We start from the raw sequence: 121,896 nt of genomic DNA, 5'->3' as shown, positions 1-121,896 counted from the left end.
ATAAAATATTATATTATTACTATTACTATTATTGTTTTGTTAAGGCATCAGGCTAGTAACCAGGAGACCCTGAGTTCTAATCCTCCTCAGGCATGAAAGACAGTTGGGTCATCTTGGGCCAATCATTCTCTTTCAGCACAACTCACTTCACAGGTTGTTGTTGTGGGGACAATAGGAGGAGGAAGCAGTATTAAATATGTTCACCATGAGTTATTTATAAAAATAATAAAGTTGGGATATAAATAATATAGAACTAGAGTATGCTCCAGGACATTGATATCTGAATTTGCTATAATTTGAAATGTTGTATTAAATAGATAGATGATGGAGGATACATTATAGCATCCATTATACAGTTGAAGATAGATGTGGCTTATGAATGCCACCATCTTACACTATAGTGTGGCTTTTAAGCCTATCTTTACATGGTCTAGCTTAAAGTTAAAAAGATTGCAATCAACACCAAAGCACTGAAAATTGAGGATTTTATTGAAAAACTGACCAATAAAATGTCCTTGTGAAAGTGGTACACTGTAACAGCCTTTTTGTACATCTTAGTCCTCCTCTAATAAGGAGGAAGGATCCATGTTAAGTTATAATATAGTTGTCATATATTCAGTTTTAAAAGCAAACAGCATCTTTTGGTCTTTATTCTAAATGGTACAACCAAAAATCCTTTTAGTGAAGGTGAGTTTAGATTAGACAAAGAACATGAAATGTAACAACAAAAAAATCCCATTGTTACCACAATTATAAACTGTCAAGGAAAAACTGCAGCATTATAGAAAGTTTGTTAGTATTATTTAAATATAATTATTTTTAATAAAGTCAACAAGTATGTAACTTTCAATATATTATGCTTCAGCTTAAGATGGGCTTTCCAGCATTGGATTATATCCACAGGTGCACTATTTGCTAGGTATACATGAATTGCAATGACTGAAAAACCAACTGCTTGGAAAAAAAGTTTTATTCTTTTTTGTTATGAATTAAAGCAATTATTTGGAAGACCAATAAGACTGAGCTTGATTTAGGAAGCATTTGAGTTCTTTTCAATCTTTTCCTCAGCTAATGACTGACAGAACATTTTGCTAATTTTAAAGAGATCAAACCTCAAGGAAATTTCAGATGTTTCTTCAAATGGGAATTTAACACAAAACTGTGTTGTGTCCAAATTATTCATAACAAGAGATGTACAGACCTTATTGATACAGGAACTGATTACTCTGGAAAATTTTTACAATGTTTTGTTTCAGAGTATGGTAGGCAGTTTTCCAAAATAAATTGTTCAACCCAAAAGCAGTTTGAGGTATTTTGGGAGGGTGATCTGATATTTAAACTGCAGTTTAGTTTGGTGAATTTATTTATGGGAATTGCCTAAGTGCTTTTCCTGAAACAAAACATTCTGGACTTCTCTGGAATGGTCCATCCCCAGATCAACAAATTTTGCACATTCCTACTCAGGATACTAATATAACCTGTTTTCCAAGTAATATTCCTTTTCAATCAAGGCTTAAAAATATGCAAAGGGAATCATCGTTTAACTTGTCCAGTTGTGTTACACATTTATAATAAATTTTGCATATTTTTATATGAACTTTTTCCCTGTAATACAATTATACATAATTCTTCAGAATTCTTCAGACCTCAAAAAATTTGTCATTCTGAGTGGTGGATGCAGCCAATGTAAAATATTTGGTACAAAATAATTAATTCTCTAAAGTACAACATTAGATGGTACAACCAAAAATCAAAACAGATCCTCCAAAGTGCTTAATGGTCAAGCACTAATCTATACTTGTTCATTAATAGGTTTGTTATTAACCTAATGTCAAAATCTTAAATGCTAAGATTCTGGATGCAGTCATTTCTCTAGATTTAGGAACACCATTGCAGGCAAACAGCTCTCTTTACAGGAACACTTTTCCCATTTCTTTTAAAGTCGGTGTATATGTGCCTTACATGTGTAAATCAAATTCCCCAAATTTTTGAACCGGAAGCTCCATGAAAGCAAGAGAGCTGCATGCATAAGCACTTGGATGTAATCAGATCAATTGCAGTGGACACTGATTGGGGTTTTCCCCCCCCTGAAAATCCGTTTCTGGAACTAAATAAACTGTTGTATCTACCCATTTTTAAAAAGGGTTGTGATACAACATAAACCACAATTGGAAAAATCTGCTGAAGCCACTAGGAGGCTGTTATCTCTTTTCTTCAGTGCAAACAAGCTAAAATTTGAGGTCTTTCTTCTGTCCTCAGAGGTTGACCAGCAACTACCAAAGAAAAGCTCTTTTCCCCATTCAGATCTTACTAGAATACAACTTAGACTGGACAAAAAAAATTCATTAAATCAGATCCCAGATTATGGTTAGATTAAACCTACTGAAATCAGTCTTTGTTGATTCCAATTGGTATTTTTGTATTTCCTATGGGATTAAATTTGGATCTGACCCAGTTTTTAACCAACGTGGGAATAGTTATGTATTCCATGTGCTGGGCTGAGATACTTAAGCATTTTCTTTTAATATATACAACTTAATGAAAGGTAACTTTGGCATTATTAACCTGATAATTTCAGATATAGGAGATGACCATTATCAAGTTCCTACCATTTGGAGGGAGATATAGCCATCCAATCAAATTCATACCGGTACTTTCCATCATTCCTGCGGCAAAAAAACCCAGTACTGTACATTTCTTTATACAGCATATTCTTTTTAAGAGATGCCCACAGGACAGATAATACAAAGGACACAGTCCAATGACAAAAGAGGAGACTTCTGCTCAAGCAGGATTCTGTTCTCCTCATCCTTGAATAAATTGTAGGGAATTTCTAACTTCCAGAGTCACACTGGGGGGCACAGAAATTGCAGACTATGTGAAAATCACATTTCTCTGCCAGAAGTTATTTTCTGGGCAGGTGGCACTAACTGGAGGCAACCTATAGTATCAACCACTTTTAGTTTTAGTGATGTCTCCTCTTTGAATCCATTGAAAGAGGAAATAACAGGGCATTTTTAATTGCATTTATAGGCGGCAGATTGAATCTCTCGCAACAAGTACTAGAAATAACATGCATTTCAAAACCAGCAAAGCCCTAACCAACTGTCTTCACACTCACAATTGCCAATCCTGGTTGGTATAAACTGCTTACAAGTTTGCAGCATTTCTGGAATTAGTCTCAATATTTATTCCCTGGTTTATAAGAAGCTGCTGCAGTTTTCTTGAGTTGCTTCTCTGCATGTGGCCCTAGTGCAAAGCTACAACTTTAATTAGTTCTGTACCATTTTTCTTGACAGGGTTGCTGTGGCTTATGACCGTGTTTTACTGAGGACTATGCCTCAGAACGCCTCATTTCATATTTTAAGATATTGCCAGCGCTGGGTGTTACCCGACATGTGGTTTTCTACTTGTTTGAAAATGACTTAAGAACTTTCCAGACCAAAAAAAAAAAAAAAAGGAAGAAAAAAAAAAAAAAGACTAGACCGCACAAAGAATATTCTTCTGAAAGTATTTACATTTCTGTACACATACACATTACTGGAAGCCAAATCTTGCAATACAAATGAATGTAGGTATCAACAGTTTGAGACAGTAGAGCAAAAACACTAGGTTATATTCCTGTTTTGGTGGCTGGAACCGTATAATAATCCTAATTTTGAGAAGTCAATTTGAAGAAAAAAAAGCCAAAAGTTACTCTTATTGAAGCTATCCATATTGGAAACACCCCATGGCATTTTTGAACATTTTTCTTAGTTTACTGCAGCCCTTATTCATTCTACTAGATTTTTTTCCTTGGGAGAAAACAAAGCTTCACCTTTGAGACGGTAATCATCTAACTGCTATTATTCATTGTTCCCAAATGCTGCAGAGCATAAATGCAAATTTGGTACACTTGTTTGAATCGCTTATGTACATTTGAACAGCTCAAATAAATGTCAAGGAAGAATCTCCAACAAATACTGCAAGAACATTTCCAGCCATCTTGAAAAGGTCTTCATGAAAAGATTAGGAAACAATTTTCGGTGGAGAAATCAACAATTTGGGGATAATACAGATAGCACCACAATGAGTTGCACTAAGGTGCTAGAGGAGGTACCTTATTCCCTGCAGAGTGAATGTTCTAGTACTGAAATGTATTGCAATAACTAAAAGCAACTGTATACAAAAGGTTAGCTTTTGGCTCGTTTATCTACAGAAAAGTAATTCCTTCTTCTAAATGCTCAGATGATGTTCAATTTGCTGAATGTTAACAGGATTTATAACATATGAAAACAAACCTTGAAGGAAGGTTATCTTGATTCCAGATGGGAGTTTAAAAGGGTTTAATACCCTGGTAAGACATTTTAGTGTTTATGCAAATGGTCCAAGAGTGCTTTTTATTATCAAGGAAAAAAAATCTATAAACAAATGATCGTCTTTAGAGGATTTATGAATGTACCATGGGGATGGGGGTAGAGGTGTGTATGTATGCGTGTGAGACTGAGGTGCCAGATTACCATGCTTGCATGTCTAGATGTATAAATGAATGTGATACATCAGGAGACCTGCTATCCTTGAGACACCAGATGGATGCTTGCTATATATTACAATAGATAAAATTCACTCTGTGTTCCCTTTCTGAATTCATTTAAATAAGTTTTATCTTTTCAATTTTCCCAACTTTCAGACATCGGTCTTAAGCTATCCACATCCTTCTGTTGTCTTGTTGTCTTGAGGCATGCTGGTATTCTTTATTCACTGCTAACTGTCCAGTTAAAAGTTTAGAGATCAGGAAAGCGGCTGGGATCCTCCTTGTAGTCGTCAGGAATTGTGAAAATTGATTCATCAAACTCATCATAGCGAAACTCCTGAAAAGTCACAGTGGCTGTGATTGTTGGAAACACAGGAATATCTGGGAAGAAAGGAACAGAACCATTAATGGGTCCAGGATGCGGGTACTCCTCTCTTTAACAAGACTCCTTCTGATCATTTCCATGACATTCTCCTTGCAGGTAGCTTGATGCAATTCCAAGGGCTTTTAGGCAAGAAGAGTATAAAGGATGGGTTTGGAGGAATGTTGCGACTGATGGCCAGTGAGACCCCTTAATGGATCATCCTATATTCATTGTTTGTCAACCCTAAAGAAAACTGCTGGCAGAGGGGTCACCTACAGATCTAGGTTTGGCAGTACCACCAATTTGCAGACAACAAGCACCCGTACCTCTCATTTCTATCGATTAAACTAAGGAAATAATAGCAGAAAGTACAATGTATCTGACAATAATTCTGGAACTAATCACAAAAATTCCTAGCCGGACAAAAGTAATGTAATGGGGGGGGGGGGGTTGCCTTGGAGGGAGTTATATTCCCATTTGAATTTAAACATGGACACAGGATATATTGCTTAGGATGGGATAAAACTGCCATAACGTGGAGGCAGATTGCAAATACAAATTGTTGCAAAAGTCAAATTTTGATGAGAACTAGAGTCTGGTTAGGCTACATCAGTGATTCTTTAATTGTTCAAGTTTAATTTAAACTACAGGTGGCAATTTTCTTTCCTCATCATTGTGTTTTATACCATTCATCATCGACTGTTTTATTCAAATGAGACAGAAGTATAAAACATATTTTAACATGGATCTTAAATAGATGTCCAGCAGAAGGTGACATTAGTTGTTTATATCTCTTTTATCATCTCAGCGAAGCTTCCTTGCCAGCTTCAGGGAGGGAGGGCAGCGGGAAAGGATTAAACCACAGTACACTGCCAATAATTCTGCCGATTTTCTTCTTCCTTACGAAAGGTAAGTGAAATGCAACCACGCGCTCCATGTTTTGCCTAGGCTGGCCCTTCCTATTCAAGCAAAACTTTTACTCTGAACCAAGGGGTGTCAAACTCGATCCAATCGCAGGCTGTATCAGGATTTTGTTTGCCCTTGGGGGGCCGGGATGGGTGTGGCCTGGTCATTGCAGCCAACTGGGTGGGCGGGACGGGGACTGGTCCCTCACTGTCTCCAGGATGGCCCCATGGGACAACTCTGGGCCTATTGCGGGCCACATCTGGCCCATGGGCTCTGGACTATTACATATTTTCCATTCAATATACTGTGCAATGACATATTTTATTTTGCCTAAAGCCCGATTGGAAACTATTGCAGTTCTTGCCCCCGACTCCACCCCAAGAGGCAATCAAATAATAACCCCTGATTTCAGATGAAATCCATAGCTTACCTAACTTTACTGGAAAGCCTGGCGGAAGTTTCATCTGCACAAATTCCCGCAGTTTGTTAAAGTGCTTGAAGGGTGCAATTACTTCTAAAACATTCAACAACCTGAAAGAGAAGACATGCATGACATCTATTAACAGCTTCGACAACTACCCACGTGATTTAAGCAATTGAGAAGGGAAGATAATATCCTCACCCCATTATCGGGCACACTACAACTAGCAGCAGATATATATTTTTTAAAAATGTTAAAGAATGGATACATTCACAAACAAATTACCAATTATTTATATAAATTACATATTCGTAATGAATGCTGTTCTTGCTTATTACAGTATTTTTTAAAAATGCAGATGCTGAAAGGATCAGAAACTAACATGTTTTCAGGCCTTCTCCAGCTCTTCTCACGGAGCGTCTGGATTCTGCAGACCATGGGACTACAGAGGAGATACCTCCTTTCAACTGGTTTATAATTACTACTGAACTCCTGCTCAAGGAACAGATGTTGCTGAGGAAACTACAGCCTTTGCACAACTCTATCTCATGTGCCAATTGCAACCATTCCAGGCCCTGCTCACAGAAGTTTATGCTTTGGTTAATCTCACGAACGGACTACTGCAATTCATTCTATGTGTGGGTGTCCGTGACATCCGGGTGGACATTACAGGTGGTTCAGAATGCAGAAGCCCAAGAAATTAGGTTGTCTCCTGATTTGTCCTTGACACACCACTGTATTGTATTGGTTGCTGATTGGCTTACAAATGCAATTCAGAGTTGATAGTCATCTTTAAACTTCAAGTCAGCACCAACTCTGCCAACATTTAGGAAAGATGTTAAGATCTGATCTGGCTGTACTGGAAAGCCTTAGGAGATTCACGGTATGATGAGCTTCCTATCTTTAGTACTCATCTGCACATGAGTGGACATAAGGCATTTCCATCTAAATGAATGGCAGGCAAAGCAAAGCAGTTGACATTAACGCTTCAATGGAAGAAACTAAGTCAAAATGCCTGGGTTTTGCCAGCGGGATGAACTCTTTGCTTCAGAAATTAAAAGTCTAGAAAACTCTACAAAGTGACATCACTTTGCACAGGTCTAGACATTCTGGAAACCAGTAAGCAACATCAGACGTTTCCTAAATGCTACATGGCTTTTAGAAATTGATTAATTTGTAAGAGAATGTGCGTGACTCATCAAGGGATAAACATAATCAGATAAAGTTAAAACTATGTGGAACTCATACATTGTGCAGCAGAACAAACTGCAACCTTGTTGGTTGTATAAAATTTTTTCTTATTTTATATACTAGAGTCTCTGGAATCTAAGCACAATATAATCAGCAGTATAACTTTAATATATTACATCCTTTAATGATCTTTTCTAAAAGCAATTCAGACTTACGATTCAATTCCTAGAGGAAATTCTTGGCTCATGGCTATCGTAGCTTTAAAAGTTTTCTTGCTTTCTTTGCAGACAAGTTCTCTACCCAAATGAGGTGCTCTGTTTAAAAGACAATCAAAATGAAAATTTCTCCAAATACATAAAATGCACAAAACAGCTCACCCTGAAAGAGATTTTTGTTGAGCAGGAAACAAGGATAATGGAAATTATTCAATGAGGCTTGGAAGGCTCTTTTGAGGGAGGAGGGAATATACTTCTCTTTTCATTGCTGTTCTTCTTCTTATGCACATGCGGGCATATTTAAATCTAAATGTTTTCAGAATTCCTTATTTTCAATAAGAAAATAAAGGGTGCAATTCATTTCTTTTTTTTTTTAAAATAAAGATTGGAGTATCTTGTTACCTTAAAAATTTAACTCCAACTGGAAACCATTTCTTGATTATAGTCCAAGATGTGGATTTGTGCCACATCAAAAAATTTGGGTTTTTCTCTGTATAAAATCTAAATTCCAATTTATAGGGTTTTAAAAATTAGAATAGATTTTAGTATTATGGGTAGAATTTACTGTAACTCATAGATTCATTTTATGACTCAGATTGTGCCGACTGTACTCCTGATATTTATGTTCCACTTAGAGTTTAATAATGATTTTCAAGCTCTTAAAATGATATAATACATTCAGTATTACCATCAATTGATGATATACAGGAAAACTATCATCTCTATACTTGTAAATTCCTTGTTGATACATTTGAATTGTGCTCTTTATCATTCTTTTGTTCCTTTTTGTAGATTTTAAATATGATTTTTAAAATTATTATTTCATTATTAAAATAATGAAATAGAAAAGAAAAAAGGGCAGAACAGAACAGCAACTAAATATCAATAAAAGCCACTGTGGAAACTTTCTGGTGACATGTGTTCTATTTATTTCCTTTCTCTTTGTGTTCCCATTAGCAATTTAATATTTTTTTTTACTTTACACTACACATTAAGGCTTGTTGCTAGTTTCTGTTCAAATACTTTTATCTGTTGTTTTTTAAATGGTCTCATAACTTTTTTTCGTAGAAATCGTATTTTAAAATCTAAATTTGCCTTGTGCAAAGTTCCATATATAAGGCAGCTGAAATCTGTTAGATTTCTGATTTCTTCAGTTATACTGAGGGAGCAGCAACGTTTTCTCCTTTAAAGAAAACCAATAGATATAAATAATTATAATTAAACAAAGTATTATATAGAACCAACCAGTTATCTTTTTTAATCTCATGACTCAAAGTCTAGAACAATATATATTTTTGGCTCTTAGTTAACGTAAAGCAGCGCCAGCTTTACAAAGGCAAGAGGCACTAGTGAGCAAATATAGAAAAATTACGAATAGCTCACTCCTATCAGTGCATGCTGACCTTCCTTATTTATCAGCTAGAAGACTTAAATCCAGGAAGCCCCCACTGGTACTTGTGCAACATCTGCCCAACAACTTTAACACTGATCCCCAATAAAAAGCCAAATGGGTTGCTGAATGCCCAGACATATAAATGACTTCACAAAAAAGGTGCCAGGCTTTGAACTTTCACATCAGCAATGGACAATCCTGAATGGGATTGGAACCTCACACGGCATCTGCCAGGATTCTCTGTATAAATGGGGCATAGTATCCTTCCCTCAGTGTGATGTCAAACTGTAGATCACATCGTGACTGGCTGTAAGGTGAGAGCATATACCGGTCCAGTATCTGTTTTTTTTTTAATATAAACGATGCTGCACTTCAATGGCTAGATAACAAAAACATTGGTATTTGAACATAAATCTTTTTAACATTTATATTTTATTGTATTTTACTAATCTAGATGAAGTGTTGATATATATTGCTAGTTCATGTACGATATGCTACACGCTATATAAATAAATAACCATATGCATATAGCATATGCATATAGCAGTAATACTCACTTCCCATTTTCTGCAGATATGTATTCCTCCCATGAAATTGTATTGGGTGGTGGTGGGGTAAGAGATTGTCTCCTGACAGGCTTTTTAAAGAAAAGACACACAAATTTATTTAATAGCTACCACTTTTCTAAACTACAGACATAACACCTTTCTACCACAGATGATGAGACTCCTGTCAGTCTGAAATACTGGCCCAGTCTAAAGTTACACCACAAGCTCAACAAATAATTTCTGGTGGACCAAGGTGACATACCTCTTAAAGTAGAAATTTAGATATAAGACTAGTTGTCAATACTGCATGAAATAACAGTCCAAAGACCAAGATGAGGAGAAAGACATGCTTAAAGAGGATTGCTTGACCATACTTTTGACTCTCAGCGTTATTTTATTCAAAGACATTTCTTGTAATCATTCATTATATTATAATGTTAATAATATACTTCTAAAAAAAACATATATTTTTTTCAGAAAAAAATACAGGAATCTATGGATAAGATTTAAAAATCTATACAACTAAAAAGGATGTCACCGTTCTATGTAAATTATATCAAATAAACCCTCCTTTACAAAAACACAAAAGAAAAATTTCACAGTTTCAGTGACAAATATGGAGAATGACAAAATGATCAGTTGCTAAGCTGGCATCAGATCCAAAGAGTCACGGGGTTAGATCTAGTTCCCCTTGAGGGTCTCAAGACTTTTGCTTCCCAAAGTTTCTCAAATATCAACCCTGAAACTCAGGAAGTTTCAGAAACATGGTAGCACAAGAAAATGTCAGAATGCAAACTCATCTAGGTAGTCCTCATTTAGTTACTGCCTAGTTTAGTGACCTTCTGCAGTTAAGAGTGATGAAAAAGTAACTTTATGACCAACTGTCATATTTATAACCTTTACAGGTATAAAGCAAAGGAAAGCTGAAGTTAGATCCTAAGCACTATAGCGGTTTCATTTAACAATTCCTTTGCCTAAGGATAGAGTTGCTGGTCCCAACAATGGATGCTAAACAAGAACTAACTATATACAAATGAAAGGAGATTATTCCCAGATTCTGGGATTTAAGGCTGCTGTGATGGATTTTGTGTCCTCCAACAAATATTCAGAATAATATTTCAAAACTGACTTTAAAAAGCTGTATGCTAAGCATGCAGTTTAAGCAATCTTCAATGATACCTCGAAGTTTTGTTCCATCAAATTTCCACCTTTGCTCAAGCTTTCCATGATAGCTTTATTCCGAAGGATATCCTCCTCACTGAGATGTTCCCGTCTTTTTCTTGATTCTAAAACAAGCCCGTTAACCAGGTAGAAGTCTGCCAAAAAGTTTCCCACTCTTTCCTGGAAAACAAAAATGAAACAACCTAAGGACAGAAGCACACATAGAGTATTTGCCAAGCAGACTAAAGCTGTGAAGCCTCCTATATATATTGCCTACCTATTCACTGTATATATACAGGGTGGGCAAGCTGCAGCTACATAACAGTTGCAAATTGTTTTGTTTTTTTCTTGAAGAGCTTCCTCCAGATGTGCAAATGTGTTGCTGAAATCTGGAGACATGAGTACTAAAAAAGATGCATCTTGACTGATCTGCATCATTGGTACAGCTGCTAAAGCCTTCATCTTTCTAAAACCGTGATGGCGAACCTATGCTACGTGTGCTGGAAGTGGCATGCAGAGCCATCTCTCCGGGCACGCCAGCCATTGCCCATTGCTCTTCCGGGTTCCGGTGCGCACATGTGCGCTGGCCAGTTGGTCTTTGCGTGCGTGGGAGTGCCGGAAACTAGAAGAGCAGCTCCCTGGCACGCATGCGTGTGCCGGGAAGCTGAGCTTCTGATTTCCGGCACATGCATGCGCGCCAGTCAGCTGGTCTTCATGTGTGCATTTGCACCAGAAACCGTAAGACCAGGTGACTTGCACGCATGCGCCCACCGGAAACCAGAAGCTCAGCTTCCCAATGCACACATGCGTACCAGGGAGCTGCTCTTCCGGTTTCTGGTACTCCCGTTTCGGCACTCGATGCCAAAAAGGTTCGCCAACGCTGTTCTAAAACATGGAGCTTTTTTAAATCCCAGCGATGAAAAGGCTGCCCACCCTGGTCTACTCCTCAAGTTCTCTTCTTCCAGCATCATTGGAGGCAGCTTCTCTTTACCTTTTAAGACCTTTCCACTTCTGAGATTAAACAAAGGAGCCATAATAATAGTCCAAGTGACTTCATTCTTCTTTGCCTTAGTGCCCCATTACTGACACAGCAATATAAAATAGACGGTGATTTTAGAATAACAAATAGGCTTACTGTTTTATCTTCTCGGAAAAGCCATCCTGTTTGGGCACGTGTGAAGGTGATTGATTTGGTTGATAATGTTGCTGAATAAATATCACTACTCATCAAAATATCAACTTCTTCCTCAGTTTCCATCTCTGATTCCTAACAAAGTATAAAACTGAATATTATTAAATGAAACAAAACATTTAAACATAAGCATTTTCTTTGTTAAGCAAATTTGTTTTTAATAGAGAATCTCCCAATAATTATTGTCTTAATGTTGTAATTTATCCACTGCCAGGAGATATGCGCAATGCCTTCTACTGATATAATTCATTACATATTGATGTTCTCTCCAAGGACTCCTGAGTGATAATTAACCAACAAAAACCCGAGAATAAAAATTAAAATATCCTTAATCAAAATTAAAAATAAGTTGAATGGGGAAAATTACAACTAACAAAACACGGATAGCAGCATCTCCACCGATTCTCAAACGAATTCTGAAAGATTTCAAGTTTTGCCAAGAAGGCTACAAATTAAAGTTGCTCCAACCAACAGGCTGCCACATTCTGAATGAATTGCAGTTGCCAAAGATACCACCCTGCAGAGAACATTGCAAGTAGATCTAGAATTGACTGCAATTTGAACAGAGATTGGTGTCACTAAGTTATGTGTTTGTCCAGTGCAATATTATGTGATTGCATCACTTAGTGACAGTCATACCCCAAGATGTGCAGGTTGTTAATTGGAGGGAGTCTCAGGTAAGGAGTGCAGGGGTAGCAGAGACCTCACATAGACTGACCACAAATTTGGGGATGGGGTCCTGCGGAGCAGCGTGAGCGCAGCGAGGCCAGGAAAGAGGGCACAGGGTGTGTTTGTATGTGCAGGTGTGGGAAGGCCAGGGAAAGAGGACACAGGGTACATGCGTGAGAGCACAAGGAGACCAGGAAAGAAACAGCAGAGTATATCTGTGTGAGAATAGGGGGGCCTGGGAAAGAGGGTGTGGAGTACATGGGTGCAAGTATGGGGAGAGGGGAGATGGGCATAGTGTGTGCAAGCAAAGAAAAGCTTTGGGGGAGACTCACCCTAGCAACTTTTCCTGCTGGCTTCCTCATTATCTTTGATTGAGGGAAGCCAGCAGAGAAAGTTGCAAATGGGGATCACATGACCACAGAATGCTGCAACCAGTCACAAGTGTCAGCTGATTGCCAAGTGCCTGAATTTTGTTCACGGGACTGCAGAAGCACTGCACAGCCGGAACTCTGAGGACTGGTTGTAAATCCCTTCATTCAGCATTTTTATCACTTCAAATGGTTGCAGCATTTGAACGAATGGTCGTAACTCAAAGACTACATGCACGGAAATGCAGCGATGAAGGCCTGAAGCAGCATAGGGGTGTCAAACTCGATCCCATCGTGGGCCTCATGTGGTTCCTATTGAACTATAAAGGCTTTATTTAAGTGAGGGTTCAAACTGGTATTCCTGTCAATTTTAGCAGCCTATCCGGAATGGGAGGAATTTAAAGGAACAAATAACACCTTAAAATCAGTGTTTATCGACTTTTTTCATCCATGAACCCTCCTAACCGTGTTTGATTCCTGTGCCTCCTGTAAAAGTACCCATTACTGGATATGGAAATGGGGCAGTAACCAGCATATTGTCTGGCATCAACAAGACATTATTTGAAGTATAATACACTTTGCTTTTCTGTGAAATACCTCTTGAAATACCCTAGGGCCCCCAGGACACTTTATGGTCCTGAATTGTGAACTGCTACCCTACAAAAAATCAGTATTAACAGTTTGCAAAAAAATTCAGCCAATTCCAAAGGGAGCAAATACCGTTTCACAGGGCTATTACCTTGCGCCTTTTAAACCTAGGATTTTCAATTTGTTTTGTTTTAGCGCGGCTTTTAAAACCACCGTGCCGAAGTAATGTACTCCGTTTGAATTACACAACACCCGTAAAACACCTACCTCGTGATGTATTCGCTGGTAAACCTTTTGTTCGTTGTCTAAAACTACAAAGGATTCAGAGGGCGCAGCATCACCATTGAAAATGAAGCTCAAGTCCCCCCGTTGGCACTTCATGTCAGTAAAATCTATGAGGGTTGTGTCAAGCCTGCAGAAATATTCCAAAATGAGAACTGAGAGAGAGAAAGAGAGAGAAAGACCTTTATGCTGCTTATATAGACATTTTAATTAAACAGAATACATTGTTGGGTTCTTGATGCTCTCTGAGGGTTTTTTTTGTTTTTTGGATGTTTTATTATCCAGCTAGATAACACCACCAGAGAAAAGGAAGTTTGCTGTGTGTGTATGTATGTATGTATGTATGTATGTATGTATGTATGTATGTATGCATGTACCGTATTTTTTTGTAGTATAAGACGCATCTTTTCCTCTCTAAAAAGGGGTGAAAATTTAGGTGAGTCTTATACACTGAATGTAGCTCTGCTCACCCACTGGCCCCCACCCTTTGGCCTCTGCCTCCCAGCAGTTACCTCCTTGCAGCAAGCAGCAAGAAGAAACAGCTCCTTTCAGCTTCAGCACAGCTTAATTAGCACAAGTTGATTGGATCAGCTTCCTGACTCTCAGCTGTTTTGCGCGGGCCTCTGCTGCTTGCTGCACGGAGGTAAATTGCTGGCGCAGATTTTTTTTTCCTTATGATAATCAAGCTATGCTGAAAATGAAAATGAAAGTACAGCAGGCTGTTTGCTGCAAGGAGGCAAAATTGCTGGGAGACAGAGGCAGATTTCTTTTTCTTGTTTTCCTCACCAAAAAAGGTAGGTGCATGCGTCTTATAGTCCGGTGCGTCTTATACTCCGAAAAATACGGTATGTATGTAATCCTCAACTTAGAACCATTTGTTTAGTGACTGTTCAAAGTTACAACAGCTCTGAAAAAAAGCAACTTACGACTGGTCCTCGAACTTACAACCAATGCAGCATCCTCACGGTCATATGATAAAAACATGTATGCTTGGCAACCAGGATTATCTACAATGGCTGCAGCAAACCAGGGTCATGCGATCCCCAAGTGCAACCTTCCCAGACAGTTTCCAACAAGCAAAGTCAACAAGGGGAAGCTGGATTCGCTTAATGACCATGTAATTAACTTAAGAACTGCAGTGATTTGCTTAACAATGTAAAAGGTTGTTTGTTTTATGTTTGTTTTATGTTTTGTTAAATTTGTATACCACCCTACTCCCGAAGGACTCAGGGCGGTGAACAGGCACAGGATAAAATACAGAAGTACAAAAGTTAGAAACAATTTAAAACCAAATTAAATAATTTAGCCCACGACAATTTAAAATCCCAATAATTTAAAAACAAATTAAAATTTCAGTTTAAAAATTTAAAAGAATTTAAAAGAAAGGGGAGAAAAATTAGGCCAGGCCGGCTTGCTGAAATAAGAGGGTCTTAAGAGCACGGCGGAAAGTGCGCAGATCCGGGATCCTCCGTATTTCTGGGGGGAGCTCGTTCCAGATAGTGGGTGCCCCCATAGAGAAGGCCCTCCCCCTGGGGGCCGCCAGTCGACACTGCTTGGCTGACGGCACCCGGAGGAGCCCCTCTCTATGAGAGCGTACCGGCCAGTGGGAGGCTGTTTGTGGTAGTAGGCGGTCCCATAAGTAACCAGGTCCTAAGCCATGGAGCGCTCTAAAGGTGGTAACCAAAACCTTGAAGCACACACAGAAGACCACCGGGAGCCAGTGCAGCTCGCGCAGGAGAGGTGTCATACGGGAGCGCCATGTTGCTCCCATAACCACCCGCGCGGCCGCACTCTGTGCCAGTTGGAGCCTCCGGGTGCTCCTCAAGGGGAGCCCCATGTAGAGAGCATTACAATAGTCCAGGCAGGAGGTGACGAGGGCATGAGTGACTGTGTGTAGGGAGTCCCGATCCAGAAAGGGACGCAACTGGCGAATCAGGCGAACCTGATGAAAAATCCTCCCGGTCACGGCCGTCAAGTGCTCTTCTAAAGACAGCTGTGAATCCAGGAAGACACCCAAGTTGCGAGTCCTCTCCGTGGGGGCCAGCGATTCGCCCCCAATAGCCAGCGATGGCATCAACTGACTATATCGGGACATCAGAAACCACAGCCACTCGGTCTTGGATGGGTTGAGCCTGAGCCTGTTCCTCCCCATCCAAATCCGCACGGCCTCCACACACCGGGACATCACTTCAAGGGCATCGTTGGGGTGGTCCGGGGTGGAGATGTACAACTGAGTATCATCAGCATACTGATGGTACTTCACCCCGAAACCACGGATGATCTCGCCCAGCGGCTTTACATAAATGTTGAACAGAAGGGGCGAGAGGACCGACCCTTGTGGCACCCCACATGAGGGGCCTCGGGGTCGATCTCTGCCCCCCTGCCAACACAGACTGCAACCGGTCAGAGAGAAAGGAGGAGAACCACCGTAGTACAGTGCCCCCCACCCCTAACTCTTCCAGCCGGTGCAGCATGATACCATGGTCGATGGTATCAAAAGCCGCTGAGAGATCTAATAGAACCAGGACAGAGGAGCAACCGCTGTCCTGAGCCCTCCAGAGATCATCAACCAACGCAACCAATGCCGTTTCCGTGCTGTACCCAGGCCTGAAGCCCGACTGGAATGGATCCAGATACGTTGTTGAGTCTAACCCACTGAGCATCTGCCTTGCTTAGCAACAGAAACTGTGGTTGAGGAATACCTATAATCACTTGCCTTGCCCGTCCTGGTTGAGGTGTGGCTTTCTCCTTGATGGCTTCTAGCTTAGTGTATTGTTTTATTTGTCTCTGATTATTTTCTGCTATAAGAATGCACACAGTTTTGAAAATATACCAGTTTCATGGGTTCTTGAGGATATCTATCAATGTTTTCAGAACATTACAGAAAATATGGAGATAATTTTAATCAAGATCTTGGGTGAACTTGTTAAGTACAATCTATTTCCCATCAAAAATGTTAATATTTGCTTCTCTTAATTACAATCATTTATATGGAAAAATATCTATTAATATCTATTATCTAATATCTATTAATATTCTAAAACAAAAATGATAAATTAATGTAATGCAGGTTGAATATTCTTACCTGATATTTATACCTTGTTTGTATATTTTACACGCATCAGAAGGCAAGATTCGGGAAAGTAAAGGCACTAAATTTGATAAAAATGAGACAATTTTATTGAATGTTATTATAATGTATCAATTCATATACAATAATGCCAACATACTTTATTACAGGTCCCGTGGAAACCAAAATTCTTGGAATTCAAATTGATATCCAGTTACAGTTTTTAAGACTTATCAAATATACTGCATAACAAAGTAACAAAACCCTTTTCAATTTGTGTTTGGAAGAAACAATAAAATACTAAAAGGAGAACTACATGAACCATTTGTTTCTTAAAGGATCAAAGCACTGCAGCCTTTCAAATTTCAATGCAGCTGCTTTGCAGATCTGCTCTGGATGCTTTTGAGTAGTGGGCTCAAAAACACATTTAATCACTTTGCAAAACACCCTCCGAATGGTTCACAAAGTAACATTACAATTAATATTCTTTCTTTCAGTAAACAATTTATGTTACGATATTGGGTCAATGCAGAGTCATTAACTGGTTACATTAGGAATATATTTCAGACTGCTGGACTTTCTCCATGATTACTCAAACAATTACTCTCTTGTCAGCATCCCTAAGCAGGCACTCTTGCTCCATTTATTTGAATGCTGATCACACATAGCTTTTAAACCACAGCTAGGAGTGGGGGTTAAAATCAGATTAGGATACAGATGTAACCGCAACTTATATGGAAAATGGGAAGGGGAATTAAATTGGAAACTGTACATGAAGGCCCGAGAAACTCAAACACCAGAGAGAGGGGTGAAGCAGCCAGGCTGAGGGGTTGCTCCCAATCTATTATCTATGACTGAGGGATCAAGACATAGAATAACATCATCAAGGAACAGATGATGTCATAAATTAGAATTCTTTTTTAATTCAGATCAAGGGAGAAATATGTCCCAACTATTAGACTTATGCTTAGGAGAAACAGCAACATGAAATTAAACATCAACACAAACATCGAATAGCTAATCCCCAAAGACCCTAAGCACCTGCTCAGTCTGGAATCTCTTCATAAAGTACCAGTGTCTACAGTAGTGCTTCCAAACCCAAACATTAAGATGACTGGACTTCAACTCCCAGGATTCCCCAGCCAGCAGGAGAAGTTGAAGTCTACACATCTTAAAGTTGCCAAGGCTGGGAAACCCTAGTCTAAACGGTGATTTCATATCGGGAAACGAAAGTTTCCCCACAACTATGTATAATTGGGATCCGAACTTTGGTAGAAGCTTTCCTCTGTACAATTCCACAGATCAAGGCCCTTTTTTCCAACAGATTTGGTGGACATGAGGGAAGAACAGGAGTTCCTCGGCAAGGAATCACTCTTGTGCTGCTTTCGTTCATAAGTGTAATGCTATACCAGTTTTATAATTCACTATAGTCTTTAAAACGGAGATGAGAACTGCCCCCTAGAGTCAAGAACGACTAGCCCACATGTGTGAGGGAAACCTTTATCTGTTATAGTCTTTAAAATGTATTATATACATAGTTAAAATATTAAATACAAGAACTTTCTAAACATATTGTACAAATAATGGCGTTTGGATTTTCTATATCTAATTTTCTATATGTAGCATTAAATTTATATACCACTCCATAGTGCTTAATAGCATTCTCTAAGTGGTTTACAGAGTCAGCATATGCCCCCAACAATTTGGGTCTTCATTTTACCAATCTCAGAAGGATGGAAGACTGAGTCAACCTTGAGCCAGTTAGAATTGCAATACTACATTCTAACTACTTCGCCACCATGGTTCATATAAATGTGATGCAATGCTCATATAAAGTTACATAAAAATGTATTTTATGGATTTGCACTTTCCTAAGAAGAAACTATTTTCTGGAGAAATACTATTAAATTTTTTTTAATTTCTCCACAGTCTATATATATAGTCACTAGGAATAATAAACAATTTGAAGGTATGTCATCAATTACTCTATATATGCATTTTAGAAAAACTTACCCCAACTTTGAAAATCCCAGTGAAGTTCAAGATAAAAGTCACCTAGCTGAAGAGAAATACTGTCAATTAAAACTTAATACATTATAAGTTTCATACACACACACACACACACACTTTACAAAGATATTTCATTTTATGATGTGCAAATCACATGTGGTTAGGATTACAAGAGACCACTGTTCACAATTGCTTCTGCTTTCCCACAATTGATTTAATTTTATGTTACCACTCATAGGATCACAATACTATATAGGTTGAGATGGAGCAGTTACAGGCCTGTATATATAGTTTGTTAATATTAAAATAATCCAACCAATAATCCAAAGCAACTTAGAACATATTCTCTGGAGGCTTTAAATGGTTAAACAGGTTTTTATCGGTGCCTGGTGTTTCCTGCAGGCATAAGTATCATACAACTACAGAAGTACACCCATAACATTTTTTTCTAAAGATCCATACTACTGCTACATAATGATTCACTTATAGATCAGCACAAAAATCTGCACAGCAAAATTATATTTAAAAATGTAAGGATTAATTAGGAACACTGAAACTTTAATATCAAAAAGTCTGTTGTGGGCTACTTGCTGGTTCGTATGCATAGGTGTAATATTCCTGAAAAGTATTTGAAAATGAATCTTTTATTAAAATTAACAGCATTCTGATTAAAATCCTCATTTAATTTAAATTACCTCTTTCAGGGCTTTTAATAATCGAGGCCGCTTTTCTTCAACACTTTCCCTAGACTGTTGCTTCAGTTTCCTTAGGAGTGCTGTAACTAAATAAATTCACTGTAAGCCATAAATCATGGAATTATAATTACATATAAGAAGCATATACTAACACACAAATATATTGAAGAAAATATTTGCTTTAGAAATGAACAAACTAAATAGTGCTTATTGATCAGGAAAGATTTCATTCTTCAAAAAGTTCTATTAATGGTATTGATTTGAGCTATATAATTTTATACCTACACAGAGTTAGTTAGTTACTTTGTCTCACTTTCAGGCAATTCATCTGGAAGCAGAACAAATCACACCACTATCCTGACTTCTTGAAAAATGAAAAATCAAAATATTTTATGAATTTTAACATAACCTTTATTAACTCTTTCTCTGTATGTAGGTGTAGATATACAGATATCCCTCAACTTACAAACATAATGGAGCCTGCCCATTCTGGCCATAGGTTGTGAGGGTCACAAGAGGATCATCAAATTAATTACCCGATTTTATGATTTTTTTTTTTTTTTTGGTAGTGAATGTTAAGCAGAGGTTCTTGTTGTTGTTAAGAGAACCCCATGCTTGCTAAGGGGCATTTTTGCCAAAACCAAAAATTAAATGACAGGATTTGATGAAAACATCATAAATTGTGGTCATGTGGCTACAGGTTGTGACAAATGGCGATAAATTTGGGACAGCTGCTTTAGATTGGGAATGTGGGTCATCTGACTGGGGGAGGGAGCTGTCCTGCTGACTGGAATTTCAGAATCGGGTTGTAAGTATCTTTTGGGAGTCTGTTGTAACTTCAAACACTCAAACTCGTGGCGTCACATTGCCGTCATGTGACGTATCGTGACCTTTTCCTCTTCGTGGAGCTGTGGTGGGCATGGCCTGCGTGTGACGCATCCGGCCCATGGACCGCCAATTTGACACTCCTGCACTAAGTCGTAAGTCAAGGACTACCTGTACACACAAACGCATACTTTGTTCTTGATTTCTTCATAGTTACAGTAAAATTTCAATTCCCCAATACTTTATGTATTGTTCCTTCAAAGACTAAATAGGTTTCTTATATAAAACCAGAGAAATAATTTCTTACTCATTTGCCTATCTCCATAGCTGATGGCTTCTGCAAGAGGACTCCATCCCTGAGCATTTTTCACTTTTACGGGAGCATTGTGGGCCAAAAGCAAGTGAGCACATTCTGTAATAAATTACATTAGATAAACAATAATATTAAGGTTCCATTAATAAATCAAACAAAAAAATAAAAACAACCAATTTCTGTAATGGAGCTATGTGTTAAATTATTGGAGGATACTGTTTGCTTCCGAATCATTCTGAGTTACTGTTTTGTTGCAAGCTATATAAAGGTACTGTGTGGATTTCCCAGCACAGTGGGCTGAATCAAAAGAAATTAGCTATGCTTTGGTTCCAACAGAATCAAAGCTTTTGTCCCGAGTAACTCAGTTGGAATGTACTAATCTGGACTTCCTCCTGGGAATCCAGACTACTACATTCCATTGTATCAACTTTTTCCATTGATTCCAATAGGGCAAACGGCAGTTTATTCTTAACCCAACTCAATAACTCTACTACCAGGAAGACTTTCTGATGTTAAGGCTAACAGAATGGAAACAAAAACTTCAGAATTTCTTCTTTATAAGTTACCAAGTCTGCCTTGAAGGGATAGATTATAATTACATAAAATGTAGCAGAGAAGGTTATGGGGGGGGGGGGGGAGAAAAAAATACCTTCATTCCATAGTGTAATAATGGAAATATCTGATGAATAAAATAACTTTTAATCAATAGTCAGTAGCTGAATACAATTCTTTCGAAGTAATGTGTGACCCAGGGACCTGCTATAGAATAAGCTACCTTATTTGAAGCAGTTGGTGAACTGACATATGAAAAAGTCTAGAACGCATTACAGTGTAGTGAACATAGCATAATTTTAGAACTTATTTCAAAATCAGCATGGAAGTTAAGTCAATTTAAGAGAGATTTCATTCTCAATTTATGCAATAATTCTGTCCCAAGATGAAAAGAGAATGGGATGAACAAGCATGAATACATAGCCGGATTGAACATAATCTTTGTAAACTACAGTCATTCTGAGTTTGTAGAATTGTTTAGTACTAATATCTTAATTTCATGGGCCAGCAAAACACAGTAACACATTTATAGTTATACATGATTTAAAAAAATATCTTCATCATAATCAACTTAAAGTAGTTTCATTCTTTTATCCTGTGTTGCTTTTCTAATTAAATATGAAAGAATGCTACAAATTCTTAACTAGATCAAGCAATTTTAATCTGAAATGAAGAATATGGGAGAGAATGTGAAGGAGTAGTGTAATACTGTATTTTTTTAAAAAATAAACTAGAAGCCTTTTGTTTTCAAAAAAGATGCAAGAAACATGGAGGTTACCCAATACTTGAATGTTTGAAATATACATGAAACTATAAAAGTACCCACTGAATGCTTGGTTTAAATTCTCGAAAAACAGAGAAGTCTTCTAAAAATATGAAAATTAATTTATTTACCTGCTTATACAAAATTATATATATATGCACAATAATTTGAAGTGAAGTTATAGTAAAGTCTTGATTTTTATTTTCTTCTTTCAATAAATCAGATGTAAAGCACATGTAATCTTCAATTATAGAATAATTGGCCACATATTAGAATAATTTGAAAATGTTTAATTAAATAACAATGATTTCCATAAACTCGGATTAAGCATAAAAAAGCTGAATCCAAGTGGATTTAGTTTAGATAAAAATGAATTATAATTTTCAGTGGAAATGCCTTTATTATAAAATCTGAAGGTGGCTGATATTCCCAACTATGTTTCTAATAATAGGATCAACGGCACAAGAATGGCCACTACTTTTCCAAATCCTGTTTATTTTTGTATAGTTTCTGGAGTAGTAAAATAAAACATCTTTGTCCAATTGTTGCAAAGCTTTTGGAGAAGTGTGAACACTTAGCCTCTATTTTCTCTTAGCCTTACAGTAGTGTTTCTCAACCTTAGCAGTTTTCAGATGTATGGACTTCAACTCCCAGAAGTCCCCAGCCAGCAATGCTGGCAGGAGAACCCTGGGAGTTGAAGTCCACACATCTGAAAGCTGCCAAAATTGAGAAGTACTGCCTTAAAGAGTATCTAAACATTCAATAGCTTTTATTTTTCAGTCACAGTTCTGGTTCATACATAAACAAATTCATTCAAGTACTATGCTTCCACCTCTGAACATCCAGATTCTCTGGATAGATTATGGTTTTTAAAGCATGGAATATTTCTAAAACATTTTAACAAAAATGCAGTTAATAAAAAAGAACAATAAAGTATTTCCCAGCCTTAAAGCTATTAATTAACATAACAAGGAAGCATTACACTTTACCAGGAGGTTCCTATGAACTTGAGTGGAATGAACATACCCAAGAAATATAGCTGCTACTTCCTTTCCCTAATAGAAAATAACTGATGGAAAAGGAAGATAAATTCACTTTCACTATTCTTCTGTTGCTTACTCCTCACTGCCCATAACTTTTTTTTTATTTTAAAACATAGTTGAGAGTAGAAGGAAAAAAGATAGACAGCAATTCTTTTGTTGTTCTCTTTGAGCAATATGCTAAGCTTTAGCAGCTACGGGAAGAAAAATATGATCTCTGGAGGTTAACTGGTAGATAATACATTATCATAAAAATAGATATATCTGCATATATTTACCAACCTTTATTCCCCAGCATTACAGCAAGATGTAAAGGAGTATTCCCTATAAAGAAAAAAAATGGTTAAATTAACTGAAATATTACTCAGTGCAATTAATTAACCTGCTATCAGTAATTATCCTAATCTTATTTAGGGGGTATGTAACAATGCCATTATTTTTAATTTGTTACAAGTAAAAAGAATTAATAAAATGATATATCAATGTATTATTTATGTATTATTTTTATAGTTGGGAATTTACATGAGGAAATCTTGTAAGGAGACACAAATCTGGCCTAAATTGAGGTCTGAAAGTCTCTAGTGTTATCACAATAGATAGATCTAAGTTACAATTAAACCCTCTTCCAAAACTATGTATTTATTCATTCAATTCAGATTTACAAATTAGGCCGAGCACAATAAAATGCCATAGCTAGCTACACAAACCTCCATGGAACAAAGGAATGTTTTAAATAAAGTGAAAATAAAGTAAGTGGAATACAAGTAGTGCTTGACTTAGGAGTCTAATGGAGCCCGGCATTTCTATCATAAGTCAAGATACCCACTCGAAACCCAATTTAATTTTTTTGCAGCGGCTGTTAAGTAAACATCACAACCGTTAAGCAAATTCATGTATTGCTATGTCTTTCTTTTGTCGGAAAACAGCTAAAAAGGCTGGAAATCAGCAAAAAAACCAAACCATGATTTACCAAATCATGGTCATGTGATTGCAGAACACTGGAACTGGCTATAAAGATGAGCTGTATGCCAAGCAACTGAAATGTGGTCATATAACCATGGGGGTATGAGCAGCTATCAAAATTCCAGAACCGGGTCGTAAGCAGCTTTTGTGGGATCAGACATAACTTTGAACATTCCCGAAGCAACTGGTTGTTAAGTAAGAACTATGCATAACAATTAAAAAGTATATGAAAGGCAGAAATGTTTTCTGTAGTTGTGATACAAGAGGAAAGAATTTGATATGCCATCTAGCAATTAGACTCAAGAGAAAATCAACATTTGTTTTTATGACATAGGGGAAAAAAAGAAAAGAAGGAAAAAAGGAAGAAAAAGCTGAAAAATCACAGGAGGAGGGATGTAAAACTAAGCAACACGTCTTATCACAACTGGAACAGTAATATACACAAAATAAATGAACAATATAATTTTTGATGCAGTTAGCAAACTTGTATCTTTCTGAGTTTTGTTAACAAAATGGTATATAGAAAGTTGGAAATAGATTAAATGGCAGCAATACAATGTTTGTTAAACTATACTAAGCTATTACTTTGCTAGCTGGAGTCACTAACCTGATAAATTGGAGGTATCTCCAATACTTTGTTTCACACAAAGTAGATTTTTATTCATTCAAAATTCATTGCCTTATATTCTTCCTTTTCAATACTTCTTTTTTCTCCCGGTAATCTACCATATCTAATCAAGTGATGAAATCTCTTTGCTGGGTGATCTTGGGCCTATCACTCTCTCTCAGCCCTTAGGAAGGAAGCAATGGCAAACCACTTCCAAAAAAGTTTGTCAAGAAAACTGAAAGGGTTTGTCTAGGACAGTGGGCTCCAACTTTTTGGGCTCCCGGGCCCAGTTCAGTGGAGAGAGGTTTTTCCGTGGACCGGAGGGGGCGTGGTTTTGCATGCTGCCTACATCCTGTGAATGGAGCTTTGTTTGCTTGTACGGACTAGTTTCTGGCATACTGTGGCCTGGTGCCGGTCCACAGATCAGGGGTTGGGGACCTCTGGTCTAGGCAGTTGCCAGAAGTCAATCGGAACAAATATATTATTGATAACCTAGAGTATTTTGACACTGCTGATGTTTGAACACATAGGAGACAATTCAGATTTCTTTACCAGGTGGTAGAAAACTGTGGCCTTCCAATTATTTGCTAAATTACAAGTCTGAGCATTCTTCAGTATATTATCCATGCTGCCCTGAGCTGTTAAGAATTGTAATTTAGCAAGTTGACAGTGTTAAAGGTTGTCTACTCTCACCTGCAAATGTTATAGGTAATTAAATATATATATTAGGTACAGAACATGCTAGAGGTATGTAATTTGGAATATAGCATATACTTCTTCAAATCAATTTAATTTAGGGTTATGGAAGGTGGTCAGAAGAGGATCTATGAGCCACATGCCATGCAATACCTATTCCTTCCTAATTTGCAGTCTCTGCTTAAAACTTATTGATGGTTTATGAGTTATATAGATAATCCTTGAGTCATGATAGTAATTGGGACTGGTATTTCCATTGCTAAGCGATATAGCTGTAAAGTGCAATGTCACATGACTGCATTGTTTAGTGACGGCATTCCCCATTGTCATTAATAAAATTCCACCAGTTATTAGCCAAAAACCTACACCAATCTGAGGCATTCTGGCTTGGTTCCTATCAACCCTGAGCCTCAATTCTTCCAAGATAAGGCACTGCCTTCCTTTTAACTTCCCACAACTGCCCATTCCCCCCCATCTCTGCCCTTTTGGCTGCCCGGCACTCTTACTTGTGGGGCAGCAAGCAGTCTTGGAACTGTGTGATTTTGGGCTGCTTGCCATGCTGCAGTTGAGGGGCTTCTTAGCATGCCACAGCTCTAGGGCTGCAAAAAGCCTCCGAGACACAACATAGTGTGAAGCTGCAGCCAACCCTGGAAGCTTCAGCCATCCCAGCAGTGCAGCCTGGTGTGAAGCTGCAGCTGCACACTCAGAAGCCCAGTAGAACAGTGCAAAGCTGCAGGCCAATTTGGGAAGGTCAGTTTATCCCAGTAATGCAACACAAAGCTACAGCCACTTTGAGACGAGCCAGTAAGAGTGGTGCAAAACTGCAGCCACCCCAAGAAGCCTCAGCTGTCCCAGCTGCACAATTGCCCTTGCGTTCCTGCACTTCAAAGCTCCTGCCTTGTGCTCTGCTGCTCCAGTTGAACTTTGCTGTTTTCTTGCCCCTGCTGCTGATGAGACCTGCCCACCTGGCAAGACACCTGCTGGCCACATGGGACCAACATGTCCCTCTCCAAGAAAAATGTTGTGTACAACCTTGATTTAATTAGGTGCTGAGAGGTTCAACATATATTTCTATATTGTAAATCAATTTCTTTTGAATCTGAATCTGAGCAAAACTTACCAGCATCCTGAATGATAGTTTGCAAGTTACTAGTATATATAAGCAAACCCCATATTCATTCGCTTTGATGTTACCTAGTTGGCTAATGAAATGTCTGCAAGCAAGCAACCATCGTCAAAGAACACCAAGAACTTCACAGTTCAACACCGAGCTACACATATTGTCTACTATTAGATTAATATTAATGGTTATAGAATCAACTTACTTTTATTTATTAAAAATGAAGCATGGTTCTTAAGACAGCATCACTACCTTAAAAAGTAGCTAACATAGCAATTCACCAGAGATGAAAAAGAAAGGTGGTATCATTATGCTGGGAAAGCATAACAAAAAGTAACACTGACACATAACTGAAGGCGTAAGGTTTTCTTTTTTTCCAGAAGGGTTGCATTCCTATTCTCTTACAAGAAGGGCAGCATTTCCTATGAACAGGTTACATACTGCTAACACAAGTACTTGTTATGAATTTACTCTGATTAATATTTAGGAAAGCAGCTGGCAAGTCAGCTTACTCAGATACACTTCATTTTAACACTAGGCAGCGATGATTTACAAAGGATATTTGCACTAATGGAGAAAAACTGTACAAAGAAACTGGCAAAGTTACCCCTCATAACGATCAGTGGTCCTTGGTGCTTTCCCGGCTTGATTTTCTTGCAGACATTTTATTACCCAAACTAGGTAACATCATTGCCCCTCATTTCAACCCTGAGCTACAAAGGTAGGTAAATTGAGGACCCAGTTTGTGGGGGCAATAAGCTGACTTTGTATAAAATATACAAAAGTATGAAGGCTATTGCTTAACGCACTGTAAGCCGCCCTGAGTCTCCGGAGAAGGGCGGCATATAAATCAAATTTTTTTTAAAAAAAATTCTCCTTTATGATCAGTAAAAAAATAAAACAAGATTGTAGAAGGGAATAATAAAGGCTTAGTTATTAAACCTACATTTCTGATTAGTACATTCTCTTTGGACTTGAGACATTTATTTAAAGCACTGATTAGGTAATCAATTGATTTCTGTCAACAGAATATAACTTACATAAATGTAAAGAGTTAGGAGTCTAGAATGGGAAAAAACCCTCATAAAATGATATTTTCTTTTTAAAGAAGAAAAATACTCCATCAACGTCGTTGTGTGCAATTTGGGATTTTTCAACAAGAACTTTACTTCTTCAAAAGCACAGTCACAAACGTACTTTTGCCAGAAACAATCCTTCCAACAATAACATTTTCAGCATTTAAAATAGCCCATAATCAGGTGGGTCATGATCTGAAACACTACACAGGAACAACTTGAATTTTAAAAAGCTTAGGTTCCTAAGAAGGTTCTGTTTGGAAATTCTCAAAGATTAAAATTCAGCCGCATGCTTTCCAATAAGAGATAAAAAGATCCGGTCTAAGTATTAGCTTCCCCATCTGAAAAAAAGTGGAACCTGTGCTTGTAGGCAAAAGAAAGGGAAATTTGGGTCGGGGAAGATTTGGAGGGAATTAGTTATATTTGATTGTTCAGGACAGTAGAAAGGACGGTCCCCTCTTAAAAGAGAGTTGTAACTCGAGGGATGCTGCCAAATAAAGCAAGGGCAGGCACCTAATTTCCCCTGGAGACGGAGAACTGAAGATTAGGGACAGGCAGAATTCCTACCAGTGGGTTACCAATAAACCAGGGGAATCAAAAAGGCGACGATCCTGGAGCCCTCTTCCCCAAAGCCACGGGTGGTATGAAGGCGGCTCTCTTCTACCTCCCCGGAGAAACGAAGCAGGGAAAGGCGAGGCTGGCCCCTTACCGTGGTTATCCTTGAGGCCGATGATGCCCTGCGTGCGGATCAGCGCCGACAGCCTCCTCACATCCCCCTTGAAGACGCACTCGTGCACGGGGAACTGCGCGCTGGGGGGCTTGATGGGGTCGAGGCTGGAGGCGGCGAGGGAAGAGCTCCCGCCGGACCCTCCTTTCAGCGGCAGCCGGTGATGGTTGGTGAAGATGCGGTGGGTCGAGCCGCGGCCGCTTTTGCCGCTTCCCGCCCGGGCGCTTGTGAAAGCGCCTCCGCCAGGCGCGGCCGCCGCTTCCTCCTCGCCGGGCCCCAGCAGGTCCCCGTCCTCCTTGTTGGGCTTGTGATCCTTGCGCAGCGAGCGCAGCTTCTCTCCGGTCATCGCCAGCGGCGACCCCGGGCGTTGGGGGGCCACGATGAGGAGACACGGAGCTGCAAAAGCCGCGGAGGGTTCGGGGCGCTCAGAGCCGCGGCGGCGAATCCCGTCCCGTCGGCATTCCCCCAGCCGGGGACACTCCGCGGGCGGAGAACCTCTGAATCCAGCCGAGCTTTCTTACGGAGTCACCTCCACCACCACCTCCTCCTCCGCTCGCCGCTCCGCTCTCACCAGCTCGACCGCGCTGCCATCTTGTCGGGGGGAATCTCGCGAGACGCGGAGCGCTCGGACGAGCGAGATCACAAAAGGTATCGCGAGACGGTTACCCCTAGAGATGAGCGGCGGGGAGGAATTCCGGCGCGGGGGGGGGGGAAGGGGTAAAAAAAACTGTCGGTCACGTGGTTGCGGACAGCAACGGTCGGGGACACGCCTCCCGCCTGGGCGGGGCGGGAAAGCGCGGGAGTCTCGTAGAGCGGGGAACCTGCTGTTGAACGGAGGACGAGGCGTGGGAAAGCCGCGTTTGGGCGGAGAAAACGGAGCGTCGGAGTTACATGCCCCGCGCACTGTTTCCAGCCTAGCAAATTGGGCATCTTCCACGAATACGGAGCATCGGAGCGGATTTGCTGTTGGGAGTCCCCACCTGGAGATACAACAGGAGGAGGTGGACTGAAAATCAAGCTCGGAGGAATCGGGTGTACTACTAGTTAAGGTACGATAAATTTCCCCTCCCCGTTTCTTAAAAATATAAAATAAATAAACACTGTAAATAACTGAAGTTCCTTGTTCTTGAATCGTTCCTAAGACTGCCTGGGCTGATCAAACAATCATTTAACCAAGATACCAGAAGTGTTTTTGTTGCAATATTTTCAGGATCAGACTCAATAAAGATAATAGAAGTTAGAGATTTAAATATATTTCTCTTTAATCATAATAGGCATTCTATATTCGCTGAATATTCAAGATAGAAGCAGTGAAAATGGGGAGGATGGCTCCTTATATATACAAGGGGTGGAGTCAGGAATGGGAGTGGTAAATTATGAATACATTAAAGTCCAAAGAATAAGTTAACCCCTGATGTTCCATATATACATTATTTACACATTAGAGAATAAGGCATTTACATCTGACAAATCCCCCTCTAAATGCCGGTTCGTTATACAACACCAGTTACATTCAGATTCAGGACAATATAATACATATAATTTAGAAGTTAAATATTTGTGTTGTTTAGAAGGTAAGGGTTTTGTTAATATGTCAGCTAATTGTTCAGAAGTATCACAATGTATTGCTTTGATGAATCCGTCTTGAGATAGTTGTCTCACGTGCTTAAACTTTATATCAATATGCCTGGACCTTTGTCCAATTGCATCGGATCTAGATATTTCAATGGCCGCTTTATTGTCTTCATGCATAATAAATGGTAAAGTAGGTTTCTTCCAAATATCTGTGATCAAATCATTGAACCATACAAGGTTATTTGCAGCTTTAGACAAGCAAACATATTCCGCTTCTGTGGTAGAAGTGGCTACCAGTTCTTGTTTACCAGTATACCAGTAAACTGGACAATTGTTCAATAGAAAAACATAACCAGAGGTACTCTTTCTGCATGATGTATCACCAGCCCAATCTGCATCAGCATAACAAGTAATTTTTGGTTCTTTGTCATTATTGGGTTCCAATATTAAACAAAAATCTAATGTACTTTTTAGATATCTTAAAATTCTTTTGACAGCTTCCCAATGATACAAGGTTGGTCTGCTAACATATCTTGACAATAAATTGAGAGGTAATGCAATATCTGGCCTAGTCCAATTAGATATATAAAGGAGTGAACCTATAACTGATCTGTAAAATGTGTTGTCTTTAAACTCAGGGGAAGATTCATCAATGTTTCTGAGAAAATCAGTTTGCATAGGTGTATCACATGTTTTGGCATTATTTAAGTTACATTTGTTTAGGAGTTCAATGATTTTATCTTTCTGAGTAAGTTTGAATCCCCTTTTTGTTTTGTTAATTTGTACACCAAGGTATTTGTTCACTCTACCTAGTGATTTCAATGAGAAGTGTTCGTTTAACTTATTTACAAAGATTTCCCTGCTCTCTTTATGCTTTCCAATATATAAAATATCATCCACATAAATTAATACAAATTCAATATGATCATTACTCTTTTTTACAAAGAAACAGTTATCAGCAGTGGTGGCGTTGAAATCCATGGTTTTAAGTACTTTTACCAAACAATCGTACCATCTTTTGCCAGATTGCTTCAATCCGTACAGACTCTTATTTAATAACCAAATTTCGTTCTTATTAGTGTATTGACTGTGTGGTGCTCTTACATATATTTCCTTATCTAATTTTGCGTGTAAGTATGCAGTCTGTATGTCATATTGAAACACGTCCAGATTGAGTGCAGATGCTACTACAAGAGCTGTTTTGACACTCTCTGTTCTCACTGTTGGTGAATATGTGTCAGTATAGTCTTCTGGATATTTTTGTGCATAACCTTGTGCAACTAGTCTGGCCTTGTATAAGGTATTACCTCCTTCTAAATTCTTAATTTTATAAATCCACCTGGTACCTATAATTGTTTTATCCTTAGGTGCGATCGCAGGTGTGAATACATTTAATCCTTGTAAACTTTCCATCTCTTTTTCCATAGCTAGTTCCCATTTTTCTCTTTCTTCACGGGGAAGTTTCAATACTTCCTCATATGTATTAGGTGTTATTTGTTCTCTATCCATATGCATTATGTAATCTTTGTATTTATTTGGTATTTGGTTTCTATTGTTTCTAATATTTCTTTCAGGTTTGCTATGGTTGTCATGCAAAAATCTAGCTTCCTTTTTTGTTAATGTGTCTGTCTTTATTTTATGCTGACTATTTGTCCAAGTTTTGGTTTTGTTCTTACTTTTGTTAATACTTTGATTTTCTGTTGTTCCTTCCTCGCAAGATATATTATCTTTGCTTTTATTAGGAAATATTTCATTAAGGTGCAATTTAGACCAATTGGCCTGCTCATGGAACACAGCTGTTCTGGATACTATAAATTTGTTATTATTATCAATGAATCTGTACCCTTTGGTTCCAGTTTCGTATCCCATGAATCTTAATCTCCTGGATACGTTTTCTCCCTTTCTCCTCAATTGTTTAGGTATGTGTACGTCTGCAGTAACTCCAAATATGTGCATGTGTGCTAATTTGGGTTTTCTATTGTACATCACCTCATATGGTGTCTTATTCACAATACTGGACCATGTCCTATTTTGAGTGTAATTTGAATAATGTAAGGCTTCTGACCAAAATTGTTTGCCTAAACCAGCATCCTCTAATGTGCATCTAATCATGGTTTGTAGTGTGGAATTCTTTCTCTCTGCAATTCCATTTTGAAATGCAGAAAATGGATTGGACGTGAAATGTAGCATCCCTCTATCCTTTAACCATTGGGAGAATTCTTTAGACATGAATTCACATCCCCTATCTGTCATAATTTGTTTTATTCTAATATTATGTTGTGTTTCTATGCGTTTGTAGAATTCTTTAAATTTCTGAAAGGTTTCATCCTTGTGCTTTAATGTGTAAACAAAACCATAGCGACTGTAATCATCCACTATTGTTAGGAAGTAACGTTTTCTATAGGTAATTGATGGAGTTAATGGACCAACTAAGTCCATATGTACCAAATCAAAAATATTGTTGGTTGATCTGTTAGATTTTTTTGGTTTGGGACTGGTTTTTAGTTTGGTGGATTTACATACTGAGCATTCCAAATAATTTTCACAATTTTTTATTTTGACACCTTCTGCGTGTTCAGTCATTTTTTGTACTACAGGAAAGCTTGCATGTCCTAACTTCCTATGTAAGATGTGAGCACACTCATCATGAATTGGTTTACCTATTTTTGGTTTCTTCTCATTGTGTGTATTTTTGTTATCATGAGTTATTTTACATTCATCATTGTCACTGTTACTGACATTTTCATCATCTGCTTCAATACAATCTTCCATATTTGAATCAATGTTATGTAACCATCTTTCTTTGGTTATCAGATAGGGTAGACCCCCTTTTATCATCACAGTGCCTACATTTGTTTTGTTCTTTTCTATAGTTGCTTTCCCCTTTGAGAAAACTATATTGATGTCAGATTCTCCGCTTAGTTTTATAGCACTCAGTATGTTGTGAGGTATTTCTGGGATTAATAATACCCCCTCTATTTTCCCTAAACCAGGCAAGTTCACATTTCCTCTGCCTAATACTTGAACCTTTTCTTGATTAGCTACCTTTATCACAAACTTATCTTCTGTAAATGAAGATAATATACTTTTGTTGTTAGTGGTGTGATTTGTTGCACCAGAATCAATAAGCCAATTATTGTTCTCATCTTGTTGTGTTCTGGTGCTGTCTTGTTTATTTAGCCCATTTAGTGACCCAGATTTTCTCTCTTTTGAATTTTCTCTACCCCCTCTACTTTCTCTGTAATTTGGTGGACTTCTATATTTGTGTCTATCTGTGGAAGATTGTCTGTGATTGTATTTGCTCCTATATTCTGGTCTATGTCTCTCCCTTGGGACTTTGTGACAATCTCTTCTACTGTGTTCCCTGGATCCACAATTGTGGCATCTAAAGGCCTCATTATATTTATCTTGAAAGACTACTTTCCTAAAAGATTTGTGTTCTGTTTGGTTACTGAAACGATTTTTTCTTGAATTGTCTTCTGCTATCAATTTGTTAGATAGACTTTCTATTGATAAATATCCCAAATTAATGGTATCTAAGTGTGACATAAAGCTATCCCATGATGGATCAAGTGAATTGATAATAACACTTTTCATTGTTTGATCTGAAATCACTTCCCCCCTCAATTGCAGCTCAGCTCTTATTTTGTTTAGATTTATCAAATGCTCACTTATAGAAACCCCTGGTTTCACTCTAGAAGAAAAGAAATCCTTAGACATTCTTGTGGTTGTGGCTACGCTATCGCTGTGAAATAGATTAAACATGCATTGAATTATTTCTGATACAGTTAGGTTTGGTTTGATGCTATGATACATTGCAGGAGACACGCTAGAAATTATTATGAAAAATGCTCTATGATGTAAACAATCTATTTTTAAAGTCCAAGGTCTTCTTGGAGGACTAGTTATAAAGAATAGTAAATTTTCTTTCATAAAAATAACCTGAAGCTGTTGGTACCACTCTTGTAAATTAATGCCATCAACTCTAAGTTTTGGGAAGTCACTGGGTAAATTCCCTACATTATTCTGTCCATTACTTACAACCTGAGGCAGTCCGTGGTCTCTCAAGTGCAGGAAATTACAGAACGGCATTGGGATGCTTGTAACGAGTCTGCGCGGTTCTCTGGCCAGTTCAAGTCTTTCGGGGCCGTCTACGTAGTTTTGCACATGCGCGTTGCTCATTTCTTCTTTGGCGCCGTTGTGGAAGGTTCTCTCCATTTCAGCTCTCTCGATCCGCTCCTCTTCAGATGAGTCGGTCTCTGGCTCGGTTTTTGGGGCTTTGGTGATGGCGACGGTTCTTCTCTTTCTCTTGTGTGCGCTGGCACTCGATTCTGTTTGCGGTGTAGGACGGAATCGGCATGGCTCTCTGGGCTCGGGTGTCGTCGTTTTCGAAGTCAGGATGGGAGCGTGCAGGTCTTGAGTTGTCGGTTTGATTTCTTGCTTCTTTGTTGATGTCTTGGAAATTTTCAATCTTGGCCCAAAAGCAGCAAAAAGCGTTTTCATTGCTGACTTTACTTGAGACTTTGTTAAATCGTCTTCACTTTCTGATTTTGGTTCATCTGAAGAGTTTGAGACTTCTTTTTCACTTTCTTCGTCTGATAGCGTTTTTCGCGCCAGAAATTTTGAACTGAGCGTTTTGATTGGCTCTGCTTCACTCTCTTTTGAAGTTCGTTGAAACCAAGATGGCTGCCATTCAAAATTTCGCGCGATGTCACATCTTTTCTTTTTTACAACTATTTTCTCAGTAGTCATTTCACTCACAGTTTTTTGATCTTTGGGTTTTTCTTTAATGACGTTTTTCTCTCTCGCTGCTCCGCTGTTTCTCAGCATCTCCTGGAGGTCCGCGATGAGGCTTTCATCATTCTTTTGGCTTTTTAGTATCTTTAATATCTCTGACCTGAGTTCGTTATTTTCTATCTCGATTTCTTCCTGGTCGTTATTTTCACTCATCAGTTCTTCTTCTTCAGTGGTGTATTCTTCGGATTCTCTCGAAATCGCATTAGTGGATTCGTTGATTGTCTCTTGATCAGTTTCTATTTCTTTGCTGTAGGCCCTGGTGTTGGGCCTATCTTTCTTGGACATTTTTAATTACTTATTGAGTCAATTAACCATCCTCTGCTACCAGCTTGTTGCAATATTTTCAGGATCAGACTCAATAAAGATAATAGAAGTTAGAGATTTAAATATATTTCTCTTTAATCATAATAGGCATTCTATATTCGCTGAATATTCAAGATAGAAGCAGTGAAAATGGGGAGGATGGCTCCTTATATATACAAGGGGTGGAGTCAGGAATGGGAGTGGTAAATTATGAATACATTAAAGTCCAAAGAATAAGTTAACCCCTGATGTTCCATATATACATTATTTACACATTAGAGAATAAGGCATTTACATCTGACAGTTTTGTCATGCCCTGCGTTTTAGAAAATGTGGTATAAGTCAGGGGTCTCCAACCTTGGCAACTTTAAGACTTGTGGACTTCAGTCTTAAAAGTTGGCAAGGTTGGAGACCCCTGATATACAGTAGTGGCCAAAATTGTGGAAACCTTTTGGGAAAAGTGTATTTTTTAGGTTTGGAGGCTAATAACACACTTTTTTTTTTGAAGTTTCAAGATAATCATATTCCACTGCTGAAATGCCCTGGGAATAGCCCCGACCTTAACCCAATTGAAAATCTATGGAGCCGACTAAAGAAACTTGTTAGTCAGAAACGACCCAGCAATACAACCCACTTAATAGAAACAAACATTCAATCTTGGTTTCACATTATAACAGCTGCAGAACTAAAAGACTTGGTTCACTCCATGGGAAGACATTGTAAGGCCGTAATTCATGCTAAAGGTTACCCAATTAAGTATTAACTGGTGATAATTTTTGTATATCTTGTTTTCTCTGTGTTTCACTTTTCTTCTTTATACTGTAACTGCTATTCTAATAGCAAATCCTTCATAAAAGTTATTGCATTACATTCTAGATTAAATTATCTTTCCATTGATATATAATTATATGATACTACTCCAAAAAAAAAAAAATGGTGCTATTAGCTAGTTTTAGAAAATACACTTTTCCCAACAGGTTTCCATAATTTTGGCCACTACTGTAAGTGATGTGGGATTCAGCCAGTTCCTACCGGATCCGGCAGAACTAATACCTAATTTTCTGTTTTGAGTTTGGCAAACAGGTTCCGAAATGGCCAGACTAGAGTGCATTCAGGTGCTTCCAATCCCTTGCTTGCTGCAATCTGGCTTTGAATGCAGGATAGCCTGTCTTCTCAAAAAACCGGGGTGGGGGTTCCTGCTCCTGGCTTTTTGTTCCCAGACTGTTTAACTTTCTTTAACTTGATTTCCTTGCGGCAGAATGTGAAGGATCCGCATACTGATATTGATGTAGTTTATACATATTGTTTGAATCATGATATTTTATTCTACTTGAGCAATATTCTACTTGAGCTTATTTTTGTGACATATTTTGTCTTGTCCCAACTGTTGGCTTATCTTTTACAAATTTTTCTTTTGTTGAAAGGTTTGAATTTCCTAGCTGGGAGACACAGTGGAAGGATTCAGACAGAAGCAGTTGCGTGAAAGCCAGAACCTTTTATTTTTGTTTCTTTCCTGGGGCTAGCTAACTCTGAACTGTAAGTTTTTATATCCTTTTCCTTTGTGGTTGGCTTCTATGACTTTTGTGTGGTCCTTTTGTGTTAGTTATTGGTTTAATAGTTCCAATCCTGGTCTCTGTTTGTTTTCTTCCTTAAGTACTGTTTTTTATTAATCCAATCAGCTTTTTCCAAGTTTTTAGAACTAATCTCTTGTGTTTTCTGCAATATCCCAGACCCTTTGTTTGCTCCTAGTTTAATGACTCTTTTCCTGCATGTCCTTTATATTGTATGTGTTTGGTAATGGTGCTGGTCCTTTTAAATGCTTTGTTTTCAAGTATGCCTGGCATTTTAATTACTTTGGCTTGGTTTTTTTCTTTGGGGTATATGTTTAAATGTTTTTTTCTTATTCTAATGTGTTTATGCTTCAATTTTTTTAGCAGTTTCTAGTTTTCCTATTCTAGTGGGTTTAAGCTTCAATTTCTTTAGCTTGGGGTATTTTGCTTTTGGGTGCAGTTTCTAGTTTTCTTAGAGGCTTCTGGTTTGGCTCTGGTGATACCGCTTTAGAGGCTTCTGGTCTTGCTTTTCTTGTGACTACACTGTCTTGGTGTGTTTCCCTTCCTACACCTTTTTCTTTAGATTCTAATTATTGCCTATTCTTTATTCTATAATTTATTTTTTATTTTTTATTTTCAAAGAACCTTTATTAAAGTTTAAAATATTTAAATACAAATACATCTGTAACGAAGATACGTCCATAATAATTGTACAATTCAGTATTGTTCTGACAGTACACAAATCTTAACTCTATTCATATATTCCCAGATTTTCCTACTTGATCAAGTATGTGTAAACACAATTTATGTCTTATTTTGATCTATATATTTCCTATTTTTATTTTCTATCCATTGAGACCAGTTTTCCCAAGTTGAGTAATATTCTGGGTCTTCCTTATTATTTAATTCTATAGTCAGTTTGTACATTTCTACACACTCAAAAATTTTCCGGATTATTACACAATCTGTCAGTAGAGTGGTTTATTCTATAATTTCATCTGGTGATTGTAGTAATATGTTATAAAACTTTGCATTCTTTATTATATATCCTCGCTTGATTATTAATACATAAACTTTTCAATACGTTTTTGTACAATATCTTGTAATCTTTGATAAAAGTCTGTAAATAATATTATATATATAATATTATTATATATATTTTATATATATATATATTTTATATATATATCTTTTTTCTTTATTATATTTTTTTATTATATTAAACATTTTTTTTAATTTTTTTGCAGTAGCCCTTCAAAGGATGAAAAGGCAACAGAGTTTGACAGATATTTTCAATAAGAAACCAAAATTGGAAACAGTTGTATCAGAATTGGCCTTGGATGGTACAAAACAGTCACAAGCACAACCACTCCAACCTGAAGAAAGCAGCATGTCAATTATTGAAGTAAAAAACAATAACTCCAAAGTTAAAGAGATACAACAAGCTTCTCTAAGGAAAAAAATGAAAGAAAATTTTTCATCAAAAGCTCATAACATTGGTAAAGAGAACTTAAAACAATGTGAGCAGGATTCAGTAACAAAAGGAATAGATAAAATGAATGAAAAATATTTACATACTACTTGTAGAGTATTTAATACAGTTTACAGCCTAACAAAAAGATGTAAACCGTTTTCAGACGTAAAAAAAGAGATAGAAGTGCAAATTAAAAATGGATTAGATATGGGAATAGGATTACATTCACATACAACTGCTGTGAAAATAGTTGATTTCATTGCAAAGGAAATTGAAAATTTTTTTTACTAAAATTATTGAAAATAATTTGAAAATATGTTTGATTATTGACGAAGCCTCAATGATACCTTGCAAACCAGTTGTTACAGTTTTCTTAAAAGTTGAGGATTCAGTTACATCGCCAACAATTTTCGTTCAGCTAGTTGAATTGGAAAAGCTGCAGACACAATATGTTCTTCAGTTACGGAAAGTTTAAATAATGTTGGGCTTACTAAAAACTACCTAGAAAAAAATTTAATAGGATTTTGCTCCAATGGTGCCAGCGTTATGCTTGGGAGAAAATCTGGAGTGAGCACTAAGATAGCAAAAGACTTTCCAAACATCATAATATGGCACGGTTTAAACCATCGTCTCCATTTTGGTTTAGATGATTTGATAAAGGAAATAAAGCAAGTAAATAATTTTAAAATATTTATTAATGAGATACATACTATTTTTCATCAATCCAATAAGAACCAAATTGAACTTACCAAAATATCCGAACAACTTGGAATTGAAATTATAAAGATAGATGGAGTTTTGGAACCAAGATGGGTTGCCTGTAGTTTAAAGTCAACCTTAGCTGTGTGGCATACTTATCCAGCGCTACATCACTATTTTTATTCAAATGAAAAGTACTTAGGTATGGCTGCCCGTCTTGAAAATATATATTTTATAACTGATTTGGCATTGATGATTGATATTTTAAACGAAATTTCTCTTCTTTCAAATGCACTGCAAGCAAGAAATCTAGACATAATAAAGGCTGAAAGACTCATGATAAGATCTATTAAAGCATTTCAAATGCTTGGAAAAGAAAAGGATCCATATGAAAAAAAAGTTGATGAATTAATTAGTTCTGAAACCTTCAAAAAGATAAAACTCAGAAAATCAGCGATATGTTGGGCTTCCTCGGGAAAGACTTTTAGAAAACATCGTAATGAATTTGGAAAAAAGACTAATGGATTGTGAATATTTAAAAGCAAGTTGTAGCCAATTTCCAGACAGTAATATATTACAATTTCTCAAATTTTTGGAGCCAGATTACTGGAATATTGAAGAAGTTGATGTTCCATGGCAAGCAGCTGAAGAACAATTGCATCTATTTAATGACATTTTTGATTACCAAATTGATTTTAATGATTATCGAGATTTCGTAGAAAATGTTTTAAAAAATTCCCAGAACTACACAATTCCTGAAAGTGTTCAAAGAGCTACAAATATTATCAGAACAATTGCTGTAAATTCAGCAGAAGTGGAAAAGGTTTTTTCAAAGATGAACATAATATGTTCATGGAAGAGAAGTCGCCTAGCTGTTTCTAATATATCAAAAACAATGACTTAGTCTAAATGGCCTACCTCCAAAGGAATGGGATCCTATTCCTACAGTGAAAAGATGGTTAAGGACAAATCACACAGCTGATGATGCTCGGATAAAAGCGAAGAAAATGGAAGGAGCCTTGGTAGTACAGTGTTTTAATGCACCCTGTTATTAACACAGATGCCTACAATTTCTGCAGGTTCGAATCTCTCCAAGGCTCAAGGTTGACTCAGCCTTCCATCCTTTCTAAGGTAGGTTAAATGAGGACCCAGATTGTGGGGGCAATAAGCTGACTTTGTATAAATATACAAAAGTATGAAGGCTATTGCTTAACGCACTGTAAGCCACCCTGAGTCTCCGGAGAAGGGTGGCATATAAATCAAAATTAAAAAAAAAAAGTGCAAGTTAGGAAGCCAATCAAGAAGCCATATGGAAATATCTTACACCACAGTTTTATTGTTTTTTGTCAGGTGTTTAATAATTTTGTATTAATATTTTAAAACTTAACAACATAATATAGTTTTGTGTACCTCTTATTGTTTTATTTAAATATTAAATGCATGAAATAATAAACTACCTTTCATTATATGGATTTTTAATACTTAAAATGGTCATTAGGGCAGAAAACTGGTTGTTAAATTATTTGAATCCCACCACTGCAGGTAGCCTTCAGCGTTCATGATGGAACCCAGAATTATGGTCGTAAGTCACACTGGTTGTTAAGTAGATCACCATATGACCACACATAATTTTACAGCCTTTGTTTGGTGGTTGTAAGCAAATGCCACAGTCATTAAGCGAACTCATTGTCTGCATTAGGTTCTTTTTTGCCAAAAACCAGAAGTAAATGTTCATATGTAGTCTATGTATTGGATCCCCATGTAAAAACAAAGTATTCATATAAAAATGATTAAATATCTAAAATATGTCTGCACCTAAACTCTTAATGCCTTTTCACCTGAGCTTTTGGAAGATGATGGATGCCCATTTCTTCTTTTCTGTTCCCCCCCTTTTTTTCTTGACCGTCTGTTCATTTGTGTTATCCTCTTTCTTTACTTTTTGTATTGTTCTTTTTTTAACATGTTTTAATCATAGTAAAACTACCCAGAATTGCTGGTAATTGAGCAACATATAAATTTAATGCAATGTATTATGGTTTGATGTACAGTCAGCCAGATGTTCAGACTGGATTTCGCATTTTTAGACACCTATCCAGTATTATATCTGGATTTGGCATTTTTGTCCACATGAGTTCTTCCCAAGGACCTGTGATAGACAGGTATAGTTTAATAATTTATTCTGAAATAAATCCAGCAAAAACTATAGTACAACATTCATATCCTATTATAATATTGAGTTCAAATAAGATGAAATCTTCAGTTTCCTGAATTATGCAAACAGAATAACTGGGATTGTTGCTGGTTGATACATACAGTAGAATATGAGTCAGCCGATGTAAAGGGATTCACATCAGAATAGTCAGCCTTAAATTCAACCTTCCTTGTCTCTCTTATAATTTATTTTATGAGACATACAATATTTTTGAGCATGCATGTGCCAAAAACTCGAGGAAAGAGAGATTTAATTCAACATATAATTTCCCACATAATTTTCTCTTCCTGTTAAACTAGTGTATGACAACAAATAGATATAATAACCTGGTCTGCTTTATATTTATTTTGCTAAGTAACAGCCCACCAGAACATATACACTGAGATGGTACTGAAATTAAGAAATAAAATTTTAGGATTATTCCAAGAATCCTTAAACAAAATCTCATTTATACACAGGAGTATGAAAACCTTTGCTGGTTTCCTATTAGATTGGCAGCCATACAAAACTCATTGTCATCCAGAGCAGCAAATCTTATTTTTTAAAAAAACCCACAGTACTAAGAGGATAATAAGCTCAGAAAACATTTTAAATTTGTAGTTGTGAAACCTCATTCAACAGTAGAACTTTTTTATTTTTGACCCTCGAGATAAAAAGTGTTCAGTAACCCATTGCTAAATGCTCCTTTCAACACTGAGTGAGTTACATGCATGCATACATACATACATATAGTTTATACTATTTATTTTTTAATGTACATACCTGTATTTTTATGTCTGTTGCTTTTATGTTTGTGTTTTTTATCCGATGGGTGTGTGCTGTGCTATGTCTCGCCTTTGGCGAGACAGGCAGCTTTACAAATTTGATAAATAACTAACAAATACATCAATTCTAGTTATCTGATAAAGCTATGCAATAATATGGATTTGAAGGAAACCTGCATGTATCACCTAAAACATGTCTTTCTTTCCATGGCAGCTAAGCAATTTTAGGAAAACTGATCATTGTAACTGCTTTTGGTTGTTCTGGTCTTTTTTTAAACCTAAAGTAATTATGCTAATTCCTGGAGTCTATGCATTTTAAGATGCCAAGTATAGAATTAAAAACATCATTACCTCAGATAGGGACTCAGCTTGGGGTAGAGGCTGGAGAGTAACTCATAAAAATCATCTCCATAAGTTACATTAAAATTCCTGAGATAAGGCAGTCTGTGTTACAAAACGGCTCTAAATCTCTTTAAGAAACTCCCTTCAGCTCAATAAAAAAAATAAAGGCTCCAAGAAATTGGAAAAGAACTCTACTTTCTTTGCTGCAAATCAAGCTCCTATCATTTTTCTATTGATAAACATCTTTTCTTGCAATATGAACCTAGCTAGAGTCTTTGACCATTCATATACCTTATAGAATTCTATTATTCCTGATTTCTTAGCCTCTTCACGAATGCTAAGACATTTTTTCAAATGGCCGTTTGAAGTCTCCTTTCCATACCCAAGCAACCACAGATGTTTTAGGCCTACTTCAAATAGGCAACTAACCTACCTAGTTTAAGAGTACAACTGTGCTCTCTCAGGTTATTTAATACACAATTAAAATGTAGCCCCACATTCTTTATGGACTGAATCCTGATTGTTTGAGGTAATGGCATTCCTCTTCTGTTGCTTCCTGCATTTTTGAAATCTAAAGAAAAAAACCAAGCTGGGGCCAAGTGCCAGACAATTTTTCAGTGGCTGCTGCCAAGGTCAGGAGTCAATAATTAATTTTGCTGTGACTGGTTCCAAGGGACTACTTTTGGGAAAATGCTATCAGAAACTGTCCTCGGGCAATTTTTCCCAATAATTCCAATTTTAATCTGCCCCGTTATATCTTTATCACTGTGGCTTTATTTCTTAATAAAGCAATTCAGATAGTCCTCCACTTGCAACAGTTCATTTAGTGGCCATTCGAAGTTGCAAAGGCACTGAAAATGACTTACGATGGTTTTTCATTCTTCCAACCTTTGCAGCATCCCCATGATGAAAATTCAGATGCTTGGCAACTGACTCATATTTATGACGGCTTCAGGGTCCTGGGTCATGCGATCACCTTGTGCAACCTTCCAACAAAGTCAATGGAAAAGCCAGATTCAATTAACAACAATGTTACTAACTTAATAACTGCAGTTATTCACTTAACCACAGTGTCAAGAAAGGTCGCAAAATGGGACAAAACTCCCTTAACAAATGTCTCACTTAGCAACAAATTTTGGGCTCAATTGTGGTCATAAGTCAAGGACTACCTATAGATGTGTACACGAAAGTCAGTCACATTGATCTAATGAAGTTTATTTCCAAAGAAGCAGATACAATTAGTTGTAATCCACTTTAAGATCAGTGATTGAAAACCTAATTATGAATTTGACTCATCATCATCTTGAACTAGATCTTTAAAACGAATACCATAGTACAATTCTAGAATATATATCAGCCCAGGAACCCCACTTATTTCAGTGAAATGTACTCCTAGGTATAAATATTTCAGCCTACCTTGCCAGTTGTTTTATCCAGTTCCGAGTTTAATCATATGTGATAGAGGGGAGGGGGATGTTGGTCACTATTTTTTGGCCCATAAGCATGTGTAGAATAGTAATGGCTGCACTACTTGTGATCCTAAAGAGGCTTCGCAGGGACTCTACTAAAATTAATTCTTTATAATGGTTTTGTACAACCTCAGGCATATGCAAACTAATCTGAACAGATGTTTCACTGAAATTAATAGAACTTGCATTTAGTAATATTGCTTAAGCATCACCAAGTGATGGCCCCCAGTGTTTTTATTGCTTCTATTCCTGCGCCTTTAGCAGCAAATAATATTCCTGAAGAAAAGTAACGCCTTTAAAAGCATGAGGAAACAGGGTTTGATTTTTAGTTAGTAAATTTGTTGCTAGGTAGCCAACAATACTCTTACTAAGTGGGTGGAATGTGAGACACTATTCCTTTAAGATTATTAGATCTGGAAATGAATATCTAAAAGAGATGTTAATAGGGAAATTCAATATGTAACATACCCATGCAGGTTTCATGGGTCAATGTTCTGCCCCTATTCTGTTAAATGCAAACTGCGTTTCAAGGTCTAGTAGAATATTTGGTGACCTTAATGTCAAATTACATAAGGCAAATCCCATCCTGTTGTGCAACATGAAGACACTGCCAACCACAGATGAAGGACATTGTTACTGTGCCAAATTGTGAGAGAACCATCATATTTTGCAACTGGGAGCTGGGGAAGAAAAAGTGGTACCACTTTCAATTCTCATCCTTTGATTGGACAATAATTACATGTTAGATACACACTATCTCTACAGGACACCATCTTAAGATACCTCTTGTGAACTGAAGATGTCCATACTTGCCATTATATTGAAACGAATTTTAAAAAATCATAGTAATCAATACATGTTCAAAGCAATCACAATGTGGTCTCTGTTGGAATGAAGTACAAGGGGTGTCAAGTTCTTTTATAAAGACAGGGCAACATTTGCAAATCATTGTTGCCAATGTCATTTACTTTTGATATAAAATAAGAGTAATATTCCCTGATCCTCTTAAGGACTGTTGGAAGGAATATTCTTCTGGGTTCAGTTTCAAGTGGGGGAAAAGACTGGAAACTGGAAACATGGTGGCTGTTTGGAAAGATGGTTTTAATGGTGGACAGGATCACATGCCTTGATGTTGGGTGAAGAAAGAAAAAGGGGCAAGATGCTGAGAGTGCCCTGGTTTTATGCCCTCTCTGGGCCCCACCATAGTGTTTCCTGTTCCTGTGTAAGAAACACACACTGATTTGATGGTCAGACTCCCAGGAGGTGGGAGTCTGACCATCAATCTTTGTAGCTAAAGTCTGTCTCCCAGGCTTTGTTGAGCCTTGCTGGCTGATGCAATCTCCCCAAGTGCCATGTGGTGAGTTCTGTTCTAGATGGGTAGAGGGCTAATCCTATCTTTGTTATGTAGAATGGATTGGCTCAGGCCTTAATGGCCCATTAACAAAGGTGGGGGGCTGAGTTTCTGCCTCCCTTTTAGGGGAAATATTCTGCCATTTTAATATTTCCTAAAATATTTCATTTTTCTAGGAGGGGGTGGGTGCTAACTTCCTACAGGATCAAAACAAATATAAACCTTAATCTACAGTTTTCCTATCACATCACATTACAGGTCAAACTGTATGATTATTTGTTTCTTTAAGAATTTATTTGCACAAATAATGTCCCATTACTTTTCGTTCTAAAATTATGGAAGATACTGAAATGTCTATGGACTTTCAAGTGCCACAGTATCATAAATAAATTGCAAAATAATTTTTAATACCATTTCACGAAATTAATGTTCCTCCATTGGAGCCTTGTCAGGCTAGCTGACAATTTCCCTACAATTTATTTATATTTTTAAAATACCCATCTTCCTCATAGAGTGACTCAGGCATTGTACAAAAAGACATTAAAACTATATGTAAATATAAAGAATAAATAAAAACAGGAATAGTTAAAGTTCAAAATGAAAAGGGCTGGGGAAGGGGCTTCAAGGGATAGCTGAGAGCTGAGCAAGTCAACAGAATTAAGTCTTAAAGCATTTAGCAAGGGGGTGGGGGGCTGCCTCACTTCTGGGAGAAGAATGTTCCAAAGAGGGGACAACAGCAAAGAAGCCTCTCTTCTTGGACATTCCCCACCCTAGAATTCTTGTTAACTATAATGCAGGATAACAATTTTCCATATGATAAATAAGGAAGATATACCATGAACCTGGAAAACCATTCCCTCTTATATTTTTACAATTGCCTGAGTGATTAATATGCAACAATTTTCAAATATAATCATATAAAATTTCATGAAATGGTAGTAAAAATTATTTTGCAACAGATCTAACAGACTAACAACAGATCCCACCTCCCCCCCCCATCCACATCTTTAATTGGATTGTAATATTTGGCTTGTTTTAACTTATTTATGGTTTTGTGTGTGTGTGTGTGTGAATGTATATATGTTCATACATATGTCTGTGTGTAAATATGTATGATACATATATAAAATTTATTGGCTGCCCATCTTACCACAGAGTAACTCTGGGTGGTTTACAATATACTGTAAACCACCCAGAGTTACCCTGCGGTAAGATGGGCAGCCAATAAATTTTATAAATAAATAAATGCTGTCATTGATACCACTAGGATTTCAAAAAAGAAAAAGCTGAAGTTGCTGTGTGCAGGTGCTTTTCTTTAGAATTGTAGTTGCTCCTGTCTCCATATGCTGAAACCTCCTATGCACTATTAAATGTTTAAAGTCTCCTAGCATCAAGGCATTTAATCTAATTAAACTGGTATATGCAGTATATATATTTAAGTTTCTAGGGCAAGCTCAGACTGTATTTGGCCATTGAGCAGGCTGAGCTGCATATTTACTCTCCTAGGAACACCACCCCCCAATAGTATTGGTGTTGTCTGTGGCTTCTTCCATTTGCTTCGACCTTCCTAAGCAACTTTGGGAGTTCTGAGATGGAGCAGCAGCTTATTAGTTACTCCAAGATGCCGAATACTGGAAGGGCAAGATGACATCCAGCACAGCATCCAGTGCTCTTGGGGATGGGCTAATATTGAGGTGTTTAGGGAAGGCAGGTGAGGTGCCAGATCCAAAGGGGCTTTCCTGGCCACCTACCAGGTCTGAGTAAAATTGATGCATGTATGTATTCGCTTTGTTTAGTCTTGACAAAACTTCAACAGGCTTCTATAGCCCTCTAATGCCTTCTCCATACTAGATGCTGACACAGGACTTGGTCCATTTCACATCCTTCAAAGCTGAGAATGCAGCATCTTCACTTCCAGCTGCATCCTGAGGCTTCCCCACCCAACTGGGTAGTACCAGTCCTCTAACTAATACATTGCCAGGATCATTGCCGGAACACGAAAGCAGGAGCTAAAGCCCTTCATCAAAGCCCTCAATGTTGTCCTTATCCAGCCTTTCCATTTAAGGCTGCAACCTCCGTCTTGCCAGCCAATAGCCAGAGCGGTCGGAGAGGCCGCGAGTGGCAGCTTTTCTCATTCATAAGATTTCTGCAATGGATGCGTTGCTTCTCGCCGTCCAAGCCTTTTCAGGATCATGATTAATTCAGAGACAGATGTCCATCAGGACAAATGCATTCTTTTCTCCTTCTTCCACCACACTCTCTCTCTCTCCCTCCTTCTCCAATAAATGATGACGTTACTTATTAAAGTTTCTTTGGAAATAGCCGGAAGTGAATTTTTAAAAGGGGGATGCACCCCAAGTCCGGTCGCACAATGGCTAAGACACTGAGCTTGTCGATCAGAACGGCGGTAGTTCGGCGGTTCGAATCCCTAGTACAAGTCTTCTGCGTGAGCAGGGGGTTGGACTAGATGACCTCCAAGGTCCTTTCCAACTCTGGTACTGTTACCTGTAACCTCCCTCACTCCAACACTGCGGGAAACAGCGAGATGCGGTGGAAGGAATCCCCCTCCGCACGCTCCGCCGGGCTCTTTCCCTACCCAGTCACCCGCGTTTCCTCCCTCCCTCCCTCCTATTGATCCCGGAGGATGGGAAGGCGGCATCCCAACCAACGATCGATCCGGCATAGCAGCGCCAACCCTCTGTGCCCCTCGCCAGTTTGCCACTCCTTCGACCTGAGGACTAACCCGGGCAACGAGGGACGCGCCTCGCTCCTGCGCCAATCGGACACTGGGATCGGGGCAGCATATGGCAGGATAGGGCTGCCGGGTCTCCACCCATCGCGGTGTGATGCGACGCTCCGGCCAGCCAACCCGAGCCGAGCGTCCCCGCCTTAAGGCAGTTGATCCTGCCAGCCAGAGCGAGCCGGTAAAGGAGCAACTCGCCGCGATATTGCGCCAGCCAAGTCCGAGAGCGCTGCCCAGATCGCTCGCTCGCTCTCTCTCTCTCTCTCTCATCCGATCCTCCCGCCGCTGCCGAATCGCCGTGTCGCGTCTCTCGCCGGCACGGGAACACCTGTCGCGGGCAGAATGGAAGGCGCGAAGGAGAGCCGCTCCGGTTTCCTGCCGCCTTTCAAGCACTTCGCCACGCAGGCTATCCACGTGGGGCAAGAACCCGAACAATGGAGCTCGCTGGCCGTGGTGCCCCCCATTTCTCTCGCGACCACCTTCAAGCAGCGGGCGCCCGGGCAGCACAACGTGAGTCAGGATGGAGGGGCGAGGTGGGGGGGGGGGAGGCTGACCGGCGGTGCCCGAGGGTGGGGGTCTGAGGAAGGCGAGAGGCACTTTTTTTCTCCCTTTTGTCCGCCTGTGGTTGAAGCCGCAGAGACTTGCGACATCTCGAAAGCACCTTCTGTGGATTACAAGTCGTGAGGTGTTTTTTTTTTTTTCCCCCTGGCCAACGCATCGCTGAAGCACCCTCCTGCCTGAAGCGCCTGCATCTTTTCCTCTTAAGGGGAATTGCACAATTGCACAATATGTGTTCCCGGAGTAGCTGCCGTCCGGATCTCTTCTCAAGCCTCTGACACTTGTTTCCTAAAGCTATATTTTCGGGCCCTGTTCCTGCCATCTTCCTCAGAAGGCTGCAGCGTTTAAAAAAAAAAAAATGAGGGAAGGAGGAACATATGCTTGAGGCCTCTTACATTATGGCTCACTAAAAAATACAGGGTCGCAGTTGCCCATTCTAAAAAATGATAGAACGACTAAGAAAGAATGATGATGGGGTAGTGTAAAATGTTAATGATAGTAGCTCCTCTGGTCATTTTTGTCATGTCACTGGGCAGTCTAAAGGCCAAAATAGAGGGGGGGGGGAGGAGAGGAAATGTAATAGCCCTGATATGTGTCTGCTTTCAGTTAGTCTTTTTGGTGTTCCTGATAAAAATGAGCAATCTGTTTCCTTCTCCAATACTGGAGCCTCACTGTAAAAAACAATCTTTCCAGAGTTCAGGACAAAAATACCATTCATTAATTCAAAGTACAGGCCGGCAGAAACAGCATCCTAACAACAGGAATTGTTGTTAGTGGGACATTACGCAGAATACTGGATGGAATGCAGTAGCTATCTGCTAAAGATGCTGTAATTTTTGTTTTCTATGGCCTCTTCCAGTTCTATAATTCTCTAGGAATAAAATACCTCCTGACATTTGACATGTACATGTTTAAAGAGAAGACTAAATTGAGAATCCAGTATGGAAACCAGGGAGAAAGAGGTTAATTTTGCCAAACAACAAAGAGAGAGGATGTGTCTCAATTGCATGTGGGATTTGTTTCAAAATAAAATCCCCTAAGTGTGGTCTGTGGGTGGTTTTCCTTTTTTGGAATTGACACTGCTTGTCCATATGGCAATTTTTTTCAGACTTTTGCAATCTAGAACATGCCCTATTAGTTTCCCAACTCCTGCATGCTTGAAAAAAAAAATCTACTAGAGAAATAAGTTAGACTTTCAAGGCAGGGGAAGTTGGACTTTCAGCTGCCTTTTACTGAGGTTAAAATCCTGATGCCTACTTGGATTTGCAGCTGGTATATTTGCACAGCTAAGTCTAGCCTGCTAACTGCGTTCATTCTTGGAGATCTTAGAACTGCTCACTGTAACACATGCTTGAATTATATCCCATTTCAAATCCTGCTCTGCTTTTCAGATGCATTCAGCTGAACCTGACTACTGCAGACTACTGGCCTCTGACCAATTATAGGAGCATGTAACTCTTATGTAACAACTCCTATCCATTTCTGTAGAGAGTTTAAAGGAGTTACTATGACCTTTAAGATCTGATTTGGGAACCAGCTCTTCAAGAAGCCATATATTTACATTTGTATCTGCTGAGGTTTAAATTTCTCTTGTGAAGATCTTCTCTGACTCATATTAATCAGCAATATATTTGATGAAACCATGGGGGGGGGGGGAAACTCAGATCTTATTGGTGGTATCTAGACTTATTCCCTGTTTGTTTGCTTGATAGATATACAAAATTTTCAAAATACAATCTAAATTTTCTTTAGATTGACTTTGATGTCCAAGATGGCTTGTTTTAGACATTTTAAATGATGGGGGTTTTTTCCTTCTAAAGTTCATTCCCAGTTCCATGTTATAAAAATCATAGTGAAACTTTCAACTCACTATATAAATGATATTTGCATTTGTCCAATTAAAGTATTTAATCGGTGTTGAATTTCTGGAATCTGATTATAATTCTGAGTAATTTTGAAGGAAATGCTCACTCACTTTAACTCGGAAAACACTTAAGGGCAGGGCAAAACAAACTTGCTTTGCTATTCTATTTACTACAACATGAACATTACATAAATAAGTGGCAACCATCCCAAATACTGTTTTAGTTAATCACATGGCCAAAATATCATGTTCGGTAAAAGTAGCATGGCAATTATTTTAAAGCTTTTACATGACCAAACCCCTTTTCTTGGTTTTTCTACAGCAATTTAAGACATGCTTAGTGTCCAAGAAGACATTTAATGCATAACTAGTTAATCTATGAATGTTTATCCAGGAAGGTGCTGTTAAAGCTGAAACTGAAGAACAGTATAAAAGAAACTTTCCATGACATTTCTGCATTTTTATGTACACTAATACCTTATTACCTTAATTTTTTTCTGCCTCCTGGCTAATTTGCAACTAATTTCATTGTTACAGTTTTGCGGAAGATGGATTGAGGCTTGTGAATAAACAATTCTGATGCAAGAATGATTGCAGAGATAATTTATATAGCTATTATGCAGGAAACAACATAGAGATAGATACAAAGATCAACTATGCAGCTTTTTTTTTCATCGGTAGCCAAGTAAGCGAGTTGGCTTAAATTAGAAAAGTACAAGAAGTTTCTTTGCTCATTTTATCTGAAAATGCCGTTTTAGCCCACTTGCTTAACATTATCTTGCAAAGTAGACTAATATGCATGAGGTTTATGAGTTTATTGTTTTTGCTTTTTAAATAGAGGACATGAGGAAAAGCATTTGTGCATTTAAGACACCCCTTTTGCTTATTTATTTATTTACTTACAAGACTTACATGGCTCCCTATCTCATACAATGACTCTAGAAGGTTCATAACAATCCATAACAAGTTCAAAATTAATATATCCTTCTTGTATGATATGTGAACACAATCATTGTGGCTTAGTCAATAAGCTCTGTAAAAACAAGCAATGGCTTAATGATGCAAGTAAGGGTAGGGTATTCTTGACATTTGAGTAACATAACATTGAACCCTTAAAGAAGGCTGCTCATTCATCATCTCTAACTCAGATCAATTGTGGATTCATTTGTACAAAAATATTTTTAGTTCTCAAAACTTAATTCACATACATCAGGGGTGTCAAACTGGATTTCTTTGAGGGCATTATGGTTGTATAGTTGTCCTCCGTGGGCTGGCCAGGGAGAGAGAAGGGAAATGGGACGAATGCTTCCTGCAGCACCTTGCCGCCAAAATGGGGCATGAGGCAGTGTGTGTGGATGCGGGCGGCCCCCTAGTGCCCTGTTTTTGGCCTGGACATCCTCCTGCAGCACCCTGCCAGCCAAAATTGTGTGCGGAGGGCATGGGCAGCTTCTCCCGTGCCCCATTTTTGGCCTGGATGGCCTCCTGCAGCACCCTACCAGCCAAAATAGGGCATGGGGAGGCTGCAGGTGCCCCCCATGCCCCATTTTGGCTGGCAGGGTGCTTCAGGAAGCTGTCCAGGCCAAAAACAGGAAGCAGGGGGTGTAGGTGCCCCCCCTGCACCATTTTTGCTAGCAGAGGCACTGCGGGCCAGTCTTTTGATATTTCCAGACCGGCCCCATGGGCCAGATCTAAGCACCCCACAGGCCGGATTTGGGTCGCAGGCTTTGAGTTTGACACCCCTGACATACATGATTGGAGTTCTTAAGTAAATCGGTGCGTGGAATATTCAGTAAACTTTTATAAACTTGCACCCAAATTGCACCAATGTCTGGTAAAGAAGTTTGACGTTCTTTGTTCTCTTTTTCTTAGGGCTTTGAATATAGCCGCTGTGGAAATCCTACTCGTGACTGCTTGGAAAAAGCTGTGGCAGCACTAGATGGTGGCAAACACTGTGAGCTATCAATATTTCTAATATGAATAGTAATGATTATATTCTTGTATGAAGATTAGCTTCCTAGGAAAGCAACATAAATTTGAAACCTAGATGTAATCGCCTCTAACATTGTGCAGGAGCATCATTTCATTTTATCTGTTTTGTTAAACTAAGTAGAAACCTTGTTCTGAAATATTGATATCTGTATTAATCCATGTCTCCAGACTTATTATAATGGCTAAAATGCTTGGTTGTACTTAAATCTCTTGAGTCAATTTATGGGACAAAGCTTCTATTCTTATCCAACAGGCATTCAGAGTCACAGGTGATAGTACCTATTCGCTGTAATGTTTAAATATATGATTTTTTTTTTAATTAATTGATCAAATTTCATTTGCTTTTCTTTTTACTTCAGGTTTAGCATATGCTTCTGGATTAGCAGCAACTCTGAACATTGCACACTTACTGAAGGCAGGAGATACTGTTATTTGTACAGACGATGTCTATGGCGGTAAGAAGTATAGCGGCATGTGTTTTAAGCATTTTTGGATGGTAATTCTTTGGTTGGTGCACCAAAAGGATTTAAACAAATTTACTTAAGTCTGACATAATGGTGATTGCATTATGAAGAAAAGCTTCATGATGAACAGCCACAATAGTTCAATTATCAGCAATGGAGATGTTTTTATCACTTCAGATGCAATATTTTTTAGACCAGGGGTCCCCAACCCCTAGGCCACAGCCCACTACTGGTTTGTGGCCCATTCAGAATTGGGCTGCACTGGTTGTGGCTGAGCGTGCATACATGCACAGCTTCATGCGTGTGAGTGGCAGGCGCTGGCGCATGCAGCACCACTTGCGCAAGCAGCAGGCACATGCAGCTCCCCCCCTCACATGAGTGGCATGCACCTGCCACTCACACAAATGAAGCTGTGCACAACCCTAACCCTCGCACAAAACCACCATCCTTTCTCCCCCCCCACCTTTCCAGGCCATCAACCCAGAAAGGTTGGGGAAAGCTATTTTAGACAGAGGGATTTGCCCAGTCAGTTGTAGATATCAATAGATGGTCTTGTAGTTTGCCCTTAAGTTTCACCAAATTCATGAATGGCCACTATTTATCCCTTTTTATGTTGCTTATATGCTTATAAGCTACAGTAGAATCTAACCTAACTTAAATTTTACTGGGAATTTACAGTAAGAAGTCTTGTATTTGATTTACTTGCTTATCTAATCCTTCTCTAGACTGTAAAAGGATGGTTTGTGTTTCTCTTCCAACTAAAAGGGGAGCTGGTTTGGATGACAGGTAGAAACCATTTTTTGCTGGTTTGTTTGAATTACTGGGGAAAAAAACCCACTGTTTTTGAATAAAGGAAGAGAAAACCCCATGAATCCAGAGTATATGTAATAAAAAGCATGTTTGGCATTGCTGCTTGAGAGCAATTTTGCTTTTGTTACGTGTAATTTTTTTTTGGGGGGGTGGAATTACTGAAAACATTTGTGACAATATATTTATATGCTGTTGAATCCAAAAATGCTGATCTTTCAACTAACCTAGGTGTGAGAAATCTACTTTTAAGACTGGAATTAAGAGTCCCACATACCCTTCAGGAGCATGTGGGGCTTTGAGGAGGTAGAGCTTGGAAAGGGCATAGGGCAGTGGTGGGTTGCTACCAGTTCGCCCTGGATTGGGCGAACCGATAGAGGCAGCGGGAGGCTCCGCCCACCTGCCTGGACGCTTCTGCATATGCGCCCACAATCCCACAAGTGAACCAATGACGACGGGTTTTGAAACCTGCCCCTGGTTTAGGGTCAGATAACAAAAGAAGGAAAGAGATATGGAGCAGTGATGTATCCAGAGCTGGGGGGAGAGGGGGCAGGCCTAGCACCCTGGCAGATGAGAGAGTCTTACTATTAGTCGTTGGTTTCTGAGTGCTATTCCATATGTCCCATTACATGTTTAAAGACTGGAGCATTCCTAGCAATCCACAGCATTATTTGCGCTATGTTTTATAAACGATCAAAATCAATTTGTCTGCAATTTTTCCCTCTGGAAATTATAACAATTTCTACACAATTTTTAACATAGTGCAGGCAATGCATTAAATGAGATAAGGAGCGAATTCGGACATAAAATGGCAGAAATACAGTTTTATTCTGAAGCTTTATATTTGCTCTTGGAAGATAAATATCTTGTACTTCATAGGCAGACCTACTTTTGTATTGGCTGAAGATGCAGGTCACTTCTTTTTAATTGGGATCTCTGAACTGCTGACCTTTCTGCTACTTATGCGTAGAATTTCTAGGACGGCAGCCAAGATGACTTTAGTCATAAACAAAATAGGGTATCCACTTACTTCACAGGGTTAGCCATGTAATGTATTCCCCGCGACAGAACGTCTCACATAGCAATAGGAGAAGGAAAACATGTTTCCTCAAAAGCAAGTAATATGTTGGATCAATGCCCCCAGCTAAACTTTGCTTCCTTTTTTTTTTTTTTAAATCAGGTGAAGATATAATAATCTGTTTTTTTTAAGTGCTCAAAAATATATACAGTGAAACAGCAAACTATGAATCCACATGAGAATTGTGTTTTTTTTTTCCTCCCTTTAATTCCTTCTGGAACTCAATGTCATAAGGCATTTTCAACACACATTGTGTGTAATGATGGGGATTAGGATTTTTTTAAAGGGTGAATCCATCAGGAAGAGCTTGCCTCCTTAATATACTATTAAAAATCACCAAACTTTCTTTAATGGTTTATTTTCAATATACATAAGTATCATTGTGTTCTTCGTTACTTGCCTCCACTTTTCCTAGTTTTTTCAGGTAACCTTATTGGAAGGGTAAACATATATGGGTCAACTCATATACTGTATGCTTTCTAGAGTGCATTGGGATCTTTTTCCCAGAAAGAATAAATAGGCTTGTAGCTTTGAAAGTATTTTTTCTGGGAATGCTTGCTGACACCATGGCAGGCAGACTAGAGCATTTGATACTCTGTATTGGAACACAGTCAAGTTGATGAAAGGATCCCAGCAACTGTAAAGTTGTTTACAAAAGTTTGAGTAGTCCAAGTAGGTTTTTTTTCTATACACACACATACATTCACACACACACACGCACACAAATATGCAGATTACCATCCTAACTTTAGGACCCAAAATCTTTCTGTTAGGGCTGTGGCCAAACATTTTGATTCCCTTTTGTGTTTTGGGTGTCTTAAGGCTTCCAGGTGCTCATGATGCTTGTTTCATCTCTTAAAATACTTGAGCTCGCCTTTTGAAAACGGGCATTTTTAGAGTGCAGCCCTCTATATGTGGAAGACAAAGCTTGGTTCATTCTTTCAGCCTATGGAAATTGCCCATCTCTGTTCTGCATATTGCATAATTTGCCAATATTTCAGATGCTAGAGACAGGGCCAGTACAGAAGAAACACATAACCCTTCTACAGGAGATAATTCAAAATCTAGTCTGGTATTGGCTTCACCAAGTGTCACCCACCTTCCAGGATCTCGGGAAAGCTTTCCTAGCATCTTTTCCTTAATTCTTGTTAAATGGAGATGCCAGAGGTTAAATCCACAATCTTTGACAGGGAAAGCCACAGCTGATATTCTACTGACTCAGTATTTTTCTCTCTAGCAGAAGGTTTGTTCTGTGTTGCAATCTGCAGAGTTCATGCACCGAGCAACAGGATAGCTCTTGAAACTTTTTTTTTAAAGGCAGGATAGAAATATGTTAATAAGATATTAATATAATTATTATTATTCAAATGGGAAGCCATTGCAGATAAGATCATCAACCCTGTTTAATATGAGTACTATATGAAGTGCTGTTAGTACTGAAGATGTCATCTTTTCCAAAAGAGTGAAATAATATATAGAGTTTAGTGGCACATTCGCCTAATGACATTAATGAAGACAAGTTTTTTTCTTTCCATCTTAGGTACAAATAGATATTTTCGAAGAATCGCAACAGATATGGGTCTAAAGGCTGTTTTTGTTGACTGCACCAAACTGGAATGCCTTGAGGCTGCAATTACACCAGAGACCAAGGTAATAAAATAACATTCCCAGCATGACTGTACGGCAGACTAGAATTTCCTGCAGCATATACTGCAGGAAATTTGGGATGTGTTGCCTTTTTTGCTAAACGTGAAAGACATCTATATCACATAACTCTCATCTCATGCATATGGTTCAGCCTGCCTCCAGCCACCAACTTGGATTTGGTGAATTTATTTAGGGACAGAATGTTCAGGAAGGACAATTTCCTACAGATATAACTGTATCTATAGCCGTGATGGTGAACCTATGGTGTAGCCATATCAGTGGGCACGTCAGCTCAGCTCTGGCGCACATGCACGCGCTGGCCAGCTAATTTTTGGGCCTTATGGGCCCACCAGAAGTAGGGAAACAGGCTGTTTCCTGCCTCTGGAGGGCCTGGGATGGGAGTGGGGAAGGTCTGTTTTTCTTTCTCACCTGGCTCCAGATCCTTTCTATGCATCTGGGGAGGGCAAAAACAGCTTCCCCCCCCACTCGGAGGCCTGAAAGGGCCCATTTCCCAACTCCTGGTTGGACAGGAAGTGACTTTTTTGCATCCTGAGAGGCCTCCAGAGGCTGGGGACAGCAAAAAAGTCACTTCCTGCCCAACCGGGAGTTGGGAAATGGGCCCTTTCAGGCCTCCAGACGGCCTCCGAGGAGGACGGAAGAGGCTGTTTTCGCCCTCCCAGATGCATAGAGATGATTTGGAGCCAGGTGAGAAAGAAAAACGGGCCTACCAGGCCATCATGTGCCAGGAGTGGGGGGCGAGGGGGGTTGCGCATGCATGCGCAGGGTGGGGTGCATAGAATTATGGGTGTGGGCACGCACATGCACGAACCTTCTCCACCCCCTCCTCTTCCTGGCACGCGATGGAAAAAAGGTTAGCCATCACTGACCTATAGGAATGGCTACCGCTCATGGGTGTGGAACTGATGTTATTCTTCCAATTCTCAGGTCAGCTTCAAAGATTTTGTATCATGCATGAATAAGTTTTATGTTTGGTTACAACTGATCAATGCAAAAATGTTGAAAGAGATTAAGATAACATAACAGAATTATACAGGTATTCCTCGACTTATAACAGTTCATTTAATGACTAATGAAGTTAAAAAACAGCACTGAAAAACGTGACTTACGATCATTTTTCACACTTATGACCATTGCAGCATCTCCATGGTCACGTGATCAAAATTCAGATGGTTGGCAACTGGTTCATATTTATGATGATTGTAGTGTCCTGGGATCATATGATCACCTTTTGCAACCTTTTGACAAGCAAAGTCAATGGGAAAACCAGATTCACTTAACAACCGTGCTATTAATTTAACAACTATGGCAAGAAAGGTCGTAAAATGGGCAAAATTCACTTAACAAATGTCTCACTTAGCAATAGAAATTTTGGGCTCAATTGTGATCGTAAGTCAAGGACTAACTGTACAGAGTATGCTGTGTTAAAGTCATCTTGTTTGATACAAGAAGGGGTGAAAAGTAAATTTAACAATTGATGTCTTTGCCAATATTGGTAGGTACAATATAAGCTGGAGAACATTTGTCTGTCATGCTAGAAGACTGAGAGAAAATTGCATGTTTTTCCCACCATCCAAAATGTGTTATAATCCAACTGAAGCAATACAAATTTAAAAATGGTTAGAACTCTGCCTGAATCTTCATAATCATTTCCAGGACTTTCATAAGAATCTCTAAAACAAGTGAAAGAGTAATATCAGGCTTTTAAGTGCAGATGGAGGCTTCTAAAGCTTTTTAAAACTCTATGAGAGGCCAAAGTAAGTTTTTTAGTAGTTTAAACATTCCAGTTGAGCTGATGAAAAAAATTCTTCATTCCTTTTTAAAAGGTTTGAAAAATTCAGTATCCTGTATTGTTGAGGCTGCCATGTTCCATGTAGATCCCCCTTGCTGCTATATTTTTTTTTCACAATGGGTCTGTGAGATAGGTTTAGTGACTGGTTAAGATAGTAACAAGTGAGAATCTGTTTCTTTCTAGTTGTAGTCCAGGTTTTAGCTTGTTCCAGATGTGATTGTTGTGGACCTCATAAGAAATAATGTAGTTTATTTTTTCAGGACTCTTTGCCCAGTGAGCCTCCTCTGTCTTTGGCTGACAGTTTTGAACTTATAGCGTTTTGCCAAATATTTCTTTCAGTGGGAAATACAAGCTAACTCTGCAGATTGTATAGAACCGTGATGGCGAACCTATGGCATGCATGCCACAGGTGGCACGCGGAGCCATATTAGTGGGCACACCAGCTCAGCTCTGGGCTGCATGCCCGCGCTGGCCAGCTGATTTTCGGGCCTTCTGGGCCCACCAGAAGTAGGGAAACAGGCTGTTTCCTGCCTCTGGAGGGCCTGTGGGTGGGTGGGAAAGGCCCATTTTTCTTTCTTACCTGGCTCCAGATCCTCTCTATGCATCTGGGAAGGGCGAAAACAGCCTTTGGGTGAAATAACAGGGGGATAATTTCCTCCTCCTTGCCATACCTTAACAAGATTTTTATAACTCCAGAGGCTCTCAGTCATTTAAACTACTCTAGTCTTGATTCAGTGGCTTCTTCCACGTAGAATTGAAGATTGTGGCCTGTGAGCTAGTAAGGCAGTAGAACTGACACATAGATATTATCATGGGATGTACAGATAATTGGAGGTAACTATTTGAAGGATTTAGAACATAAAATTGGGCGGTGTTATAAAATACATAGAATCTTATATGCAATATCAGAACATGCACCTGTGGAAACCACATATAACAAGCCAGGAGCAAGAACCATTTTTTTCCTAACTTTATGAGAACATATTTTGCATGCCTGCACTTTCTTATGCCTACAGTGCATCTATAAAAAAAGAAGGAATGAAGAGAGAGGAATGAAGAAAAAGACAGAAAATTCTTATCTGAACAAAGATTGCGGACTTCTTTGATTCGAAATGAACTGAGCCATTTCCTCCCAAATTGCTTTTTTAAAGTGTGTCCTACACAATTCAACTCTGTTGCATGATAATTATAGACAGAGTTGAAATATTTAAAAGTTTTAAATATATTTCCATGGAATCATTTGGGCTGACCAATATTAAATAATGAATTTTCTTCATCTTAGGGAAGTAGTAACAAAAAAAAGGGTCTTATATGTGAAAAAAAAGAATGTTGTCAACATTATCTTGTAGTGTTTAATGTCTTACAAAAAGTATTAATGAAAACACTATTCTTTAAAGTGGATACTTTCCAATAATATATATTTAATATCCTTCTCTTCCCAAACTAACAGCTTGTATGGATTGAAACGCCAACAAATCCAATGCTGAAAGTTGTTGACATTCAAGGATGTGCAAACATTGTTCATAAACACAAAGGAGTTATTTTAGTAGTAGACAATACTTTTATGTCTGCATATTTCCAAGTAAGTCAATTTTTATTAGTTTGCTTTAGCTGCTTTTATTAGTGTAGCACATCTCATCTATTAAATGCTTTCTATTATTTTACTTTTATGACTCTATGATTCACCTTTTTACAAAGGGAAAAATAACAATAATACAACAACCTGGTAAACATTGCAAAATGGCAGAAGTAGGATATGAAATTGGTTACTCAAAATGTATTGATTGATAGGCTTCTAAATCTTAGCTGTTCTAAACAGCCTACATAATATACAATAAACCATTATAATAATTACACAATTAGAATGCCATCACCAGCTGCAACAGCGCAAACAGCTAAGGAATGTAAACCCATAATAAGCGAGGATGATGTTTTAGTAGCCCCAAGAATTATTTAAAACGTATTTGGGTGTGAAAATGACTCTTGATTGGCATTGAAAGGATTGTGCTGTAGGCCTCAACCAATACTTTTGGGGAAGGCATGGCACATCACTATCAACTATGGTCACATATTTCACCTCACATGATAGAACATATCACAAAGGGCTTGTATGAAAAGTTTTGGAAAGGGCAGATATTGGATAGAAACAATAGATGTTCAATAGAAACATCAGGAATCCCATTAATACTTGATTCTCTTTTACAGAGTAAAGTAATAACTCTAAATACACTTTACTGAGTCAATTCCACTAGGCATACAGTGGTGGCTTTTATTTCTGAATTAAGATACAGTGGCTGCGCTGAGGACCAACAAATATAGGATTGAAAGATGAAAGTGCAGATGTTCTAATTTAATGTTTTATTGGAAAACAGGAAGTGTTGTCATGACTGGTAATAACAGGGCTACATTGAGACAGCCTTTAGGAAATGAGGTGTCAAGTGGTACAATTTTAATTCCATAGAATCACAGCATTGTGACAATGCGGTGAGTCTATAATCTAACCATTTTACAGCTAAACATTCCTAACAGAGTAGCTAACATAATAGAGGGAAATAATTCCACTAAGACAAAGTGCTGCAGAGTGCAGAAGAGGATGAAATATATTTATTTGTTATATCAATTTATATAGACGCCCATCTCACCATTGCAGCTCTAGGTGGTGTGCATAGGATTAAACCCACAAAATAGAACATTGATACTCTGACATAACATTCCAATCATGTGATCAAATGCAGTCATGCTTTCCAAAAACCATATTTTGTGGGTAGAACAGTTTCCATTGCACTTAGCCAGAGGCCAATCTGATTAGCATTGAAACAAGAGGTTGCAATTAATCATGTCTTACTACTTTTTAGAATGAATCTGTCTATCATCTCTTTCTCTCTCTTTCCCCTTCCTCTCTCTCCCATGCGATATCTTTAAATCTAGATAATACATAACAATATGCAAGAAACTGAATTACCTTGGCAGGTTCCCTGACTTCTGTCTAAATATGGAATACAATAAATCCATGGAGCTTATTAAGCAAAGATTAGAAGATATTGAATGTCAGCATAACTTAGCAGGAGTCCCAAGTTAGATCATCACCTCAGCGATTCAAGGGAACCACAGCCTGCATGAAATTTATTTAAGCTATCCTTTATCCACTACCGAAGGGCATTTTCCAAACTATGGTTTACTGCCCTCCCTTTTACAGCAATGAATGGCAAATATAAAGGAATTCATGTAGCATTTAGGCAACACCCTTGCGTCTTTGGTGTTGAAATCCTGGAACACATTCTGGGCGGAAGTGTGTTTTCAACTAATCCGCCTTTTAATGGGAAGATTGCCTGGCTGCCCTGATCGATGTTATCTAGAAATTCTGTTAAATAGCAGATGTCCTGAAATCACCTTTGTAATTGTTAAGTTTTGTGCCTTAGCCATAAGGCTTTGACATATCCAGACTTGTTAATGTAAGTACCCTGTATATTAAACTGTTACAATGCTATTATGATTTTTGATTATACTTGATTGGTTTTATACTGAACATTAATAAAAATGATGATGAAAACAGAACACCGTGAATAAATAGGAAAAATAAATGGCAGCTAAGGACCAACCCAACTCCATCCAAGAAAGGAAAACATAGTGACAGGCCTATCTAACCTCTAGACCTCATGCCTGAGGAAACATCTAAGTCTTCAAAGAGATAGCAGAGGAGATTCTTAAAATCCCATCTTTGTGTGTGTGTGTGTGTGTGTGTATGTATATGTGTGTGTATAAAAAAAACTCAAGATAGTGAACCTACCTAGTACTCCTTCCGCCTCCTATTTTCCCCACAACACCCTCTGAGATCAGTTGGGCTGATACACCAAATAGGAAAAGAGAGAAACTGAACTCGAACTGTTTTCACTTCCTGTTTCTTATTGTTTATTCTTTCATAGGTGATGCTCAAATTTAATTTCCCTTTAAACCTTTTCAGATTCGCATCAATGAAATGATAATTGGCCTTTTTCTCAATAGCCTAATCTCTGCATAGCAGGAATTACTTGAAACTTGTTTGCAGTATGCCTCAGTATTCATTGGCAATTGCTATTGATTTTATCAACAGAAAATGAAATAAATCTCTTGTTTTGTTCTGTTGTAGCGTCCTTTGGCTTTAGGAGCAGACATTTGTATGTATTCAGCAACCAAATACATGAATGGTAAGTAGCTAGACTTGCATGTTATGTTGGTTTTATTTTGTAGTAAGATTAATAACGCTTTTTATATATGTTCAAATCTTTTTAATACACATTAGATTTTTATTATATTCATTTTGAAAAGGAAAGTGAAATTATATAGTTCATAATGTAATTCATAAACACATAATGTGTTTCCTAATATAGTGTTTGTAGTCAGTGCTTGTGGCTCACATTAATTTTCTTTAATGTATGTTTAAATATATCTAAAATAGCTCAAGGTGAAGTTATATCTGAATATGTATCATATTTGCATGGATATGTATAGTGTATTTGCATTTTTAATATTTGCCCTGTAAATTAGAGAAGTGCTTAAAAGCCATATTGTTGATCCAGGACTGACAGAGAATATTTTTTCTGCTATTCTGGTAATTTGGGCTGTTTTTGAACATCATCTGTGCCTCCTATATCCAACATTTTTTCAAAAATGTCTCTTACCTTACCTTAGAAAATCATGCCATTCCATTCCCAAAACCGTTGCAACCAAGTGTAAGTTTTAGTTCTCAGCTAATCAGCTTTAAAAAGATGATAACCACAAGCAGAAATTGAAATTTCATTGAATGAAATTTGATTTCATTGAATGATAAAGGCAATAGTGTCTGTAAATGGATGGCCCAGTTTCCACATCACATTTACCCAGGCTTATTGTTAAGCAATCAAATACTTTGGCCACCTAATGAGGAGGAAGGACTCCCTGGAGAAGAGCCTAATGCTGGGAAAGATTGAGGGCAAAAGAAGAAGAGGACGACAGAGAATGAGGTGGCTGGATGGAGTCACTGAAGCAGTCGGTGTGAGCTTAAATGAACTCCAGGGGATGGTAGAGGACAGGAAGGCCTGGAGGAACATTGTCCATGGGGTCGTGATGGGTCAGACACGACTTTGCAACTAACAACAACAATTGTTAAGCAAACATTACAAGAAATAACACAACCCTCTGGTTCTTTCATCTGTGGTATCATAACCTAAGCTAATGTGAAGTGGGCTCACTAGACTGTTGCTTTTCCCACTTGTTAGAAACCCAAGAACAAGGTCATAAGCAATCTAAAATCAAATGATGACTTTGATCTCTGTTGTTTTCCAGACAAATCAAACCACAGTTCAGTGTTTGGTTGTTATTCCAATTTAGAATAGCCACAGATGCTCATTAGTCTACTTGTGGGAGAAACCAGTTGTGACGAGCAAGCATATTCACTGCCTCATTATCAACCTACTTGTGTGATATTTGAATATGCTCAGGCATTTTATTTAAATAAATAGGACTGATCACTTGCCTGCTTATATTTTCAGGACACAGCGATGTTGTAATGGGATTGGTTTCACTAAATAATAATGAACTACACGAGAAACTCAGATTCTTGCAATATTGTGAGTATGAAAAGCAAACTCAAAAGTGTGGCTTGGAGATTTTGTAAAATAGCTATGCTTGACATCCATTTAGTGTTTTAAAAAATCTTTAGCAAAATGTATTCATTGCCTGTTTAATCAAGTCACCTTCAGTACAGAAGACATGTGTTATTTGGTGTTTTGTAATTTTTTTGTATTTTTTAACACTTATAGTTTTGAACACTTTGGTGCTACTTGTTGGAAAAAGAAAATAATTGTAAAGAAAATCTAAATTAAAGTTAATCTAAAAAATAAGTACTGCGGTGACTAAAAAAAATAGTTCCTCCAGTCAAATTAGATATGACTCTGCAGACGTGTACCTGAGATTTCCTATCAATTTTGTGTTGTATTTCAAAACAGTTTCAGAACATTCCCTAAAAAAAAAAAAATCTGGGCTAGTAGTGCAAATAGTGTGTGATTTAATCTTCCATTTTTGTATTTTTTTAAGTCAAAATTATTTTCTATCTCCTATGAGTCTACTGTTACATTCATCCCTCAGTAGAAGTTCACAGATTGCATCTTCTTTGGGCAGACATTATTATTATTTGTTAAATGTATTTGCCGCCTATCTCACTGTGGAGCTACTCTATGCGGCTAGACATATTGTGGCCCAAAAGCCAGTTTGGTCTAGTGGTTAAGACACCAGACTAGAAACCAGGAGACTGAGTTCTAGTCCTGCTTAGCCATAAAAGCCAGCTAGTGACCTTGTGTCAGTCACTTTTTCTCAACCCAACTCCCCTCATAGAGTTGTTGTTGTGGGGAAAATAGGAGGAAGGTGTGTTGGATATGTTTGCCACCTTGAGTTATTTATAAAAATAATAAAGGTAGGATACAAATAAATACATGAAAAATAGCTCCTCTTTCACAGATTAGGGGGTGTTCAAAGCAAGTTTGGATATTCTGTCACTTGTGACAGCCAATCCTTATGGAAATAAAAATATAATTATAACACATTAAATAACTAATATTTTAACATGTCAGCTACAACTGCCTAATTATAGGTACTGTCTTCTATCCTGTGTTTTTAGACCAAGCGGGATGCATGTGAGGCATAGAATACTGGTAAAGCCATAAGTCTGATTCAGTTCTGACTCAATCCTTAGAATTGCTAACAGCCACAAGGTCACACTAGAAGATGCATTTTTGAATCAGAGCTCTGACTGTATTTTAATAAGAGCTCTGATTCAAAATGCATGTTCTAAATTTTGAATTCATGCTTTGGGTAGTTGTTGAGTAGAAAAGCAGATTAATTATTTGGAAGACCTCAATGTGGTTTGTTCTGAATGTATAAATATATATTGAAGAATCATCAAAATAGCGTTTGGCCAGTTCCATAAAATGTTTACTACAAGGAGTTCTCAGAATATGGATTAGGGGCAACTGTGGGTCACGAAGAATATGGGAGGGTCACAATAATTTTTTTACCTGTTGTCCAAGTGAAGTGGAGGCAATGTCAAACCACAACCTGGATTTTGCTAGTCACTTTGCCTGCACCAGCCAGCAGTGGGTGATTATTGTGTTGCAAAGTGTGAGGAGCTCTGTGATATACTGATTCAAACTTGAATATTTAAAAAATGATACATGTATATCCAGCCCAGTGCTGACACCAATGAAATCATGAGTGGATCAAACTCATTTATCACTTTATTGTCAACTATTTTATGTTGTTATTTTAACTCAGAGAATACCTCCATTCTGACCATTGGCATACTTTTTGAAACAAAAAACGATTTTAAAAAATGTAATATGCTGGAAAGAGAATAATATCTGTTTTTTCTTTCATAGCTATTGGAGCAATTCCATCTCCTTTTGATTGCTACCTTTGCAACCGAGGTTTAAAGACTCTGCCAATCCGCATGAAACAGCATTTTCACAACGCAATGACTGTGGCGCAATACCTTGAGTCAGATCCAAGGGTTGAAAAAGTCATCTTCCCTGGTATGTAGCCCTCAGATAACCTGGAAGTCTTCCTAGAAGGATTTTTGTATTCTATACTGGGCAAGACTTGATGAGCTACCCAACTAAAACTCCAATCTTTTGCAATCATTGTAAGCCTCCTTAACTTGGTTTCTCCCATATCCACTTCATAGTTATATCTCCTCCTGCTGCATATCATCTTGATTCCATAAGTCATTGATTCCATTTTAAACACATTCCCAAAGGGCTCCGAGTGTTACTAAGCAAAAGTCATTATGAAGCAATGCCCCCTTTTCAATAGATTTCCTCTGAAGGGGAAAAGGAGGAAGGTGTATTGGAGAAAGATGGAGGGATTGCAGATAAATGATGTCATCATCTTTGAGATGCCCCCCTATAGTGCTGTTGGTAAGATCAGGCGCTTAAATAAAAAAAGCCTCATCTGGAAACATCTGCATATGTCAGCTACTGAATGTGTTTGTCTGAGTTAAAGTAATAATACAGGCTGGGTTATTTGTATAAAGTATGATTCATTGCAGGATTACAGTCACACCCGCAATATGATCTGATGCAACGTCAGTGCACGGGCTGCCCAGGAATGATTTCCTTTTACATCAAAGGAAACCTTGAAAATGCTTCTCGATTCCTTAAAAGCTTAAAGGTAAAATTTATTCTTGTGGACTGCTTTTAAAAGAGCCATGCTACTGTCTTGTGACTCTGTCAGGAGTTGTGTACTGTACTGTGGTCTTTCCTTCCCTGCTGAAACCATTGTGGGTTTTGAGCATTTGTAGGAGCTCCCAAAATGTAAATAGCCCATGTAGTTATAGGAAATGGAATGGAATGAATGGGAGTCAGGCGATGTGAGCCATGTAATAGCACTCCAGAAGCCTCTCTGCCATCTTCCTCCACAATTATAAATGGTGCCTGGAAAGCAAAACAGCTTTGGCTGATGTAACAGTGTCTTGCTGCTTTTGAAATCTGAAGGCACCAAGCTAAAAAGTGGAAGATTGTGAATTCAAGTCCCACCTTAGCCATGAAAGCCAGCTAGATGACTTTGGGCCAGTCACTCTCTCTCAGCCCAACCCACCTTGCAAAGTTGTTGTTATGTGAAAAATAGGTTGGGGAAGGTATATCAGACACAGTTTGTTTGCTGTCTTCGGTTATTTGTAAAAATAAAATAAAATAAAGGCAGAATTCAAATAAATAAATTATGCATTTGACTTCAGAAGTCAATTCATTGATTTGTCAACATATATCATTGGAAAAGCATTGACTTGTAAATATAGCTGTGCAGTCAAATTTCTTGTTGGATATCTACTAGCTGGGCATTATTTATCTTGGTTTGTAGCCACTGGCTGCGGCAAATGTGATTTTGTCAGTACCTGCATCCAGATTAATGTACGTTTAATTAGATGTTCTGTTTGGTGACAATATTTGAGAATATTGCAAAACCATCCCAAGAATCAAGAGCATGGAAGACGTGAATTCTAATTGGGATTGGAACTGGTAAGAATATGTTAATAACTGGAGTTTTGAGATTACAGCACCATTTTATCAGTAGTACAATGTTTCCCAGTCTTCCTGACTTCCAGGTGTGTGGATTTCAACTCCCAGAATTTCCCAATTAGTATGACTTGGCTGAATATTCTGAGAACACAACTCCACACACCACCAATCTCATTATCCAGAATGATTCTGGGTGGCATACAATACAATAAAAATAAGAGATATAACAAAAAATAATAAACATGAGGACTATTAAAGTTACTACAATGGAATAGTTATCTGCATTCTTAGTTGACACCAGTGAAATTTTTCAATGAAAATAAAAATGATTTTCTGCGAGGCTAATGTTTTGCTAAATGGAAAGTCCAGTGTTCAATCATTACAAGGCTTGATGGAACTGTTTTGACCTTTAAACCTCCTCCTTCAAAGATTGAACCTTACCCACCTTGTAGTGTACTATTAGTTTAACTCAGGAGTGGGCAACTATAGACCCTTTACTACCTGTGGACTTCAACTCGTAGAATTCCTGAATCAACCATGCTGGCTCAGGAATTCTGGAATTTGAAGTCCACAAGTCGTAAAGTTGCCACAGTTGTCCACCTCTCCTGGAGCCAAAATACCAGTCTTAAAAGAGCAAGTCCTACTTCTGCTCAATTCTTAGTCCCAGATCAAAGTGTTTTTATTGTCAGTGTATGAATAAAAGTCAACTAACTATTGAATCATAGTCACACCAATTTGAGATAGTAACCTAACTTAAAATGTAGAGAGCAGGCCCCTTTTTGTTTCCGTGCCTAAGGTAATACATTATACAATCAACCCAACCTTCTGTCTCAAGGTCACTCCAGTCTTGCTGGCCACTGAAACTCTGTTAAGTAGCAGCATCTTACTGTTCTCCTGTGCAGGCTTTGACAAGTTTACAATGAAAAGGAATTTCACAGCAGAAGATCCCTGAAAATCCCTGAGATCGCCTATACTCTTCAAAATAGTACTAGCTGAGATCTAATATGTGAGACACTTCTGACCCTAAAAAAAAATAAGGGGAAGAAATGGCCAGAATATCAGAGAGTGTTTTTATGCTATCATTGTTTCTACACTTTTGCCTGCAGGGCCAATATTGTCGTAGCAGAACAGACAATATTTGCAAACAGCCTTTGCAAACAAAGCATTATTTTTCTATCAGATGAGGCCATTTCAATCTGCATGCAATGAAAGAGCATCTTTTGCGTTTGATGGACTTGTCCTGAACTGGGTTAGATTCTTGTGGGATTTTAATTAATTTTGAGCATACACATACACACACACACACATATATTCCCAGAATTTATCCTCTGAAGTTAAAAGGCAATTTAGTATCTATTACTGATGTCAAATTTGTGTTTTCAAGAGAAAATGGCCTGGAATGAAAGCAAATTTGTGCCTCGTGTTTTGATTAAGTGTGTTGCATTTCTTGCATCTCTGTTATTTATTTTGCAAAACCAGTTTCTTTTGTCTGCTCTATCCATTTGCTTTTACTAGGCTAACACACAATTAAGTTTGCATAAGAGTAAATGGCATGTCTTAAAATTTTGAATTAATATTATTTGAAATACAATATAATTTTTATATTTCTTGTTCTAGCTTTTTACCCTCGCTGAAAGTCTAGGAGGATATGAGAGTCTAGCAGAGCATCCGTAAGTAAATTTTTCTGGCATCCCTTAATAAAAGTATTACACTGATGTTTATCAAAATATTTGATACTTTAATATTCACTGTGTGTGCTCCAACTAAACAATATGAGTTTGCTTATATTGCCTTTGCAATGTTTACTTGGAAACTGGATCTTTTTGTTTACTTTTATGGATGTTCCTCTTCCATAAGTGTCATCTTTTCTGTGATAAAACACTACCATTCTTCAAATATCTAAATCAGTGTTTCTGAACTCTAGTGACTTTAAGATGTACGGAACTCATCTCCTGCAATTCCACAACCAGGATTGCCAATTTTGAAAAACACTGATCTGAAGATCAGAGAAGTACGTACGGCAAAGGCTTGCAAAAGTTAGGTTACAGGGATGATCAGACAGAAGAGGAAACCAAAATCTGTTTAACTTTGCCTCCCAGAATATTAATGGAGGTAAATAGGTCCTATGTTTCTATATATTTTACACCAGACCTGGGAATTTTATGATCCCTGTGCTGTAGCCAGCCCTTTGGCCATCTCTGGCCGATGTGAGGTTAATCAGAAATTAGAAATCAAATATAAATAAGATGTAACATGTATTCTTACCAGTAGTAGCTAATCAAAACCATATAATTTACTACTTTTTAAATAAAGCAGTAAAGTTAATATTAAGCAGAATTAAGTTCAGCCTGTTGGTTCAGCTGTTCACAACAGTTCCAGTTTCTCATATGGCCCCTTAAGAAAATTAACTGCCTACCCCTGCTTTACATGCTTACTCAAATAATACAGTGGATTGAAAATAATAACATTGGTACAAGGATTAATTCTTGAAGTTCTTTGCTTAGGACTCTGGTAATAGAATGCCAGCCATAGCAAGTTATGTAGAATCTCTTCTTGCACAATTTTAGTCACACTTCTCCACATCGCAGTAGACACCTACCTCCCTGCTTTTTTTAGGAGTTGCAACTTCCTACTGGCTTCCTCACTCACTCTGCTGGGAAGTTGGTAGGAAGTTGCTTCACCTAATGCTGTGGGACTTGATTAAAAATGAGAACCAGGGCTGCAGGGATTGTATCCTTTAGCAGTGGAAATTTCAGTCCCAACTACCATCATAAGTTGAGAACTACCTAGATGTAAATTCACCCATATCCTTTTCCCAAAATTCACACTTTATTGCTATCTATGTTTCAGTTCTAAATGAGTACATTTCTATTTAGAATTTTTATTTGACATGTGCTTATACTTAAACACAGTACAGTACAAGATCTAGTTTTACAGGTAAAATTAACATAATATTTTTTGTTATTTATGAAATACATTTTAAAAATCCTAGTAGAAGCTATATTAAAAGGTGGTAAGTCCTTCCTAATAACGTTTAGTCCAAAATGTTGAATATTTTTTTATAAGAGCTTTTTTCATATTCACTATTTCTCTTACCCTAACTTTCTAAAAAAAAAAAAGTCAAGTATTTTATATTGATCTTCAGGGAAGTGTAAGCTAATTTGTTTGATTATATTAATACCAGTAACCAATAAGCTATGCTGATAAATATCTGAAGATATCTGAATATCTTCAGAGTATCTTGTTCTCTCTACTTCTCAGACTTCCCTATCTCGGTACCTTCCAAATGTGTCAGGCTATAACTTTCATTAGTCATAATGTTCATTAAAGATAGTCCTTGCCTTATGATGACTATTGGGACTCAAGTTCTATTTACGTTAGTGATGTCATAAAGTGAGTCATCATCTAACGAGACCCAATTTTATGTTCATTTTTACCATTGTTGTTAAGCAAATCATCACAGTTGTTAAGCAAGGCTTGTTGTTAAATGAATCTGGCTTCCCCAATTGATGTTGCTTGTTGGAAATCTGTTGGGAAGTTCACAAATTGTGATCGCATGAACATAGCACACAATGTCAGTGGAGGAGGCAGATTGGTGCAGTTCGCAGACAATTTTGGGGAAACACTTTGTCAGTTTATAATACTTACCATATATACTTTCATATATAGTTTTATACAGTTTTAATAAGCTCTGTATCTAAAATAATGAGAGACAGTTTGGTTTGGTACCAGGCTAGAAACCAAGTTCTACTTCTGCCTTAGGCTCACAGTCAGCCATATGATCTTAGGCCAGTCACTCTTAATCAGCCCTAAATAGGAGACAATAGTAAACCACTTCCAAAATCCCTTACAGAGAAAAATTTTAAAGTGGGATTTGTTCTTCCTCATTCCATAGATCATTATTTCTATTGGTATCCTCAAGATTAAAAACCTATTTAAATCCTCAAATTTAGCCTAGCCACACACATAATTTAATTTCAAATGCTGCTTGCTAGTTTTAAGACTCTCCTGATAGAGGTTGTGTAAAAATGGTTTATTATTGGAAGAATAGCTCTCCTGTCTTCAATAGCCTACAGTGTTTATTTCAGACAATGTTATTTGGCATTTTCCTTTCCCAATTGGTTGCCTTCCGGGTGTTTAGGGAATAGCTAAAATTGTGGAAGTTGCATCACAATAAATCTGAAGGATATATCAATGCCAGCCCATGGATATGATCTGAATTCTTTTCTTTCTGAATTCAGAAAAAATACAGTCTGTCTGTCTTCTGTCTAGCTAGCTAGCTATGCTGCCCATCTAGCTAAAGGTGACTTTTGCAAATGGATTGATAATAGAAGCCAGTTTTATTACGTTTACTGTATTTTCTGGAGTTAGCTGCTATGTTTCCCCTTATTTATAATTCTGCACTCATAGACTATTTATTCTTTTCCAGGGCAATCATGACTCATGCCTCAGTTCCAAAGGAAGACCGAGAGGTCCTCGGAATATCAGATACTTTAATTCGCATATCTATTGGATTGGAAGACTCAGAAGATTTACTAGAAGATTTGGACCAAGCTCTGAAAGCAGCAGTAAGTCACTTCATACAGTATTCACCACATAAGCCACAAAATATTTTATTAAGTCCATATAATTCTTCTATATTTTCAGGAAAAATAGTATTTTTTAAATAATTCTGATATTCCTTTGGCCAAATAACTTGGGGAAAAAAATAGCACGTTTATTTAATCAGGATGTACAGCTGCTTTAATTTGCATGTAATCACTTAATTTCACTTTCTTCCTAATCACTTTAGCGTGGGAAGAACATTTTTGTTACTTAAAAAATCAAGCAGTCCAAATAATAGCATGGTATGGCATCATATAGATTTCTAGGGGCATCATGCTGAAAACCTAAAGTTGGAATAAACATTTTTTAAAAAAATAAACATTATTTTTGCTTGAAAAGCAATGATAGTCCGCCTAATACAGGGGTTGGCAACCCACGGCTTTGGAGCTGCATGTGGCTCTTTCATCCCTCTGTTGCAGCTCCCCTGTTGCTGGTTGGCTCCACAATTGATAGGGCTTTCAGTTAGGACAGGTATAGGAAAAAGGACGCCGTGCTAGGAGGAGACTCTATAGTGTGGGAACCAGACTTCCAGTCAGCAGAAGAAAAAGGACGCCATCCTAGGAGGAGACTCTATGTTGGGGGAACCGGACTTCCAGTCATCTCCAGAATTGAACAGGAGGCTTCCGGTTAGGACATTTGTGGCCCTTTGAGTGTTTAAGGTTGTTGACCCCTGGCCTACTGCATGTAGTGATTAAGGTGTTGAATACAAATGGGGAGACTCAGGTTACAGTTCTCATGGAACTAGCTAGGTGACCTTTGGCCAGTAACACCCTCTCAACCCTAATCTATTTCAAGGTCTTCAGCAAGCAAGCTGAAAAACAAACAACCCCTCCTCCCATTTTTACATAATGCATAGATAGTTTTGCTGTGTGAACTGCGCATACATGCTACAAAACACGTGGATCCTATGACCAAGCAGAACAAATATTAAGAACAACAACTTGCAAACCAGTCAGAATTACTTTGATGTTTATGATAATTGCTTGCAAAGATTGTCGGCTTCATTATTCTATTAGATTATAGTTCTTTTCATGTGGTGAAACAAAGCAATTTGCCCCTGAAAGCCTAAATGTTCTGCAGTCCTTTCTGTGTTCCAAATGTCCCTTTTGACAATTGAAAAACACTGAACTGATGCAATTTCACTTGTTTTCTCTTTCTACAGATTCCTGATTATAGAATCCGTAACTAGGATTCTAAACTTAAACTTAAATTTGCAATTGATTAATTTGCAAAGTAACGAAGGAAGAAAGATTAACTTGGCTGCTCAGTCCTTCATGAATTTCCACTGGATTTGATTTATGGAAAATGGAGAACACATTATGGGTACTTGTTGATATCCTCAGCTCACTGAATCTGCAAAGACTTTCAAATGGACTGTTTCATAATCATTTGCTTCTTTTAATTTTAAGAATCAAAACTGTCCACTTTTACTATAGTGGTAGCTTTCAGATTACCATGATTCACATTCAGGATTATGTCCTTGCAATTGCTTGATAATATCTATATTTATTCAGCGTATGCTGATGTAACTTGGGGCTGAGCTAAGATGCAAATCATGGCTACAGTTTAATAATGCACATTAAGACCTTTAAAGATTATAAAGTGCATAAATATTGTGCACTTTCAAACTAGTGCTATGTCAGCGCATCAGATTCCCCGTTCACTATGTACTCGTGATGGTTATAGACTAGTGAAGAAATGAATTGAAGCAAACTTAACTTCTGAAAATGTGAGTCTGATAAAAGCTTAATGACCAGATCTGTTATTTGTCTTTACTGTGCAATACTGGAATACTGAAAAATGAAGCAAAGTTAATTACAGAATACCATATATGTTACTTTTTTAAAATGTTGGATTTGATTTGATGTCTCTTTTGATTTAGCATATTTAATTATATGTTTGATTTTATTTCTTGTCTTGAAGGTCTGAAATTCTTAGTAAGTTAATTATTTGAGATTAAGTACTGTTTCCATAAGCAATACTACTAATATATTGATTTTAGGTCCAATTTACTTGAACAGTTGTTTAGATGAAAGAAGATATGGAAATCTAAAGATTATAGTTTCTATGTGCTTGGCCTTGTTGTGTTAGTTTCATTATATTCAGTCCTTCAAGAAATCTTGTGATAAGGTATTGGGAAATTAGATATTAAAATATGGAATTAAACCAACAATTGGGACTTATCCAGGATAATTTCTAATCTTGTGTTTATTGAATTGCACTCTCTCTTGTCAACAATCTCTGCATGATTCTGGTTATTCATTCGTGCACACTCACACAGATAAAGAAACATTTTCAAATGTAATTCAATTAAAGGAATAATTTGCAGATACTGTGATTAGGGTATCAGTGATATTGAAAATTCTGCTCAACTAAGGAAAAATGCTACCATCTGCCAACTCATCATGGAATCCATATAAGGAAGATTGGAGTAATTCATTGAAGTAATTCATTGGAGTAATTTTACATGACAAAAAAGGTATGCATATATTGTTCTTGGTATGATCATGGCCAATATTTGCTACTACATCTCTAACAAACTTGAGAATCATTTCAATTATGATGGAATTCTGGAAAAAAATCTTTATGATATCCAGAATGAATCCCTTGATTATTCCTATTTTGTGAATATATACGTATGTGCATAACAAGGAGGAAATTTTAGCAGGTTACAACATGGTAAAAATTGATTCTAGGTTTAAGTTGGAGCCAAAGAAATATAATACAACTAGAATTTAGAATTTCATTATTAAAACCAAGATGGTTTCTTCTGTCTGTAACTATGACCAAATGTCTTAATCTATTCTGACATTTTCTGAAAGGAAACAGTAATCTGGATGATATTAGATAAATTCATAAATATTTGCTGTGATTGTGGATCAATATTTTGGAGTCCAAAAACATTGACCCACAAAGTCTATGGAGATTCTCAGTCATCCAGATCATGGTTGTCCCAAAGGTGCTTTTTTTTCAAGAGGCAACTGGACTTTCTGAAGACATATTAGTTTGAAGACATTTTGCTTCTCATCCAAGAAGCTTCTTCAGCTCTGACTGGATGGGGGGAATGGAAGGATTTATACTCCTTGCAGACAGCTGGTCATTTGAAAGAAGGGTTAAAGAGGCCATTTATGTCAAAATTGAACAGCCCTCTCTCAACAGAGGGGGAGGGATGCTACATCATCTATCTCCAATCTACAACACAGTCCTTTCAACAGTTCCAAGAAGGCTCCACATCCATTTGCACCACTCAGGTGACCCTGATGATAAATCTCCAGATGACCTTAATGACCCCTAAAAGAATGCAAATGACTGCAAGGAATATAAATCCTTCCATTCCCCACCATCCAGTCAGAGCTGAAGAAGCTTCTTGGATGAGAAGCAAAACATGTTCAAAGAAAAACCAGAAAGTCCAATTGCCTCTTGAAAAAAGCACCTTTGGGATTGACCCACGATGTGTTTTCCTAAGTGTTATTTTCCTGCAATAGTCATGAGTGTACTTATTCCGAACTTGCCTGTTTTAGAATGAAGCTTGACAACAAGTTGCTTGTTTTATTTGAATATTGTTTATTCAGATGGGCTTCTGAATGAAGATTTTTTTTTTGTTCAATTAACTTGTCTTCTTCAGACAGCTTAGAACCACCCGTAATTTCCAAAGGCTCTTTTTTCTCCTCTCAGAAAAGAGAATAACTTCACAATGACTTTAAATATAGACAGATTTATTTATTTATTTATTTATTTATTTATTTATTTATTTATTATATTTCTATACCGCCTTTCTCCCGTAGGACTCAAGGTGGTGTACAGTCAAGAAAAATATAGATACACAAACATCATAAAATTGCTAATTAAAATTATTATTATAACATAGTTTGGCCCAATTAAATAGAACCTAAAATTAGATAACATTTTTAAAACATTCACATCTTCATATGTTTAGCCCTGCCTGTTGGAACATCAGGGTTTTGAGGGCACGGCGGAAAGCACGGAGATCAGGGATATTTCGTATCTCAGGGGGCAGTTCATTCCAAAGGGTTGGAGCCCTCACAGAGAAGGCCCTCCCCCTGGGAGTCGCCAGTCGGCATAATTTGACTGACGGTACCCAGAGTAGTCCCTCCCTGTGAGAACGAACTGGTCGGTGGGAGGCTATTGGTGACAAAAGACGGTCTCATAGGTACCCAGGTCCTAAGCCATGGAGCGCTTTAAAGGTGATAACTATCACCTTGAATTGCACTCGGAAGACCACCGGGAGCCAGTGCAGCTCGCGTAGGGGAGGTGTTACATGGGCGCAACGAGCTGCACCCATAATCACCCGCGCGGCTACATTCTGGACCAGTTGGAGCCTCCGGGTGCTTTTCAAGGGGAGCCCCATGTAGAGAGCATTATAGTAGTCCATACGGGAGGTGACTAGGGCATGAGTGATCGTGCACAAGGCGTCCCGATCCAGAAAGGGACGCAACTGGCGGATCAGGCGAACCTGATAAAAGGCACCCCTGGCCACAGCCGTCAAATGATCTTCTAAAGATAGCCGTAAATCCAGGAGGACACCCAAGTTGCGGGCCCTCTCTGTGGGGAGCAAGATCTCATCCCCAATTGTCAGTGATGATACCAGCTGACTATACCGGGACGCCGGAAGCCACAGCCACTCGGTCTTGGAGGGGTTGAGTCTGAGCTTGTTTCTCCCCATCCAGATCCGCACGGCCTCTAGGCAACGGGACATCACAGCAAGGGCATCATTGGGGTGGTCTGGGGTGGAGATGTATAGCTGTGTGTCATCAGCATACTGATGAACACTCACCCCGAAACCACGGATGATCTCGCTTAGCGAGATCATAAATGTTGAACAGAAGGGGTGAGAGGACTGACCCTTGCGGCACCCCACAAATAAGGTGCCTCGAGGTCGACCTCTGCCCCCCTGCCAACACAAACTGCGAATGGTCAGAGAGGAAGGAGGAGAACCACCGAAGCATGGTGCCCCCTATTCCTAACCCCTCCAGCCGGTGCAGTAAGATACCATGGTCGATGGTATCAAAAGCCGCTGAGAGATCTAATAGGACCAGGATAGAGGAGCAACCTCTGTCCCGAGCCCTCCAGAGATCATCCACCAACGTGACCAATGCCATTTCCGTGCTGTATCATGACCTGAAGCCCAACTGGAACGGATCCAGATAGACAACTTCATCCAGGTATTGGGGTAGTTGTCGCGCCACCACACTCTCAACAACCTTCGCAACAAAGCGAAGATTGGAGACTGGACGATAATTTGATAATATAGCCAGGTCCAGGGAAGGCTTCTTGAGGAGGGGCTTCACAACCGCCTCTTTCAAGGCGGCGGAAAAGACACCCTCACTCAGAGAAGCATTTATAATCCCCTGGGGCCAGCCTCGTGAAACCTCCCAGGAGGCCAGTACCAACCAGGAGGGACACGGGTCCAATAAACATGTGGCAGCATTAAGCTTGCCCAGAATCCTGTCCACGTCCTCAGGAGCCACAGAGTCAAATTCTTCCCAGATAACGCTCTCAAGACCTACCTCCGTCTCCTCCCCTGGATCTACCCAATCGGAGTCCAGGCCTTCCTGAATCTGAGCAACTTTATCATGCAGGAATTGTACAAAATCCTCAGCTCAACCCTGTAAGGGATCTTCCCGTATCCCCACCTGAAGTAGGGAGCGGGTCACCCTAAACAGCGCGGCTGGGTGGTTCTCTGCAGATGCAATGAGAGCAGAGAAGTAGCTAGACTTCGCCGCTCTTATCACCACTAGGGAGGTCTTAATATAAGATCTCACCTGTGTTCGGTCAGATTCAGTTTGGCTTGTCCTCCAATCGCTCTCCAGGCGTCTTTTCCGATACTTCATCTCTCTCAGCTCTTCGGAAAACCAAGGAGCTAGATGAGATCGGCATTGGGTCAGAGGCCGCAAAGGCACGATGCGGTCCAAGGCCCCAGTAGCCGCCCTGTCCCAGGCGACCACCAGGTTCTCAGTCGAGTCGTGAGCCAGAGTCTCAGGAAATGGCCCAAGCTCCATCAGGAATCTTTCGGGGTTCATCAGGCGCCTGGGACGGAACCATTTGGTTGGTGCAGTGGGTGGAAGTGACTTGAAAGTCCATATGAAAGAGAGAATGACCAGACCATGACAAGGGCTTGATGTCTATATCCCCTATTCTTAGATCATTCAGCCACTGATCAGAGACAAAAATCAAGTCCAGAGTGTGATTCCCCAAGTGGGTGGGGCCTTTAACTACCTGGGTCAGGTCCATGTCTGTCATGGAAGCCATGAACTCCCGAGCTGTCTCCGACATCTCACCAGCGGATGGCAGGTTAAAATCCCCCATAACAATAAGTCTGGGAGTTTCCACCGCCACCCCGGCTATAATGTCGAGCAGCTCAGGCAGGACCGCTGTTACGTGGCAGGGAGCCAGGTACGCAATCAGTAGGCCCATCTGAATCCCCCGACCCCACTTCACAAGGAGGGACTCACATCCGGCTATCTGAGGAACAGTGGCCTCCCTCGGGCAAAGACTTTCTCTAATGATTGCTGCCACTCCCCCACCCCTTCCCTGAGTCCTTGGCTGATGGAATGCACAGAAACCTGGTGGGCACATTTCCACAAGGGGAACTCCTCCCTCCTGGCCTAACCAGGTCTCCGTAATCCCTGCCAGGTCAGCAGTCACCAAGACTGATGCACCAAGTCACCTCTTCCTGAGGTCTGTTTCTTTGTTGAACTTATATCTTGACTTTTCTTTAGGAAAATTTGTTTAGGTTATTATAATTCCAAGTTAAAATCAGGGTGTATTATTGTAACATACAAAAATACCAATGAATGCTTGCTTCCTTGAATCATGCCTTTTCCAAGATCTGCAACAGCTATCCATGTTGCCATTTTGCTTTCAGCCAGAATTAGGAGGGTTGTGATAAACGTTAAAATTATAAATGCTTATAAAACAGGTAAGAAGACATGAAAGAAGGTGGTTCCTAAGATATTCTGGTTTAAGATCACTGTTTATGCATCTTTCCTAGGCACACACTAGTACATTTGAGAAGAAAATATTTTATTAACTTCAGGCATTTTTATGTTTTAGTCCTTTCCTGCTATCGAAAAAAACAGCCCTGGATTAACCCTTAACCAAAATAAGCATGTGCTTTAGGGTACCAAGAGAAAGGGTACATTTCCCCGCTTATACCAAATTTATTATAAAATGTGTTTAAAGCTCTTGAAAATTAGCATATTTTCATTGCCCTAGTTTCACCTTTAACATTATTGAGTCTTAATGTCTTATCAGTGAAGCAAAGGAAGATTTGAGGGGCACCAATTTTGAGTTGTTCTTAGAGCATCTGTTGGCTTTAAGGAAAAAGCAGATAGAGTAGAGTAGAATAGAGTAGAGTAGAATAGAATAGAATAGAATAGAATAGAATAGAATAGAATAGAATAGAATAGAATAGAATTGAATTTTATTGGTCAAGTGTGATTGGACACACAATGAATTTGTCTTGGTGCATATGATCTCAGTGTACCTAAAAAGACAAGATACGTTCATCAAGAATCATAAGGTACACTTAATGATAGTCATAGGGTACAAATAAGCAATCAAATCATATTAGGAAACAGTCAATATAAATTGTAAGGATACAAGCAACAAAGTTACAGCCATACAGTCATAAGTGGAAGGAGATGGTTGATAGGAACAATGAGAAGATTAATAGTAGTGCAGACTTAGTAAATAGTTTGATAGTGTTGAGAGAATTATTTGTTTAGCAGAGTGATGGCATTCAGAAAAAAACTGTTCTTGTGTCTACTTGTTCTGGTATGCAGTGCTCTATAGCATCGTTTTGAGGGTAGGAATTGAAACAGTTCATGTCCAGGATGTGAGGGGTCTGTAAATATTTTCACAGCCCCTCTTTGACTGGTGCAGTATACAAGTCCTCAATGGAAGGCAGGTTGGTAGCAATTGTTTCTGCAGTTCTAATTATCCTCTGAAGTCTGTGTCTGTTTTGTTGGGCTGCAGAACCAAACCAGGCAGTTATAGAGGTGCAGATGACAGACTCAATACAATGTTTACAGTACATTTTGTCAGGAAATTGCATAGTAGCTGTCCAAATGAAGTTCAAATGTTCTTTTGAAGTTTGCTGCGTTCTATATTATTATCCTATATCCTACATTCTATATATTTTATGTTCTATATGAACAAAAAAACGTATAGGAAAATCCTATGGATTTTCTAGTTGCAGAATCTCATTCTCCTTTCTTTTTTTTTTTACCTCTGTTCTTCTAGGACAATGACAGCTCAATGTTATTCAGCAATGCAACATTTTCACTTGAAAATACCATCACTCCCTTTAGTTTTTATTGATCGGCTGTCTTATTAAGTCAGTCTGTTGCATTGCCTGCCTTTAGGGAACAACATCTCCACAGAAATCCTGATGACCTTGACCCTGCTTGCTTTTTCTCCCAGGTTCATAAGGACAGGAAATTGATATATTGCGTGTCAATCTTTCAAGAGTGAGAGAAAGACACAGAGAGAAGGGTTGATCCTTCACTCATTAATGTGACAAGTGTTCGTTGAGAAACATCCTCAAGCAACTACAGATAGACTAAGGAAGCATCCGATGATGTCAGTCTTTTAATTTCTATTTACCAGGACAAGGAGGCAACATTGTCAGAAAGGACTGTGAAAAAGAATAAAAGGAATATGTGCTTATTAATATATATGTATGACTGAAAAAAACCTTATCTGGGACTGACTCATTCTTTGATGGCATAAAATCTCCCACCCATTTCTCTGTAGACTTCTTTTCCTTAATCTCTTCTCAGTGTGAAGAAAGACAATATCATTAATGTGAATTGACTTCCGAAAATATTCGGAATCATTTGGCATGGGGTGAGATGAGTCATTGCTATTACAAGCTAATCGTAATTTGTCATACCACATTATTTTGAACAATGAAATTATAATCGCAATTGAATTGCTTAGTGAAGCATAGGAAACACACCATAATTGATTTATTATTCAGTTAATATCATATCTGGGAGGATATTGCATAGCTGAGTAGCATAGAATTATGTTACCAAATAAATTAGTGAATACTAATTAGATAAATCTCCAGATTTTCTAGCATATTATTTTTAAATTTGTGTGACAATGGGTAGCACTTTAATTGCTGCTTCAGTATTTTCATGACAACACCAAGTACACTTCAAATTTAGAACGGGTATGTATTAGGTACATACATTCATACATACAACAACACTCCTATATTAAATGTTATTACTTCACTAGTAGTATTATGTTTTTACTAATGACATCAGACACTATTGAGTCAGATCTGTTATAGTTTAGCATATTTTATTAGAGACTACACATAGTTCTTGACTTACAGCCATTCATTCAGTGACCATTTGAAATGGCACTGAAAAAAGTGACTTATGACCAGTTTTCACATTTACAACCATTGCAACATCCCCATGTCACGTGCTCAAAATTTGGGTGCTTGGAAACTAGCATATACTTACGACAGCTGCACTGTCATAGGGTCATGTGATCATCATTTGTAACCTTCACAGCTGGTTTCCAACAAGCAAAGTTAAGATTTGCTTAATGATCAGGGATGGGTTTCACTTACCTATGCTACCAGTTCGTTCGCATGCGCAGAGCGTCCGTGATGACGTCCAGGCGGGTGGGCAGAGCTTCCCAATGCCACTACTACCGGTTTGCCTGAACCTGGGCGAACCGGTAGCAACCCATCGTGGCATGATTCACTTAACAACTGTGACCAAAAAGGTCATAAAATGGGGCAAAAGTGACTTAACAACTGTCTTGCTTAGCAACAGAAATTTTGGTGTAAATTGTGAACTACCTAGACATAATTTTTTAATCATTTCTAAATCGCTCTGCCTTATACCAGCAATATTTCAGTTAAAAATCAAAGTAAATATAACTGTAATCCCTAAAGTTTATTGTCAACAGTGGCAGGTCACTCAAAAGATAAAAAGTGTGCTGTGAAATCTTTTCAACACCTTCCACAAGTGGGATTTAAACTTCTCATGTGTTATTTTTCATCACTGTCTCCCACCCCCACCCCCCTATTAGCTGGATCAAATGTTGCTTACTATGATCTGTTTATGTGAGACACATTCTTCCTTATCTGAAGTCCTCATCCCTCTCTTCTGAAATTGTTTGCTTCTGCCACATAGAGAACAAAATAAAAATGTTATATGTAATGCAATAATCATAGACACTATAAGATTTCAAGAGTATTTTTTCTCTTGGGGGGCCAAACGCCATGCTAGCTAACACTTTCAGTTTTTGCACACTAAAGAGCAGCCAGATGGTGAGGTCTAGTCTAGACATGATCCTATTTATATCTACCGGGCTTCAAAATGTTCTGTCAGAGAATGTGCAGTGGCCTCTTTTTTGCAGTCTATTCACAATCTGCGCATATGAAAAACACTCTAGGTTGCATTATATTAAAATACTGGTGCACCACTTCAATATTCCAATCCAAGACATGTTCATAGTACTTTCTTTTTTTTTGTAAATATTTTTTATTTATTTTTTCAAATTTAAACATAAAAACATAACTTTCAAGAGCAAAAATCTCGATCCGGTCATAGATGGTTACCACGCTTACATTCCTTTCACAAGCTCAATTCACAATTTCCATTACATCTTTTATAAATAAACAAAAAAAGAAAAAAAAGAAGATAAAAAAGAAATTCAAAACTTAAGAAAAAACCAATTTTACCTCATATTTCACCTTTTCATCTATATAAATCCATTATATCTATCCAAGATTAGCTTCAAATTCACTTTCACTCATTTTTACACCTGCATAACAATTCTAAACATATCTTTATTCTTCTTTACCTTATATCTTATACAAGTCATATCAAAATAATTTTTACAATGTTCTAACCTCTTGTTAAGTGTTTACCTTACAATTTTATCACCATTTATTCTTAGTTTCAATTCAATACCACTCCATTTTTATTATATTTTATAAAACAACATTTTATCTAATTTTAATCCTTTGACCCTTATCCTCAAATCAGTTTACCTTAGGGGTTTTTTTTTCCTCCCAGTTTACATATTACACAGATTTCTCTCAAAGGCATATTTTATTTACTCCAATTTCTAATATATTTTCCACTATATCTCCCTCTAATATTTAACTATCTTCCAGCTTGTTCTATTTGATTAATTATCAGCTTGATCCCCTCCAAAACACCAACTATTTAGTTGATTTTAGAATAGTTCCTCAATCTCCTCCAACTCTCCTCCTATTTGTTTGACTGTTTCCAGCATTTTGTGGGCTGATTTCCAGCATAGTCTTCTCCTTGACTCCCTCCATTGTTTGGCTGATTACCAGCATAGTCTCCTCCAACTCTCCTCCTATTTGTTTGGCTGTTTCCAGCATTTTGAATTAATTTCCAATGTATTTCTACCGAGTCTCAAACTCTTATCTAGTTGGTATCCATCCCACACATTTTAACTGTAATATAATTATCTGTTTTATATCCAGGACTTTCCATCAGGGGTGAAATCTAAAATTTGTTACTACCGGTTCTGTGGGCGTGGCTTGGGGGGATTAATGTGACTGGGTGGGCGTGGCCAATTTTTTTTTTTAACTTTTAAAAGCATTTTTTTTCTGCAACCTCTTCAGCTGAAAAGGTTGCAGAAAAAAATGCTTTTAAAAGCCTCTGACGATCAGGCAACTCAGCTGGGATCGCCAGAGGCTTTTAAAGGATTTTTTTTTCTACAACCTCTTTGGCCGAAGAGGTTGTAGAAAAAATGCTTTTAAAAGCCTCTGACGATCCCAGCTGAGCTGCGTGATCATCAGAGCCTTTTTTTTTTTTACTTTTAAAAGCATTTTTTCGGCTGAAGAGGTTGTAGAAAAAATGCTTTTAAAAGTAAAAAAAAAACCCAACCTCTAAAGATCGCGTGACTCAGCTGGGCATGGTGGGGGTGGGGCGCAGGGATTTTTGCTACCGGTTCTCCGAACCACCCGCTGCCATCGCTACTGGATCACGTGATCTGGTCCGAACCGGAAACATTTCACCCCTGCTTTCCATGCTCTATACCGCTGATATAGAGTTATTATTAGTGAGCATAATTCTGACAGCTGGAAATTACCAAATTTATAGAAATTCCAGGGAAATTCTTAATGCTAGTCCCCTATTATCTTAAAAATAAAGAATTCTATTGCAGTTGTCTTCTGATTACAGGAGCCTTTGTGTAATGGAAGGATTGTTCAGCCCACTGCTTATCTCAGTGCATGGATTATTGTTCTATGAAACATAACTTCTCAGTCATAATGAAAGAAGCTGAGGTTCTACTTACCTGCTAATCCATGTGAAGGAAGACAATCAGTGGTGGGTTGCCCTTGGTTCGCACCGGTTCTATAGAACCTGTAGTAAAACTGGCGGGAGGCTCCGACCCCGAACGTCATCAGAATGCTGTGCATGCGCAGAAGAGCACACGCAAGCAAAGCAAGCACGCGCGCAGGGCCCCGTTGTGAACCGGTAGTAAAGATAAGTAGACCCCACCCCTGAAGCCAATGCTTGTAGCTACCACCTAGCTAGACTTGAATGAAGGACTTTCAAAATACCATGCATTTTATATTTTACAGAGCGATACCCAGCACTATAAAAGCACTACTGTATTCTCACCTGCACCAATTGTGTAACTGTGCTGTAACTTCCTGACGCAAGCAGTTCATATACTTTTGTGACTTTTTCACCCAAAAGAAAAGAAGAAAGAAAATTAAGAAATGCATTAAGGCAACAAACCCGAGCAGAGTGCGAATTTCAGTTATATTCCATTACACTAAAATTTAAAGTGTTTTGTGGGGATTGAAAAGTCTGGAAATGAAAAGAGAATATAATGACCATTGTTGATTTTGTTCATTGTACTAATTTATTCATAAAATAATATAAAAACAGCAGAAGGAAAAATATGTAATTCACATTTCTTCTTTGGCTAAGGTTTTTTTTCCCCTCAGATTTTGTAAGCAGATCTCCTCCTACCACAAAGAATGCTTCTATTTTTAAATTCCAACCTACCACTTGCTAGTTGCCCGTTACCCTTAGAAACTTTTACTTATGGGAAATTTTCTAAATTAGAAGCAGAGTGATATGTTATGATAACTGGCAGTATTGATGTCGTTTTTGTCAAGTATTGGAGCAGAGACATCTTCCCTGGAGCTTTCCAATAAGCTGCTGTCACTGTCACAATAGAGTTAGTTGATGAAAATATAATTTGATGAAAGTATAATTTGATGAAAATATAATACCTCTAATCCAATCTGAGTCTGCTTCTGGTCAGGAGTTTTGATTAAACTTCAATCTATCTTATGGGTGGGTGTAGTATAGTTATATTAGTTATAGTTTTGCAAAATATAAAAATGTGATATATCAAGTTATGTCTGAATAATGTTATAAATTATGACATGGAAAATTTTGTCCAGTTTTGTTGTGCAATAATTGAGAAGGTAAACCTTATTTTGTTTCTCACAATGCCTGCTAAAAGAACATAAACCAACAAAGCAGCTAAAATATTGTGTCCCCTCCAAAAATATAGAAGAATTTCCCAAGATTTGTGTATCAGTTATTATGATATATGGCTTATTCTTCTTTTTCATACTGAATTAGCACAAATATAAAGTAAAACTCAGAATTAGTTTCATGTTTATCCTGATTGTCTTTGTGTTACATTTCTAGAAAGTTTTCTTTCTCGCCTTTTTTATGTGTCATTATGTTAATTTAAAGCAAGAACATCAACAAACTGCATTTTAATGGCTTTTAGCAAATTTACCACTTTCATTTAAGTGTAAATCTTTGTCTAAAGTCTCCTAAAGTACTTTCATGATGTACTGTGAGTCTGGTTTATACCATAAATGATCATTGCTCTTTCATTATAGAGAATTGCAACATATTTTCCACAGTTTTGGAGTTTAGGAATTTCTGTACTGACACCATTGTGATGTGATATATTAGCTGTTGCCGAGTCAAGAAGGTCAATTCCCCTTGAAATTAAACATCCATTTGCTATAATCCTTGTGATGAACACTATTTTATGACTCAATTATTCTAAAAAGTCAACAATTTAATTGATGCTAAATGCTTTTTCAGTTAAAAAGATAATACAGTATTAAGATACTTAAGATACTACTTCTTAACTTTTGTATCTATGTATTTTATTTTGTGCCTGTTCACCGCCCTGAGTCCTTCAGGAGTAGGGCGGTATATAAATCTAAATAAACATAAAACAAACAAACAAGATACTAAAGGAATGTGCATATAATATTTACAAGCCTAAATTCTGAAAGCTTTTTATTGTTTCCTATTAATCATGTTACAAATTCCATTGACACTGATTGCAACAATTGATCTATATTTTTATGCAGACCAAATTTTTTAAAATTATAGATCCAGACTTTGTTATCTGTAATTCAACTTAGTGAAAAGCTTAATGAAGAGTATGAATATACATCAAAATATATCATTTACTCCTGAACAAAATTATCTCCAGAACTACTGTATTAGTTGATAGATACTGTAGATTCTAGTAAAAAACAAGTGAACACCGTTTTCCCTTGAAATCTTATTTTATCATTAATCTAATATTAATTCTCAAATTAAATTGAAGAATTCTGCAATAATTATCTAGTCCAGGGGTCAGCAACCTGTGGCTCTAGAGCTGCATGTGGCTCTTTCACCGCTCTGCTGAGGCTCCCTGTCACTCAAAATATGCATCACAACCACCAATGTGCGACACCTGCTGGCATGTGATTTATTGAGCTTTTCAACTCCTGGTAGGCCAACCTACATGGTGGTGTTATATTTCTGTACCAACCTAGAGGGCAAATCTGGATATAGCCTGGTTTACCACCCCCTCCTGTTGCAAAGCTTTTACGTTCCTGGCTGTAGTATTTTGCCATGATTGGACATGTGAAGAAATTCAACTACAACAGGATTCACTGAGTGTGAAAGTTTGTTCCTGAAAGGTATCCAGTAGGCTACTTCAATTACAACAGTTTAATCTGTTTGAAAGAGGTGCTGAAAGTGGTGGCATCTACCAAAGGTTGTTTATGTCCCAGATAAGGAAAAGAAAGGACACTCTTCTTCCTCATGATTGACTTGAATTCAATCCAGGGCTTTTTGGTAGCCTATCCATTCCTTATATCTTGTTCGGACTTGGGTCTCAATCAATGTCTTACTTGTTTCATACTTAGCTTCTTGCTCTTTTAACTTTTTCATAATACCATATTTTTTTCTCTCTATGTGATCCATTTTCTGGATAAGCACATTCTATTTTGATATCAAAATGTGACCTAGGTCACATCCTGAATGGAAACAACTGAAGAAATCTAGGACGATAAAAATTATCTGCAGGATCCAATCTGAGTCAGTCACAAGGACCAGAGGTTTATTCTTCAAACTTTCAGACACTTGCTGCTGCCCATCCTCAGGGAACTTCTTTCTCTCCAAAACATTTGAAGTCAGATTACTATAGATCCTACAACATTATATTGGGAATATATGGGAACATATATTTGCCTTCATTCATGTAAAAATGCTCTCTTTATATCTCTTATTTGAACTGGAGTTTTTGCTCAAGTTTTGCAAAATAGGGTAGGTAGTTTAAGTCTTCACTCCCCTGTTTAACAGCTTCCTCAGAAATCAGACCTGGAGAAGACAGAAGAGAATCCTTTTTAAGTTTATTTTTTAATTTTTTAAATTAAGTTTCAGCAAAAGATATGCAAAAAAAGAGAGGTTAGGAAAAGAGAGGTTAAAGAAAGAGCAAAATCAGGAGTGCAAAGAGAAAGGAAAAAATGGGAATAGGACAAAAAGAAATAACTTCCAACTTTCTTTGGTACAGCTACAGATATAAAATGAATTAACTAACTCTAAAATCCACCTGAAACACATTATTTCTACGATCACAAACAGTTCTAATCATCAAATCCCAAAATTAAATGTTCATTTCTTTCCATTTTTAGCAAAAAGTCCATTGGTGGTTTCCAATTAGAAATAAAATTAGATAGTCTTTTTTTTAAATCAGAGTAGTTAGTTTTGTCATCTCAGCCAAATCCAGTAGCTTCACTGTCCATTGTTCCATGGTAGGAATTTGCAATGGATTTTCATCTCTGTCATTCAAAAGGCTTGCTGAGGTTGTCTTAGAAAGAAAAAAGACACGTTTGTTTCAAGCTGTTTATCCATCAAACGTAAAAGGAAAACCTCTGGTTTCAATTGTACACTCATTTTAAACATTCTCTGAATTAAAATACATATCTTATCCCAACATTTCCCAACTTCCTTACATATTCACCAAACATGCATCTTTAAGAGGCAATTTTACTTCCCCAGATTTTTAGCTACAACAGAAGACAATAACATTGATATTTCTCCATCCCAACAATCCAAGGGCAGGCTTTCACAGCTTACAGTATGGAAGGAAAAACAAATTGTGTTATTGGGGCCACCTGCTGGGGATCAGAAAAGTCAAGACAGGGGTCATGGTCATGTGATCAAATGTGTTATAGCTGTAAAAAGTGAATCAAAATGAAATCAGATAACCCTGGAACTGCATATATATGGATGAACTAAATCTCAACTATTGGTATCTGTTTTTATGAGAAATGCTTATGTGTTTTATTATTCATTTTTATACTTTGATACATTTCTTGGAGAGCTATGTCTTAACAATATTAATTATGATTAGTTATTATAGTCTCCTGCTAGTTTATTTATTTATTTATTTATTGGTTCGATTTATATGCCGCTCTTCTCCGGAGACTCAGGGTGGCTGTTGAAGTGTCTCTTCATATTAAGTCACAAACATGGCATCATCTAACGAAAGAGCTGGAGGAATTGATCATGACTGACCCAAATGTACACAGTATATGATAGGGAGTAGAATCCAAAATAAGTTGCATCATAAATTCTTCCTTCTCTCCCACTGGGATGCACATGGTTGTGCACAAAAGATATGTGGAAAATAATTTGGTACCACAAGGAATGGTGGAAAACTCAAAAGTATTTGTAAGGATTGCTGCAAGTTTTAGGCAAAAAAACACAGATTGTCATCTGTACATTTATAGGAATGTTCCAATAAATGAAGCATCCAGCTGCTTAAGTCATGTGGAAGGGAGAAATCTGGTAAGAGTGTCAAATGGGATTTCCAGCAGTGATGGGAGACCCTTCCTGATATTTCTTTCTAATGAAGTATCAGGTGGGTTCAAATGCTGGCAAAAATATGATACAGCAGGATTCCTGCACAGCTATTGTGGGAAAATATTCAGCAAATATTTATATTTAAAATATACAGCAAATACTTATATTTAAAATATACAGCAAATATATATATTTAAAATATACAACAAATATTTATATTTTAGGTGGAACATGGTGGCTCAGTGGCTAAGATGCTGAGCTTGTCGATCGAAAGGTTCAGCAGTTCGAATCCCTAATGCCGCGTAACGGGGTGAGCTCCCGTTACTTGTCCCAGCTTCTGCCAACCCAGCAGTTCGAAAGCATGTAAAAGTTGCAAGTAGAAAAAAATAGGGACCATCTTTGGTGGGAAGGTAACAGCGTTCCATGCACCTTTGGCATTTAGTCATGCCGGCCACATGACCACGGAGACGTCTTCGGACAGCACTGGCTCTTCGGCTTTGAAACGGAGATGAGCACCGCCCCCTAGAGTCGGGAACAACTAGTACATATGTGCTAAGGGAACCTTTACCATTATCTTTTATACAGCAAAAGCAAAAAATCTGCCTTATATGCTGCATTTACTGTTTGTAATCAGGCATTTGGCAAGAGATAGTATAGCAGGCAGGAATTAGACTCTGTTCAAGGAGAGATTTAAGTAAAGCTTTGTTACATTTCCATATGGATTTTATGATAAACCATCAAAATGCAGATAGGCAGAGAGTGATGCTTCTTGAAGTATATGATGCAGTGATCCCGTCACTGCCTCCAACAGGACTGAAGAGGGCACTCTGATCCTAACCCTAACCCACTTCCATAATAAGCAGTTGCCAGTACTATATTAACCTACGTACATGGTGTTTTCAAAAACATCCAGAAGCCTGACTTGAACAATTAAAGGACAAAATTTGAGCAGCTGGTTCACGTTATAAACTACATTTATATGCAGTTCAGTGAATTCTTTTGTATGCAGCTATTTTGTCTTTACAGAAGAGGAGATTGGTATATTCTAGCAACTATCAAGATTTGATAGCTAAATCCGAAGCATGTCTTCTTCATGGAGGGGAATTACGTTTAGGAAGTAAGATTCTTCTTCTTGAGACCAGTGGTGGGTTCCTCCCGGTTCGGTCCGGTTCGGCCGAGCCGGTAGTGGTGACGATAAGACGTCACCGAACCGGTTCTCCCCCCGCCCCCCCCACCCCCACGTTATTCTTACCTTTTATTTGGTCCCACCCCCAATCTATTGCTGCCTCCTGAGTCCCAGCTGATGACTAGAGGGTCACTTTAAACTCTTGCCGCGGGGCTTCAAAGGGCCGTCCTACAGCTGATCAGTGTTAAAAGCAAAAAAATGAGTCGGGTCGTAAGTGTGAGGACTGGTTGTAAGTGTGAGGACCTTCCAGAAATGACTCTGACCAGCTAGCCACGCCCACCTAGTCACATGACCTCCAAGCCACACCCACAAAATAAGCCACGCCCACAGAACCAGTAGTAAAAAAAATTTAGAACCCACCCCTGCTTGAGACCATTCCTATCCCTTTCTAAGGCAAGTGTTTCAAATGCTGGGTCTCTGGAAAATAATCCTCAGTCAGTGATTGCTGGAGGTAGAAGCTGCATCTAGAGAACTTTTATGGTGATCAAGTTCTAAACAAGGAATGTGATGCAAAAAAATAAAATAAAAATGTGTCCAACAAGGAGGTGCAGAAGGATGGCTGATGACCTCCAAAATTCATGTCTATGCAGAAGGATGGCTGACGTGAAAACACAATGAAAGACACAGAATACACCCTTAAGGAGTTGATCAAGTCAATTCCCATCTCTCTGTGGGAGACATCTTTTAAGGGGTTTTGGGAGGGGGGAGGGTTGTTTGGCGAAGGAGAGGGAGGATGATTTGTTAGGGGGGAGGCCAGGCCCGGCACAGGGTCGCGTTCTGGGAGGTGCGGAGCGGGGAATGGAGGGGGTTAGCGTTGATAGGGGGGAGGCAATTCCATCAGGACTGTGGGTGGGAGGGGCAGATACGGTGGGAGCAGGGGGCCATATCATGTTGTGGGGGCATGCATCCGCTGTCTCCAAGCGGTGGCATGCTCCGGCCCCCAATGCTCTTCTTGTTCCCTGGGTTGTTCAGAGCCTCAGAGCCCGGGTCTTAGGCTGATGCTGTGCAACGCCAGGTCTGTGATCAACAAAGCCCCCCTCATCTGCAAGCTGATTCAGGAGGGGGGAGCGGACCTGGTGGGTATTACAGAGACCTGGTTGGGCCAGGAGGGGGGTCACCCTCACAGAGATGTGCCCACCAGGTTTCAGCACATTCCATCAGCTGAGGGCCCAGGGTAGGGGTGGGGGGGGTGGCAGTTATTGTAAAGGAAGGTCTTGATCCTAGGGAGGCCACTGTACCTCAGATAGCTGGATGTGAGTTTCTCCTTGTGAAGTGGGGCCATGGGATGCAGGTGGGCTTGCTGATTGCGTACCTGGCTCCCTGTGCATGGCAGCGGCCCTGCCCGAGCTCCTCAATGTTATAGCCGGGGTGGCGGTTGATACCCCCAGGCTTTTGGTCATGGGGGATTTCAACCTACCATCCATTGGTGAAATGTCTGAGGTGGCTCGGGAGTTCATGGCTTCCATGACAGCCATGGACCTGACCCAGTTAATTCATGGCCCTACTCACACAGGAGGACACACTCTGGACTTGGTTTTTCTCTCTGGTCAGTGGTTGAATGGTCTAGATACAGGGGACATAGCCATCGAACCCTTGTCATGGTCAGACCACTCTCTCCTTAGGCTTGACTTTCTGACCGCTACACCCCACCGCAGGGAGGCGGAACCAACTAGGTGGTTCCGCCCCAGGTGCCTGATGGATCCTGATAGGTTCCAAATGGAACTTGGGCCATTTCCTGAGACTCTGGCTCATGACTCGACAGAAGACCTGCTGCTGGGCTGGCATGAGTCAACCGAAAAGTAAAAAATGGACAGAAAAAACTCAGATATGGTTTTTTTAAAAGATATTCTACACATATTCAAGTTGTGGCTGATGAAAGTAGGCATATAGATTTATGGCTTTCTTATCTAGGCAGGGTTTTCAGTTTGAATTAGTTAATGGTTGATATTAACATTTAAAAATTATATTATAATAACTTAAAATGTAAGGCTTGGCTGCATTATGAAATTGAAATAATTTCAATTATTTCTTTGTCATAATGAAGAATAGGAATAATTCAATAAAACAAATGAAATAAATTGAAACAAAAACACTTTTTATTTATTTATTTATATTTACTTATTTATTTTCATTTATATCCTGGGATATGGAGCTTTTATGGAGCTGAAGTGTGCAAAATAAATACAATATTTATTTTTCAGATTCACCACACCTGTAAATGCTTCCTATACCTATGTCACATATAATAAAGTGTGACATATTGATAGAGGAAGAAGCATAACAATATATTTTGATTTTAAAATAAAATTTAATATGAGAGAAACATAGCATAAGACCTGTGCTAAGCAATATTGTATTGCATTGGTATTATATACTCAAGAACATATTGTATCTTCTTGATCTGGAAAATGGTGCTGAAGGGCTAAAAAATCTTATTTCTCCCCTCCAGCACATGAGATAGATATTTTCCAATTGCTTAATGTGGAAATCTAGAGAGAAATAGCTTCAAATCTTCCATTCTCTTTGTCTGCTCTGGAAAAACCACTTCCGGGATAAAACTCTGAAACGCAGCAATGATACATATGATATTTGTTCTAACATAAGTAGTCAATAATGTTCATGATAACCATACATGACACATCAATCATCATTAACAGACAATTCAAAACCTACCTTTAGTTAGTTTAGCGTGGCTCATCAGCCAGTACATAGACATACATTCTTCCATTCTCTGCTCCTAATACTTAGTGACATGAGAACAGGCCAAACAATACTGAGATAACGATTTGGCCAATGTGATTATTTTTCTTGTTTGAGGAAATTGTTTAAAGAATGCTGAGCATATACAAAGGTTAAACTCTTGTTTAAACATAAGTTGGATATTTCTGTTCAAATGCCACTGAAATGAATGGCAACTACGCAATAGCCTGCCCAAGAGTCCTTAATGGTTCATTGCCTCCTCAGTTATTCTTTTGACAGTTTGCTGTTTGTCACAATTTGGCAGCAGCCTCCCTGAAATCACGGCCCTCCACGACTCTCATTATTTCTAGGCAATGTGCATGTTGTCAGAGAATGATTGAAACTATAGTCCATAACATATAAAGATATCAGGTTGGGAAGCAAATGTTGCAACTGCTTGGCATCTTAGAACTATATCCACAGATAAATACCTAAGTATTTCAAATTACAATTTGGGCAAACCTATTTTTCTATAAATACGAATTTGCTTAGAAAAAAAGTCATTTTTTAAAAAATGGACTCTGACAATTATTGTATCACAATTCTAATCTATAATGAATCTAATGACTATGAAGCTTACATTAAAAGCACTGATTTGAGTTCTTTTGCAAAAACAGTATTTGTTTTTTGTGCTGTAACTCCTAGCTCAGGGGTCTGCAACCTTAAACACTCAAAGAGCCATTTGGACCTGTTTCCGACAGAAAAGAAAACACCGGGAGCCACAAAACCCTTCCCATGGCTGACTATTTCTTGAGCGGCCACAAAACTAGCATACGTAGTTGAATTAAACTTTGTTTTCTTCTGAAACTTTTATTTTCTTGGATTTATCCATGGTTGGCCTACCGGGGGGTTGAAAAGCTTAATAAATCGCGTGCTGGCGGGTGTTGCACATTGGTAGTTGTGACACATATTTTGAGTGACATGGAGCCACAGCAGAGGGGTGAAAGAGCCACATGTGGCTCCAGAGCTGCAGGTTGCTGACCCCTGCCCTAGCTTTTGAATGTTGCAAGTAGTTGATGGACCCGATGGGTATGGTACATCTTTGAAAGATTTGAAGGAACTGGTTAGGGACAGATTGTCAAGGAGAACATCTATATTGGTGGTCACTAAGAGTTGACATCAACTTGATGGCACATAATCAGCCAACTAATTCTGAACACAATTATTAGAAGCAGTACTGAACAGGAAACATTTTTCTTTAATTTATGTATTTAAACCCTCTTCAAAACTCTAACAGAGAGTTTTCCAAACAATAAACTTTTGCAACAATAAAGTATAAAACCACAAAAGTACATATAAACAGCGGAGATAGGATTAATTTTAAAAATCTTTGAAAAATCAAATAAATTTGGATTTAGTTGAATACAGAAGTATCTAGAAAAGCATCATAAACTTTCTAGTTTATGACTGATACACAAACACTACAATTACACTTTTGGTGGAAAGTGGAAAAAGAACACCCTACTATAAACTGTAGACAAAAATCAAGCCACATTTAAGAATTAACATAAGTTAGAATGTGGCTATATTAAATTTGGAACAAGTGTACCTGACTGGTGTGATATTTGAAAATGTCACTCTTTATCTGCATAATGTAAAATTTCTTTGACCCAGTGACTGATGAATGAGATAACAAATGCAGTTCTGTTACTGTGAGGAAATGATGTTGTAATGCATTTCAGTTAGTAGGAGGTGCTGGCATACCTTGTAGGTGAAACCAACTCAAGATTAAGTCACTTCTACATAGCCTGAAAATATATTTTCTTGATTTTCCCTTTTCCCCACTGCCAAATAAAAAATCTTTACATACTAATGTGGGCTGTCCTGTGATTATGAGAGGGAGATTCATATTAGAGTGATATATTAGAATGCTAGTAAATCAGGGTGAAATCCAAAATTTTTGCCTACCTGTTCTGTGGGCATGGCTTGGTGGGCATGCCAGGGGAAGGATGTTGCAAAATCTCCATTACCACCCAACTCTGGGGCCAGCAAGAGGTGGTATTTGCCGGTTCTCCAAACTACTCAAAATTTCCACTACCGGTTCTCCAGAACCTGTTAGAACCTGCTGGATTTCACCCCTGTAGTAAATGACGTTCTATTTGTCAACTGTCTAGTTGGCAAATCCTAAAAAAGAAACTCCTGAGACATTATTTTTACCAAGAGCATAATCTTCACTGAATAAAACACATTGGCACAGAAGAAGTGAAACCAGGTCTGGGTTTCCCACACAAAAGCAAGCATAGTTAATTCCCCCTTTTCTCTACGGGCCACCCACAGACCAAAACGTCCATCAATCACACATATTCATTTTGTTATGGGAAACAGTCTGCAATACTGAGGCATCTGCTCAGTGTGTCCTTGGGATGCCAGCAATGTCCCACAGTGCCGACAGATGCTTGAATACCATTCTCCCTCCCCTACATTTCAACTACCCCCCCTCCTATTGTCAAGCTGCGAAGAAGAAGCAATGTAAGTGAAAGTGCGAATCAGTCTTAGGTTTCTTCTGTAGGAAGTTATCAGGGCAATTCCTAAAACAATGAATGTGGAATCATTCCAAAGAAATGAATGGCACATGAAGAGCCAACATGGGTTTATTTTAAACAGATTGTATCTATCTAATCTTATTTCCCTTTTTTGGCAAGCTAACTTTTTGAGAACGCTGAAAATGCAAAGTGTCTTCATATGTATTTTTTAAAGGAAAATGATTTAAAACTTTATATTTTTCAATGATCTAATGAAAACGAATCATTTTGTTTTTCTGAGATTTTTAAGACAAGCTTCCATTTTTAAACTAGTATACAAATGCTCAAGAAGTAGATTGTCAGTAATGTTTTCTGGTCTACATACTATTTATTGGTCACTATAATTCTTAGAGCATGTTTGTGAAGAAAAATATATAACTAGGATTGCACAATACAGACTGTTGCTTTAATGATAAATAAAAGGAAATGTCTACAGGCAATCCACTCATAAGTGGCAAGTGCAATCATGTCTTCAGTTCATTAATTAAAGGGAGCAATGCATTTATCTTTCCAATGCTGCAATATCAGTCTTGGTCAAAGTAAGGACATGGAGAGTCCATTTACCATGTCTGCTTGTCAAACTCATGAACTAGCTATTTAGTTCAAGAGAATATTATTCTCTGAAAAGTTTAGCTTTTGTTTATTTATTTATTTGCACAGTCATACTTATATAATCTATCCCGTTTTCCCCAAAATAAAACATCCCCTGATAATAAGCCCAATCTATGTGCCAGCTGTGGACCCCATTGCTTGCTGCGCCGCTCCACGCGGACTTGCCTGGGCTCATCTTTTGATTACATTTCCAACATTTGCTAGGCATATTTTTAAACATTTTAGCTAACCTAGTAGGTGGTAAATGCCATCTATAAAACATTTTATATGAATTTTCTTTATAAGAAGTTCCATTGTTAATCTATATTTCTTTTTCCATAAATTTTGCCATTTCTCTAATTCTATGTTATAGCCACAGTTTTTTTCCTATTGTACCACTGTATCTTTTATTTGTTCACCCTCCATTTTTAAATTTAACAAAAAGTTATATACCTTCTTAATTAGTTTTTCATCACGGTTTAAGAGTGTCTTATCAAAAGGTGTTTGTCTCTTATAAAAGCCATACTTTTTCATATCTATATCATATCTAGATTATATTTGCAATTGAGGCCACCATGACAACATAATTCATTCTTTAAAGCCTCCACAAATACAAATTTATTGAAGAGTTGTGTATATGTTTTCTTAGACTATGGTTTTGGACCTATTTAATTTGATTCAAAATTTAGGATCTAGTTGATCTGATACTATCTGAGTACATGCATACATACATTTCTAGACCTGAATGCCATAAAAAGTGATGGATTCTGTCCTTTTCTTAATATGCATAGATTTAAGTTTGATGCTGTTATTCACAAGCTAAGACCAAGAGAAGAATATAATTGCCTACAAAAATATGTCGGTAAGCAATGTATAGATTTCTGGATGATTTCATATAAATTGAGAATGAAAAGCAACTATGATTGTACTTCTTGCTCTTTGTGCATTTTAAAATGTCTATTACTTTATGCTCTTTCTGGGACATACTGTAAAAATCCTTAAATAGGAAATAGAAAAAGTAGAAAAATGGTTATTCAGCTTTTAACTGGACTTTCTGAAAAGTTCAGGCCAATCAACTGATTAATTCTCTTGATTAAGGATCACTAAAATTACTCATTAGCACTTTGTTATCTTCTTGTTAAAATCTGGCCAGATATGTTGATTTATCTACATATTGTGTCCTTTGTAGCAGCAAGAAAAATTGTGAGATTTGTGCTTGGAAACACTCCCCAGAGTGATTTTAATAGTGTTCTTTTTTGGTTCTTAATGAGATTAAAACCCTAGTAGCATTATAATGCCCATAATTCTAATGTTGTCAAAGCCAAGAGAAAATAAATTGGGAAAGAGGATTTAGAAGATAGCTGAAACAAATACGGCAGATCCCTTTAATAAGATCTTATTAAATACAAATATTCTGGTTCAGATATCTCTTGATTATGCTGGAGAGCTATGCCTAGAATTCAAGATATAAAATTAAGCATTGCAATGATTGACAAATGAACTGCATTCACAAATTAAATCTAATCAGTCAAAAATTGATCTATTTAAGCTTTACAGAATAAGCCTGATATAGCCTTGATGCTAAATTGTGTTTAATCACACTCTTAATCATATTTTCCCATTTGCTCATTCATATCATTTATTTATTTCTGTAATCATATCTAATTTAATAAATGATGCAATAGGAATGTGTAGAACATGGCATCATTAAAATAAAAAGTATCTCTTTCTGAAGAAAAATAACACCCAGCTGCAGTTCTAAAGTGTAGTACAAAATCAAATACCTGTAATTTAAAGATAACTGGAGTGGCTTTTGTGATAAAAGAAAGCTGTCAAAGTCATAGGCCTTCAAATATTTGAGAAAATGTCAGAAAATAACCCTACAAAGTCAATTAGAGGGAACATGGGGTCAAATCAGTGGTGAAATTCAGCCGGTTCTATCCAGATCTTGTGATCCAGTAGCGCCAGTGATGAGAGGCTCCGCCCACCCATCCAGATGTCATCACATCCTGTTTTTGACCTTCTGCGCATGTAGAGAAGGCTCTGTGCATGCGTGGAGGAGGTGCACGCTCACATTTGCGAATCGGAAGCTAAGGTAAGTGAATACCACCCCTGGGTCAAATCCAACTGAAATTATCAAAATAATATTCTTCAAAAAACTTATTTCCAAACTTATGGAACAATATGCTTGGAAAGAGAACAATAATGGACCAGCCAATATAATGTCTTTAAGAGCCTGCTCCATCATTTTAAACTATAATAATATTGACAGCTAATACTCTAACATTATCTAACATTAACACGTGTCCCTCCTGGCTGGTGCTGGCTACCCAGGAGGTTACACGAGGCTGGCTCCAGAGGATTATTAACATTTCTTTGAGTGAGGGTTTCCTGCCCCCCGCCTTGAAAGAGGTGGTGGTGAGGCCCCTCCTCAAGAAGTCCTCTCTGGACCCGGCTGTTTTGGCAAACTACCGTCCAGTCTCCAACCTTCGCTTTGTGGCGAAGGTTGTTGAGAGTGTGGTGGTGCGACAGCTCCCGCAGTACCTGGATGAAACTGTCTATCTAGATCTGTTCCAGTCCGGCTTCAGACCTGGGTACAGCACAGAAATGGCATTGGTCGCATTGGTGGATGATCTCTGGAGGGCTCGGGACAGGGGTTGCTCCTCTGTTCTGGTCCTATTAGACCTCTCAGCGGCTTTTGATACCATCGACCATGGTATCATGCTGTGCCGGCTGGAGGGGTTGGGATGGGAGGCACTGTGTTACGGTGGTTCTCCTCCTATCTCTCTGACCGGTTGCAATCTGTGTTGGCAGGGGCGCAGAGATCGACCTCAAGGCGCCTTGTTTGTGGGGTGCTGCAAAGGTCAGTCCTCTCGCCTCTCCTATTCAACATTTATGTGAAACCACTGGGTGAGATCATCCGTGGTTTTGGGGTGCAGTGCCATCTGTATGCTGATGACACTTAGCTGTACATCTCCACCCCAGACCACCCCAATGATGCCCTTGAAGTGATGTCCCGGTGCCTGGAGGCAGTGCGGGTCTGGATAGGGAGGAACAGGCTCCGACTCAACCCTTCTAAGACCGAGTGGCTGTGGTTGCCGGCGTCCCAATATAGACAGCTGGTGCCATCACTGGCTATTGGGGGTGAGTCATTGGCCCCCATGGAGAGGGCTCGTAACTTGGGCGTCCTCCTGGATACACGGCTGTCTTTAGAAGAGCATATGACGGCCGTGGCCAGGGGGGCTTTTTATCAGGTTCGCCTGATACGCCAGTTGCGCTCCTTTCTGGATTGGGACTCCTTATGCATGGTCACTCATGCCCTCGTTACTTCCCGCCTGGACTACTGTAATGCTCTCTACATGGGGCTCCCCTTGAGGAGCACCCGGAGGCTCCAGCTGGTCCAGAATGCGGCCGCACGGGTGATTGTGGGGGCGACATGGCGCTCCCATGTAACACCTCTCCTGCGTGAGCTGCACTGGCTCCCGGTGGTCTTCCGGGTGCGCTTCAAGGTATTGGTTCTCACTTTTAAAGCGCTCCATGGCTTAGGGCCCAGGTATCTACGAGACCACCTTCTGCTACCGATAACCTTCCAGCGGCCAATACGCTCCCACAGAGAGGGTCTCCTCAGGGTGCCATCGGTCAAGCAATGTCGACTGGCGGCCCCCAGGGGGAGAGCCTTCTCTGTGGGGGCATTTGCCCTCTGGAACGAGCTATCCACAGGGATACAACTGATACCGGACCTCCGTACTTTCCGCCGGGCCCTGAAGACTTCTCTATTTCAGCAATCCGGGCTGGCTTAAAAGTTTTAACTGGTTAATTTTATGGGCAAGGGGTTTTAAATTGGGGAAGCCAAATTAATTTAATCATTTTTAAAATTATTTTAATTTTCATACTGTATGTATTTTAATTTTGGCTGTTCACTGCCCTGAGTCCTTCGGGAGAAGGGCGGTATAAAAATTTAATAAATAAATAAATAAATAAATAAATAAATAAATAAATAAATAAATAATAATAATCTGAAGTATCTATTAAACATGAACAAAAATCTTTTCTTGAATTTGCCTCACCTGAAGATCATAAGTCATAAGACCCTTAATCATTGATCAGTTAATATTAATTCATATAAGGTATTATAACTCTTTATTCAAAAGTTTTTCAAGTAACATCCGTCTTAACAGTGCCCTTTAATTGTGTGTTTAAACATGATTTAGAAGACTACAAGCATGTTAGAACATGCACATACTTGTCAGAGTGATTAAAAGAAACTCAAATGAAATGGGAAATAAAGAAAAGAGAGAGAGAAAATAAGACCCATCTCATATTAATATAAAACTAACTACGTGCTTTAAAAAGTTGCCTTTGTTTGTAGTATCTACAGTATTTTAATAAATAATGATAATGATGAGTTTTGAATGGTGCTAATGCATCTGCACCAAATTATAAAATCAAAAGATCGGTGTTTCTCACTTTTAGAAAATCCAAACTCCACTTGCAATAATTCACTTGGATTAAAAAAAACTTCATAACATCTTCTAAATATACCTTGCAGCATTTAATGCTGGACAGTCTGTAAAATTATGACTAAAAGAGACAGCCAGCTCTTGGAGAGATATCAAAGGACTTGCATAAACACTTTCTTAAAAACTTCATACATACACTTCTCTCACTTTATTAATATCCAAGATTTATAATCTGGACATTCTGTCCTATAAATAAACAAGAGGACAATATTGTAAGAATTCATTCTAAATAACTCCTATTTTCTTTTCTTAGAGGCTTTTATTTTTTGTCAGCATTAGTATCTACTGTCACTCCCAGCTTGAGTAAGTTTCATAAGGATAGGAATGGGAAAAAAAGATTTCCAATAATTTACCAATATTTAGAAGTATTTTTAAAAGTTCTATTGAATTCTGTCACTCAGGATCCATACAACATTAACCGTGTTTCTTTTTCTGCTATTGATTTCTATTGTGTTGTTGAACTCATGCCACAAAACCCTGCAATATTCATTGTCAATAAACATGGTGCTTTTATTTCATCACATGATCTGCCCAGAGAGCAGATCATGACCCAATGCCAATCAGCCTTAGTTACCTGCCCTTGTATTTATCTAAATTTTAATTTCCCTGCTTGTAATCCATATAATTTACTGGAAACATCAAACTACCAGCAACTATGGCACTCACTATAAACTTTTTCACAACCTGCACAAGAAATAACTAAATGTTGGAAATTAATTTAAGCATTTTTTTTAATTAATTGTCCAGTCTCGACAAGCCACAATTTTCAGGCAGAGTCCCCAACTTCTGAATGTAGGTTTGACCCCATGTAGCTCAGTGGTGGGTTTCAAATTTTTTTACTACTGGTTCTGTGGGTGTGGCTTGGTGGGCGTGGCATTGCTTGGTGGGCGTGGCTTGGTGGGCATAGCAGGGGAAGATTACTGCAAAATCCCCATTTCCTCAGCTGCGCTTGGGAGGCAGAAAATAGATGGGACAGCTGGGACTTGGGAGGCAGGGAATAGATGGGGGCGGGGCCAGTCAGAATTTTTATTACTGGTTCTCCGAACTACTCAAAATTTCTGCTATCGGTTCTCCAGAACTGGTCAGAACCTGCTGAAACCCACCTCTGATATAGCTATAAAAAACTGAGATGGTGTCAAAATGGCAGTATGTATATCTTGATATCATTGGGCAAAGGTTACAATTTAGCACTGGTGTTGCAATGCCTGACTCAACACATAAACTCAACACATCTGTCTCTCCAGACCCCTTGAAAATAGGACTCTGCCAGTGAGGTTCTGAACACAATAACCATAGAAAAAGATAGGTAAATTGAATACAGCTAATCCTGAATTGCTCTTACACAGGTAACTTTTTCAGCTTATCTATATGAATGACAAGTGATAAACCCAGAGTTATGTGGCAAGATGGGTGGCGAATAAATTTAATAAAAAAAATAGATAAACATGCAAGAGAGCTTGTAGTACAAACAGCATGGTTAATTGAATACCAATGTATTTCTTATAGAATGCTTAGAGCAGGAAAAGCAGACAGTTCTCAGGAAATTAAATATTTTAAATCTCTCCCATAGGTATCTATATATATCAGGGGTTCTACTTACCTTTACTACCAGTTTGCAATGGGGCTGCGCGAATGCTCATAATATACAATGCTCATAATATAGTCATAGATTTTAAGTACCATCTTTGGCTACCCATTAATGAATGCTAATAGAAATTTATTATTATTTGATTTAACAACCTATGACCAAAATTCCGGGCTCAGTTGTGAACAGGAATGGAGGACTACCTGTATTTAATTCAAATATAATGAATGAAACCCTTCCTCAATAACCCAACACTTTTAAATTGGCCAAGAAAGAATAGGAATAACCCCCACTAGTAGAATTACCATACAATACTGTTTAACTTTTATTTCTTTGTCTGATATAGTTTCAGGTCATACAATTATCAGGGTAATGGGGATTAATTAAGATTTACCATGTAAGTCAAAATTCCACTTCGGGTCAAGTTTGGGAGTGTTAGGTTGAATTTTAACAGTTCAGTAACAAAAAGCTTTATACATGTTTATCTTGGAATGGTTATTTATAATAAACTAGAATTTTTGTTGCTTTTCTAGATTTTCAAGTTTTCAGTTCATTTTTAATCACCTAGATGATACTTAATACATAACAAAAAAGGAAGGAATTGATGTCATTAAGGTCTAATCTTTGCATCAAAATTAATTTGCATTTTAAGTTTCTCATAAATGTATTTTGCAACATACCTAACCATCAAGAGGTAGGGGAAAAGGAAATGGCACAAAGTCACCTGTATTATTCCCAGATCAGCCCATAATGGTTGAGGGTTAAACATTTCAGTGTAGAATGAATGGAAATGGAATGTCCATTATCGGTATTATTGCAAAATTGTCTGTGAGGCTTTAATGTCAAGGACGTTAGCAAGCAAATCCATATGGGATTGATGTATTGTACTGATTGGAGCTATCTGATTGAAATCTTACATATTCTATGGATTTTAAAACTTTTAAATGCTATTAAAATACTTTATGTATTATATCTGATTGCAGATTTATAGAGACAAATTCTTGCAAAATTTTCATTTACATAAATAGCCTATATATTACTAAAACACTTGCGTGTGTTTGTTTGTAGCCTTCAGCTGTGTGAAATGGTGCATCATAGAGCAACAATTATTGAATCACAGTACCTCAAATGGACTAGCTTAGAGAATACTGGGACCTATTATTCTGAGTGAATGAATTTGGGAAACTAATGGCAGAGGAAGAATCAGGACCTTAACTTATACTTGAAATCTATACATAGTCAACACAGAGTCACATAGCTATGACGGCTCTCAGCTACCAATTTGTGAACAGCACATTCTCTGTTTATTGCACATGCTGGATAATATTCAAAATAATATTCATATACGGGGCAGTAGTCCAATTTGAAAATGATAAGGCTATAAGTTAACATAATTGCTAATCATAACCATTCCATATTGGGCTTCAACTGATGCACTAGCCAAAGGCCAATTAAAGTGCCATAAAAATGCTCCTTTGTGATGTTGTTTAAAAATGTTTTTCAAAATTGTTAAGAAAAATTAATGTATTTTAATTTATTGTTCACATCATGAGTTCTTCAAATGCTTTACAATGTCCCAAAGGTGCTTTTTTTCAAGAACAAAATAAGGTACAGAAAAAGAAAAACAAAGTAAGAAAAATAACAAAACAAAAGACAGATCTTATAACAGGGCAGCTCCCTAAAATCAAAGAACAACGTTAATTTAAAAGTGCTGTGATTGCCTTACTTTGGTCATTTTTTTCATGTTATAAATTACCTCATCAGAAAAAGGATTTATTTTCTACTTTTTAAATATATTTTTCACAGGAATCAGTATTCATAAATGTATAATAAGACATGGTAAAGAGCGCTGAAAAGAAATATATTTGCCAACAAGTTGGATAGAAAATTGTATCTCTAATTTGTCTATTTGACCTTAGTCAAACTTGTATCACTTAATCAGCATTCTGCCCTGTACACAATGTCCCACTGTGTCTAAGATATATGCTAATCTCCATCTTTCTTCTATAAACTTTTAGTCTGTTTCTATGCCCTTTTGGTCTTTGCAAATGATAGTTGTCTAGTTATTAGAGTACGGTCTACAATTTTGTCTACAGTTTGATATAGTGATTAAGGCTAAAAATAAAGGAGATTATCAATTCTACTCCCACCTTACATACAAAGCCAACTGGGTGACATTGGGCCAATCACTATCTCTCAGTCGTGACAATGGCAAACCATTTCCAAACTTTGTCTAGAAAATTGCAGGAACTTGTCCAGGCAGCCGCCAGGAGTCAACACTAGTTTAAAGGCACTGAACAAACCAACCCAATTATAGCCTTGTAATTTTCATGGTGGGACCTGGTAGCTCAGTGGCTAAGATGCTGAGCTTGTCGATCGAAAGGTTGGCAGTTTAGTGGTTCAAATCCCTAGTGTTATGTAACGGAGTGAGTTTCCGTAACTTGTCCCAGCTTCTGCCAACCTAGCAATTCGAAAGCACATAAAAAATGCAAGTAGAAAAATGGGGACGGTGGGAATGTAACAGCGTTCCATGCGCCTTTGGCATTTAGTCATGCCGGCCACATAACCACGGAGACGTCTTTGGACAGCGCTGGCTCTTCGGCTTTGAAATGGAGATGAGCACCACCCCCTAGAGTTTATTTATTTATTTATTTGTTCTTATTTCTATACCGCCCTTCTCCAAATAGGACTCAGGGCGGTGAACAGCCAAAGTAAAAGACAATACATACAAAATTTAAAAGCAGTTTAAAATAATTAAATATTTTGGCCGTAAATTAAAACAAGTTGGAAATGACTAGCACATGTGTGTGTGAGGGGAACCTTTACCTTTAATTTTCATGTATACCCCCTATGTATTTAAAGAATTAAAGCCAAAAAAGAACAAATTCTGCACCATTCATGGATTTTTAAGGTTTTTTGAACCATTGTGAGGAAATGTTGGAAATTGTGTCCAAAGGTAGATATGGCTATTACTTCCTTGATGCCTGTCTAGCTGACTGCCTAATCTTGGAAGTTAACCAGGCTTGGCTCTCAACTTGGATGTTCTGGAAATTCCAGGGTTGTTGACGGGAATAAAAACATTCTGGAAGAAGACATAAGTAAATCACTTTTGTTGCTTTGCCAAGGAATTGCATAGATCACTGCATGAAGTCTCTTATTAACTCTTCATTGCAGAATTTAGCACCCACTTGTCTCTCAGTATGTTGACCATACTGAATAAAGTTGAATATTCTAATCAACATTTGGCTAGTAGAACATTTGGCTAGTATTCAGCTGGCAATGCTTCTTCATGTAATGTTTCCAATCAGTTGCAGGAGTTCAATTAATGAAGGATAATGGGGAAAAATGTTCAGACCTGTTCTCTACTGAAATAAAACAACCCATCTGAATGCAGAAGGATTTTGTGTAAAGCATACCATACAGAGATCCTGAATTACATATTGATTGATTACAGTACCATTTTATACCATTTTACCATTTTATAGGAAGCAATTGTTACGGGAATATCCCAGTTATTATACAGAAACTGCAAGAAAAATATTTTTCTTCTTAATTGAGAGATGTTGCCTGCTCGATTTCTACTTTGTTCTATGTGGTATGTTCCTTCTTGCTTCAAATGCTTTACTATCATCCCAGTGCCGAAGAAGCCCACCATCAAGGAACTGAATGACTATAGACCAGTTGCTCTAACATCTGTAGTCATGAACACCTTTGAAAGGCTAGTGCTGTCCCACTTGAAAACCATCATGGATCTGCTGTTAGACCCCTTACAATTTGCATACTGAGCAAATAGATCCATGATGGTGAACCTATGGCACATGTGGCCAATAAATTTATGGCCAATAAAAAAATTCTATTCTATACTATTCTACTTATTTCTAAGTTTGTTCATTGTTCATTAACTTTGTATCCTACAGCTACGCTACATCTGATAGCTCATAGAATCAACCGTGACATACTATTTTAGTTATAGTAACTTTTATGATTAAAATATCTAAATGATATAAATGTAGAATTATGATTACTAAAATGTCTAAGCCAATTATTTCAGTTATATTACTTTGCTGTATCATTAACATTTTTGGAAATAAAGATGTCATGATAATTCATTATCTAAGTCAGTTAGATTACTTTAAACCGTCTTCTATTTATATTAAAGTTTGATTTATGTGGGTTAAATTTTTCCACTCTATTTACTGGAAAACCTGTTAACAATCAAAATGCATGAGAAAAGTTACAAGAAGAGCAGATGTTTGTGACTTCCAGATGTTAATTAGATACTTTTTTGTAATTTGGATGAAGCATCACATGAACCTGTGTGTAGACCAGGGAAATCTTTCCAGAAGCATGATGAATATCTATAGCTTTTAGAAAGAAATTTAGAAGGTTCTCCATGTCTGAAACAGAAGGCAGATAATCACAAATTATTATGGTTTTCATCTCCTATAAACATTCCACAGCAGTTCTGCGATTACATATGAAGGGATAAAGGAAGAGGGAAATGTTTGAATTCTAATTTTTTGCTTTGAAAAAAAAATCAAAGTGATCTCCTGAACCATATGATTTCAGGACAAGTCTAGTTGTAATATGCTTATTATGCATTTTGGCTGTAAAGCTGAAACCCAACTGGAGATAAAGCCTTTGCTGTGAGCAATGGTTTATATTGCAACTGAAACACATTACTCTAGTTCTCAAGACAAGACTCATATGCCATAAAAATGGCCTTAATTCCTTGCAGGGCACAGCAAGACATTCTTTTAATTGTCTCATCTGGAACATATGCATGTACCTCTGGGATAATATTAGTGGTGATGAAATATAAACAATACATGTTGTTTGGGCACACCTTAGTAATAAAACAATAATGGAGGTTTTTTTTTTTTTTAAAAAAATGCAAGTCTATCTTCTTGTGTGGTCATAAATTGATGGAAAGTAGATTTTGGTGCACAGTAGAACAAAAAAGTATATATGTATACTTATTCATTATTTAGAACATGGTTATGCTATCTTGCTGAATCCCACCAGTGGGTGAACCAGAGCAACCGATGAAAACCAGTAAAAGTAGCAGAGTAGTAAAATGTAATCCTGGAATTGGGAAAATCCAAGTTCAAATCCTAATCCTGTAGTTCAATAGATGGTTTTTGCTTAGACACCCTTTCTTAGCTCAATGTACTTCACTGGTTATAGTAAACCTGCAGATAAAATAAGGAAGTCACTTATGTTTTTTAATCCTGCAAGTCAAATAGGGAGCTCAAGGATGCACAGGAAGAATGGTGTGGATTGTGTGTGTGTGTGGGGGGGCAGTATGCCTGATAGTGTGGCACAGGCCAGGGAGATGGGGTGTGTGAGGATTGGGAAAGTGCATGGAGGTGCGCAAGTGGTTTGCATGGTATGAATACAGGTGGCTGGGGGAAGGGTGTGCAGATGGGAAGACTTACCTCAGCAGTGTGTAACCTTCTTTCCAGGTTCCCCATTAACTTGTTAAAGAAACTGGCATGGAAGTTTGCAAATAGCAATTGTGTGACTGCAAGCTGCTATAACAGTATGCAAGTGCAAATTGTTCTCCAAGTGCCCAAATCATAATCACATGACAAGGGGTTGCTGGGACAGTTGGAACTTTGAGGACTGATCATAACGACCATTTGTTCAATATTACTGTAACTTTGAATGGTAGTTAAACAAATGTTTGTAGGTTGAGGACTAATGCATTATAGACCAGCACAAAAACAGTTTTTAACATTTAAACCAATCCAATAAGGATACATTTTACAAAACATAAGACAAACCAACTGACTCTCCGTTAAAACAAAACTATAATTAATGTGAAGACTATGAAGGTTATATAAATACGGTAGCACAAAAGTAAAGTTTAAAAAGCTACATTAACTAAAGTAATCAAAAGTGTACCAGAAAGTGCATTGGCTTAATTTCATAGAATTGGGTGGAAAAGACAGCAGATAAGGAAAAATGGGGAAAGGGGGATGACTCAAAATGAATGGAGCAATGGAAAGTATGAGGAATCTCAGCAAATCCTTAGGACAAATCTGTAATAAAAGTAAAGTATGAATTCTGAGCAACTTACTATACTCACCAGCACTTATTCAAGATATGAGTTAGTATAAACTTTTACAAAATCCTTTCTGGGATGTTTTTCAGTTCATGAGTGATTCCAAGACAAAACTGGAAATACAATTATAGAACAGACACATCCCTCTTTATCAAGAACGAAGCAGAGAAAGACTCTAATTAGATGTTCTTTCTTCTTTCTGGTAAGGATGGTCTAATGCAAACTTATCTGGAAATAAAACCTATTGAATCCACAGGACTTCCTGTCTGGTAGTCATGTAGAAAAATAACACTGCACTAGTTAATTTTCCTGTACCTACAATCTCTCATCAGACTAATAAGAACATTGTGCATCTGCTGATGTGAAAGATCTAAAATTAGCAGAGGGAGTGAAAATATACAAAAATAACAGGATTGAATAACTCTTAATTTAAGCCTATAAGAAAAAAAGAATTTAGATTAAAAAAAATCAAACCAGATTTAATTATCTGCTGGTAACTATCACAGAATTGAACTAAAGACCAGGCAAATATTATGTCTGCTGCTGGCCTTAGAAATTCTCAAAAATATGTCTGATTTATGTCTTGCCTGTATTAGAATTCATTTGTTTGAAAATTGCAAGAGAGAAAAACTAAACAAGCAGTTTTGATTAATAAGCTGTGGTTGTTTAAAGTGGGGAAACATTGGTATTGCCCCTAATCATGAAGATAAAAAATAAAAATAGAATAAGTACTGTATGGCATAGATGTCAACATTCTTCTCTGATAAAAATCAAAATTCTGCAATCAAGGGGAAGGTAGAGATATTGAGAAATATCTGATTAGTTACTATACATATTTCTAGCTGTTGGAGAACTAATCTCTATTCCTTTGTAACTAATTAACATTAGACCTAGAAAAACAAGAAACAGGAATTAAATCCTGTAGTTTAAACATATTTCTTCTTGAATACGAGACTTAAGTATATAGTGGAATTTAGTTCCAGTAAATGTGTGTGGGCTTTTTATCTACCATAGGTTTATTTCCTATTATGATTCCTAGTAGTATTACTTGTAAGGACTGTATTACAGTATATTGATATAATATTACTAACTTGCTGAGCGCTAAATAGAACACCAAAAAGTTCCAATGAGGCATTTTCACCAATTTTAGTATCAGTCTTAAGAAGTGAATAGAGAAAAGCTATTATTAAGATTCTGGTCCCTCCTTAACATGCAGTTCTGAAAATGTGAAAGAATTTGTGGTATATTTATACACAGGTCTGGTTTATAAGCTGTGATTGTATTGTCCCAGAAAGCTCTGGCCTTTTTACCTGGTATGCAGGCCCAATGAACCAACCCAATAGATGGAAAGGAAAACTGTTATTGTGAATCAAAAGTGTTACCTGGAAGCAAGTCCAAATGCACACACCTCAGCTTGGAGTGGACACTCTTTTATACTCTTTTTGATACATACATTATCATGAGCCAATTGTGGAAACTCACAATGTTATAAACTAATCATTAAAGGCAACATCATGCATACCAGGGGTGGGTTCTACTTACCTTTACTACCGGTTCACAACAGGACGCACTCTTCTGCGCATGCAGAGAAGCTTTTTGATGACGTCAAACCGGCAGAGCCTCCCACTGGTTTTACTACCGGTTCTATAGAACCGGTGCGAACCGGGGGCAACCCACCACTGATGCATACATCTTTAATAGTCATAGTTACACAATTCAGCTAAAAGTTACAAGATATGCTAAGACCTTTGTCTTATTAATTAACACTCCCCTTTAATAAAACATTGTTAAGCAACTTTGTACTAGGGTCTAGTCATCATCGTTAATTCTCATGCATTCCTGAACAGAGCAGCTAGTAGATGGTTCTGCTCCAGTGAAGTTATTTCTGCTTAACAAAGTTAAGCAGAAACTCCAGGAACTGGAGTTCAGTTCCACTCCAATAAACAGAAGGCACTATGGCCTTTTCTATGTGCTAAATAATAAGCAATACTTCAGTATATGAATAGCAAATTGTTTATCAATACTTAAATTAAAATTGGAAAGAAATTGGGTGAAATTAAATGAATGCTTCTGTCTTATTAGTTGTTGTTCCCCCTAGGCTACACTGTAAGAAGTTCCATTGCAGTAATTTTGGCTTAATTCTAAATGTATACAAACAATTAATTATACTAGATTGTCAGTTAATTAAGCAGACCAGATCAGAAAGAAAAGAAGTAGACCTGCTGAAAAAAAGAAATATTGGCTAGTGATACATTATGGGGATCCATTTGTTCAGAATGTGTTCTATGGATTTTCTGGATCTTTAAGTTATACCTGGCTTTCCAAAAAGCTAACACAACCTAGAAGAAATCCCTTGTTTTAATTTTGTTAATATGGGGAATTTCACTTGCAAATACACTAACAGAAGTACAGCTAATAACAAATCTAGATTTGGGGAAGAATAATAATAATAGAGGAAGAATATTAGAACAGCTAAATGCATTAAGAGTCCAGGGTGGCTGAAAACTGAAACCGTAAACCTCTTAAACATGATAGCTAGAAATGATAAAGTACTCTGTTGATCAGCAGAAGCAGGATATGGCCATATAGCTGTACTCTGCGTAGATGTGTATATATGAATGCATACATATGTTCACACATATCTTAAAAATCTAGACGCATTTGTGATGGCCTGGCAATCAACCTACACATAAAAACTCTTTCAAATTTCTGCAACTTTTGGCACTATAATGTTATATTCATATATAGAAGGCCTTCCTAGTTCTAAAAGTGGTAGTAAAAGAAGATAAATTGCCAATATAGATACACATTCAAAGACAGTAGAATGCTTCTATAGGTCAAATTATGAGTGAGCATAGAAAAAAAGTCTACAAAAGTATCAGTATAGGGAAAAGTTCAGATAGTTTCTTCCCTTCTGGATCAACAACCTATCTAATGTGTATTTATGTGTTTAGAATAGACAAGTGGTATCCACATTCTTTTCTTTGAGCCAAGAAGTGTTCCTGCCATAATATAAGCATAACAATTATTATCCTGAAGTGAAGAGCAGAAACATCACAAACAGAACTTATGTCTATATACTGAATTCCTAAGGTTTGACATGCAGAAATCCATGCCCTGTAAATTTGAATGCATAAATAAGGAAATGTATTTATGCTCCTGAAGTTATGGAATTGCAAATATTTAAAAAAACTAAACAGATTGTTCCCAAGGGGATGCTAGCTTTGTTTTTAAAAGATATTAAACTTTTTTTTTTTTAAAAAAAAGGCTAGGCACTGAAAATATTTGGGAAAATAAAACACTTGAACTCTTTTATACACTATTCAGAAATGAAGAGTGCACATTACGTCAGCTATTTGTTGATTTTTTGTAAGTTAATAGCTAAATTATAAAAAAGGTGTTTGTAAGACAGCTGATTTCCACTTTGCCAATTCTACTTTTCTTATCTTATAGGGAACCAACACAAGCTTTTTATGCTTGTATATTTATAATATTTTAATACTAAGATTGGTTGACCCTGTTATGGGAAAATGTTACTTGCAAGCCACTCTTATTTTTTAACGGCTAACATTTGTATTTTTAGTGAGATATTCAGAAGTAAAACTAAATGATAAACAATTGATGAAAGGAAGCAAGCTTTTCAGGTTCAAATTACATTAGTGGCAGGTGGAGCATTGCAAACTGTCAAGAGGGATCTTATGGTCCCTCTTGTTTCCTCAAAGTTGAATATTTTTTCCTTATTTATTTTTGATGGGTAATAACCTTTTCAAAGACTATTTATTTCATCCACTGACACATTGTTATTCAGTAATAGCATTTAGAACATGTGGTAGGAGAAGGTGTTAGATCATGAAATTGTCTCATTTAATGTCCATTAGTTTCCAGATAAGAAAATTTTTGATGAATTGCTAGTTTATTTTATTGCTGTGAAAACTGGCAGCTAATTGCGTTCTATTTAGATTGTGACCCATGACTGGAAACTACACCAGCCTAAACAATGTGTTTGCATATGCATATGTGTATAAATGGGATCAAGAGTATGAAGCAATCTGAGACAGCATAATTTTAAATGTTTGCTAATTTCTCTGCAATTGTGTAATAATACAATACATAGATGCTTGAAGGTTGTGATGTCTTTTGGGCTCATAAGAACATTTTTTTCAGATATCTTATGGGTTTTCTTTTAGCATTGTCATCCGTTTTGTAATACCCATCTTTATTCATCTTGAATCAAAATATTTCCACTTCAGTCTTAGAAACAGACTTACAGTTATCCACAACTTTGGATAGATATTACGCAGAAAAATGGAGTGTTTCTGTTTCTTTTCTAGCATTTTTTTCTTGGAAAAAGAATACACAATCAAGTTCTCCAGCTTTATGTTTGAAATTGATAAATAGATAAAATGAGAAAAGTTCCATGTTTAGTTTGTATTGGCAAGTCTTACATACCAAAGAGATGCTGAAAGGCCCCTTTCCAGCATAAATTCTGCCTCTTTGCTTCTCTGCAATGAAAGATAATTAGGGCAGAATCTGACTCCAAAGAAGAATGGGAGGAGTTGTATGAAAACTGGGATTAGGATACAGCCCAAAATAGAGTGGACCATCACATTTCAGCCAGTGGTGGGTTGCCCCCAGTTCGCACTGGTTCTATAGAACCAGTAGTAAACCTGGCGGGAGACTCCGCCCACCAACCCCGACATCATCAAAATGCTTCTGTGCATGCGCAGAAGAGCGCGCATGTGGCCCCGCTGCAAGCCGGTACTAAAGGTAAGTAGAACCCACCCCTGATTTCAGCCATGGTGTTTCTAATTCAATTGATCGGAATAACTTATTTAATTTAATTGTTATTTATTTATGCTGAAGCCACTACAAGACAAAAATAAACAGAAAGAAACTAACAATTAAATAATCAGTATTTAATAGAATATATATAAAACCATTTCTAATCAATTAGCAACATGAATTCTAAATTCATGGTCCAGCATAAGACCCAAATCCTCCAAACAGCAAATTCTGAATAGAATTTAGCAATCTTCTTGGTTCACACAGAAGAAAGTTAATGTCGAGCCTAGCAACCTGCTCGACATTGCTAACGTGTGCTGAAAGCATCGAGGGACATATACATACTTGGTGGTGGTGGCACTGGGTGAAGGCGGCCGTATGCAAGGGGTGGGGTGGTGGTATCGGGTGCGACGGGATTAGGGCCATTCCGGAGGACACAGCGGCAGCACCTTCCAGAACACGCTGAAGACCAATTACGCCCCTAGAAGAGGAGCGTGGTAATAAACAAGGGCGCGATCTACGCCCCTAAAAGAGGGGCGTGGTAACAAACAAGGGCGCGGTCCTAATGAGTTAATGGAAAGATGGGCTATATAAACGCCCCATTCTTGGTGTAATGGAGCGCCGATTTCAATCGTGGTTACGAATCACAGTGTGTAGCCGGATGCGTTTCCAGTTCACGCTAAAACACATGCCCAGTGGCAAGAACTTCTTGGCCGACGCTCTCTCTCGGATGCCTCAATTCCAGAGCAAACGGGATGAGATAGTACAAGCTATGGTGCCCAACGGTGGTAGGACTGCAGCAGCCGTAACCACAGAGACTACAATAGACTGGAAAGAGCAGGTGCAAAGGTAGTTAAACACTGATAGCTGGTTTAAGGAAAACAAACACCTGCTCACGCATAGGGACGGGTTTTCGTGGGAGGGGACAAAATGTATGTACCGGAAGGGATCCGGGGCCTGGTGTTACACCGATGCCATGATAATAAATTGGCTGGGCATTACGGTTTCCTTAAAACCCTGCATTTAACACGGCGTCAGTTTTGGTGGCCACATATGAGGAAAGATATAGAAACATACACACAAGACTGTTCCATATGCGCCAAGGCCAAATCCCGCCCTGGAAAACCTTTGGGAGTACTACAGACTGTAGCCACACCTACCCAACTGTGGGAGGAGATAGGGATGGACTTTATAGTCGATTTGCCAGACAGCAATGGGAACACAGTTATTTGGACTATTATCGATTTATTTTCTAAACAAGCTCATTTCATTCCGTGCCGAGGATTACCCTCAGCTCATAAGCTATCTAAGCTATTTATACAACACATTTATGGGTTACATGGGGTACCCCGTTGTATTATTTCTGATAGAGGGGTGCAATTTACAGCCCGATTTTGGAGAAACTTCCTCTCGGCTATTGGATCAACGCAAGGCCTCAGTTCGGCATTCCACCCTAGTACCAATGGGGCTGTAGAGAGAGCAAATGCAATGATAGAGCGATACCTTTGTTGCTATGTTTCATATCAACAGACCGATTGGTCTTCACTGCTACCGTTTGCGGAGGTCGCCTATAACAATGCAGTTCATAGCAGTACAGGTCTCACTCCTTTTCGGGTGGCAATGGGACGAGACTTCGTAGCGATACCCGAGTTAGATCAACCACCGACGACGTCGCCAATGCCCCATGAGTGGGCCGATAAGATGAATGCGGTATGGCCCCAGGTCAGAGAGGCATTAGATAAAGCAGCGCTCGCATATAAAAGCCAGGCGAATAAGAAACGAGCACCGTTTCAACCATTCAAGGTAGGGGACATGGTATTTCTCTCTACCAAATACATCAAATTAAGGCTTCCTAGTAGGAAACTGGGACCGAAATATCTGGGCCCGTTTCTGGTGATACGAGTAGTAAATCCTGTGACTGTAGTACTAAGGTTACCTCCGTTATTGGGGAAGATCCACCCCGTATTTCATAGTAGTCTTCTCAAACACGCCAAACACATCCAAGTATTCGACCGTCCTGGTCCGGTCACGGAGGGCCATTACGAGATTGATGAAGTCCTAGATTCTAGATGGACAAGGGGGGTCCTCTCTTACCTTGTTAAATGGAAGGGTTATCCAGTAGAAGAGGCTTCTTGGATACCGCATAGTAATGTAAAGGCAAACCGATTGATTCAACGGTTTCATAGAATGTATCCTCATAAACCATGGTTATCTACTAATACGTGTAACTTATCTCTTACAGAAGGACACGTGGTGAAAGGGGAGCCGCCTGTCGAGCCTAGCAACCTGCTCAACATCGCTAACGTGTGCTGAAAGCATCGAGGGACATATACATACTTGGTGGTGGTGGCACTGGGTGAAGGCGGCCGTATGCGGGGTGTGGGGTGGTGGTATTGGGTGCGACGGGATTAGGGCCATTCCGGAGGACACAGCGGCAGCACCTTCCAGAACACGCTGAAGACCAATTACGCCCCTAGAAGAGGGGCGTGGTAACAAACAAGGGCGCAGTCCTAATGAGTTAATGGAAAGATGGGCTATATAAACGCCCCATTCTTGGTGTAATGTAGCGCCGATTTCAATTGTGTTTACGAATCACAGTGTGTAGTCGGATGCGGATGCAAATAAACCAGCGTGCCAAAAGAGCTGAATAAGGCTGTAGCTGTGTTTTGATTGTGTCTCGCACAGCATTCCTGAGAGTTAATGGAAAGCATTGTCTTCCTCATCCAGCTGATCCAAGCAGTTAACTCTGGGGCATTATCAGGATAGCGTGCCAAGGCAGATGACATGGCACAGTGTAGAATAACATGAGATATTAACTGATCCCTTCTACTCTAACAGTAGTAGTGGGTTACTTTGATCTTTCTATAAAACAAGAGTTGAGCACTTACTGCTTAACCAGAGAAAAATGAACCTGCTTCATGCATCATACCTTTATGCATCACACCTGCATCATTCATGCCTTAGTTCAGTGGTTCTCAACCTGTGGTCTATGGACCCCTTGTGGGCTGCAATGTTGTCACAGGGGTCCTTGTGACAGCTTGAAGAAAAGTTAAATCTTGAGTTAAGTTTCGGAGGCCCATGGCCACAAACAGTATTTAAAGGGAGCCGTAGTGAAGAAAAGATTGAGAATCATTGCCTTAGCTTATTTAGCCAAATCACCTATTTTAGCAAACCATTATTGGCTGTATTTGAGTAATATGCTAAATCTGGAATCACCGACTCCTCTGGTGGACACATTTGGAATTTTGACAGCATGTACCGTGTTTTCCCGAAAACAAGACAGGGTCTTATTTTCTTTTGACCTCCCCAAATAAGGGCTTGGCTTTATTATCAGGGGGTCTTATTATTTTGGGGGTGCAGGAGGTGGTGAGTGTGGGACTGGATGTCCCATTGCTGCCTTTGCTTCCCGTCCCTGTTCTTTGCACCGGCTGAGCGGCCCAACATGTTCTACCCAACCCCAATGGCAACAGCTGCTTCCCTTCCCCACCGTCTCTTTATCGGGAGAGATGGCAGGTGGGGCGGGGGAGAAGCGAGATGCATGGAGAGAGACTTGGCTCCCCTTGCCATCTCTTCTCCCCCCCTCGGTGGGCATGACAGGGCTCCTGCCCCTCCCTTAGCCACCCCCCCTTTAGGGATGCAATTTGGGGGTGGCAGGTGGGACAGGCAAGAAGCGGGATGCAAGTCTTACCTTTCAAGCTCCGTTGCTTTCCTCGCTGTTGTCTCCAGGGAAACACGCTGTAAAAGAAAGCCTTTTCGTGAGTTCAATCAAACTTCAACGGTGAGGAAAGCGACGGAGCTTGAAAGGTAAGACCTACGTCCCGCTTCTCACCTGCCTCACCTGCCACCCCAAATTGCATCCCTAAAGGGGGCAGGTGGGTAAGCAAGGCACAGGAGTCTTGCCATGCCTGGCGAGGGGGGGGAGAAGAGACAGCAAGGGGAGCCACGTCTCGCTCCATGCGTCTTGCTTCTCCTCCGCCCCACCTGCCACCCCTCTCAATAAAGAGATGGCAGGGAAGAGAAGCAGCCAGGCTGCTGTTGCCATTGGGGTGGGGTGGGATGTGTTGGGCCGCTCGGCCGGCACGAAGAACAGGGAGGGGAGGGCATGTCCCCCCTTGCCCGCCCTCCAGCCTCCCCTCCTCAACTCATTTTGATTGCATGGCAAGCAACCAGAGGAAATAGCAGGATCGGCTGCACATGCGTGTAAGTAGTTGATAGGGGTGCTTATTTTGTGGGGGTGGCTTATATTATTGCATGCGCTGAAAAGCCCGATTGGGCTTATTATCCGGATATGTCTTATTTTCGGGGAAACACAGTAATAAGCACTTTATTAAGTTGTTGCCATGGTGAACATGACCAGCCACAAAGTAGCCATGCACCTGAAAACTGTGGCATGTTACTGTTTTCTCAAATGGTAATCATCTCCGCATGCCACTTCTAAGCGGAACATTATTCTGTATCTCTTTTCATCTTTATTTTCTAAAAATGACTCTGGGGATCCTGGAAGCTTTCTTGGAAATAAAGATGATTCAGAGTGTGACACTCTTCTTCCTGGCAAGGTGATTCTCCATTCATTAAAAGAAATTAACAACCCTTCATAGAAAACAATAAATTAGGTAGAGCATGGAACTTGCTTAATCCCAGGGGAGCAATTCACAAGGAACATCTTGCACCAGTCACAAACGCAGGCATCAGAGTTACATATTCACTTTAAAAAGCAAAATATTGACTGCTGGAAATTTCCATATTGCTTTCGACATTCCGTGGTGCAGTCTTGGAAAGTTCTGACAGCAAAACTGGATTCAGAGAGTCACACTTCTACCACATTTTCTGTCTTTTTAAAAATAAAATTTCTATAGTTTTCAAGTAAAACAGTTTAGAAATAGAACTGCTATTCTTCATTATCTGAATTCAATGGCCATTTGAACTGGTAAATCCTACATTTAATTTCATGTCCTCCTCCATTATATCAGGTAAAAGCTTTTTCAGTTTTTTTTAAACATAATCTTTCTAGAATATGTTATTCTGTAGAAATAAGTCCCTTATGCAAGAACTTTCAATTTACTTTTTTCTGTTTTCCAGACCACTATAGTTATTTTTAAAGTAATTATTCAACATGTTAAATATGCACTTCTGATCTTTGTTTTTAAAAAAGTAAATTAAAGTTGAGCACACAATATAAACAATCTAATAGGGCACAGTTGGGATTTTGTGACAAAACACACAACTTTCCTTTTAATACTAGCAGGGATGTAGAAACTGTAGCCTGCAGTATATTTGGAGTCATAATTGAGTATAAATGTTTAGAAACTAAAATATATGATGTGTATTTTGGCAATCTACTTATGAGAACATAAACTGGCTTGCTACCAGTGTGAAAAAGAAGCTCTTTGTGGATGTTTGAATAATTCTTTACTTCATTGTGTCCTATTCCAGAATTTATACTGTGTAATGTTCAACTATTTGCAAAGCATCTTGAGAGTACTTTGAACTGGAGAAAGTGTTAAGTGCTACTTTGGTAAGTCCTTTTTTCTTTAAACTCATTTACAATTGATTTTGCAACCTAATTCTTTAGAAACAACTTTTGGTATACTATCGGTAGATATAAATATCCCTTCCTTGAAGAAAGACTGATTTCCAAGATATATTGAATTTACACTTACAGGACCCAAAGCGCTGTGCTGGAAAGACGCTCCCCCAGCAAGAGAGCTGGGGAGAGAAAACAGGTCGCCGGAGAACAACGCTCCATGTGATCAGCAGCTGCTTCTTCTCTCCACCCACTTTGGAGACCCAGGCACAGAGAAACAGCCAGGTTGAAGGCCAGTACTTTCAGTGCCCCCGAGAAACTGCGGCTTGGAGCAGTTTTGGAAGTTGTTAAGGAGGACTACCCCTTGGCCCCAGCCATGTGTTTTCAAGCCCGGGCTGCTTGGAGTGAAAAGCTATTGCAATAGCCTGGGCTTGAAAACACATGGCTGGGGCCGAGGAGCGGTCCTCCTTAACAACAATGTTCCTAGTGGGCACTGGCATGCCTTCCCCTCTGCCACTAGCCGTGGGAGGAAGATAAGGTTGTGAGCCTGGTGGGGATGGTGGGGGGGCCTGCGCAAGCTAGGCTGCAGGCAGCGTGGCTGGAATGGAGCCATGCCGGGCCGTGGCGGCTTAGTCAGTGACGCGAACATGGTGGGGACTGTGGAGGAGGGGGGCACAGCAAGCTCCAGGGAGAGGTGGGGAAAGCACAACTTACCTGTAGGCAGGAGGAGGTAGCTAAATTGGGGTGCAGGGCAGGCACCATGTGGGAAGGCAGTTTAGGCAGGCAAGTTGCCCGGGAGGTGAGGAGTGACTGGGCAGGGCAGGTCGGTGAGGCGAGTGAGTGGCGACCGGTTCGGGGGCATGGCCAGCCAGCGGTCACTAACGGTTCGGTGACCAAGGCCAAATTACTGCTACCGGTTTGCACAAACCGGTGTGAACTGGTAGAGACCCACCACTGGTCCAGAAGTTGTAAATTCTCCAACACTGGAAGTTTTTAAGAAGAGATTGGACAATCATTTGTCTGAAATGCTTGAGCAGGGGTTGGACTAGAAGACCTCCAAGGTCCCTTCCAACTCTGTTATTCTATTCTATTCTATTCTATTCTATTCTATTCTATTCTATTCTATTCTATTCTATTCTATTCTATTCTATTCTATTCTAGTGTCAAAGTGATTCAAGTTTACACAGTTGAAGTTTTCATTTCCACTGCCAGGAATAGCTTCAGGCTTTCTCTTTTTATGTATCCTTTTGTGGAAGAAAAAAATGTTTGAAATAAGATTAATGCATTCAGAAGTCTGGAATAACCTATGACTTTCCTCCTGATTTTGTGATTATTCACATTTGGAGGAAAAACACTTCAAACGCTATATTAAACAAAAATTACGTGTCAGGACCTGAGATGAATTTAAGTTGCTTTCATAAAAGGTCATAGTGTTGCAGCTTTTACACTGTAATATTCCATGAATTTGGAAAGTAACATAGAACATCTGTCTTGTGACACATCTGTGCAAAGTCCCAGCTGACCTACTCACCTAATAGATGGGTTTGTGATTCATCATGTCCTATGTTTTCTTGTACAGCATATTTTTCTACCATTTTATACCATAGCATTAAATAAATACATTGAATCAACTATATATTTGCCATTCAGTGTTTGATATGCTTTATTACCTCCAGTCAACTTTTCCATTCAGTGGCAGTCTGTCAACCAAGTGTCTAGATCAGAAGTGTCAAGCTTGATTTCATTGAGGGCCGCATCAGGGTTGTGTTTGACCTGGGAGGCTGGGAGGGGGGGGGCATGGCCGTGGGGGCATGACTAGCTTGATATCACTTGCTGCACCTGGACTCTGTTTTCACTAGCAGAGGGCTGCAGGAGACCATCACGGCTGAAAACGGAGTCTCGACAAGTGACATCGAGCTCTGTTTTTGCTAGTAGAGGCAGTGTGGGCTGGTCCTTCGCTGTTTCCAGAATGGCCCCATGGGCCAGATCTAAGTACCCAGCGGGATGGATCTGGCCCATGGGCCTTCAGTTTGACACCCTTGGTCTAGATCAGCGGTTCTCAACCTGGGGGTCGCAACCCCTTTGGGGGTCGAACGGCCATTTCACAGGGGTTGCCAAAGCCCTCTCTTGCCCCCTCCCCCACGCCTTCACTTACCCTCACCCTCTGCCTCTGTTGGATCGTCAGTTGCCATTCGCTTACCCTGCCCACTCCCAATCTATTGCTGCCTCCGGAGTCCCAGCTGATGGCTAGAGGGGAAAAAAACTTTAAATTCTTGCCGCGGGGCTTCAAAGAGCCGCCCTACTCTCAGCTGTTTTGCGGAGGGCTCTGTTGCTAGCTAGCTGCAAAGAGGTAAATTCCTGGAGCAGATTTTTTTTCCCCTAGCTATGCTGAAAAAGAGAAATTGAAAGTAAGCAGGGTCTTGGCTGCAACGTGACAAAATGAGGCAGAGAGATTTCTTTTTCTTTTTCCTCACCAAAAAAAGTAGGTGCAAAACTGCAAACAATGGGAAATTTAGGGCAAAAGAGGAGGTTCAAGATTTTAAAACACAAAAGAAAAAAAGCTCTATTTAACTAAGGAATTGTAATAATTGAGATACTATTAATTGTATATTGTGTTGAAAGCAGAAATGGTTAAGTTGTGGTTTGAAGGAATATATGGGGGAAATTATTTGGTTTATTATTATTGGTAAATATAATTAATTGATTTGTAAGAAATTGGATTGCATGGAAATAATTGGAATATTCATGTTCATATTGATTAATATACAAAAAAGATAGTTATATAACTAATTGATTTATATTAAAATGTTGAATTTGTATTAAACAACTGTATTACATAATTACATAATTAAACAATGTGAGGATGGATATAAAAATAGATGACAATGGGAAGGGGTATAATATAGAATAGAAGGGAAAAAATGAATTTAATTAAGATTAGAGATGAGGATGAAGGGTAATATTGTTTTTTTAAAAAAATAGATGAGGAATAAATATGGTAAAAAGGAAATATAGAAATTGTAAATTTAATTGAAATGACTAAACACTGTGTTGGAGGAAATATCCTTCTGGGTTCTCCTCCAAGTGGGGAAAAAGACACTGCAAACATGGAGACTGCTTGGAAAGATGGTTTAATGGTGGACAGGATCACATGGCTTGAGTTCCTGAACAGAAAAAAGGGGCAGATACAGTAAATTCTCGTGTTTTTATGCTCTCTCTGGCTTTGCATTTCTTGGGGTTGTCAGACTCCCAGGAGATGGGGGTCTTAGCTAGCCTTGCTGGCTGATGGTCACATGTGCTTCCCAGGTCACATGCTTCCCAGGTCATGTTGCTAGATGGGGCCTATTGTGTTAGTTTCTGTTGCTATTGTGTTGCAAATGTCCTTTGACAAAGGATTGACTTTCTGCCTCTGGCCCATTAACAAAGGGTGGGGGGCAGGAAGGTGGGAGCTGCTTTGTCTGTAAAATATGCTTCTCCATTTCTCATCCAGGGAAATATAATATTCTGCCTTTTTAATATTTCATTCTTCTAGGAAAGGGGTGGCTGCTAACCTCCTACAACTGTTTAAATTTGTGAACCGACCAAATACTCTGTTCAAAGAAAATACGTTGTATGTTTGTATGTGTGTTTCTAATTATTGCTATTTATTCCTATTTGTTCTCTTTTATTCTTTAAAGTTTAACAATTCATTCTTTATCTTAATATCTTTATATTTGTTTGGGGTTGGCTTTCTTCCCTTTCATCTTTTTTATTGTACAGCAATCTTTCTCCTCAAACCCACCACCTCTCTCTTTTCTTTCCTTCTTACTTTCTCTTCACCCCC

The 121,896-nt window shown here is 38.5% G+C and overlaps 2 protein-coding genes and 1 pseudogene across 2 annotated transcripts; 2 read left to right on the top strand and 1 right to left on the bottom strand.

Annotated features, from left to right (window-relative positions):
• Positions 1-471: 471 nt before the first annotated feature.
• ANKRD13C (ankyrin repeat domain 13C) lies at positions 472-28,775 on the bottom strand. Its single transcript, XM_070941269.1, has 13 exons — positions 28,251-28,775; positions 23,362-23,403; positions 20,719-20,823; positions 19,587-19,672; positions 18,895-18,940; positions 16,897-16,963; positions 13,797-13,941; positions 11,848-11,979; positions 10,731-10,892; positions 9,561-9,640; positions 7,611-7,709; positions 6,214-6,314; positions 472-4,894 (listed from the first exon to the last, which is right to left on the bottom strand). Exons 1-13 carry the CDS (start codon positions 28,612-28,614, stop codon positions 4,764-4,766), a joined length of 1,560 nt encoding a protein of 519 aa, XP_070797370.1. The 5' UTR covers positions 28,615-28,775; the 3' UTR covers positions 472-4,763.
• On the top strand, positions 28,649-40,024 carry LOC139315058 (E3 SUMO-protein ligase KIAA1586-like; annotated as a pseudogene).
• A 7,803-nt stretch (positions 40,025-47,827) lies between these two features.
• Positions 47,828-73,316, top strand: CTH (cystathionine gamma-lyase). Its single transcript, XM_070939459.1, has 12 exons — positions 47,828-48,057; positions 51,839-51,920; positions 52,318-52,413; positions 55,848-55,957; positions 59,215-59,346; positions 61,891-61,948; positions 63,272-63,349; positions 65,153-65,305; positions 65,821-65,942; positions 68,405-68,457; positions 71,217-71,355; positions 72,555-73,316. Exons 1-12 carry the CDS (start codon positions 47,890-47,892, stop codon positions 72,579-72,581), a joined length of 1,218 nt encoding a protein of 405 aa, XP_070795560.1. The 5' UTR covers positions 47,828-47,889; the 3' UTR covers positions 72,582-73,316.
• Positions 73,317-121,896: the final 48,580 nt, after the last annotated feature.

Source organism: Pituophis catenifer, unplaced genomic scaffold (genome assembly GCF_029215685.1).
Source record: "Pituophis catenifer annectens isolate HBS135680 unplaced genomic scaffold, rPitCat1.0.hap2 SCAF_3, whole genome shotgun sequence".
Classification (NCBI taxonomy): domain Eukaryota; kingdom Metazoa; phylum Chordata; class Lepidosauria; order Squamata; family Colubridae; genus Pituophis; species Pituophis catenifer.
The sequence above is the reverse complement of the archived record's forward strand: the minus strand, read 5'-3'. Positions and strand labels throughout refer to the sequence as shown.

Excerpts from the sequence above, each read along its gene's own strand:
- ANKRD13C (XM_070941269.1), bottom strand. The coding sequence starts at position 28,614 with ATGACCGGAGAGAAGCTGCGCTCGCTGCGCAAGGATCACAAGCCCAAC. Across the intron at positions 23,404-28,250 it reads CGGCCTCAAGGATAACCACG|GGAATACTCCTTTACATCTT; the intron begins GTAAGGGGCCAG and ends TTTTCTTTATAG. Across the intron at positions 7,710-9,560 it reads ATATCTGCAGAAAATGGGAA|AGCACCTCATTTGGGTAGAG; the intron begins GTGAGTATTACT and ends TCTTTTAAACAG.
- CTH (XM_070939459.1), top strand. The coding sequence starts at position 47,890 with ATGGAAGGCGCGAAGGAGAGCCGCTCCGGTTTCCTGCCGCCTTTCAAG. Across the intron at positions 51,921-52,317 it reads ACTAGATGGTGGCAAACACT|GTTTAGCATATGCTTCTGGA; the intron begins GTGAGCTATCAA and ends TTTTTACTTCAG. Across the intron at positions 71,356-72,554 it reads ACCAAGCTCTGAAAGCAGCA|ATTCCTGATTATAGAATCCG; the intron begins GTAAGTCACTTC and ends CTCTTTCTACAG.